Raw genomic sequence first — 139,665 nt, 5'->3', positions numbered from 1 at the left:
AGCATGCACTTCCTCACAGCATGCAGAGCTCAGGACAGGATACCTTTCAGATTTATTTATTCCTTTTTCTTCTTTTTAAAGACAGGGTCTCTATGTGGCCAGGACTTGATCTTGTGATCCTCCTGCCTCAATCTCCCAAGTACTGGGTTTGCAGGTCTGTGCCAGCACACCTGGATCCTGTATGTATGTATATATGTATGTATGTATGTACGTATTATGTATGTGTGTGTGCACGCGCACATACATACCACAAGCACATGTGCCATGTGTGTGCAGAGCCTGTGAAGGCCGGAAGAGAGCATTGAAGCGCTGGAACTGGAATTGCAAGCAGTTGTGAGCTTCTTGACATAGACTCTCTACAAAAGCAAAAAGAACTCTTAACTGCTGAGCTATTTCCTCAGCTCCTTGTGTTTTCTTTTGTTTTTAATGGACCTTTCTACAGGGTAATTTTAACTTCCAGAAATTTTGATCTGGAAGGACAGGGTCCCACCTGCTTCCTTTCTCCCTTGTCCTTGACTTCCCCTATTTTTTTAAATTATACTCTTCCATTTTTAAAGATTTATTATTTAATTGTATGTGTATGTGTGTGTACACAAGTACACTATATGTGCACTATGTGTGTGCAGTACCCACAGAGACCAGAAGAGGGCATAGGATTCCCCTGGAACTGGAGTTCAAAGTGGTTGTAAGCTGCTATGTGGGTGCTGGGAATTGAACCTGGGTTCTCTGTAATAGCCGTAAGTGCTCTTAGCTGTTGAGCCGTCTCTCCAGCCCCAACTTCCCCTGTTATTTACATCTTGCATTTGGGCAATTCATCCGCTAGGTGGATCAGCCAAGGATACACAGATCAGGGCTCACAGTGAATGCCGGGCCTCCTAGGTCTGGACACATAGTCAAGGACTTCTGTATACCATGATAATGTCACATGGAGCAGCCTGTTGTGATCCCCTAGTCATTCCTTGCTGCCCCAGCCCCTGGCAGCCACTGATCTTTGCACTGTCTCCATAACACTTTTTGCACTCTTTCCCTTTTCCATATTGTGGAAGGGTTAAGATGGCACAGTCTGCAACCTTTCCATCAGTTTCCTTCACTTAGCAATGTGTGTGGAAAGGTGCCTCCAGGTCTTCTCATGGCTTCACAGGCCCTTCTTCTCTGTGATGAATACTACTATTCCATTATCTGCACGCAGCAGCAGCATCTGTTCCCTGGCCTACTGCGGGACATCTTGGTAGCTTCCAAGTTTAAGTCATTGTGGTTTAAGTTGCTATAAACATCCGTGCCCAGGTCTGTGTGAACGTAAGTTTCCAAGTCCTGTGGGTATATACCAAGGAGCACGGTGACTGGGTAGACAGAAGGTTGAGTTCTATAGCAAACTGTCCGCTCTTTGTAGTACTTTTTCACTTCTGCATCGTCACCAGTAACAGCTAAGGTTCTTGGTGCTACATCCTAGACAACACTTGACAGCAGTGTTCCCCAAGGTGGGCCTTCTCACAGGTTCCTGGTCTTTCCTTCCCTGCCTCAGTTTACATTTCCCAAGGACACTGACTTGACACTGACATCCCCCATCCTTTTTAAGACCAGGTCTCCTAAGTATCTTCCACTGATTTGCATTTTACTGTGTAGACCAGGCTTCTCTTAGAACTCATGGCGATCCTCCTGTCCCTACCTTCCTAGTGTTGGGCTGCATTATGTCCAGTTAACATCTGCTTCTGTTGCTGTTGTTGTTTTGGTGGGTTTTATTTTTTATTTTTTTATTTATCTATTTTGTTGTTGGTGGTGGTTTTCGTATGTGTGTTGCTGTTTTGATTTTTTTTTCTTTTGCTTATTTTCCGGCTGTATGCCTTTTTCACCTCTGAGTTCTTGCTCATTTTTAAATTACTTTCTCATACTTGAGTTTAAGAGGTGGCTATGGTGTCCTTATGTTCCCAGCAGATCTTACCGAAGATGTCTTTTCCTCCTGAGTCTGTGACTTCCTTCATTCTCTCTTAACCCTGCGCCTTTTGCAAAACAGTTTTAATTTTTAAAGATTTATTTTATTTGATTATTCTGGGTTACATAAGACCATTTTCATGCAACCATATAATGAACTCTGAGCCTATTCCTCCGGTAGCCTGGTACCTCCCCTGCGTACACCTCCTCCTTCCCTTTAGGACTCTTTGTTCCCAAGACGATTTGGCTTCTACTTTCCTGCCATCGACACATACATGACTTTTTTTTTTTTTTGAATTTATGAAGTCTATGACCCACAAAGGAGAGAAAACACAGTTGTCTGAGAGCAACTTGGTTCAATTGCTATTGCTGTCTCCAGTTGCATCTGGTTTCCTACAAACAGCGTGACTTCCTTCTTCTTCTCTGGGGCTGAAACAAAGTGCCTCCTGTGTATGGATCACATTTTGAATCCAGTCCTCTGCTGACAGACAGCAAGGCCGGTTCCGTAACGCGGCTGTTATGGCTATTGCTGCAATCAGCACTGACATGCAAGTGTCTCTGTGACATGCTGCCTTGGAGCCCTTTGGGCAGATGCCCGGGAGTGGTGTCCCTGAGTCACACAGGAGATCTACTTTTAGTTCTTTTGGGAACCTCCAAGCTGGTCTCCGGATTGGCTAGACTATTTATCCTTCCCATCAGCCGTATATAAGGGTTCTTGATCAGATCTGTGCCAGCACTGGTTGTGATTTGTTTTCTTGATGCCTGCCGTGCTGACTGGGGTGAGATTGACTCTCAATGTAGTTTTTTGTTTGTTTTATTGTTTTTGTTTGTTTGTTTGTTTGTTTTCAACACAGGGTTTCTCTGTGTAGCCCTGGCTGTCCTGGAACTCACTTTGTAGACCAGGCTGGCCTCAAACTCACAGAGATCCACCTGCCTCTGCCTCCCAAGTGCTGGGATTAAAGGCATGCACCACCACCACCCGGCCTCTCAACGTAGTTTCAATCTACATTTCTCTGATGGCTGTATAGGCCAAACATTTTTTCATATGCTTATTGGCTGTTTGTATTTCATCTTTTGAGAACCATCTCATCTCATTAGAATGTCTGTTGTTTGGATTTTTGGTGTTTAAGTTTTTTAATTCTTTGTATATTCTCGATACTAATCCTTAGGCAGGTGCATACCTAGCAAAGGTTTTTCTCTCACTCTGTAGGCTGTTACCTTAACTAATTTCTTTTGCTGTGCAGCACTTTTTTAACATCATGAAAAAATGTTTGTCAGACTCCTGTTCAGAAAGTGCTGTTTCCAATAAGGGTGCTCACATTTTCACCTGGCTGCTCCCAGGGCTCTGTTTTCCTTTGCTTGTTTTTTTTTTTTTTTTTTTTCGTTTGTTTGTTTCATTCTGTTTTTAAGACAGGTTCTCTCTTTGTAGCCCTGGCTGTCCTGGAAACTCATTCTGTAGACCAGGTTGGTCTCAAACTCACAGTGGTCCATTTACCTCTGCCTTCTGAGGACTAGGATTAAAGATGTGCACCACCATGCCTGCTGCATGCTAAGGGCTCTGAAAGTGAGTGGTCCAGCACCCGGACGGAACTACAGTGCCCAGGCCATTACTACAGTTTGGCTCTAAAGTGCCCCCCCATAGGCATATTGCTGAAGGTTGTGTTCAGAGGTGGGGCTTCAGAGAAGTGAGTGAGTAGTGAAGATTCCGACCTCATCAGTGGGTTCATCACTGATGGTACCTAAGATGTTTTGTCACTGTGGCAAAATACTTGACATGATTTAAGAGAGAAGCAGATTTATTCAGGCTCACGGCTCATACCATTGTGGTGGGGAGGGCATGGCAGAGCTGAGCAGCCTACATTATGGTGGCCAGGAAGCATCAACTGAGTACCACCAATATCTTGGGTGCACTCAACTGAATCTCCTAGGAACCTTTCATTCCAATCAAGCTGAGGGTTAAGGTTCACCATCACAGCTTGGTTGGCAATGGAATGGGCTCCTGGGAAGTGGTAGAAGTTGCAGGAGGTGGGTAGAATCATGTCCCTGGATTAAACACGTGTGTCCTTGGCATGATGCTCTTGGGTTTTATCTGCTTTCTTTTGTCGCCAGGGCATCAGCTTCCCTACAGTGCATGATACTCTGCCTCATCTTGCATCAAAGCTCTGAAGCTGGCCAGCTCCAGAGGGCGTGAATCTCTGAAATCATAAGCTAAACAAATCTCTCTTGCTTCCAGCTGGGTTCTCTCGAGCACTCTGACATGGAAGCACAAAGTTGTCCAACACTAGTTGTGTAGGCCACCTCTACATGTGGGAGAAGTGTCGGCATCATGTTTGAAGACTCAATCTTCTAAATTTCCAGATACCCAAACTTCTGGCAGCTCAGCCCTATTGTCAAGAACCTTCTTGTCCTAGAGTGGGGAGGTATTTCTGGACCATCTGGCCTTCTGGAAGGAGGTGTATCTCATACTTGGTTGACTGTTCCACCAGAATGCTCACCTAGGGAGAAATCATGCTTGGCCCAGCCAAAGGAGCGACTCTCTCAGGAGATGGGTCACCTGTGGTCATGCGTCCACTTACAACCAATGAGATTGTTAGGTAGAAGCCCCATGTCAATCACCAGGGTAACAGACTCACACTGTGGGGGACTCAAACCACAGAATCTCACAGCCTCACAGTTCTGGAGGTTGGGAGTCCAGGGTCAGGGCGCCAATATGGCTGGTGGACTTTAGGGAAGTCTGGTTCCTACACTTCTCCATCCTGCTGATCTTTGGTGGGCCTCAGCTGGCAGGCACCCCAGTTCAGTGTTTGTTCCTTCTGCTCACAGCCCTCCCAGAGCCTGCCCCGTTTCCTTGCTTCCGTACAAGCTCATCTCACTACCCCGTTTTGAAATAAGGTCATGTCCTTGGGGGCCTTAGCATGTGAAGTTCAGCTCATCACCTCTCCACACCTGCCTGCTGCAGGCCTGCCCTTCCAGGCTCTGCACGCCTCTGGCTCTGTCTCGCTCTCCATCTCCGTTTCTCTGCCACAGAGGTGGTGGTGTGGAGGTGAGATACCACCACCACTACACAACTGCCCAGAGGAAAGTGTAACACTGTGGAAGAGAAGAGGTCTGGGATGGAAAGATCCCACAGGGAAGCACTGGGGTCCCTAGTTCTTTGTGCTTCACTTAGGAACGGCAGTTCTTTGAGTTTTAGCCCCGCCCCCTACATCTAGTAAACAGAAGAGGACAGAGGGTTGCCAGCAAGAGGTAGGATGTAAGTCTAAGGACTGGGCTCTGGTCCTCATAGGGGACCTCACCCAAGCTGTGCCTTTGCAGGGAGGTGTCCCGGTTGTACCAGACCCCTAATGAGTGTCCCTGCACATACGTTCACACATACTACTTTGAGTCTAGTTCGAGGAAAGGCCTTTCTAGTAAATGTGAAGAGGAGAGAGAGGGATGTGTAGGGGAGGCAGAGGTTCAAGGTTCAACCCAGCACTTAAAGCTATTCCCCCAACCTACCTTCAATTTCCTTATCACAACCTACTCTAAATTTTCCTATCTCTAACAGAGACAACTGAGACCCTGTGTTGGTGCTGTCTATATATGGTGGGGTGGCTCAGTGTCAGGATCATTAGTACATGGAGGGCCCTGGTGAGGACCCAGGCTGCCTCAACCCAGGCCAGCTGGGGGACGGTAGATAGGAACAGATAACCACAGGTCCACTGAGGGAAAGGACTTCTTGCAAGCGCTGAGGTCAAGGGGGCATTTATCTGACCCAGGCACTGCCCTACACCCACCCTCTAGCAGATGGCTCTGGGGCTCCACCCTCACCATGTCCCATCCTCAAGCCTTATGTCTGAGAAATCTCTTTGAAAAAACCCTGGGGTAGAGGTCATGCCCACCTCTCTCTGTTTGCATGCCACCCAGGCTGTGTTAGGATCCGGGATGCCCAACCCAGTTCCCGTCTAGGACAGCTGAAGACAGCATCTCCTCTTGGTGTGAACCGTAGGACTTAGCTTAGGGTATGGGAAACAATGTGGCGGCCCCAGTAGTGCTGATGGGCTTCTGATGACAACCCAGGACAGGGGTAGGTGAGGCTGACACAGCTGTGCCAATGGGGAACGAAAAAGGCAGCAGAGGCGAAGAAGGCTTGTGACCAAGGGAGGCTGACCAACAGTCCACACGTCAGGAACCCATGCAATGCCGAGACCGAGCAGGTGAGCACACAGAACCAGCCAGGCCCACCTCCAGCCTGCTCCTGTTGGCTCCCGGCTCTCTCTTCCTGCCTGTATTGATTTTTCACTGTGCTGTTTATTAAATGCCTAAACTCCCTCCAACAAGAGCTGGCTTGGCATTCTGTGTTCCTGGGGGCTCACTAAACCCAGATGTGGGGGGCCTGAAGGGGCAGCTGGGGCAACTGTTTATCGAGGCCTTGAAGCCCATAGTCTCGGATTTAGGAACCAGGGTGGAAGGTTGTCTAGTGTGGGCAAGATGCCAGGCCCAAAAGAGGGGCTTGGTGAACTGTGGGACTGCAGTTGGTGCCCATCTTCAGGCTGTGACACCGGAAGACAAGGACAAGGGACCAGTCTGGGATTATGGGTCCTGAGCTAATGGATAACCTAGATTCAGGGCTCAATTAATGATTCTAAATATGTGCCCAGATTTAGAATTCAGTCAGAAATCAAGGGTGAGTATATAACCAGTGATCTGGGATCTGTATATACTCTGAGCCATCTTAATCAGTAATGAGAACTTAGGGATTAGCATAAGAGTATGGATCAGCATGCACTCAGAGTCAAGGCTCAGTTAATGAACACAAATTAGAGTTTAGTCTGTGGACAGGGATCAGTAAATAACCAGGGATAAGTGCCAAGACTCAGACAGTAACAAAGTCCGAGTTCTCTCTAGGGATCTGAAGATGTGGCTCAGTGGTAGAGCACCTGTCCAGCATGCATGAAGCCCTTAGCACCACACACACATAAAGCTCTCTTTCTAGGAAGAGGGTCAATGCTCTGGCTGCTGCATGGACTGGGAACAGCTCTCTGAAAGGCCTCATGCTTTCCCTGGAACATTTCTCCTCCTTCGCTTTCTGCCCTACCGGTGTTGAAGACCTCCTTCAAAGGACAAATACATGACTCAGTGTGCAGGTTCTGGAGTCTATCCTAGACCATGGCTGTGTGACCTTGGGCACTCATCATCCCCTCCCTAGGCCTCAGTTCTACCCGCTTTGGAAGGGGGCCCTTCCCTGCCACTTCTCCTAACTCTGTGAGGATAGAGGGAGGTAGAGAACAAGCCAGACAGGTCGGCAAAGCTGCTGAGGAACCTTCCAGAACCTATTTCTAGGCCTCACCATTTGCAGGGGCCTTGATGGCCCCAGGGGACCCCCTACTCCAGAAGGCCTAGGTGTTTGCCACCCCCACAGACTGGCTGGTGCCACCTTGCCTCTCCCTGACCTGCATTCAATGCGCCTGGGCCCTGAGGGGTGTTGGGAAAACCCGCTGCTCACACCTGGTTTGCACTCCCGGAGCTGTGACAAGGAGTGGTTGGAAATAGCTTGAGCTCCTCGGGGAAGGTGGAGCGGGTCCTGAGGCATGGACAGGGGCCACTAGGGTGATATGCATCCTGAGCCCCTCCAGAGAGGGCACTTCTATACCTAGTATCCCTGACCCCTTGGAGAGGGTCCGTGCCCTGGGGACCCCTGGTCTGGGCAGGGCATGATGAAAAGACAGTTAGCCTCAAAGACCTTGCCAGTGGCCAAGGGAGAAACGGCTCAAAGCACCGCCCCCCCCCATCCCTCCAACAAGTGTCCATGCGATTTCTCTTCCCTTGTCTTCCTCCCTGACAGCCTGTCAGAATCCTGGCCAATAGGAACCCATTGTGGGTCCCAGGCCAGCACCTTCCCCTCCCTGAGTTTTTCCCAATGTGCAAGACAACGTCACCTGCCTCAGCTTGACAAGGGCAGCTGGCCAGCAAACAGATGTGCACTGGATGGAGTCCTGGCCTGGTCAGGACTAGCCATGCTCCCTATAAGCCCAAACACAACCTTCTGTGCACTCCTTCCAGAAAATCAGTGGCTGAAGGCCCCAGCCAAGGCACCCTTGGAAGTACATAACCTGCCTGAATCTTTCCAGGCCTGGTCCTCTGTATGAGCCCTGAATCCTCCATCCATAAGGTGAGGCAGTTGCCCCAGGACTTGGGGGATTCTCTTGAGTCTTACGCAGAGGAGGCAAGAGTCATGGGGGTGTTATCTATGCAAGGCTGCAGTAGGGTACTTGGACCATGCAGGGTCAGCTCCTGAGGGCCAGGGCTACAAAACGTTGGAGCCCTGGAGAGTCCCTTGCTCACTTTCTTTTTTAGGGATGTTCAGACAGCTGGCCCAGTCTACCAAGGGGGTAGTCTATGGGGCTGGGCATTGACCAGGAGAGTAATCATAGTTCCAAGGTTCTGAAGGTGAGCAGAGGCAGGGAGTCTGGGCTGGGCTGGAGGAGCTAGCGGACTATGCCATTTGCTGTAGTTATGTCTAGTGCTCAGAGGGCCAGGCAAAAGGGTCCAGCTCTGCAGACTGCACTCAGTTGGCAGACGGGAGAGCTTTATGTACTGGTAAGAGACCTACAGTTATCTGGAGCAGTCCCTCTCCTGCATACACATAGTTGGGACAGAGAACCTCTGTGCTCACCTGGTCCTGTCAAAAATCACACAGGAAGGCAGCACTACTGTTCTTGTTTGCAGATGAGGCAGATGAAGCTCAGAGAAGGTGAGAAACCTGCCTGAAAAGAGAGGAGCCAGGACTCAGCCCAGCCAGCCGGCTGTGGGACTCACTAAGATGTCACACCCTTACCTGGTGGTCCTGATGGGAGAGGGGAAAGAGCTGAGGGATGCTCCCGCTCAGCCACTTGAAGCCATAGGACTCTACTTGATAGGGATAGGATAAATGTCAGGTCCTCTGCCCTGCAGCCCTGTGAGAAGGTGGCCTGGTAGGGCCGGCCTCAGCCGACACCAGCTATGCGACACATGCGGCTGTTTAAATTTAAATGAACTGAAAGTCAGGAAAATGAATTTCCATCCTCAGGCCACAAGCGACATTTCCAGTTTGCAGCCACTCACTGTACCATGTGGGGCACGCCAGGCAGAGTGGACACCAGCCTCTGCCACCATCACGTGGGACCATGTCCATCTAGAGGCAGATGCTTCCCTTGATGCTGGGACCCAAAGGCCAGGCCTTCTCTGCCCTTTATCACCCTGGGATCTAAGGTGGGGAACTTGAGAGGGAAGCAGGGGAGCTGGGAGGGTGGGGCCGCAAAGGCCAGACTCCTGCCTCCCCACTTCTTGCCCAGAAGCCTGGGATGGTGGTTGCGAGGTGACCAGCCCCCGGGGAACTACTCTTTCTTGTACTGACCCTGAGTAGGGATGGCCCCAGAAAGCACCCCTTAGGCCCCAAGTCTGTCCCTGGCCTCGGCTGGTGATATTAGAGATGATGAAAGAATTCTGAGGTGCATCACAGAATCAGAGAAGTTGGACAGTTGCTCCTGGAGGCCCTTGGGGTGTCTTGGCTGCCCTTACCCCTGGCTGGCCTAACGGTGCAGAGCCTTTTCTGGAGGGTCTGTTGTCATCGTCTTTCTTTGGGCCCAGGCAGGAGCAGAGGCCCTTGGGCAGGGGGACCAAGAAGGATGCAGACTCTGAGTTGGCTGGTGAGTGGCCAGAGACAGAGGTGCTTGTGAAATGCCTGGGGCACACAAGGAGACCAGTGAGGTTTCCTGGAAGGAGAGTCTCAGAGTTCCGAACCTTGTCAATGAGGGAGCTAGGTAAACCCTGCTCTTAGCATCGATTCCTCTTTGGCATTTTCACATTATGGAGGTTTTAAGGCTGAGCTCGGTCTCAGTTAGGTTATGGAGGGGGGGGGGCAGGACAGAGCTGGCAGAGGGCAGGGCTTGTACCTGAGTTTTAGGAAGATGTACTTTTTTTTCCTGGTTTTTCGAGACAGGGTTTCTCTGTGTAGTTTTGATGCCTGTCCTGGATCTTACTCTGTAGACCAGGCTGGCCTTGAACTCACAGAGATCTGCCTGGCTCTGCCTCCTGAGTGCTGGGATTAAAGGCGTGTGCCACTGCTGCCCAGCTGTACCTGAGTTTTAGAATGGCAGCCCTTTGTGACCTGACTGGAAAGCTTACACAAGGCATTATTGTTGTTAGGTGCACAATGGGATCAACACTCCGTATGTCGTGGGATCATGGCTCAGGGTCAGAGTTCAGCTTCGGAACAGGATAAGGACTCCACGCAGCCAGCATCAGGACTCAAGTCTGTGACTAAGGTCAAGGGCTTAGTGTGTGACCAGGATCAGAGTTCAGGTTGTGAGTAGCATTTCTGGTCAGTGAATTGAATGCCACGGTTGAGTCTAACTGTGGTTTAGAGTCTGTTTTCAGCCAGGGATGTTGCTTAGAGGGTACCAAGAGTCTCCTTCTCCCTGGCTATATGAGGAGACTCCTGGTTGGGATCCGGTTACATGGAGCTTGCTCGGTAGGAGACCATCAATTCTAAGCATTCAGGGCTTCTCAGCAAGGCCCACACCCTTGGAAGAAAGTAGATTTGGATACAGAATAGTGCTTAGTGGGTCCAGGCTAGTGTAGATATAGGGGGAAGAGCTACTGGTTGTAAACTGGTTTACAGTCGTAGGACCCTGAAGCAGTTTGGCTGGAGGAGTTAATTAAGGTCACTTGTGCCCAGGGGGGAAGGGTTGACAGGGGGATGGACGATGACTGAGGCTGCAGTTGGGTTGCTTCGTGGATGCTTCAGGGTGGCATCCCCTGCCTCTGACATTCCTCTTATCTGCAGAGGAATAGGGGTGCCCAGCTGGGGTCTTACCTTGCACCATCTGACTCTGGCTCGGAGGCTTGGGTTTGGGGGGAATTGCTGAAGGCAGCAGGTCAATGGGGCAAGAATGAGTTCCCACTCAGGGAGAGGAAGGTTAGACCCCTTAGCCCCACCCCCACCCCCACCCAGAAGCCCCAGTTTGGGAGGAAAGACCACTTTGCCCTGATGGCACAGTTCAAGGGGGTCTCAGCCTTGCCTGAAGAGCCTCCAGGGCAGATCCCAAATCCCTGCCAGCGAGCTCTGCTGCCCTCCCCCATCAACAAGAAACAAGTGTGGAAAGCGCTTAGATCCTGACTCACAGCCTCACTGCTGCTTAGCAGCCTCTTGGCCTGATGTCAGAGGCCCCCTGGTGACCACAGGCTGCTACTGCAGCGAGAAGACCAAAGCAGGACTAACCTCCAGAGACTGGAAAGTTAAGAGGCCCAGTAAGAATAGACGATGGTCGTCTGAGGCCTCCAGGGATAGCACCTCCTTTTTGTGATTTCAAATACCTTAGGAAGAAGGCCCTTTCTCAAGAAGGCTAGGTGGATATGGTACTGACGAATAGGATGAACTGGGAAGGACCTTGAGAGACTTTGGTGTGACCCTGCTATCAGTCCCTCAGGACACCCTACACATTGAGGCCTTGCAAGAGTAACTGGTGTGTGCAGAATGACATGTTCAGTGTGCTTGGGAGCCTAATTGGCTTGAGGTGCCCCACACACGTGTACACACACACACACACACACACACACACACACACACACTGGGGCAGGAAGAGTGATGACTATGACATTGATGGAGGACACTGACCATAAGTTTCGGTGGGGGCTATGGAACAGCAGTGTGAGTGCCGACACCCAGGGGGAGAATGTCGACAGTGAGTTTGTGTTGTGGTCAGTGGCCCTGAGGGAAAGATGCAAACAGCTGGACCAGATGTGTTCTTGGGTAGCAATGGTATCAGTGGTCTGCTCAGATGGAGAGTGTGGAAAGTACTGGATCCTGTACAAAACGTCTTGAATTCAGGATGGACCACAAGTTGTGAAACAGGAGCAAGGGGCTGGATGCAGGAGCATCCTGGTGGAGAGGGACACAAGGCAACTTCCCTGACATCAGGGCTCTGGGACTCTTGCTGTCAGTCTAGACTCAGGGGTGTCCAACCTTTTGACTGGAATGTGACACTGTGGTCTACAAACATGTTGGGTCACATTCATCGCTATCCTGGGATGCATGGAGCTGGTGGGCTGCAGGTTGAACATGTCTGCTGGAGGGACCCCTTGGGGCACCTAATAGAGGAGGAATCAGGGATCTTAGGGTGGAAGACAAAGCAGCTGAAGAGGCCCATCTCCACCCATTGGATGGAAACTGGCATGCAGGGTCACTTTAAAACCCGCCTCCTCTAGGCTCTATCCCTGGCTGGCTCCCCTCCCCTCAGCATCACAGGACAGGAGGTCCTCCCCTAGGTGCATCTAGACCCACCAGACCCAAATGAAGCAGTTCAGCGCCGCACCCCTGTTCTTCTTGGAAGGGCCCCAGTCCCTGCCTCTGACTCCATCTCTTTGCCCATCACTCATCCAACCCACCCACCCACTCATCCACCTATGCATGCATCATCCTTCCATCTGCATGGCCCACCCATCTATGTAGCCCTCCCCCTAGTGCCACCAACCAAATCCACTCCCCCCCCCTGAGTCCTGCTCACCCTCACCCACCTTCACAATTCCACCGATCCTGACCCTGAAGGTTACCTGTCCATCCACCCTTCCGCCAGCCTGTACCTACATTCACCTGCCTCTTCCACCCACACACCTATAGGTCTGTGCACAGCCCCTAACTCTTCTTCTCCATCCATCCGTTTGTTGGTTCATCACCTGTCACCCAGATGCAGCCACTCCCCTGCTCCTGGAAGAGAGCACAGTCCCAACTCTTGGCTTTCCTGCTGCGTGGGGCAGGAGCCGGCTGTCCTAGGTGCGGGCGCCTGTGCGTCGCACCCCTTCTCCGTGATCCCGCTCCCCTCCCCCAACCCGCCCCCCGCTCGCGCTCCCCCTCTAATGTGTGATCTGGAAGCTCTATAAAGCCTGATGTAATCCGTAATGCAGTCTCTGGCTCCCGATTCGGGATCCAGTTTCAGAGAGCGAGAGATTGGGGAGCGCCGGCAGCCGGGCGGGGGAGCAGCTTGCCTCTCTCCTCCTCCTTCCCCGCGTCCTCGGCCTCCTCCTCCTTCTGCCCGCGCCGCCCCGCCCCCGGCTCCGCTCCGCTCGCCCCCCCCCCCCTCCTCAGGAAGGGGAAAAAAGGCGAGAAGAGCCGGGCAGGCGAGAGGACCGGAGCGGCGGCGCGGCCGGAGAGGGAGCGGCGGGCGCAGGCGGCGGCGGCGGCGGCGGCGGCAGGCGCGGCGTTGGCGGCGGCTCCGACAGAGAGAGCGGAGCGGGCGAGCCAGAGGCACAGGCGTCCGCGCCGCGTCCTAGCCCGGCTCCGGGCCCGCGTGCCCCGCATAGCCTGCAGCCCGGGCATCTAGACCCTCCCGGCGCCCGGGGGGCTCCGCCAGGCAGGGGGTGGGGAGGAGCCTGCGAGCGCCCGCGGGTGCGCTCTTGGGAACGTCTCGGCGGGGCCCGGAGCCGGTCGGGGGCGGCAGCGACAGTAGCCTTGGGTCGGGCGCGCTGCTCGGCCGCTGGCGACGCGGTGCGCTCCGGAGGCTTTGCAAGTCGCTGGATCAAGTCCTCGCCCGCGGGGCCTCTACTGCTGGGGAAGGTAAGAAAGGCTTCAGCGGGGGAGGGGGGACGAGAGGGGGCGTCTCGCGCTCGGAGGGGGTCGGGAGAAGGGTGGCCTCCCGGACTTCCCAACTTCGCTGTTTGGGGCTTCGCAGCACCCAGGTTTGGGCTCAGAGCTCGGGAGTTTGAACAATCCCCCCCCCTCCCAGCCCCCTTCCTCCTCCAGCGGCGGCAACGGAATCTGGCAGGTCCCTGCGCGCCCGCATTGGGCGGGCTGAGGAGGGGGCGCCCTGGACGTGGGAGAGGCTTCTTGGTGCTCCTCACCTCCCCCTCATCCTCACCAGGCAGAGCCGGGCCAATCTGGCAGGCTGGGCCGGGAAAGGACCCCCTGCTCTATCACCCGCACAGACCCGGGGCGCGCTGGGGGAAGGCGTTCCCGTGGCACCCCAACACACAGATGCTGACAGGGGTCTAAGGGAGCCCCACCTGGCTCCCTATGCCGGCCCAAGGAGGCTCGCGAGAGAAAACCCGATGTGTCCCCCATTCCCTGATCTTCCCCAGAGCCGTTACATTATTATAGGGCCCGGTTGCATCTTCCCCCCACGCACAGAGCTGGAGGCGGGCAGAGAAGCCCCCAGACTTCCCCTTACAGCTCTCACCTACAGCCCCGACAATGGCAGAGAGGAGACCCCCGGAGGCCTATCTCCAAATTCGGAAAAAGGGCTATCCTCATGCCCCCACCATCACAACTGACACGCGCAAACGCCCCAGCTCGTTCCCTCCCGGTGTTCTTTTCTGTTTGGTTGGACAGGCGGAGCAGATAGGCTGCCCTGAACTTTAGGTCGGCCCGCTGCCCTCTCCGACTGAAGCAGCGGGGCTGGGCTCCGAGCACTCCCGGTTGCGTTTCTCCAGTGGGCAGAGGCCACCAGCCTCCGCTGCCGCTGCGCTCTTTCCGAGCTGCGTGCCGCTGCCTCGAGGAATGGGCACGGCCCCCGCCCCCTCCTGAGAGGCCGAGGGCTCGGGATCCAGCCGGGAGCCCTTTCCCCTGGTCCTCTGCCCAGCCTAAGCAGGGCAGAAAGCATCCCTGACATCGGGAGAGGGGCGGCATAGCGGATCATCGCCACCAAGCGAGGTGGCTCGAGGGCTGGTCCGAGGCTGCGGCTCTGCTCGGGTCCCTCCGCCTGGCCGCGGTGGCTCCTGCTTGGTCACTCCCAGGCAACCCAGAGAGCTGCACCAGCCTGGCACCCTCTCGGGCCTGTTGGGCACCGTTACCCTTTCCACTTTTATTTTGGGTTTCCAAGTTTCTCGGAGCGCGCGGACCCGGCTAAGGGCTAGACTAGCCTTAATCCACTCCTTCAGTGCCCCTTCCCTCCCCGAAGTCCCCATCACGTTCCTCTCCCCTGGGTCTGGGGTGCAGATTCCTTAGCGGCAACTCTGAGGGAGTTGAAAGGCATGAAGGCGCGTGGGTGGGCACGGGGCGCGCACTCCCGCCCCAGAGGAGCCACTAGGCATACGTGTTGGGGAGGGGGTTGGGAGGTCTGCGCGTCTCCTCCACCCTGGGGACCCAAGGAGACCCTCTGTGCCCTGCTCTGTAGCCACAAACACACGCCCCTCGTGAGAGCTACTGCAGGGGCACAAACAGCAGGCGGAGGCGTGGGGAGAAAGGCTGGGGTCTTTTTCATTATCTGAGAGGCAGTATCCCGTATTTGGGATCCGAGAAAGCAAATGTAACATCTCCCGGAACCTTCAAGCCTTCCATTTCTCTGAGACCCTTCCAGCAGCGGCAGCAACAAGGGAGGTCGAGGAGGTAGCTGCTCCCTTCCGGACCGCGGGTGGCCTCAAAACTCTGCGCTCGGACGCCGCCGGGGTGCCGTAGGGTCTGGCTTTGAGTACCCCAGCAAGGTCAAGCAAGCGAAGGAGGGGGGCAGAGGCTCCTGGGCGCGTCCCCGCGCGCTCAGATTTGGGGCCTTGGAAGGGGGTGTGGGTAGCCGCCGAGTCAGTCCCGCGGGCCCGCCGCCGGCTCCCGGTCCCGAGAGGTGGACATAGCGCGAGTTCGGGGATCCCGGAGCGCCTCGCGCCCTGCGCGGGGCCCTGCACCCTCCCTCTCCCCTTGCTCGCAGCTGTTCGGCACTGCCTTCAGACTTGTTGCGCCTCGATCTGGGGACTGGAGACCGGCGGGGTAGCTCCGGAGCCCGGGAGGCTGGGGCAGAGCCCTAAGGCCAAGGGATGCGCCAGGGAGACGCGCGGACGCGCGATGCGCCGGGAGCGCTAGCAGGGAGTTTGCTGCCTCGGATCCGAGAGAAGGACGCTTGTCCCCGCCTCGATCCCGCGCGGGGGCGGAGAGGAGGCGATTTCGTCGCCTTCGGCTTCATACCGCACTCCTATGGACCTTGAGCCGCGGAGGGGCCGCCGCCAAGTTACAGAGCCCTCCCAGACCCTTCCTTTGCTCAGAGGCTCTTGGGCCTCGGTAGCTGAGACCGCGAAATGGGAACGCGCATTATGTTCTTGGAACGCTTGCAGCCCCGACCCCTCGCGCCCATCCAGAGATCCGACGTTCCGGGTCCGCAGTATGCTGGTTCTGCAGCGTCCAGGCCGGCCGGGTTCCGAGGCGGCTCTGCGCCTGCGGACACAGCGGTTAGGCCAGGGAGCAGCGGGCCCCAAGCAGGGCCCGGCGAGCAGCAGGGGCCTGGGCAGCTTCCTACGGAGTCCTGGTCTCCTGGCTGCCCGCCTGGCCCAGTTCTACCTCCCAGAGCGGGTCTGGGGACGCGGAGTCAGTCCCCGGGGATGCCGCGGGCTCCAGGCCCAGGCGACCGGCGCCGGGCTGCGGTGGTGGAGGGCGGGAGGGCCCGGCGCGCTATCGCGGACGACCAAGAGAGGGCGCCCGCGCTGCGCTGCGCTGCGCCGCGCCGCGCCGGCCCTGCCCGCCCCTTCCGTCTCCTCTGCCGCGGACCCGCGCTCCAGGCCCCATCTTGGGCAACCCCCCGCCGCCCTCTCTTGTCCCTTGGCTCCTGCAGCCAGAGCCAATGACGCATCTGGTGTTTCAGACTGAGCCTGCATCACCCTCTCCCAAACTCGCCTGGCCTGTGTGTGCAATGCACAAGCGTGACTGTGTTTGTGGGCACGTGTACATATGTGCCAACGGATGCACGTGTGTGGGGGACAATCTGCAGGCTGCATGCATATGTGTGCATGCATGCAGCTTTCCACATGTGTGCATGTACTGCCTCTACATGGAAGGGGCTCTAGCACCCTCCCTCCCCAAGCAAGTCTGGACCTGAAGGGTTCTGTGAACCGGCCCTTGTGCCGCCTGGGGTACAGCTGCACCAAGGCATAGAGCTGTGAATTCTGGGTAAACACTGGGCCTGTGCAACCCTGTGCACAGCCCACAGACACACAGAGGAAGTGCTGCACACCAAACACCAGGGTGCCCATTGTACAATCGTGCTGGAAGTATAGGGGTGGGCAAAACCAGCCCCCCACCACAAGTGCTTGGGCTAGTGGAAATATAGGACAGGGACCTGACAATCTCCTAGGGGCGGAGGTAGCCCAGAGGTGTAGTTCCTCTAGGAGAGTCCCGGGAGTGTCAGAACTTAAGAGAAAGGAGAAAGGCAGTGATGAGATCAGAAAGATGTGAGAGAACAGCTGTACGAAGGCCTGAGGGTAGGAGTGCGGGTGTGAGGACTGGACAGAAACCGAGAAGGAAGGTGAGAGAGAGAGAGAACCAGAGAGAGAACCCAAGAGCGCTATGGGCATTGGCCTGTTCTCTGGAAGGCTAGGAGGCATCTGAGGGCCATAGACAGGATTGATCACTTGGGTTCATAGACATGCCAAAGAGATGGTGGGTAGGCCTTTGCGCAGTGGGTCTCAGGGACACCAATCAGGAGACAGAATGCATACTCTGTTGTATGGGGCTGCCACACCCCTGGCTGCCATGGCACGGGAGTTATAGATAAGTTTGTCACACAGGAGAGTACCTAGACTGATGTGATCCCAGGTAGCCCACGTGCCAGTGTGCAACAGACATACAAATATCCCACAAAGAGACACACGGGGTGGGGTGGGGGTTACACACCACTGCCCAAACCCTGCGTCCACTGTGGGCTCACTGGGACTCACGTTGGCACGAGTAACACAGTAAGCGGAGTGTATTTCACATGTGCCTGTGTGTGGGGGAGTGTGCTACAGGGTTCCAGGGATACACTGATGGTTGGGAAGGTCCGTGGTACTTGCTCCCAGAATGCCCAGGCTGGGGAAGAGCATGCCTCTGGCTTCCTGCACCCTCTGTCAGACAGGCTGTGGCTGTTTGCATTCCACAATCCATACACACACTCACCCCTGGTACCCTTCCCTCCCTCCTCACCTTCTGTTCAGCATCAGATGGCATCACATCGGTCTCTGGGTTCTTCATCCCACCCTGCCCATCACCCCTACCATCTCATGCCCATGTACAAGTGCCCACCATTGCCCCATGTCACCCCTCAACCCCTTCCTTCAGAATTGATTGAGGTTCCCAACTTGCCTACCACCTAACTTCTCACCCCCGGGAGATCTATGGGTCCATGTTAGGTCAAGAGTGCTGAGGGCCCACTCGGTCTTGCTAGTCAGGGCTCGCAGCTGCTGTCACTGTCTTGAACAACAACCTACACACAGCTGCTGATCTTCTGAGCCCACTGGTCCTTTCCAGGGACACGTGACATTCTGACTGAGCCAGGTGGATTCTAGGGAACTTAGAGGCAGGGTGAGGCCATAAGAAAAGCCCAAGCAGAGGATGGCAAAGCCATCATGCATATCTTACTCAGCTGCCGACCACTTTGGGGGGCGGGGCGGAATTGGCTTTCGGCTGGGACATTGGATTGAAGGGCATGTGGCGTGACAGAGTTAGAGGAAGGGCCCTTGGGATTCCCCAGGCCCTGGACTGGGCAGCCTGGACTCTCATGGCTGACCTTGACAAGCTTGAAAGTGAGATTACTGAGGGAAGAGCACAAACTCCCAGGCCTACCCACTGGCATCCATGCTCTGACTTTTCCATGCCCCTGTACCCATAGTAGGCCAGAGGTCACAGAATGGAACCCTCACTATATGCCTGTTGGCACTGTGACTTTAGACCAGCGACTGTCCTGTCATGGTACGTTGATGAGGGGTTGGTCAAGGTGAGATTGGCAGACCATGGGCTTGCAGGGTGCCTAAAGTGGAGGTGGAAGACAAGGCTTGGTGGCATGGGCCTCTGGGAACTCATGAAAGTGGTTCGGAATCGGAGTGGAAAAGAATATGGCTTCAGTGCTGGGGAGGTGGCCCCCTGAGTCTGTGCCCTGACCGTCTTCCACATGCTCCTGCTGCCTAACCTGACACCCCCCAACCCCCATGCAACCCAGGTCACCATGCTGGTGGCTCTGGCAGCATCCTCCTGTGGCCATAGCACACTGACCTCCATGGTCGCAGCCTTGCTCCTACAGGCCACAGACGTGTGCACATCTGTGTTCCTTGCAGCCACACACTAGCCATTCATATGTGCTGTTCAACATACTGTGTTTGCCCCCTTGGACTTCCAATGCCATGTGCATACCGCACTGCACACTCCACAGTGCCACATGCCCGCTGCACACTCACAATCCTCTCATATGAGCAGGCTCACACACTTGTAACTCAGGGAGCAAGTCCTCACTGTCCATGCACACATAGAGACACACACACCCTCGTATATGTAGGTGCACCCATACACTGTGTGACTCCCACGCTACCTGCACACACAAACTAATGTACGCATGTCAGGCACACACTTCCTGGTTCCTCAGCGCCTAGCTGCCCATCTGCAGAACATTTCCTCTCTTCCTCCCCCTTGCCCTCCCAAGCAAGCTGCTCTTGGTTATCCTTGGAGGCGGCTGGGGTGGGGCCTGCTCTCCAGGCCATAACCTCCCTCTATATCCCCCTCCGAGCACTGGCTTAAGAAGTTGACTCCTGTTGCAGCTGGAGAGGAGTGGCCACCTAGGAAACTCGCCAAAGGCCCTGGCTCAGGACCATCCTCCCCTCTTTACCTAGCACCTGAGCTCTGCCAGCAGGAACCTTGCTTGTCTGCCATGGCCTCAGACCTGCCCTGGATTTCTTGGGCCTGAGCAGCAGGAAAGAGGCATGGTACAGGCACGGGCCAAGGGAGCTGGGCATTTGGAGCGCCTTCCATGCCAGGTGGGTTGGGGTGATGGGTACTGGACAGGAAGGGGTGCAGTAAGGCAGGGGTCAAGGTGCAATGGACAGTGGGTAGAGTGAGGTAAGGGATGACAGTCTCTTTCTTCCCAAGAGACCTGGGGCTATTGCTCATCTTCCCTGTGCTGGAGGTGACTGTTGTACTGCCCTGTCTGGGTGGTCTAAGCCCAAGTGGATTATGCACTGGCCTGCAGAGGGGCTGGGCCTAGGCACTCCAGACACTGCCAGAGTGGTCTCATGTCTGATCTTTTCTCCTGGCAACTCAGCCTGGTTTCCAGCCATGTCCCCTGAATGGCTCCTGTGTCGTGGAGAGCAGTGGCTTGCTGGGGCTGATGAATTGGGTGACTCCTGCTTCTGTTTCGGGGTCTTCTGTCCCATGTCCCTTGTGGGACTGATGCGTGGGCCACCCCACATCTCTGCTGTGGGTGGAGCCTCAAGAGGCCTTGCTGGCCCAGGCTGCACCAGGCAAATGGGCCTGAGGCCATGGCTGGGGAGCAAGCCATGCAGATACCCCTCTTTGTCTTTGTACCTCCGGGGAGGGGGAGGCCTTTCACAGATGCTTGGCCCTCTCTGGCCCCGAGTCCTGAGGGCTTCACACAGGTTGTCTTGGGCCCACGTCAGAGGCCCTGATAAGGGCCCCACAGGCAGGTGCCAGGGCCACCTCTTCAACTGGTGACTAAGGTCTGAGAGGTCCGTGGGAGCAGGGATAGGGGGAGCACCATGAGCAAGGAGGACACCCACCCCCCGTCTCCTGGGCAGTCCTCAGTGCCCAGGGCGCCTGCCCCTCCCCCATTGCAGCCTCGGCTAGTACACAGGAGGGCACTGTTCAGAGGCCGCAGGACTACAGAGTGGCTTTTGTGGCTGGTGTCTAGGATGCCATTGGCAGCCTGGGGTGGGGAGGGGACCCAAGGCCCAGGCCCCTGGTTGATCTGTTGATATGGGGCTAGGGCAGGGCCTTGAGAAAAGATGGACACACTGAGGCTGGAGAAGGGCCTCTGACAGCATCCTGGATACCCCTGCAACACGATGTGGAGACCAAGTTACAGGACCTGATTGCTCGCGCGCTCTCTCTCTCTCTCTCTCTCTCTCTCTCTGTGTGTGTGTGTGTGTGTGTGTGTGTGTGTGTGGTGTTATTTGAGTTTACACTGGAGTGGTTTCTTCCTAGGCTGGACTGGATCTAGGTGGGAATCTCTGGTCTTTGGGTATTCCCGCCCACAGTGCTCCAAAGACTAAAATCTAGGGTCATAAGGGGCCATGCTTATTCTTGCCTGCAGGTGGCGCTCAGGGAGCCAAATCATCAGTTCCCTTTCCTCCTCTGCTGATTCCTGCTCTTCCCCTCACCTGCTAAGGCATCTATGAATTCCATCAGTGGGACCTCACCACTGACACCCTACTACCACTTCCTCCCCTCTGAGGCTTCTCTGGGGTCTCTAGAAGATGCCGTGTCCCGTAGAGGTGGGTCAGCCTTCTCTGCAGAACAATAGTGGCTAGACACTAGGAAGAACTTCTTGAAGTAAAACAATTGGGCCTTGGGGAAGTTGTTGGGAGAAGGGGCCCTGCGGGGGATTTGATACAGATTGGACAGTGTCTCTAGGAACCAGAGAGGGTAGAAGGGTAAATATACTTCCCAGTGTTACTCAGACCTGGAGATGGGGACTCTACCAGAGAAGTGGACTACGGTTTCGGGGGGCACAAGACAATCACCCACTTTTCTGGAGAGAGGGCCAGAGGCAGCCTTATATTAAGTAAGGAACATTTAACCTGAGGATCCCTCAACACTTGGGATGGGAAGCATGAACCATTTGCTAGCCTGTCTTGAAGCTTCTCGGCTCTAAAATTCTGTGGGCTGCCCACGACAGGCCAGGTTGCCTTCCCGGGTCCTGATGGATGCTTGGACCATGTCTGGGGGATGAGGCTGGCAGGTACCTGCAAGGGATGCCAGGCTTTCACTAGGGAAGTACAGAGCATGGCCTTGGGAGGTGTGGAACCCAGGGAGCCTGGTCCAGCCCCGGGGAACCCAGGCACCTCTCAAGGAGCAGTCTACGGACTAACTGACAGGGGAGGGACACAGGATAGGTGGAGCAGAGCATCTCTGTGCATGGTACAGTGGCTGCAAGGCTGCTTCCTGTGGCAGAGCATGTGACTCAGCTGTCCTCTCCCCCCAGCTCCTGGCCACCAAGGTTTTCTGAAACTTACTGCCTAGGTGAGCCCTCCTTTCTCAGCCTGACTGGCTCAGCTCCCTCTGGACGGCTGAGTGGGTGTACCTAGGCTGAGCTGTCCAGCACATTATATAAACACACCTTGCCCGCGCTCATATAAATGCACACGTGTGTGTAGACTTGGACTACACAGAATGAATGCAGTCACACAAGGGACACATGCCTGCTCCACCTCCCCATCTCAGGGACGGCCACCAGGTGCCCCCAGTTGCCCACGGGTCATTGCCTGTGGCCTTCTGTCCCTGCTGATAAGGGTCTCCTCCTTCTCTCCTTGCCATTGTGTCCTCTGAAATCACAGATACCTCTAATAAGGACGAGATGAGGCCTGAATCACAATTCTCAGCAATCCACTTGGGCTCTGTCTTCCAAGATGCCAACCTTTGGTGCCCGAGCTTAACTTAGCCCATGCCAGCAGGGAGCCAGGCCTTGTAGTATCCTTCTCGGAGTCCTCTACTAGAGGGTTTGTTTGGGCTGAGAAGAATGAGAGGGGACTTGTGGGAGGAGCCAGGCAGGTGGCTGCAGGCCTCTGCTGAAGGGCCACTGGGGACAGGCTGGCATGGAGGCAGGGGCCCAGTGTGTTGACACCCAGATTTCTTCCTAGACCTTCCTTCCGACAGAGGACAGCCAGGCCCTGCTATGGCTCTCTCTTGTGTTGGTTGTGATGCCTCTGGGCCAGCTGTGCCTTTTCCAAAGCTAGGGGTGGGGCAAGCTCAAGTCTAAGGAGCTTTAGAGCAGTAGTTCTCAACCTGTGGGTCAAGACCCCCATGGGGGGGGGGTGTCCTGCATATCAGATATTCACATTACGATTCGTAACACCAGCAAAATTATACTTATGAAGTAGTCACAAGATAATTTTATGGTTGGAGTCACCACACCATGGGGAACTGTATTAAAGGGTTGCAGCGTTAGGAAGGTTGAGAACCACTGCTCTAGAGAATGCTAGACCACCTGGAAGAGGCCCGAGCCTTACCACCTCCCTCCCTTGGTGGCCTCGTGCCCCTCTCCAGGCATTTTAGGGACCTGTTTGAGGAGTCCCCAGGTGGTGTTTGTTGAAGGCCTTGGGGAATGGTTGCCTGACAAGATATGGGACAATGCCTTCACCTGGCCCTTCTCCTGTGTCTCACCGGGACCTCTTACATTCTTAGTAACAGTCCAGAAATGTCCCCTCTTGGTCCCCTTAGTTACCTTAGTTAACCCTGGTTCTCGGCCCCTTTTCCTGCCCCCCTCCTTGGCCTCTTTTGGCTCCCAGCCTGCAAGTGAGCCCTGACTATCTGGGGGCTCATTTAAGGGACAGCTCTGTGTGTGGCAATACTGCCACTGGCCCCCATGGCTACCTTCTGCCCCTGGAATAGACATTGGGAGCCTATGTCCCTGTCCAGTACTCAAGGAGTAGTTGTCCATCCTACAGGAGTTGACCAGGGACAAGAGTCAGCCGGTGCCCTGGGTTCCTGGGATGGTGGCCAGTGAGGACAAGGCAGGGATCCTCTGTGGACCTTACTGGCCATCTGGGAAGTGGATCCAAAGCAAGAGCCCCAGGCTCTCTGCTGCAGTGACAGATTGTAGGTGCAGGGCAGTGCACACTGTGTATTGTCCTTCCAAGAACCGAGATGAGCTTGTTTCTCACCGAGCTGACCCTTGGAGGCCAGTGCCACAGTCCACATGGCTCTAGGGACACCACCGATACCCCCACACTCCCTAGCTAAGTTGCCCATTTTCCAGAAGGGATGCCAGAGGCCTGAGGGTGCTTTTATTTGACCTCAGATCTGGAGGTGGGTCTCCAGAGCCAATGCTCTCCTCTGAGGAGAGGGCCCAGGAGCCGGTGGTCCTTCTAAGCTATGTAGGCCCCTTGGTAAAAGGCAGTGGATTTGGGGGTGATCGCGGCTATGAGTTGTGGCTCCCAAGATGGCCTAGGCTTCCCAGGTGCTTGGGCTGAGCAGAATGAGGGTGGCTGGCGTGGGGTTGGGTAGTGACAGCATGGGCATCTGTGCCAGGCTTGGCTGAGGGCTTCCTCCGGACCTTACCAACATTACCCTGGGCTGGGCGCTGACCTCTGCTTTTCATGGGGGGGAGAGTATGTTCCTGGGGTGGGGCTCTGCTGACGGACTGGCATCAGGAACAACAGAGGGAGGGGCGGACTGTGAGACTCTGGCCAGAGCTTCTCTGGTTCTGTAATGGGGAGGATGGTCAGGGAGGCAGTGTGAGGACCGCATCAAAGGTCACCCCTAAGGGTGTCTACCTCGGAGCTGGCAGAGGTAGGGGTAGGAGACATGGGGAGTACTTTCCAGGGTGCCTGGGGGTGCCAGGGTTAGAAGTTAGCAGTGCAGGTTTGGACGTTTTAAAGACCACGATGAGGCTGGAGTGTGTGTCTGTGCTTTGCCCCTCCTTCTGGGAACAGTTGGGGTCCTGCCCATTCTGTAGATCCACAAACAGAGGCTCCTCTGTGAGGACTGTCCAGCGTCAGGCATCCTGGCTTCCAGCAGCTCAGAACCTCTGCCCAGGCTGGGGCTGGGCCTGGAGGCTGCTGCCTGCCCAGGAGGCAGTCCAGGAAGGATGCCAGGATGAGATGCAGGGCTGTGACTGACCTTGAATCGCTGGTCAGTTTGGGCCCAGGCTGCATGGAGAGTCCCTGGGGTGGGGACAGGCTGCTACATATGCAGGGTCAGCAGAGTCGATGTATCTGCAGCCAGAGGCTGAGGGGGCAAGGAAGGAGGGGCTTGGCTCTTACTTCCCTTCCTCCCCTACTGGCTCAGCTGTGGAGGGACAGTGGGGACACTGAGATCTTCACCGAGGCAGGTCTGGGCTGGGTGGCACACAGCAAGCCTGCCGAGCCCAAACCAACTTTCGAGTCCTTGCCCTCATGAGAGTGCACAGGGAATCACCCTGTGGTACCACTCCTGAAGATGGAGGTATTCCCCAGAGGCACCCTTCATGGTCAGTCCAGGGTTTGGGTTGTATTCTATTACCCACTCCCTGTGACCTTGAGGAAGCTGCCCACATATTCTCTTCGCCTCAGCTTCCTCATCATGAAATATGGGGCGCCTGTGTGGCCACTCAGAGCTGGAGGTAAGGTGAGGACCCAAGAGGCAGGCAGTAGTAGAGTGAGAAGAGGAATCCCCAGCTGGAGTGGCTGGGACAGGGACTGCCATGGATGGGAAGCAGGCCGCGGGTGCTGAAGCCCTTTGTCTCCAGGGCTGCATCTCACTTCCTCTTATGACAGTCCATACCTTTCCGAGTCTATGGAAAGGTATGGGGGTCTGTTGGGGGCCCTGGAGATGCCATGGAGACCTCTCTCCTCTTCCCCTCTGCCTGCTTCCCTGCCGGCCTGATTGGCAGATTCTCGGGAAGGAGGGAGGCCACGGAGAAGGGAGTGAAGGTCAAGAGAGGGTCGGAGGGAGCCAGGCCTCTACTCCTGGGGGCCCCAGAGGGTGTGAGCAGATCCAGGGCCCATGATTAACCAGGCGTGGCAGAGAGGCCTGAAGAACACAGCTTGTCCTCGCTCAGGGAGGGACAGGCGGTACAGTGTCCCCTGGGTTGGACCACTGGGGGAGACAGAGGAGCAGGTGGACAAGTGCCCAGGAGGACACCAGGGCCATATACTGCCCAAAGCCTCATGCTTTACTAGACTTACTGAATTCCTGCTTCTTTAAGTCCTGAGCCCATGCCCGCAGAGGCTTACGCTGTCCCTTCTGCTTTTTCTTCCAGCTACCCTTGGAGGCCACAGGCAAACACCAGGAGCCTGGACGTGAGGAGGAGTCATCGCCGCAATCACTGTATCCTGAAGCCCTGCCCTGTGCCCGCCCACCTTGGCTTCACCCAGACCCTGCCTCTTGCCCACTGCCCTGGACGGCCCTGCCTGCTGCCGGACCCTGGCATGTCAAGGCCTGGCCTGCACTTGCCTGCCCAGCCCGCGGAACCCCAGCGGCCCCGCGAGCTAGGATGAGGGGCCAGGCTGCCGCCCCGGGCCCCATCTGGATCCTTGCTCCACTCCTGCTGCTACTATTGCTACTGGGGCGCCGGGCACGTGCCGCCTCCGGGGCAGACGTAGGGCCTGGGGCGGAGCAGTGCACCACGTTGGTGCAGGGCAAGTTCTTCGGCTACTTCTCCGCGGCTGCTGTGTTCCCAGCTAACGCCTCACGCTGCTCCTGGACCCTTCGCAACCCGGACCCTCGTCGTTACACGCTCTACATGAAGGTGGCCAAGGCACCCGCACCCTGCAGTGGCCCCGGCCGTGTCCGCACCTACCAGTTCGATTCCTTCTTGGAGTCCACGCGCACCTACCTGGGTGTGGAGAGCTTTGACGAAGTCCTGCGCCTCTGCGATCCCTCCGCACCCCTCGCCTTCCTGCAGGCCAGCAAGCAGTTTCTACAGATGCAGCGCCAGCAGCCACCCCAAGATGGTGACCTTGTCCCCCGGGGCGGGTTCCCGAACTCTGGTGACGACTTCTCTGTGGAGTACCTGGTCGTGGGCAATCGCAACCCTAGCCACGCTGCTTGTCAGATGCTGTGCCGCTGGCTGGATGCCTGTCTCGCGGGCAGCCGCAGCTCACACCCCTGTGGCATCATGCAGACTCCCTGTGCCTGCCTGGGTGGAGATGCTGGAGACCCTGCTTCCAGCCCCTTGGTCCCCCGTGGGGATGTCTGCTTGAGGGACGGCGTAGCCGGTGGCCCTGAGAACTGCCTCACCAGCCTGACCCAGGACCGGGGTGGGCACGGCTCAGCAGGTGAGTGGTGGAAAGAGGCCTCTCTCTGTATAGGGCTGCAGAGGTGGGAGTAATGGCGTGAGGGAATGTGCAACACCCACCCCCCCCAGAGTCCGTCCAGTGTCACCTTTGTCGTCTGGGTTGAGAGACCATGGGTAGAGTTCAAGTTCACTGATGACTCTCCGTTCCCAGGGTAGGAAGCTAGCTAGCCCACATAGGGTGCCATGTGAATGAATGAATGAAGGAATGATCAGTAGCCAGTCTCCTCAGGCCACTTCCTCAGTTTAAATCTCCCACTGTGGGAAGACACTATGTCGCCTCAATGACCTTTCCAACCATCCCAAGGCTGCAGTAGCTGGTGTCTAGGGACTGAAGTGGAGGTCATTGCTGCCCCAGGGTGGAGCATGGGAACATATATAGACAGAGTATTCATAAGGCCGTCGTCGTCATCAGGAGGTAAGGTTTTGGGGTTCAGTGTAGCATGTGTACAGCAGCTGCCACTGAGGTGTGGTAATGAGAGCAGGGACAAAAATGCCATCCTGGTCTGGTGGCCACAGGAAGGAGGATGATACACCACCCAACAGTATACAGCCATCTCAGGCAGAACCAGGGTGTCAAGGACACTTAGAAATCCAGTGTTGAAGGAGCCGCTGTCTTAATTCAAGGCTAGAGAGGTCCCATGGGCTGGAGACCTGAGGACAGTGGCCCTTGGGGAAGGATGGCAGGGCCCAGGCTTGATGGGGATGGGTAGGGTTGACAACTAGTCATATCTTTGTGAGTGTCCTGCCTATTACTGGAGGTGGGTTGGGCCCTGCCTGCTGCAACCCAGAAGAAAGAGAGGTAGGGTCGTCCAAGATTCGAGCTGGAGACCTGAGCTGAGTCAACATCAAAGGGACATTGGGGTATGAGAAGTCAAGACTGTTCCCCACCTGGTGTGCAGGGCCAAGGCAAGGCTTAGCTGAGGACTTAAGGCCAGGAGAGCCGGAGTGGGATGGTGATGCCCTTAGAGCATCCAGTAGCCTTAGTATTTCTGAGACCATGAGGTCATGCAGGAATTTTCCAACCCCGAGCACATTCTGGTCAAGGCCCTGTGGCAGGTCTCAGGTCAGGACCTCTGCGAAGCTGAGGTTGGGCTGACCTCTCCAGGGTCCTCAGCGGAAATTCTGCACACATCGTTGTGGTGGGAAGGAGGGTGGAGGACCAGCCTGCCTTCCTGCTGGGTAAGCTGGAGGTCATTGTGACCTTGACAAGGGCAGGTTTCATTGTGCGGCAGTAATGGGAGTGGGCTCAAGGGGAACCCTGGAAGAATGGGGTACTCACTGGAGGGCTAGAGAAATTGGATGGGAGGACAGGGCCAGCTGTCACAAGCAGATCTGGCCATGTGCCCTACTCTGCCACTCCCCATCATTTAACTGCCCCGAGCCTTGGTTCCTTCGTCTACAAAACGCTTCTCAGGGTTGCAACGTCGCCTTGGTTTTATCTGTCTCTGACTGGGGCCACAACCATACCACTTGGGCATGAGCCTGTCCTCTGTGGCATATTGGGGCAGCTACTATGCCAGGGAGCTTCTGAATGCTGCTCCAAGCACCTTGGCACAGCTGCCAGCAGCCAAGACCTCTGGGGCTGGTGTGATCAATGCTGGGGACACCAACTGGAGGGTCTTGTGTGCTATGAGGCTGGAGGAAGTGTCGAGCTGCAATTATTTCCTGAGGACCTACTATGTGAGGGCCTTGCTGCAGAAGCTGTGAAGTGGCCAGGCCTCTCTGTCAAGTGTATATATGACCTTGAGAGCAAAAGGACTTTGAGAGGGCTCAGTGCAAAGGAGTGGTGTACCTGGGCTCCTCACAGGAGCCAGATTGGGGAGGCGGCTGATGTTGGCCTGGTCAGGGTGAGATGGGAAGGGGGAGGGAAGAGGAGAGACTGTGGATGAAAGAGTGTGGGTGTGGAGGCAGGAAGAGCGAGCCTGGCCTCCAGGATCCTGTCAGGAATGAGGACATCCATGTGGGACAGAGGAAGCAGGATTGCGAGATGCAGCTTGAGGGCGATTCTGATGTCAGAGTAGGACTTGAGATGTTTGTGACGCAGGTCATGGGTTATGTGAGCACAGCTCTGGCACCGGGTGAAAGGGAACAGGCCCAGACTAGAGCAATGGCCTTGGAACCCCACTTTGGAGCCTTGGGCCTGACCCTGGCCCACATGCGTTCCTAGGCCAGCCCCTCAGTTCTCATCCCTGGAGGCCTGAGAATGCCTCCTTCTGTCTCCGTGAGGATAAGAAGTGGGACGAAGCAGCCAATGATGAAGCATCAGTGTCCTTGTTTATTGCTAGGCAAACTCCTGGGGCCTGGGAGCAGAGGCAGCCAGAGGCAGGGATGTATGCAAGTTGAGCTTGGGCAGTTTGGGGTATGTGTATGGATTCCAACCATGTTGACAAGTGGTACTCAGAGGCCAGCAAGAGGTATATGTGCATGAGTGTATATGCATGTATTATACATGTGTGTGTACAGGTACAGTGCACTGTTTATGTACACACATGCACATTTATGCATATGTGTGTGGTGGCTGCACCCATGTATGTATACATATACATAAGTGGAGTATGTTGTGCACCTATGTGGTCATGAACTCACACGTGGACATGTATGACGCATGGAAACCTAATGGGTATACTGATTATTATGTTTGCAATTTTTTGCATATGTGTGTGCACTATCATGTATGTATGTGTCAGCACTGTGTGAATCCACATATGTCCTTGTTTATTGCTAGACAGACTCCTGTATGTGAATGGGTGCATGTACACATGTAGCACATTGTGTTCATGCTTGAACACGTGCAAAAAATGTGTACATGTACGAATACATGGGTGTTCATGCAGCACATTGTGACTGTGTGTCTGTGGGTGTATGTGTGTGTACATGGTATATATGTACCACGCACTGAGCATGTATGCTCCTGTGTGTACAGTGAGTGTGTGCATGTGTATCCAGGGTAGCCTCCATCTGTTTGACTTGCATAGGTTGCTGATCTGTTGGAAGATGGTTTAGAGAGCACAAAGACCAGGCCCCAGTGTATGGGGCAAGGAGCATTCCTGTGGGTAGGGTAGACCGTGGCCATCCAGATCAGATCGGGTGCCTGTGCCCTGTGTCCAGAAGGCTCTGCCACTTCCTGCCTGTGGGTGGGGAAGGACCCACTGGTGACATCAGTGGCTGGTCACTGAGTGCTGACTGTTCCGCAAGTGTCACATATGGATGAGTTCCCCCTTCACACAGCCATGAGTCAGGCCCCAGCAGAGGCTGTTCCTGCCTTGCTCACACCTTCACAGGGCCTGTGCCTCCCCAGGGCGCCCTCCCTAGGCCGTCCTAAACAAGGCTCTTCCCTGGAGCCCTGCTTCTGTGTGTCCTGCCTAGTGAGGCAATTTATCCCTTTCTGCCTTCCCTGGCAAGTATGTAACTTTGGTGCCTGTCCTGTATCTCACTCTGTAGACCAGGCTGGCCTCAAACTCACAGAGATCCGCCTGGCTCTGCCTCCCGAGTGCTGGGATTAAAGGTGCGCACCACTGCCGCCTGGCGGCAAGTATCACTTTCAAACATGCCAGAGAACTCCCCCAGTGGGCCTCTTGCTCACTGTCTGTCCATGTTAATATGGGAGCACAACAGATGATGGACGTTTGCCCCATTCGCTGATGCTTCCCTAGTGTGGAGGACAGAACCAGGCCCAAAGCAGGTACTCGGTGCATGCTTGTGAAATCAGGCCCGGCGATATCAAGGTAGGTCGGGTCACATAGCTTGTACTAGCAGACTAGTGGGTGGCATTGTGTGTGCTGAGCTCTACTTCGGGCGGTGGCAATGGCTAAGGACTCAAGTTGGACAACCCTTCAGCAGAGAGGAATCTGTGCCAGGATGTGTAGCGGGTGCCTCTTACCTACCTCTGTGCACAGGGCCTTTGCTCTCACTGTCTTTTTGGGAGCAGGCAAGCCTGGGCACCCATCCCCTCCTAAGGCAGGCGATGTGTCGCCGAGCTGGGGAGCCAGCAGGCAGTCTACTGAGTGTGTGGCCCATTTTCAGCCCTGCCCCCCTGCCAGGCCTGTCCAAATGCCACATGGCCGTGTCACGCGTTGGATTCCATAAGCACTCCTCGGGCTAGGGCAACTGTCCCTGCTGCCTAGTCTCTCTCAGGCTGCCAGGCCCTGGCACCCAACCTTATCTTGCACCATCTCCAGCTCCCTGTCTCTCTCTGTTTCCTCCTCCATCCCTCTCCCATCTCTGCCTCTGGTAAGATGGACCATTTCTCTCAAGGGTTGCTTTAAATATTCATGTTTTAATTAAAGAATATTATTACAGAAGTGACATGTGAGATAATGGGAAAAAAGCAGCATTCTGGGCGTGGGGGAGCCTGTGAGTTCCTATGAGTGTGTGTACCTGTGAGCGTGTCTCTGTGCGTCATTGTGTGTGGTCCCCGTATCCTGTGAGCCCCTGTGCGTGGGGCTCGTGAACCACACTGTGAGTGTGTCCCTGTGAGTGTGTCCTGTGTGTGAGTCTCTGTGAGTGTGCTCCTGTTAACATGAGTCCCTGTGAGTGTGCCCTCTGAGCCCTTGTGAGGGTGTCCCTATGAGTGTGTCCCTGTGAGTGTGAGTCCCTGTGAGTATGTCTCAGTGTATCCCTGTGAGTGTGTGTCCATGTGAGCGTCTGTGAGGGTGTTCTCATGAGTCCCTGTGAGTAAGTCCTCTGAGTGTTTCCTGTAAGTGTGCCCCTGTGTGTCTTCATGAGTCTATATGTCCCTGTGCGTATGTACCCATGTGTCCCCATGTGTTTCCATGAGTGTGTCCCTGTGTTTCCCTGTGCGTATCCTTGAGTGTGTGTCTCTATGAGTGTGTTCCTGTGAGTGTATCTCTGCGTCCCTGTGTGTGTTGCTGTGTGTATTCTAGCATACATATGCGTCCTTGTGTAAATGTGGTGTTAAATGTGTCTGTGTGCACATGTCTGAGGTAGAAGGCTGCGTTGAATCTGCATGTCAAGTGTGTACACATGCTACACTTGCCTGGGGGTCCTGGAGGGCTCATGACTTGCCCACAGACTAGAGCTGGTTCTCTCTCTGTGTGTGTAGCCCTGGTCCTACTTGGCCAATGATCCTCCAATCTTTGTGAGGCTCAGTCCCCCAAGACACTCCAGAGAAGGGAGGCAGCATGTAGAAGTTGAGGCTAGGCTTGGGGAGAGCCCCTAGTTGTGGTTTGGGCTGCAGTGGAGTTGTGGGTGTGATAGAGAGGCACCGGGGTCCACCATGGAGATTCTGGTACCATCTTGGCAGTGTGAGTGGTTCTGTGTGTGTGTGTGTGTGTGTTTATGTGTACGTTTTAGAATAATCTAGAAAACTGGCTTCAGTGCACATCACAGACAATACTTCTAGAAGTAAAGAACAAGACAAGGCCCTGCGGAAATGCTGGGTATGGCACCATCCTCCATAGGGAAATTCCCATGAGCCTTAGCTCTTACTGTGTCACCTGCCTCAACTCAGGGCCAGAACTGCAAGAAGTCCTTGTGGCCTGAACTTGAGTCATGCTGTCCATGATGATGGGAGGGCCTGTGGCCTCTGTGACACACTCTGATAACTGAGGACAGAGGCCACTTGTCGAAGGTCTCCAGCATGCACTTAACATTTTGGGCCTTGATTTAAGATACCTTCTCAGGACCGGGGACACCCAGCAGCAAGAATTTCCTACAGATGTGGCTTGCTTGAAATTCAAGTGCCTTGGTTTCCCCCTGGAGAACTGGGGTTGGGATGGTAGTCGTGTAGAGTCTGCCTGAGGCCTAGAGGTAGCAGTACAGCTTTAGGATCAGGATCAGGGAGGCCAGTGCTCCACAGTGGACAGCGAACTTGGCCACTCAGTCTGTCCTGGGATCCGATTGCCCTTCCGTGGCCCTGACGGTTGCTGGCAGCCTACAGATGGTGGCTGAGTCAGGAGCTGCTGGGCGAAGGGCTGTGGAGGACCTGTGTGGACAGGTTCCTCCTCAGGATCCAGGAGTTCTAGACCCGGCTGTTGGTACCAGTGCCTAAGTACTTTAGGATAGTCTTGCTCCAGCTGGGTCCCTGGAGAGGCAGGGGTCTTGCTAGCCACCTGGGCAGGGACTGTCCCTGGACCTGCCATGAGAATCTGGAGAGCTGAGTGGCAATGTTTGTGACCCAATCTGCTGCTCAACCTGCTGGAGTAGGGATCCCTCTGCTGGGAGCAGGTGGAATTGCATGGTTTCCTTCCTCCAAAGGGGATCCCGGGAACTCGGGAGAGACCGGCTGGGGGAGGGGGATCTCCTTCCTTCCCTCATTTCAGCCTACTTGGGGTGAAGGATCAGGGGAACCCACCACCCTCAAGCCAGGGCATTAGGGTGGGAAGGGTACCAGAGCCCCTCACTGCACACACACACACACACACACCCTTCCTCCTGGGTGGCCGGCCTGCCTTGGCCAATAATTGGCTCTATTCATGCCTGTAATGAGATGGAAATGAGGCCGCCAGACAGAGGGAGCATTGAGCAGGAAAGAATGACAGCTTCTTTCCGGGCCTGGAGGGGCAGCCCACCCCTGAGCCCTGCCTGCTCCTTCGCTGCCCCCTTGTGCCCACACAGCCCTGACGCACCTCTGTGTCCCCCGGTGCCCTTCACTTCGGCCCCAGGACTTCTGCCTTCATAATGCTCCCTCCCTCTGGCATGGATGCTTTCAGTCTGGGCAAACATTTATCATGTCAGCTGTGTGTGAGGACACACATTAAAAATGAAAATGATAATAAAAACAGCAGTTACCATTTTCTGAACATTCATTAGTGGAAGGAGTGTGGCCAGCACTGGGGAATCGGTCTGTGGCTGAGAGCAGGGCCCAGTTTGTGATGGAGGATCAGGGACCTTATGCCTAAGATCCTAGGTCTGGGATAAGAATCAGGGCTAAGAGTTACCAAGGCCAGATGTTGGTCTGTGAGCAAGGTGAGAAACCAGTATATGTCTAGGATCAGGGATTAGTATACAACCAGAGGCAGGACTCAATGTATGAATAGGGTTAGGAATCCACATGTGGCCTGAATCAGGGTTCAGTGGGACCAGAGTCAGGACTCAATGTAGGAATAGGGTTAGGAATCCACATGTGGCCTGGATCAGGGTTCAGAGACAGGACTCAATGTAGGAATAGAGTTAGGAATCCACATGTGGCCTGGATCAGGGTTCAGAGTCAGGACTCAATGTAGGAATAGAGTTAGGAATCCACATGTGGCCTGGATCAGGGTTCAGAGTCAGGACTCAATGTAGGAATAGAGTTAGGAATCCACATGTGGCCTGGATCAGGGTTCAGAGTCAGGACTCAATGTAGGAATAGGGTTAGGAATGCACATGTGGCCTGGATCAGGGTTCAGTGGGACCAGAGTCAGGGCTGGGCCAGAGGAGGGCATCCATCCTCTCCCCCAGCTTCTGATATGCCCCACCTCTCTCCTCCCCTCCCCCTCCCACATCTTCACCACCTGGGTCACCAAGGTAACCAGCCCCGAAATAGTGGGTGTTTTGGCAGCTGAGGCCTAACCTGGGTCTATCCTGAAAGGCTGTGCGCTGCAGCAGTTGCCATGGGAACTGAGTGGCATCCTCCGATTAGCCCAGCTTGGACACCCTCTCTCCCACCCACTGCCGGTTTTCACATCACTCAGGCTTCCTTGTGGGGGCTGGGCTGGGGCAGTGAGGGGGGCCCAGGAAGGGTACAGAACCCTGACCCCACCCTGGGCCTGCCTCAAAGACTCCTGGCTCCTTTGTCTGGAATCACGAGACAGGCATGGCCGTGACAGGTGAGACTCCCGAGGCCAGAAAGCTGGACCGTGCTTGGCCCCGGCAGGTGGCCTTCCTGGGGCTGGTGGGTAGGGCAGAGAGCTAGAATCAGATTTGGTTCAAGACCTGGAGTCTGACCTGGTTGAGAGCTGCTCCTGCTTGTCCTGAGTTAAAGCATGTGACCGGCAGCCTCAGAGCGGCCACCTGGGCCCGTTCTGTGGACAGCTGCTGTCCTGTCCTGTCCTATTCCGCACGTGAGGCTGCGCTGGAGACTCTCTGCCCTCTTGGTGGGGGTGTCACTGCTTACCTCTTCTTGTACCCTTGCTGTGCCCTTGCCCCCACCCTTGGGGCTCTCCTGGTGAAAGGGAAGATGGTATTGAGACAGAATCCTCTGTGCTTATAACTGTCACTCAAACCCTGACTCCCTAGCTCGACACCTCGGCAGAGGCGGGGTTTTAGGGCCTCTACAACAGGCATGGGGGCATGGAAGATGGCCCTTCCCGTCCCTCCCATCTCAGAAGGGTGAGCACTCACTAGGGGACCACTCACTCCCTGGAAATCCAGCGCCCCCTGCTGGTCCAGCCAAGCACAGGCAAGGGGAGATGGGCAGGCTCTGGCTGTGGTCCTTTCCAAACCCTGGGAGTTGGCTGTCCTTGAGATGATAAGGCCAAGGAGATGGTTCGTGGGGCCATCAGGTGGGATAAGGCCAAGGAGATGGTTCGTGGGGCCATCAGGTGGGATTTCTCACACTCTGGGACCTACCATCTCTGAGTTCTCACCTCAGGAGATGGGGCCTATTCCCTCCAGCACTCAGGCCAGGTGTAGCCCTGAGCATCCTGGACTTATTTATCCTGGCCTTGCTTAGTAGGTAGGCAGATGTGTGGTCTAAGGGAGGTTTCTGGGCTACTGGTTATGGGAGTGGCTACTCCCTACCCCAGGCTCTGGAGTGGAAATGTGGAGGCCTTGGCAGTGACCTCACATGGACAGGAATGTGAGGAAATAGTCTCAGGGTTTGAGGCCCGCGGGGAGGCTGGATCTATGCATTTCTGAATGGTGGCCCACACTGGTCACCAGGCCTCACACTATGAGGCAGCATAGGGTGAGCAGGAGCTAATTGTTTACTCGGAAAGGCAGCCTGGGACAGCAGTGGGTACTTATCCCAGACCTACCTAGTAACCCCTGGCTCAGGGCTGACACAGGCTGTCTAAAAGGATCCCGGACCTAGGGGCAAAGTTTCCCATGGCCTTGTCCTGCCTTGCTGTCTTCCCTGGCCAGATCTGGCCTCTGCTTACTCTTTCAAAGCCCACCACATACATCTTCTGGCCTCTACTGGACCCCAAAGATGGCAGGACCCTGAGCCTTCTCTCCCTCTTGTTCCTCCAGGTGGCTGGAAACTGTGGTCCTTGTGGGGTGAATGCACGCGGGACTGCGGGGGAGGTCTGCAAACCCGAACCCGCACCTGCTTGCCCACCCCTGGCGTGGAGGGCGGAGGCTGTGAGGGCGTTCTGGAAGAAGGACGCCTGTGCAACCGCAAGGCCTGTGGCCGTGAGTGGGCAGGGCTAGGGTGGTGCTGAAGTGGTGGCTAGGTCCAACCAGGGAAGGAGTCAGGGCCTGCCTGGATGGGGCAGAGTAGGGATGCTCCGCTGGGGCTTCAATGGGAAGAGGGTAGGCGGAGCTTTGAAGAGGTGATCGTGGTTGGAGACAGGGGTGCTTAGAGGTGCGGACTTGAAAGCCCAGTCTGGTCCAGACCCAGGACGAAGCCGGGTACCTGGAGCTAGGTGGGAGGTTTCCTTATCAGATGTGGGCTGGGATTCTTGATGCTGCCCCACAAGCAAGCTGCAGCCAAGCCAGTCAGCTCCAGCAGGATAAGCCTCCGGGATGTATTTCTCTAATAAGGCTTTCTAATGACCTCATGAATTTTTTAGCTGCTACCATAAAGTTAAATCAAGTTCTAATGAGACTGCCATTCTTCAGGTTTGGTTTTGTTTTGTTTTGTTTTGGATGCCCTTTCCTGAGGAGACAGCTCCCCTCAGGAGCCTGGGGAGGCCCCTGTGTATCTCACAGGGAGGAAGGGATGGGATGTTGGGTAGGAGGCAGCAGACACTCTAAGGAGTTTTCCTGCCGGTCGCTACCTGCCTGCAGTCCCGGAGGCTGAGAGGGAGGCGAGGCGAGATCCTCATAGAGGGGCCCATAGTGACCAGAAGAGAGTTGGTGCCATGGGAAGTGCTCTGGGTGGGGTCTCCCGCTTGTCCCTTGGGGATAGACTGCTCTGGTGACAGTAGGTGGCCAGCTGTGGCCAAGGACAGAGGGGATCCCACAGGGATGCTGACCTGAGTCCATCCCGCAGCCACTGGGCGCACCAGCTCACGGAGCCAGTCCCTGCGGTCCACGGATGCGCGGCGGCGCGAGGAGTTGGGAGATGAGCTGCAGCAGTTTGGGTTCCCATCCTCCCAGACTGGTGAGCTGGCAGGATGGGTAGGGCTGGCCTACACACAGCCCTAGGCAGGGAGCGGGGAGGGCTGGCTTCTGGGACCAGGTTAGTCATGGCTACTAGTTGCCAGTAATAATTCTAATAACTTACTGCTCATCTCATCTAGTCGGTGCCAGACTCCTGCTCCGGGCAGACTGGCTTAGGGGAGCGGATAGGAGAATAGAAGCCGGTCCCAGCCAGACCCAGATCCTGGGGCTTTCAGCCTTTGGGATAGCAGGCTATATCCCAGAGCCCCAGCCCGTGGCCTGTTGCCCCACCGCAAGGTCCTGCCTCCCCAGTGGGCCTCCAAATCTGGCACCGCCCGATGGGAAGGGGCATGGCAGGCCCATGATGCTGCAGGGCTGGACCCACAGGTGACCCAGCCGCCGAGGAATGGTCCCCGTGGAGCGTGTGCTCCAGCACCTGCGGCGAGGGCTGGCAGACCCGCACCCGCTTCTGCGTGTCGTCCTCCTACAGCACTCAGTGCAGTGGGCCTCTGAGGGAGCAGCGGCTCTGCAACAACTCCGCTGTGTGTCCAGGTGGGTGGAGCAGAGCACAGGGCGGGGCTTGGGGGTGGTGGGGCGGGGCTTGGGGTGGTGGGGCGGGGCCTCCGGGCTAGGGACCGCTATGGCTTCCTGTCTCTCCACAGTGCACGGGGCCTGGGATGAGTGGTCACCTTGGAGCCTCTGCTCCAGCACCTGTGGCCGTGGCTTCCGTGACCGCACACGCACCTGCAGGCCCCCACAGTTTGGAGGCAACCCCTGTGAGGGTCCCGAGAAGCAAACGAAGTTCTGCAACATTGCCTTGTGCCCTGGTAGGTGAGAGGGAGTGAGTGGCTGGGGGGGTGGGGGGTGGGGGGTGGGCCCAGCAGGTCACTGGCCGGTCCAGGGACCCAGCTTGACCCACCGCAGGTTCGTCTCAGGTTGCTCAGTGGTTAAAACCTCAGACCGAGCTAGGTTGAGGCGTGACCTTGTGGTATTCCTTTTCCAATCCCGAGGGGGCTGTTGCATGGTGCCCCTGGGGTGTTCTTGTGTGCTGGATATTCACACCAGTTTCCTGTTCCCTTCTTCCCCCGGGCCGGGCAGTGGATGGAAACTGGAATGAATGGTCCAGCTGGAGCACCTGCTCTGCCAGTTGCTCCCAAGGCCGCCAGCAGCGGACTCGAGAGTGCAATGGTCCTTCCTATGGAGGCGCCGAGTGCCAGGGCCACTGGGTGGAGACTCGAGACTGCTTCCTGCAGCAGTGCCCAGGTCAGGATGCCCTCTCAGGGCTCAGGGGAAAGCGTGGGGCCCACTGGAGAGGTATGGCTGTGGGGGGTGGGAGGTTGGTAGAGGGTGGAAGTGGTGGCGTTAGAATGCAGGGTAGGGTATTAGGATGAAAGGACAGGGTGGTGGAGGTGGGACTGGGGTACAGGGTGGTGTGGTAGGGTCAGGGTGCTGGTTAGGGTGTCAGGGTCAAAGTACAGGATGGAAATAGTAGGGTCAGGTGCGGTTTAGAGTGGTGGGGTTGGCTGGAGGGTTCACCAGGTTCAGGATGGAGTAGTGGAGTCAAGGTCAGGTGGCAGATTTCGGCTGCACAAGACATCGCTTTCTTTTTTGAGTCAAGCTGATTTTAGACCTCTTCTCCACTGATCTCAGTTTTCTGTCTCCTTACGGCCCTGCCCCAACACTCCTGGTCTTTTTGTCTTTGTCTCATCCGAATACTGGTTTTTTGTTTGTTTGTTTTTGTTTTTGTTTTGTTTTGTTTTATCCCCCTGGCCCCACTTCCGTACTGATCCCGGGTCCCACCTCCACTTCCTGGCGTCTGTGCCCTGTGATTGGCCACCCGTTGCAGTGGATGGCAAGTGGCAGGTCTGGGCATCATGGGGCAGCTGCAGCGTCACATGTGGGGGTGGCAGCCAGCGACGGGAGCGTGTCTGCTCTGGGCCTTTCTTCGGGGGAGCCGCCTGCCAGGGCCCCCAGGATGAGTATCGACAGTGTGGTGCCCAACGATGTCCTGGTGAGACCCTTCCCACTGCATACTAGCTCGGAGGGACCGGGAACAGCTGCGTGTCGCAGCCCCTCATCTCAAACCCTGTCCACCTCACTGTCTGGCCCCTCACAGAGCCCCATGAAATTTGTGATGAGGACAACTTTGGGGCCGTGGTCTGGAAGGAGACCCCAGCTGGAGAGGTGGCCGCAGTCCGGTGTCCCCGCAATGCCACAGGTAAGAAGTGGTGGTCTGAGAGGCCCTGCTCTGTCTTTATACAGCTCTCTTCACAGGCCTTGTCTGAGACTTAAAGCTCATGCAGCTCTTGTGTGTTCGTGCCAAATGGCACCAGATAGGACATCATGGCAGCCACTGTGTCCTGAGTTCACAAGGGTCAGGGCACATCCATGCCCTCTGCCTGAGAGGTCCCTTTGAGCATAGACAGTTCTGTGAACCTGATGCCATTGCCCCTGTACAGGTGAGAAGCAGGCATAGGACAATCAACATACCTACTACTCTGGGCTTGCATTCTACAGGAGAGAAGTTGCCTTTGAACACCAGTAGTTATAATCCCATGTCATCCCCGGGGACTGATGGGGTGCTTTCAGAGGGTCTGAGAAGCAGGGTGGACTCCATGGGGAAGGGGCCTGCCCACTCACAGGCATTGGTCTTCTTCACTTTGTTTGAAAGAGTGTGAGTAGTTTCCATACCTGGGAGGCCGCAGGGAGGGAGGTTGGGAACCCAGTTCGAGCCCCGACTCTGCCCTTGTTTGCCGTATTGCTTTTGGGAAGTGACTCAGTTTCTCTGAGCTTCAGTTTTCTTTTCTATAAAGGGACTTCACGTGATCCTTTGCATTGGGCTGCTGTGAGCAGTGGGTGAAGTGGCCCCTAGGGGCAGGGGTGGTGGCAGTGGGTGCTGAATATTGCAAGCCACGCTTGCTGCCCCTATCCTTAGTTACACTTTCTTGTTGGCATACTGCAAACCCAGAGAAACAGAATAAAGACAGTGCCCATCCCTCATGGTATCCATCCCTGGCCCTTTTCTACCTTCGTAGTCACACTGCGTTTCCTTCATTTTTGCTCCCATCTAAGTTCATAGCCCAGGCTTCTGCGTCAGGCCACCCTATGGTTCCTGTCTGGTGACAAGGCTGGAACCATTCTATGTGGCTGTCACCCTGAATTTATTTACTCTGCTGTCCCTGCTCAGAAATCTTTCTGGGGGGTCCTTCTATCTGAGAGTGAGCTTGTGTTTCAGGCTGTTGATACCAAGGGGCCCCAAGAGGCTGCAGCAGTGTTCGGGGGCCAGCGAGTCCCGTGAAGTCCTGTGAATGTGCCAGGACATAGCAAGGGACTAGGGGACAGCTGTCCCTAAGTCTCTAGATTTCAAGGAACTCCCAAGAGAGGCTGTGGCTATACCCAGAAGCCCCTGCTTAGCTAAGGATCCCACCTCCACACAGCAAAGTTCCTGAAGGGTCTGATGCCTGTTGGTCCCCAGGTCCTCAGGTCCCCAGGACCTAGAGTAGGGCTGAAGTGTGTACACATAGGAACAAAGACAGCATGGCTTGGCTTGAGGTCCCTAGGGTCCTAAACAGAGCACTCCTGCCTGAGAATTGTGGGTGGGACCCCAGAGCTCCTTGGTGAGCAGTCATGTGAGGAATGGAGTTTCCCCAGGCCTCATCCTGCGCCGCTGTGAGCTGGACGAGGAAGGCATCGCCTACTGGGAGCCGCCCACCTACATCCGCTGTGTCTCCATTGATTACCGGAACATCCAAATGATGGTGAGGCTGGCCCTAGGGGCTCAGGAAACTTCCCCACTCTTTGAACGTGAGGTTGGGGCTGTAGGGGCCTCCAGGCATCGGAGGTCCCTGCCCCCCCCCCCAGCTATAACCCGCAGCAGTGACAGCATCCAGCCCTCTCCATCTCCCCAGACCAGAGAGCACCTGGCCAAGGCTCAACGTGGGCTGCCAGGGGAGGGGGTCTCGGAGGTCATCCAGACACTGCTGGAGATCTCACAGGATGGCACCAGCTACAGCGGCGACCTGCTCTCCACCATCGATGTCCTGAGGAACATGACAGAGATCTTCCGCAGGGCCTACTACAGCCCTACACCCGGGGATGTGCAGGTAGCTCCCAGGGGAAGCCTCAGGGGAGGACACTTGGGGAAATATCAGAGGAACCAACCCATATCCCAGTCAGAGACTAAGTCCCAGTGTTGAATGTGGGCGGGGCTGTGATCCCACTGTAATAATGAGCTTTAAACATAGTTACATGCTGAATCCTGGCCTGGTCATAGGATGATCACTATAGTCATATAGTGAGTCCCGATCCAGGTTATGTACTGAGTCCTGATCCTGGTCACAATGACCTCTGACCCCGATGATAGACTGAACCTTATCCTTGGTTAAAGACTGAGCCTTGACCCAGATCATATTAGTCATCATCCTGGATCCTGCTTATACACTGAGCCCTGTCCCTGCTCACACACTGAGCCCTGTCCCTGCTCACACACTGAGCCCTGGCCTTGGTCACACACTGAGCTCTGGCCTTGGTCACACACTGAGCCCTGTCCCTGCTCACACACTGAGCCCTGGCCTTGGTCACACACTGAGCCCTGGCCTTGGTCACACACTGAGCCCTGGCCTTGGTCACACACTGAGCCCTGTCCCTGCTCCCACACTGAGCCCTGTCCCTGCTCGCACACTGAGCCCTGGCCTTGGTCACACACTGAGCCCTGGCCTTGGTCACACACTGAGCCCTGTCCCTGCTCCCACACTGAGCCCTGTCCCTGCTCACACACTGAGCCCTGGCCTTGGTCACACACTGAGCCCTGACCTTGGTCACACACTGAGCCCTGTCCCTGCTCACACACTGAGCCCTGACCTTGGTCACATATAAGCCCTAACTTTGATCACACACTGAGCCTTGGTCTGATTCTGGCTACACTCTGCACTCCAATCCTGATCCCACACAGCCTGGATCCTGGTCACTGACTGTGTCCTGATCTTGGTCATCCATTGAGCTCTGGTCCCAGTCTAAACTGAGCCCTTATCCTAGCCATAGGTTGAGCTTTTCCCTTCCTCACACACTGATGCCTTGTTCCCTTTCACTGGCCCTCATTTCCAGAACTTTGTCCAGATCATCAGCAACCTGCTGGCCGAGGAGAATCGGGACAAGTGGGAGGAGGCACAGCTGGTATGTGTGGAGGTCTGGAGCCCCCCTGGTGTTAGCCACAGGATCAGGATAGGAGCAGGCAGCTCTAGGCCTCCTACACTCCAGGCCAGCCATGGTGGGGCCTTGCTGCATCTTCTGTATGAGTCTCAACACTGCTTCCTGTTGATTGCAAGACCTTGAAAAAGCCACTAAACCTCATAGGCTTTGTTTCCCCACCCATGAAAGTACAGTGGCTTTTCCCTGGGGCTGAATGAAGAGAGCAGGAAACTATGTTAAGATCACTGGGTATGTCCAGAGGAGGGGGTGTGGTATGACTTCTCCAGTCTTCTCTCTTCCTTCCAGCAGACCTCAAACCTGCTGTCACACTAACCCCAGGGCAGTAACCCTCACGGTGAATATTTGGAACACTTTCCTTTCCTACAGTTTAGGGGCCCCCGTGGTGCCCAGGGCAGCTTCTCTGGGCCTCTGATCTTATTCGTAAAATGCAAATGAACTCTCAGAGGTCAGCTGCCTGCTGCCCTGCTTTGCAAAGGAATGACCCCATAGGGCCTAGAAAAAGAGATAGCAGAGGAGGGGAGGGGGCAGGAGGAGAAGGGAGGGTGCAGGCACCTCCTCCAGCTTGAGCTCCTCCACCTTTCCCTACCCCAGATGGGCCCCAATGCCAAGGAGCTCTTTCGGCTGGTGGAGGACTTTGTGGATGTCATCGGCTTCCGCATGAAGGATTTGAGGGATGCCTACCAGGTGACCGACAATCTGGGTAAGCAACCTCCATGGCCTGGTCCTGTGCCTTTGGGCCGGGTCCCTGCCTTATTTTTCTCATCTATAAGGAACAGATGACACCACCCTTCTGCAGCCACTGGTTGCCATTACCTATTAGCTTGGGACTTAGGTCAAGTCCAGGAGGTTGATATCAAGAGCCCTTTGGGACCTGAGATCCAGGCAGAGACCTGGAGATCTCATGCCAGGGACACATGCAGGAGCCCAGCCACCCCTGGGGTTGAGGCCCCCTTTGTCCTGTCACCCCAGAGCCACCTCTGCAGCTCCTGTTTCTCTGCCCTCCAGTTCTACAAAGCCTAGGGGCAGTGGGGCAGGGGATTGGCATCTGCCTGGTTGCAGTCTCATCCTTCCTGTATTTTAAGAGTGGAGCTGTAGACTGGTCAGTGGACCTGAGGGGAACTGGTAGCTGTCCTCACAAATATACTCCAATGCTTGAGATGACCCCCTATCTAGGCTCCGCATCCCCTGAGGATGTGACTCCAGCCTCCCACTCTGAGTCTTCCCCAGCACCTGGCTTTACTCCCTCACCAGCTCTGTCCCCAGCTCATTCACTAGTGACCACTCTTCTAGCATGAAGCCACTGTGTTCTTGCCTTGGAGTCCCCACTCCACTCTAGACTGACACCTGTCTCTGCTCTAATTCCCTGCCCTACCTCCACCAGGTCACACTTCAGGCTAACTTGGCCCTTCTTCCTCACTGGGCCTCTTGCCTGACCCTCCATCCTGGCCCCAGGCTCCATCAGCCTTTAGCACCAAGTCTTTCCCCGAAGCTCCATGCCTGTGACCTCATCTTTTCAAGGCTTGAAAGCCAGTTGGGTCAAAAGCGCCCAGTGTCCATCTGAGCCTGCCAGGTCTCTAATAGCTCAGCCTGGGACCCTGATTTAGCTTCCCCTCACAGGACCTAGGAGTCGCATGCTTCTGCCTCTGTACCTCCCTGCCTTCCACCCACAGGACCATCTTTCGGGAGGTGGCTGTCACACTCAGATCTCACCCCTTGCTCTCTGCCACTTCTAGGCTCTTTTATTCCTTCCCTCTCCTCTCCCTGGGCTATGTCCCTCTTTTTCCTGTCCTCTGTGGGGGGGGGGGGCTTCCTGGCTACCCTGTATGGGAACATCACCCCCCTTTGTTGCCACTACCGACAGGCCATGTCCCCATTCCATGTGCACACGCAGAGGGTTCTGCTGCCCACATATCTTTCTCAGCGTGTAATGGCCGTAAGCATGCAGTTGGGGCTCAGAACCTGTGCCAAGTGAGGTGGTATGTTCATTCCCTGGGAAGCTCTCAGCACCAAGGGCCAGCTGGGTGTTGGCATTCAGAGGGAAGCTTGTCTCTGTCCCCATGGCCTCTGGTAAGGCAGATACTTATGGAACACTGTGGGAGAACCCTCATGCTCCCAAGGCCTCATGGTCCTAAGGAGGGCAGGACCAGGTAGATGGGGGGGGGGGGGCAGGGGGCTGCTGAGCCTGGCCAGGCAGAGTAGGTGAGACAGAGCAAAGGCAGAAAGCACAAAGGGACCATGCCTAGGGTGCATGGCTGCAAGGCCTAGAGCTCAGCAGCTCCCTCTCTCCCACAGCTTTACAAGCAGCCCCAGGCTGTGGCACTGGTTGAAGGGTAGGATGTGTGCCTAAAGTGGGTTATAGAGCCTGGATGGAACTGGAAAGGCGACCTCACTTAGTAGGGACCTCCCTTTGCCTCTCAGCCCTGTGCCCTGGGCCTTGGATCACTGGGCCAGTGTGCATGTGCTGGAGGTAGATGGACTGGCAGGCAGGGAAGTCCTCTAGGATATCCCCTAAGGTAGAGAAGGGAACCAGCCTGCTGAGGTTGGTGCTAGACTGGAGTCTGGTCTTGAATGAGCTGGGAGGGCCCCAGGGACTGGTCTGCCTCTGGTAGAGGCTTGCCAGGCCGGAATACAGGAGAATAGCATCCTACCTGACTACACGACCCAGGATTCTCCCTCCACACCTGCTGCCCCTCCCTCACTGAGACCTCCCACCCAAATAGAGAGACCTTATGCCTGAAGCTCAGCCAGTCCCTTCTCTTTATAGAGGGAGAAGAAGGTGGAGAGTGGGTCTCAGAACAGATCCATGACCCCAGTGAGGTAGGGTGATAGTGGGAGCCACAGTGGGTGCCTAGCTCCTGTAAATCCTCTGTGCCCACAGGATCCGCCTTTGACTTTTTCCTGACCACAGTGGCTAAGTCTGAGCCTCGATACTAACTAGGCTGGACAGAGCCTGGTCAGGTTTGAATCACTAAGAATAAGAATTCCAGCTGGGTGGCGGTGGCGCACACCATTAATCCCAGCACTGGGGAGGCAGAGCCAGGCGGATCTCTGTGAGTTCGAGGCCAGCTTGGTCTACAGAGCGAGATCCAGGACAGGCACCAAAACTACACAGAGAAACCCTGTCTCGAAAAACAAAAACAAACAAAACAAAACAAAAAAAGAATAAGACTTCCTATAGGTATTCTGGCCTGCTGTCCCATACAGTCCCCACCAGCCAGCCCTGGGCTCTGGGGTTGTCCGTCATTCGGGAATGAGGGCCTGTGGAGGAACTAGTGAGTGTGGGAGTCAGGGTCTACAGGCTTGGTGCTCATGCCTGACAGCAGCCTGGCCACGGGGACCCTGCCTACCCCTAGCCTCAGGAGACTGTGTCATCATCTTGCACCAAGGCCTGCTGCCTGGGTCCCAGCTGACATTCCGGGTGGGTGATGCTCTGTTGTGTTGCCCCTTCCCTGCCTTAGTGCTCAGCATCCACAAGCTTCCAGCCAGCGGGGCCACCGACATCAGCTTCCCCATGAAGGGCTGGCGTGCCACAGGAGACTGGGCCAAGGTGCCAGAGGACAGGGTCACTGTGTCCAAAAGTGTGTTTTCCACGGGCTTGGCAGGTGAGGCTTGGGAGTGGGGTGGGCCTACTAAGAACCAGGGTCCCAGAGTCTGAGGATTGTCATCCTGGGGTATTTCTTATAGAGTTTTGTGCATGGTCTCCAGTGACAGGGAGCATCCCTGGTACACCTTGTTATTCCTGAGACCATCTCCTTGCAGGTGTCTCTACCTTCCCTCCGTGGGAGAGTGCCTGGGGACTACCCTAAGCCAGAAGTACAAGCGGAGTAGAAGGGGCCGGGTGGATCACACAGCAATAAGGACATGGGTTCCCAGGGAGAGAAATGTGTCTTGCTTCCCCCTATCTCTTGTGGGGTCACTTGAGGAGATAAACTAGTCATCTTTCCCCATGTTGACCCAGACTGGTGCCCCAGATCCCAGCTGCGCCTCAGCATCTGTGGGGGGGGGGGGTGAGGGGGTGAAGCACAGGCCTTTTCTTGTCAAGACCTTGGATAGGACCCAATAGATGGGACAGTGGAGGTCACTGGGGTGAGGTCCAGGCTAGTGGGCAGTAGCAGGGCTGGGGTAACCGATGCTTCCTTCCAGAGGCTGATGACTCGTCTGTGTTCGTGGTTGGTACTGTGCTCTACCGAAACTTGGGCAGCTTCCTGGCCTTGCAAAGGTGAGTGTCACGGAAAGGGCATAGCCTGGGCTCCTGTGGGAGGTCAGGAAGATGTTGGTGGGCTGGGCGTGGTGGTGACTGGTGGCGTGGGACAAAGCACCCCACTGGGGCTGGGACTGGGCTACCAGGCTGGCTCGGTGCCGTTCCACACCTCTGACAGCCTTTGATGCTTTTGATGCCCCCAGGAACACAACTGTCCTCAACTCCAAGGTCATCTCCGTGACAGTGAAGCCCCCGCCTCGATCCCTGCTCACACCCTTGGAGATCGAGTTTGCCCACATGTACAATGTGAGTGCTGCCCATATGCATGGGTGCAGGGGCACTTTCAACGGCTCTGAGTGCCTCCCTGCTCGTTCCTCTTGGGCACTACCCTTGAGGGTCACAATTGGAATGGCTCTCATCTAAATTCCAAGTGAGGAAACTGAGTTTTAGAGTTAGGGACTCACCCAGGGACACACAGTGGATTGATTCATGCGGATACTGAAATTCAGCCCATTTCCGACCTGCCCCCTGACTCAATCCCTAGGTTCTCTCCCTCCACTCCAGATCCTGATCCCTGGAGGGGATCCGCTTTCTACCCTGTGCCCATGGCCCAGCGTCCTGGGGAGCTGTGTGACAGACCATCTACCCCAAACCAGGTCTCCAAAACTCCCTTCCCAGTCCACGTTGCTGGGAGCATGTGAGAGCCACCTTCTACCAGAGTCAGGGCTGACTACCAGGCCACGTCATGCAGGACCTCTGGGATGATAGTGCCAAGAGCATCTTCCCAAAACTCCCTAGGACTCCAGGCCATGACTGCTGTGTGACCCTGGCAGGTCCCCAGCTCCAGGGATGCTTGGATACCTTGATTGGCATGAGGAAGCTGGGCGGGGTGGGGGGGGGAGTGTCAGTCTTCTCATGACTTTTCAGAGACTAGAGCTGAGGCCCCTACAGCTCGCTGTCTCTGCTTCTGAGTGAATTGAGTAAGAACCCCAAGGGGGCAAGACAGCTGCATCACTCAGCCAGGACATGGCAGTGCCAGGCCCCAGTCCTCAGGCCACAGGTTCAGGAAGAACCAAAACCTGTCCTTTTCTCCTGTGTGGCCTTGGGGGAGTTGCTTACCTTCTCTATGCCTTGGCTCCCTTCCCTTATCAAACAAGAACGAGTAATCCTCATGAATGCCCAGAGCATGTAGCTATTGTGAGCATAGACAAACCCCACCGTGGCTGATCCCATCTTTCCAGTGCTGAGCCCCATCGGTAGCCCTCTCAAGGATGGCGCCCTGCAATGCTCACAAGGTCCTGTTTTCAGGACCAAGGACAGCAACGGAGCAGTTTTTCCCCTTAGAAGCATCATAACTCCCTCCCCTTCAGACATGGCTTTGTCCTTTAGCCCAGCCCTGTCATGGGGCCTGGACCAGAGAAGGGACAGGAACTGTCTGAAGCCATGTGTTGGGCATTGGTGGGAGGAGGGAGGGGGTCAAGCCAGGCCTAACTAACCTGGAACTGCTCTGAATGTCAGTTTTTACCTCACACAATGCAGTCTCTTGGGGGATGGCATCAGCAGCATACATAGTGTCCCCATGAGTGGATTCAGTGACTCAGGTTGTGACTAGAGGTGGCAATGGCCCTGACTCCTCATTCTTTCTTAGGGCACCACCAACCAGACTTGTATCCTGTGGGATGAGACAGATGGGTAAGTTCTTTGGGGCTTGGTAGCCCCAGGGCCGTGGGGTAGTGGGAGAAGCTTGAAGTATGGTCGGGTAGTGGAGGGCTGGTTTTAGGTAGTGGAGCCACTGCTCCCTGGTTCCCGGTCCACTGGTGCCCCATGCACAGCCTTCCTCTTCTTCCTGCCCAGGTCTGGCTTCAGAGTCATTGGCCTGCCCTCCTTATTCTTCTAGGGAAGTCCATGGTGCAGGGAAGGAGGGTCAGAGAGGCGTGTCCTAGCTAGATGCTGAAGTGGGGAATTCAAGCCATCCTGTCCCGATGTTGGGTTTGGGGCAGGTAGAAAGCACTGAGAATTGGGAATGTGGCTTTGTGGACTAAGACAGCTGCGGGGTTGAGGACCCTGAGACCCCAAATAATCAACTGGGGCAAGGGCTCCAGGAGTCTCTAGCAGCATCATATGACCCTGGACCCTGAATTCAGACTTCTTTTTTTTCAAGCACATAGTGGGCACCAGCCTGCTCCAGGGGGCTCTGACACAGAGTGGAGCCTCCTGGTTGGAATAAGGTCCCAGGTGAAATGATGGGGAAGTGAGGAGAGGCCTCCTGAGGGAGAAGGATGTGTGTGCAGTCTGGAATAGTGTTCGTGGAAGCCAGGAAGGCCATTATGCTTGGGGTGAAGGCTTACAAACTGGAGGCCTGGTGGTGGGCTGTGTGTAGGATGGTCTGGTTGGAAGTTAAGTGGAGAACCCCCCTTCCCTTGGCTAGGTGGCTTGGGAACTCCGGTGGCCCCAGGCACTGACGGTATGTGTAGCAAGTTCTGACGATGTGGGCTGTGTAGTGATGTGCATGTCCTAGGCAGCAGGGAAGGTCTCCCGAGTGACTGGCCTGGGAGAGGAAGAAGGTTCCAAGAGAGGTGCAGTCAGGGCACCAGCAGGAAGGCTTGGAGGGCTGAGGGAGGCTCGGGAAGCGTGGTCCGGAGGCATCATGGAGGGGTGCAAACAGTGAGCTGTTGTGTGGGGTTATCTACCATCCATCTTCTGGTGACTGTGACCACTGAGGACTGTCCTATGAGGTCCCAACCCTCATTTCCTCCATCCCAGGGAAGAGGGACAGTGTGTCCTCAAAACATTAGTCTAGAACAATGTCAGGTCCTGCCCTACACCAACAGGGGTTCAGAAGGCTTTGCAGTAGGTTGTGTGGTACTTTTCTGAGCAGGGGCATAGTGGTCTCTGTGTGTGTTATGTTGTGGGGGAGGCTGATTTTCTGCACAAGAGTTCCTGCAAACTCTTGTGTGGTGGGTGTCTGAGGACCAGTATTTCAGCAGAAGGAACAGCCATTGCTGAGGCAAAGTAATGTTGAGTGCAGAGTCAGGCCATGCTGCCTCACCTGCAGGACACGGGCCTGCGTGCTGTGGGTCCGACACCAGGCTGGGATGCTTGCGGCCTGGAAAGCCAGCCTTTGGGTGTGTTGCTGTCTGTGGATTTCGTCAGGTGTTGTGAGTGCCATGTGCTCTTTGCATAGGAGATCAGACAAGGGTGTAAAAGGAAAAGGGAGAACAGTTCTTAGTTCACAGTTCACATCCCCCCCTCCCCCGCACCATCCCCCCCTCCCCCCACCCTCACCCCCAGGACTGCCATGGACATGCTGGGGCTCAATGGTGGAGGGGCGGCCAACCTGTTTATCCTCTTAGTTCATCCTGGCTCCCTGCAGAGCCCTCCCTCTTCCTAGTAATGCAAAGACCAGCCTCCTGGTGGGGACAGCCCCATCCATGTTCCCGACTTCCCAGATGAGTCAAGGACACTGTCCCCTGCCAGGCCATAGCCCATCAGACATCCCTTAAGTGGAGACTCCTAACCTTGGAGCTGGCAGCTGCCTGACACTGGGTAGGATCTGGGCTGCTAAGGTACCATGGTGAGCCCTCGGGTGTTGCAAGTGAGTGTGGCCTCCACCTGCCCTGTTCTCACAGCTGTGGGCGGTGACCTTGACCTCAGTCACCTTAGGCACGCTCTACCCCAGCCCTTGAGAACTGGACTGTGGAAGGTCAGGCCCCAGGACAGCAGAATGATACCTATTCAGCTGAGTGGCCTGTGCCTAAGCGGAGGTACAAGTCTATCCTGGGATCACACACCACCGCCCACCCCCCAATTACTGGTTTACAAGGCCTCCAGAGGCTATAGCCAGCCAAAAGCCCAGTGGTTGTTGAGGACACTGCTCAGAACAAGTAGCTAGAACCCTTAAACTGAGGCTGGAGGGTGACTGGAGGGTGACTGGATGGTAGACAGGCTGGTTTTTGTAACGTCCCCCATGCCCTGGTCACTCCTCTGCTCTCTGTTGGGTGGCTCTTCATGCCACAACTGGTGGCCATGGCTTTTGCTGTGACTTGTGAATGTGAGTGCTTTCCCACTGGCCTAAAGCGGGATGAGTGGCAGAGCAATGGCCCACCCCCACCAGTGCCTAACCACCAGTGTCCCTGACCTGCCTGGTGTGGCCCATGCTGGTGCTTGGCTGAGAACAGGCCTAAGGGACCAAGGAATGGCCTGGCCACTAGGGGGAGAGGAGAGCCTTCTGTGACTGTCACCCAATAAAGGGTAACCTTTTTTGTACTTTCATTGTGACCCATAACCAAACCATCCTAATCTAGGGTAGGGCCCAGATCCCTAACCAAAAGTGGGCTGAGACCAGACACTGGCTGTACCCTGAGTCCTGACTCTAACTGGGACGTTGAGTCCTAATTCTGGGCAAATGCTCCTCACGGTCACAGGTTAAGCTTGCTCGGACCCTGGTCACACACTGAACCCCGATTCTGCTCTGACACTAAATGTTGACTCTCATTGCAAACGGAGCCCTGATCCTGGTCACACGTTCAGCCCTAATTCTGCACATAAACTGAGCCTTGATCCTGGTCATACATTGATCATTTATCTGGCTCACACACTGAATACTGACCTTCATCGTACACTGAATCCTGATCTTGACCACTCACTGAGACCTCGCCCTGGGTACACTCTGAGCCCTGATCCTTATCATACACTGAGCTCTGACCATGGTCACACACTGGATGCTGACCCTCATCACACACTGAACCCTGATCTTGGCCCTGGGCTGAGCCCTGCTTCCTGTCTCTGTTGGACCATTGAGTTGGCTCACACTCATTCCATGAATGCCACGTGCTTAGAGGATCACCCTCTCTTCCAGTCATGTGGGACAGTTGATAGCGTGACGCATTCACGTAGGGAACAAGCCAGAGGCTTCCTTCTACAGTGTAACCTCTCTTCCTGACTTTCCTCCAGGAACCCCACAGACCTGCACAGACTCTGGCGGTGTCCACATTGGAGATGTCTGTCTGGGCTCCTTAAACATTTGTTCAGAGCCTCTGATGTGACCCTAGTCCTTCAATGCAATGTCTGTCACCCATGTCCCTGGATCTGTGTCTTGAACTCTAAGTTGGAAACAGGATTCAAGAGCTTAGTCTCTTTAAGCCCCTATAGAAGCGTGGTCAATGGCTGTGAGGGCCTGGGGTAAGAAGTGGGGAGGAAGGGAGCAACCCTTGCTACAATAGACTACCCATGCTGCATCCCCACAGAGCCCTAGTTTTGTGTGTCTCCCCTGAGGAGGACAGTGACAGTCATATGTGTTTTCCCGGAGTCTTCTGCCACCTGTTAGGATGAGGAATTATTTGTGAGTGGGAACAGGCAGTGGGAAGCAGGGCTAGATGGTTGAGTAAGTAGGTCATGATCGGCAATGCTGGGCACTGAACAAGGTAAGCAGTTCAGAAGTAGGGTGGAATGGGGTATGGACTGCAGGGTACAGCGTGAATGACTGAATGGAGAATGGGATCCAGAGGACAAACAGGTGCCTGAGGAAGGGACCAGTGTCATAGGAAGTGGGCAAGAGAGCACAAGGGCCCGCTTCTTCTGGCTACTCTAGAAGGTGGGCAGGTTGCCACAATGATGGGGGGGTCGTAGCAACTGAGCTCTGTCTCCCCAAGTGCAGGACGGCCAGAGCTCTGACCTCAGGCATTGTTAGGCTATCCCTCTCCGCAAAGTGTTCCTTTCCAACTAGATCCTTTCCTGGGTGGACGGCCAAGCCCCACGAGGTCCACTCATGTCCCTCAAAGAGCTTCCTGCTGCACTGTCCTTTGTGAGCCAGGTTTGCAGCCAAGGAGCCTAACCCAAGGCTGGAAGGTTCCCAGTGAACCCAGGACTAACTTCAGGAACGCTTTCTGGACACTCTGCCAAAAGCGTATCTTTTTAAGGGTCTGACCCTTCTTTTTGTTTGTTTGTTTGTTTGGTTGCTTTTTTGAGACAGGGTTTCTCTATGTAGCCCTGGCTCACAGAGAAAACCTGATGCTCAGCCTACAGTTTCTTCCCTTTTAACATGGCTAAGCAGGGGCTGCCGAGTGGGTGGAGGGTTTGAGTTGGAGCAGAACGTAGCGGCTTTGCCACCCCCCTTTGCCGCTCCAGGGAACCCTTTACTCTGCAGGTTCCCACCTTGCCCAGGATTCTGGGCTCTTGTTTGCAGTGTCCCCCATCCACTCCCCAGGCTGAACCAGTGGGGGCATGTGGGCTCCTAAGTGACCCCCTACAAGTGACCCCTGGCCTGTACCCGTACACAGGTCTTTGTCTGACCCCCCTGGTTACATGGGCAAGCTTCCATCATGTTGAGCCTTGGTTTCTACCTCTGTGAAATGGGCCATTGTCGTGGTTGACAATGTGCTGAATGTCAGGATGTCATCCCAGAGGAAAACAGTAAGCCACATAGATGCATGCCACCTCACAGCACTCCATGATAGCTGAAGCGCACCTCGGCAGGAGGGTGTGGGAACCCAAGGCCACAGCACAGGGTGTACAGAGACCCAGCAGAGTGCAACCGGGGTTGCAGTGAGTGGTCCAAGGAGAGGGAGGTATAGGGACAGAGTAGGACAGAGAACATACTTGGCAGGGAAGTGGCTGCCCAGGCCTGGGGGTCCCTTTCTGTAATCCCCATACCTCTTTTTAGATGTGCAGACTAGGCTCTCTGGCCTCAGAAATGACCTAGCAGAGGTAGAATTGGTGTGGGTCCTGTCCTCAGATTGCAGGGCATGTGGAAAGGCAGACACAGGGGAAGGATTTTCCAGTTAGCTGGAAGGCCTGAGTGATGTGGGAACCTGCTCCTGGCCCTTGCCTGGAAGTGGTGGGATGATGGAGTAACCAGGTCTGCTGGATCAGGTGAGCAGTGAGGTGCAGGAAGGAAGGTCGTAGGGGCAAAGGCAATAGGGCAGGTTAGCTGGCTGTCTGCTCTTACCGCCCTGGCCTGTCAGGGAGCACATTGAGGCTCCCGAGAGAGGGTCCACCGGTGTGACAAGCTGAAGAAGACTGCTGAATTCTGGGGACAGTGTCCATCCTGGAGACAGGCCGATGTTGCTGGCAGGACAGTAACATGCCCATGGCAAGCAGGTGGTCACTGGTCCCTATGAAGGAGGACACATTGGGCAAGGTGGCGCTGCCCTGCTATGGAGCTTTGGCTGGTGCCAACGGTCTTAGCATCAGTGATACACACGGCTGACTGCATTGGTAGACATGGCGATGATGTCAGTGCTGGTGTAGCTGATGCTGGCACTGGCCTGGGGATGTGGTGGTGGTGAGGGAGGAGGATTGTGTAATGTCTGTGGTGAGGAGGACTGAAGAGCGCTGCTGGAGTCATTTTGCACTGAGCGGGAACGGTGGGGAATGGGGTGGTGAGAGAGGGCCTGATGACAGGGTGGTGGTGGTGGTGACGGCTCTGTGGTCTGTGATGCTGCCGCTGGTGAAACTGAGGCTGCTGGTGGTGGTGGTGAGTGTTGCACCATCATTCATGATGGTGTTGCTGTGGGTGGGAGTGATGGTGGTATGGAGGGGTGTGTTGCCAACATCATGAGAGGTCATGGTGCTTCTGTTGGTGAGGGTGGGGTGATGATGGCCGTGGTGATGGTGTTGCCAATGTCAGAGACATGGTGGTAGTTGTAGAAGTGGTGTCGGCAATGTGGGGCTGCCCAGGGTGGTGACGGTTGCTACATGATGGTGGCCTCAGAGGGGGCATCAGCAACATGGTAGTGGCCATGGAAGTAGTATTGTTGGTGATGCAGCAGTGGCTGTGGCTGTGGTGTCATGTTCTGGCCGTGGTTATGAAGGTGTGGTGGTGGTGGTGGTGGTGATGAGGTGGTGGGTATGGAGGTGGTATCAGAGATGTGATGACCATGGAGGGGATGTCGGTGGTTCAGTGGTGGTGTGGTGGCCATGATGGTGATGATGATGATGATGATGATGATGATGTTGATGATATGGCACCTATGGAGGTGGCAGGGATGGTGGCAGTGGCCATGGAAGTGGTAGTGGTGGCATGGCAGTGGTAATATTATGGTAGCTGTGGAGATGATTTTGGTGACGTGTAAGTGGTGGTAGAGGTAGTAGAAGTATGCTGGGGTAGGGATGGTGGCTAGTGGTACTTACTGACTGCAGGTGCTATTGGCCTTGGTTTGTTGTCTTGGTGGTGATTCTGAGGGTGAAGGTTGTGGGCATAGGTCTTATGAGAGGAGGCTGGCTCTGGAAAGATTTACAGACTCCTTGTGGGTATCATCTCCCTTCCCCTATGGCACAGGTCATGAGTCAGGCCACAGTAACCAAATGATAGGTATGATAGGGCAAGTAAGAGAGGAAGGCTTAACATGGAAGTCTAGGAAGATGTCTTGGAGATGAGGCTAGGGTGGGCGTGAGGTATACATCATCTTGAGCTAGGGGGAGTACCAGGAGTGCCCAGTGCTCAGCAAGGGTCTGGCTCAGCAGGCATCAAATGCTAGAGCGTGAGTGCTGTGGAGTCTTGGCAGTGGCCTCTTGACTGGTTGTTGTTGGTGGTGGTGGGGTGACAGGCCAGATGGATGTGTCTGTGGGAGCTTATTAGGCAGGAGCCTAGGAGAGGGGCAGGAGTTTAGGGCAGGTATCAAACACCTTCCTGAGCCAGGCATAATCAGCTGGACCCTGTTCCCCAGGCCAGGTCATTTTTGCCAGGCCGTGGAGCCAGCGTCCATTGTCCACAGGTTCCCCACTCTGTCCCACAACCAACCATGACCTATGTGCCCTGCCTGGGTAACCTGAGAGGAGCCATGAGGCACAGAGGGGGAGAGTCTGAGACCAGAAGCCCCAGTACAGAGTGTCTGGCGCCAGATGGGAGAGAAGAAGAGATCAGTGTCTGGGTGGTGGGAACAGGAGACGTCTCAAAGGCCCCGCAAGACCTGAGGTACAAAGAGGGGCTCAGGTGGTGCCAGCTTCGTAGTTAAGGGCACCAGACCACAGGGGTTGGGATCTCAGAAACCTAGAGTCTCAGAAATAAGCCAGGAGGGGTGCCAACCTAGCAGGGTGGAGTGGCCCAGAGGTCTGGACACAGTGGTCTGGCCCTCACAGGAAGAGCAGGCTGAGAGCTTGGGCATTCGAGGCAGCAGCATCCATCTCAACATGGAGGGAGAAGTCTGTGGGGGAACGGGCAGGGAACTGGGCACCCCTGATGGAGAAAGTGTGACTAAATAGGAGACACCTGGGGTGGAAATGGATCAGGGAGTTGATTTCTGGGGTGCAGGTCGGGGCTGGCTCAGGAACGATCTCCAAGGCACAGTATAGAGAAGCCCTCAAATGCAGAGGCTTCAAGTCCCACCCCTGCCCAGAACAGAAGATCCCCCACTGGGGTGCGCTGTGCCCACTCCTGGCTGTTTTATACCGCGTGGGTGGATACCCTATGAGTCATTCATACTGGGGTGTGAATTAGCCCATCAGATCCAAGGGGACCCCGACAGGCAGAGTCCTATAATAGCACCTGCTCGTGGGCTGGCGGGAGGCATCACGATGCAGTGAGGGCCCCTGCTCAGTGGGTGGGAGGTGGGCTCCGTGCACTCTCTGCATACTGTCCCCTCGTGTTCCTCGAACACACAGGCCCTGCAGGCTCTGTCATTCTCTGAACAAGCACAGGTGACCGAATACCCACTGCCTAGCAGTCAGCAGAGCCCTGAGTAGGGTAGGGTCAGGATTCTCTGTTCACTTCTCCCTCCTAGGGCTGGGCTGGGCTGGCAGGTACCAGAACAGGACCAGAAGCTGAGTGTGTGGTCAGCAGCAGGCCTGTCCCCTTGGGCTCTTCCAAACTTCTTGGGTCCACCTCTTTTGGGCACAACTGGAGGTTCCTATAGAGGGTTGCTGGTCAGTTGCTGGTCAATGCCTTTCTTGGACCACCGTCCCTGAGACCTGGGGATAGGGTTGTGACCCTGCTCTTGGAGCTGAATGAAGGTGCTGGGGCAGGGGGACACACTGTCTTGGAAGCACATTAGGAGTTGTGACTGCGCCCAGGTTTAGGGAGAGCTACATGGAGCTAAGGTTCTTGGCCAAAGTGTGGTTGTGGTCTAGAAGATTGGGGCCAGTCCCCAGTGGTCCTGCAGGACTGTGAGGAGCAGTATGGCCTTGGATTTGAGTGAGGAGGGGCCTGGGAAGTTCTTTGGATGAATGGTGTGGGGTGGCAGGTGGAGAGCAGAGCTGAGGCTGAGCTGGGATGCAGGAGCCAGGTGGATCCCAGCAGGTTCCCATGGGGGCCCAGGCCAACAGGAGGCAACCACCTTGACAGAGGCTGCTGGCGCAGGTGAACTACAAAGAGTGCAGGCAGGGATAGGGGAGTGGACACATTTCCCATGGACGGAATATGTGAGTGGTATCCTCAGAGCTTTGATCCTTCCTGCCTTACTTGCCTAAGGTCTGTACTGGGTACCCTCTTACATATGTGTCTGCAAGGCAGGGGATGACTGTGACCTGTCAGGACCTGTGCTTGGGGTAGAGGAAGTTGAATTAGGCCAGAGGATCATCAAAAGTGGAGTGATGGGACAGAGAATTGTCTCCACATGTGTGCTGACATGTATATCATTGGGCATCTGGGCAGAAGCTAAATATAATTTCCATACAGAGAAAGGTCATTAGTGGTAGGTAGAGAGGTGGACAGTGTCCAGATCCATCCTGGGCCCCTGGGAGCAGAGGCCCTTCCCTGGGCCCTGTCTGAGAGGTGCAGGCCTCCACTTACTCAGGAAAGGGTTCCTTGTTATGACCCCAGACCCTTGCTACTCAGTGTTGAGGAAGGTACCATTGACCTAGCTCCATCTCTAGTCCTGGACCTGTTGCCGGGACATGGGGGCAGGTATGACTAACCCAGATCCCTAAGTTGTGGTCCAGGATAGGGACCTGGCTAGCTGGCCCAGATCACATTTCTGAGGCTCAGAGGAGAGGTGGGAGCAGCAATCGAGCAAGCAAGCAAGGGATGCCTGTGTGTGCTGCAGTGGAGAACAGACAGCCCTGCAGAAGGATGGTTTTCAGTCAGGCTTGGGGAAGAACGTCCAGATGTTGGGAATCAGGACCTGGGTATAAGATGGTTGCTAAAATACTATGGAAGGGAGGCTGAGAGCTTTTCCTCCACCTTCAACAGGTGGGGTGTCAAAGGTCCACGTGAGTGTCCACCCGCTAGGGTAACCTCCACGCTTGTGCTGAAATGCTGAGGTCCAGGGCTTCGAGGACGACTCCATGGCGTCTCGAACTGAGCTCTCCTCCTGGCTTAGGGCCAGTCAGGATTCTAGGTTGCTGAAAGGGCCGGATCAGATCTGCATTCAGCCAGGGTTCAGATGGGGACGGCTGGGGGCAGCAGTAGAGACGAGCTGGAATCTAGGCCCCGCTGCCATCTTGCTGTGTGGTCAGCTGCACCCTCACAGCTTCTCTTTAGTGTCTACAAAGCTGACCTGAGGCTGTGGCAGAGAATGGAAGATGAAACACACAGGCGCCTCAGAGCAGAGCGGAAGCTGGGGAGGGAGGTGAAGAGAGGACCTGTCCCTGGGCTGCACGTGGGGTGCCCACGATACTCCTAACACACGTGGCACTTGACTGGAGGGGTGGGCAGGCAGAGGCGGGCCCGTATGGCAGTCTGGGCAGCTTACAGAGGCTAGCTCTGCCCTGGCTGGCTGGCTGGCTGGCTGGCTGGCTGGCTGGTTCTCTGGGCCCACACAGGTGCCTTCTCTGCTCTCCACAGCCTGGGACTGGAGAGTCTGGCCCTGGTGACCCTCCGCTGGGTAAGGCGGCAGCCGCTCCCCCTCTGCCCCTGGGTGGCTAAGCTAATTGATGCCACAGCAGAGGTCCTGGGCAACACTGGTTCTCAGGCTGGCGGTCTCCCAGGTGGTGACCAGCAGCTGTCGCCTGGCGCCCTGTGGACCCGACTTGGGCTTCTGGGAAACTGCCAGGCTGCCAGCCCAGCTCCCTTTACCCTGCCTCAGGGTACTGTCCCCTGAAGCCTTCTCAGCAACCATCAGGCAGGTAGGATAGCTGAGAGCTCTATGTCCTGTTCTAGATAGCAGCCATGTGGCCAACATGGACAGGCCAGTGGTGGCATGCAGACCCAGCACACAGGGTTTTCTTGGAATGTGTGCATGCTGATGACATTTGTTAGTCTGTGTCTAATCTGTGGTTTGTGGCATGAGACTGTCCCTCTTCCACCCCAGCCTTGAGGGAGGGTACAGTCAGCCAGGACTCCATGGCTCCTGACCTGGAGTGGGCATGGAGGGAGATAGCCAGAGGCATGTCTGGAGCACAAGTGTGATTTTAGAAACCTCTGTAGCTAGCACAGAATCTGGGGTACCGTTCAGAGCAGGGGTCTTTCTGGGGAACCCACATTCCCTTTCCTGTCCCCTTTGTATCTTAGCTCCTTCTCTGTAGTCTTCTTTAGTGGGGGAAAATGTGCCCTGGGCTATTTATAATCAGGGGGGTGTAGTGCCAGGTATGCTGGGTGGCAGGCTTGGGGAAAGGTTACCTGAATAGTAGTCTTGGTTCTTGGAGTTGGTACTGTGGCTGCCCTTTGGGGACCTGCAAAGTTCTGCCGGGACAGGGTCTCAGGGCTCAAAGGCTTTTTTGAGAACAGAGGTCCTGCAAGAGAAGGACCTTCCTTTGGCCCATTTCTGCTTTGTAATCTTTCTCTTTCTGCGGGAAGAGAGCCCTTGGGTAGAACCTGGGCCTCAAAGGCTAGCATCCATAGGCCAGGGACCCAGTCGCTCAACTTTGCACTGCACCTCAGAGTGAGCTAACAAGCATTGGGGGGGGGGGGGGAGGTTCCCACAGCTCAGAGCAACAAGGACGCTCCTGGGCTAGCCCCTGACCTAAATCAGGCTTCTCTGGAGTAATTCTTTCTGAGGGGCAGAGGGACACCAAGGGAGATGCAGATGCTAAGTGTCCTGTCTCCCTGGACCTGACTCACAGGGTTGCTGAGAAGAAAGGAAAGGAAGTAAGGAGTCACCTGGAATTAAAGGAGGGCTGGAGCTGCTGTGGCTATCTCCATGCATTTCAGCCAGGCATTGAGTTGTGCAGCCCCATGCTGGGTTGGGGTCCTTTCCCTCTTTAGAGACAAAGAAACTGAGGCAAGGGGATGAAAGTTACTGTGCTCCTGCAATTAGGAAGCAGCTGGCTGGAACCCAGGTATCTGGCTAGTCTTTCGGTTCTTAGCATGCATGTGCATGGGTCAGGGCTCTGTGGTGTTGGTCAGGGCTGTGCACAGGGCGGCTCTCCAATCCATCAGGAAAGAAGCCAGATAGAGAAAGAAAACCCACCTACAGTGTAGACAGGCAGGCCCATTCTTGTCTGCGGACTTTACAGTCTCCATTGGCACTGTGGATGTGGCCTGGAAGAGGCCTCAGGCCATCGTCCAAGCTGGGAATGGACGCTACAGCCTGAAAGCTTCCTGGGTGCAGAGAGGACCTCTGGCTGGCCTCCCAAAGCCTTGGACTGGGAAGGGGTGAATCCTTTCAAGCCCTTCAAGTGTTTCAAAAGACCACTCCCACCTAGAACTCTTGTAAGCTCGAATCCTGGGGTGCTTCTGGGACAGGAGCAGAACTGGGTCCCCGAAAGGTGCCTCCTGGCACTTCCTGCAGGGCAAGCTCAGCCTCAGGGCCAGGGGGTGAAGGATGGAAGCTAGCAACTTTCTGGTCAGAGTTTCTGGCAAGTAGGCCCCAGGGGATGTAGCTCAGTGGCGGCAGAAAGGGGAGGAGTGGGTATCTGCCGGAACCCTTCAGATCCTGACGCGCCCAGAACAGAGCTAGCACTTTGCTTTACTGAAATGGGGCCAGTGGAGGCCTGGAGGCAGCAGGAGGGGCCAGGGTCAGCGCGCAGAGGGAAGTTTCCAGCGGCGGGCCGGCTCCCTGCAGGGAGAGCTGCGCTAGTCCGGGATTGGAGCGGCAGACACCCTGGCGGCCTGGCCTGGAGGAGGCTGCCGCGCGGGATGGAGCCGTCCCAAGGTCACCGGCTCCGAAGAGCCCTGGGCTGTGGGGCTGGGGTGCTCCGGGGCGGCCCCTCGCGCGCCCCCGCGCCAGGGCCTCGGGCTCGCGCGGTCTCGCAGCCGGGCAGGCTGGCGGGCGGGGCGGCCGGGCCCCGGGCCAGCTCCCGCCTCCCTCCCGCCGCTCCCGCGGGCCGCGCTCCCGCGGGCCGCGCTCCGCGTCTCCAGCGCGCGGCAGGCGGTGCAGAGCGCGGCCATGGGCGCCGGGGCGGCGGGTCCCGGTGGCGGGGCGGGCGCGCGGCGGGCGCAGGTGCGGGCCGGGCCGGGCCGGGAGGGCGCGGGGCCCGCGCGCCGCCGCTGACGCTGTCTCCCGTCCCGCCGCCCGCAGACCCTCCTCCTCCGCCCCCCCGCAGCTCGGGCCCTGGTCTTGGCGCGGCTGCCGCACGGTGCCCCTCGACGCCCTCCGGACGCGCTGCCTGTGTGACCGGCTCTCCACCTTCGCCATCTTAGCCCAGCTCAGCGCCGACGCGGTGAGACCCGGGCGGCGGGGGGCAAGGGGCGCGGGCGGGGATGTGCGTGCGTGCGGGGCGGGCGGGCGGAAGGCAGGCGCAGGGCCCGGCCCCCCCCCCAGGGGTCCCAGCGCCAGGCAGCCACGGTGGCCGGTTGAAGTCTTGGAGAGGGTGAGTGGGAGCCTGGTGGGCGGCAGTGTGGAGTTAGAGACCCCCAGGAAGTGACTGCCAAGTGGGTCCTGTCTCCACTCTCCTTGGAGGCCTGGGGCCTTGGAGACCTCCGAACTGGGGCTGGGAGGCGGGCCTGTGGACCCCTTCGCTTGGCTTGCCAGAGAACAAGGGGAAGAGGCGCTCCTTCTCACACAGCGCTTCTGCCTGCCCCCGCCCCAGTGGAGCCTGGGCTGCGGAGGTGGCTGTGTCCCCAGGCAGGGTTCTGGGGGTGGCTGAGGCTGCTGGGCCTGGCCCAAGTCCCTAGACAGGCCCCATGGTCTCAGGGGCCTCCTTTTTTGTTCCTGTGATTCTTGTGGGGGCTGCTGGTTTCTATGGTGACAGCATCTCAGGCCAGCTTGCTGCCTCGGGCCCTGGGTGCTGGCTGAGCCCTCTAGACTGGTGGGCTTTCCTGTCCTCCAGCCCCGAGAAGGCCAGGACAGTGGGGGTAAGGGCTGGAGCTGCACGGTCCCTGGGCCAGGCTGGCTCAAGAAGAGAAAGAGCCAGGGTCTGAGCTCTGGCCCCCAGCCCAGCCCTCTTGTGGAAGGGGCCTCTGGGCTGGAATGGAGGACTCTGGAGAGAGGACTTGGCTGTCCTGGATGTGGGCAGACAGATCTTGGCCCTCTCAGAGTCCAAACTCCATGTAGATGAAGCTCAGGACCTCAGAATGCTTGCCCCCTTCCACCCCTCATCATTCTCTGGAAAGTAAGGAAGGCACAGCGTAACAGCTGGGGTCTCAATGGGAGGGGGGGATCAGAACCAGAGGGACCTCATTCGTTACTACCAAACTCCTTTTTGGCAGTCATGGAATCTGAGGCCAAGAAGGGCCAGCTCCAGGTCCTAGGGTGAGTCTGGGCTCTTGGTACTGGCCCCGTGTGCCCTCCAACTGGGCAGTTCCTTCAATGGGACTGCCTGTGTTGGCAGGTCTGTGGGCAAGGCGAGGGCAGTGGCTGGCGCCACCCTGCGAACTCCCTGCGAGAGGTAGCATCTATGTAGATGGCCATTCTAGGGTTCCTAGAGGTTGGCCCGGGCAACATCGGTCCAGCCTAGTCTCCTATGCTGCTGTGCCTTAGGGCATGGAATCAGAACCAGAACAGGGAGAATGATAAAGGACATGCCCCCACTTCCTTTCTCCTAGCCCAGGGTCAGGCTATGGGAGGTCAGAGTTGTAGACTGGAGAGGTGTGCTTGCTCCTTACGCACAACATGATCCTGGGCTGGCCTTCTGCCTGTTAAGAGTCTCAGTCTCCCTTGTGAAAGGGAGGGGGCCGTTTGCCCTTAGGGAAGAGCACCGTTGTTGTGAGCTGGACCCCTGGAGCAGCCATAGCTGGTGTGGTGCTCCTGATGCTGGGAGCGAGCCGAATGTTTGGATGTGGGTCCCCCCACCCCCCGTGCAGGTATAGCTGACCATGACATGTGCCTGGGGTAGGGAGAATGAGGCCACCCCTAGGGGGAGGGGCAGATGGACTGCCCCAGCTCTGCTTTGTGTGGCAGGCATCCATGGATGCCCCCAGGGGCTTCTAGTATCGGGTTAGTGGTCACCAAACAGTGTCTCTGCAGGGGGTCGTTTCAGAGCTCGCTGTCTCTGTAGTCCAGATAAGGCAGTAGAAGCTGAGTTCAGAGCCAGGTGGTACCTTCTGGGGCCCTGTCCCTCACTCGTGTGATGGGATAGGATCGGACCTGCCTGACTGCCCGACTCCACCAGAGGCAGCTTGCATTGGTTCAGTGTGGGGTTTGAGGAGGGGACTTGGGGGGGGGGCACTGTGGGTGTGGCTTCTGCTTACCTCCTACTAAAACCCCTCTTGGTCTTTTTTTTCCTTCCCAACTGACCCATACTGGCTGCCCTAGGGTTGAGACCCCACTTAAGATGCTAAGTGAAAAGGAGCCAGAATTTCAGAGAGGAGTACTCCTGTCAAGGTTCTCCTGCTCTCTAGCTGGCTTGCTTGGCCCCTGCTGACATTTGGAGTGCCCAGGGCTGGGGGCTTAGGCAGCCCTGCTGATGCCCTCCAGGGCTGGGGCATGTGTTCATATGGCAAAGTAACCACTCAGGAGGCGAGGAGGCTGGGGGAAGGGGGGCTGGAGAGAAGCAGGCAGGAGCCTCCTTCCCCGAAGGCAGCATCTAGGAGCATGTAAAGAGGAGGTTTGGAGTGAGGTCCTGAGGGGGTACACGGGAGTTCACTAGCCTAGCTTGGGGTAGGAGGTGACAGCCGTCCCATTAGGTGAGAAAGGCATAGAGATGCCAGGGATATGGAGGATATGACAGAGGCACGGGACCCAGGATAGGAGAGACAGGGTGAGAGGGAGGACTCAGCTTCATGCCAATGGAAGGAAAGACAGGGAGGACAGGGCGGAGACCAGCAGTGGAGACATGGGACCCTGGTAGGAACAAGCAAAGGTCAGCCTAGCCAGCTACAGAGAGGTGGCCTGGGCTGAGTTAGGTAGCTGCAGAGAGAGAGTCAGGTGGTCCTCTCCCTGGCCGACGGGGCTGGACCAGCGAATTGGAAGCATAGACGGAGACAAGGAACCTGAGACACAGTCGCTCAGGGGACTCTTGTCTAAAGGGCCTGAGGTGGAGTGTGTGGCACCCAAAGCTGGGGTCGCAAACTGGTCGAGGCATGCTATGAGGGAGACAGACCTGGGAGCTGGGAGCTGGCCCTGAGCCAGGGTGTGGGCGCAGATGCTGCTGGGATGCGGCTGCGGGAGGTGAGTAACCGCTCTGAGTCACACCTGTGAGTGGGATGCACCACCTGCCTGAGCTTTGTGGATGGACCAGGCGGTGTGTTTATGGTGCCCCACACAGCCCGGCCATAGTAAACAGAATGTGAGGCCAGCCGTTGATGCCGTTGCTTCTGGGACATGCCTCGGGCTTAGGGGACCAGGCCACAGTCCTGTGTGTAAGTAACCAGGATTGGTATCAGCGTGTGACCTAGCTCAGAGACTCAGTCTGTCACCAGGATCAGGGATCAGCCTGTGACCACAATGAGGGCAGGTGTGTGAGTAGGGTCAGGGCCCAGGTGCAGTGGGGTCAGGTATGAGGGTGTAACCAGGTTTACACTCAGAGTATGAGTAGGAATGGGGTTCAGAGCATGACCAGGATCAGGGCTCAGTGTGTGAGTAGGGTTCAAAGTGTAGCCAGGGTCAGGGATATGTGTGTGTGGCTAGGATTGTGGCTCAGCCTGTGACCGGAATCGGGGCTTAGTGTGTGTATCCATGGTCAGAGCTCAACTTGTAACCAGGGTCAGGACTCAATATGTGACCGTGGCCCAAGCTCAGCCTGTGACAAGGATCAAGGCTCAGTGTTTAGCTGGTATCGGTACTCAGAATGTGCCCCAGGTCAAGAAGCAGAGTGGAAATATGACTGGGATCAAGACTTAGTATGTGTTAGTGGCGAGGGGTAATGGGAGGATGTGCGTCAGAGTTCAGATCTGAGTGTCTGAGGTGGGGTTAGTTTGTGCGTACTTAGGGGCTGCAGATAACAGTGGAACAGAGCAGGAGGAAGCCAGTGCGGCAGGATAGAAGCCACTCTTTGGGAGATGCATATACCACCTGGAGACTTGGAGCAGGGAATTTATGGGGTGCAAATTGGCAGCAACTATGGAAAGTGCAACCCAGGCAGGCCATTGGTGAGGTGGGCAACCCTTATCCAGAGTGCTCAAGGCAAAGTCATAGGCAGAGAACCCGAGGCTGGTTCAGATGGAATGTTCTGAGGGTTTCTAGATGGTGACTTCTTAGCTAAAAGAAGAGCCAGTCACATGAAGGTTAGAGGGACAGTGATGGGTGATGGGAACAGCCTGTGCAAAGGCCCTGGGGCTAGCTGAGCTTGGCGCTGGAGCTGATCTCCTACAGTGGGCCAGCTTGGTCTTGCCTCCTCTCTAGGATTTGGGGCCTGTTTCTTGTCCTTGGGGTCTCCAGTCTGACCCTCCTAATAAGACCTGGCATGTCTCTTGACAGACAAATCTCTGCTTCAGAGATTGCTGCTGCCCCCCCGCACCCCTGTGACGTGCAGAGCTGAGTCTGTCATGAATGACCCTGAGCCAGTTGGGAGGAGCAAACGGGCTAGGGGTGTCTGGCAGCTGCCAGACCTAATGAGGGCAGACAAGGCAGATGGCCATAGAGGTCGAAAAGTGGAGTCAGTCATGGCATGGGTGTGAGCCACTTGCTCCGTTGGCCGTGACCTTCCCAGAGCCCTGGAATACTTGCTGGCCACTTCCCCCACCTGTCCCTGTCACCTGGCCTCCTCTCAGTTTGGACCCAGGTTCTCCTTTGGTAAAGCCAAGTGCGAAAGGACTGTGATCCTAAGAGGGCTCGCGCCTGGAGGATGATGCCCAGCCGTTCACTGTCCACACTCGCCCTTCCCAATTATGGCCACAGACTTTTGAGGTCGCAGAGTCACACGGCTGGTCACCCAGGTCTCCTGCAAGGCCCCAGAGGCCTAGGGTAATGAGAGCAGGAGTTGAACCTCTTTCCAGAGGAGGCTTGGCATGTACATAGGCGCATGTACATGTACATAGCATGTACCAAGAGCAGGCTTGGCGTGAGGGCCAGGGCAAATCAGGGTAGGCAGCACAAGTCTGCCTACTTGTGCCAGGGGTATGTGTGTCTGTCTAGCTATCGGGTAGGTGGGTGTCTGTGGATGTGCCAAGCATGTGGCCCATGTCACCCTGTGGGTAGGGCCTAGTTAAGCCACCTCAGGCCTCTTTTCATTCTGGAAGAGGGAAAGGAAGGTGGCAGGAAGCACTGGGGGCGGTGTAGAGTTTCCGCTAGTGCCCCATGACCTATGGCCTGGGGCACTGCATGGCTTATGGTGTGAACGTTGCCCTGTGTGGGCAGGGCCAGCCTGCTGTCTCTGGGTTGTGCCGGGCGTATGGTAGAGCATGGTGGTGTCTATGGGCCCTGCCCCTGCACAGGGATGAACAAGATCAGGATGGCCAAGGCCCCAGTCTTGTGTTGGTGGGAAGTGAGTTTGGGAAGAGGGAATCCCAGGTGCAAAGACTCTCAGGTGGAAATGAGGCATCCCGTTGAGTGGCCTTTGTAGCAGACGGGGGGGGGGGGGGGTATTGAGGCCAGCAGGGAGGGGACATCCAAGATATGGAGGTGAATCAAGGTACTTGCGAGAGCCAGGGGAAGAAAGAAAGAGGAGCTTTGGCCGAGCGGTGAGAAATGGAGTTGTGGGAAGAACGTTGGGGTGGGTGGCCATGGAGTTGGGGGTGTTGGCTGGCTGCCCAGTCAGATATAGTGGGAGCTGGGGGTGGACACCATCCTGGGGCCCTGGCAGTGTAGAGAGCCACAGCCTGAGAGCTAATTGTGGGGGCAGGGCTGAGTCTGTGCCTCCCTCCCCCTACCTGTGATGTGGTGGGAATTGAGGGATTGGAATTGAAGGGCTGCGACATGAAGGAGGTGAGGGCTGTTGTCAGGCGTGGCCTGTGACTGTCCTTACCCTGGGGAGGGTTTGTCCTCAGCAAGGGACAAGAACTGCTCTTAAGGACAGCCCAGCAGAGAAAGAAGAACAGGGGTGGGAGGGCACAAGACCCTGGGGCTACATGGGGGCCTTGGGCAGACCTCTGTTCGCCAGCCGCGGGTCCTGTCTCACTCCTTGTCTCCCCTGCTCCCCAGAACATGGATAAGGCGACCGTGCCATCCGTGACGCTCATCGTGGGCTGTGGCGTGTCCTCCCTCACCCTGCTCATGCTGGTCATCATCTACGTGTCTGTATGGAGGTGGGTGCCTGCTCCAGAGCCTGGAGATCCAGCCCTCCCTTTCCCCCTCGTACCATCTACCCTGGACCATGCTGCCCGCTTCGCCCTATGCGGCCTGTGTTGCCGTTCCAGGTTTCCGATCGCTGTGTCCCTCGGGTCACAGAGGAAGATGGGGGTGGGGGGCATGTTGAACACACAGGTCCTCATCCCTGCTGTCACCTGACTACACTTCCTGACAGACACCAGTTCTGAGCTTAGGCTCCAGCTGGACACATAGAGCAGTCATCCTTTGGTGACTTGGAGTCCTGTGGCCACTCACTATCCCTGTGCACCCTCATACCAGGACCTGCAAACTCCTTGGAGTTAGAAATAACTTCCTGCACTGGGCTCCCAAGGCTGCAAGGATCATCAAGGACCCTCATGTCCACCTCAGACCCTATCTGCCCCTGTGTAGGCTATGGGGTAGCACAGCCGGGTTGAATCCCAGGCAGGTGTGGGTATAGGAGGATTGCATCGTGTGAATTCTCTTAATGGCTGAGCCATTAGGAGCCCATTCAGGTCACAGATGTGTCTGGGCAGTGCCCCCCACCAGTAGGCATATGTAACCATGGGCGTGTGCCAGTGGGGTGGCCTTCTCCCTGCTCACCAGCATCTAACCCCACCTGGCAGCTTGCAGTGAGGTACATTCAAGGTCATTGTACACAGAGCTGTCCTAGGGCTCCCCGTGTGATGGCTGGCCCCTGCGCCCGGCTGTTCCAATTCTCTACCCCGTGTGATGGTAGCCGATAATCGAAACTGATGTGCCAGTCACTGCCTGCAGTCAGGCAGCAAGAGATCGATGTGACTAGTGGGAGAGGGGCAGCCTGTGCAGCCTCTAGCGGCGGCTGCCCTTTGTTCTTCCCGAAGACGGAGCATCCAGAATGCTTCTCACAGGACTCCCTCTTAGCAGCCCTTCAGAATCCCACACCATCTCGAGCTTGGAGCTCAGAGGCTGGACTCAACTCTGACCCGGAGAGGAGGTTTACTTGGTGTTCAAAGCCCCTTCCTTAGTGAGCACTGATGGTATCACTGTGCCCTGTGAGCTGCAGACAGGGACTGTTCTGATGGCCAGTTAGGGAGCGGCGGGGGGGTGGGGGTGGGGTGGACAGATACAATAAGGGCTCTGCCTACATCAAGCATGTCAAGCCCCCTGACTGAGGACCCTCTCTCTCTGATCTCTACCTGAGTGGGTCTCTCTCCTTTCCCAATGGCTGGTGGTGGTGGTTCATAGTGTTGATGATTGATGATGATGGATGGCAGTGATGGTAGCCCTGGTTGTGGGTTGTGATGGCCACAGTGATAGTGGTGTTGGTGATGACAGTGGTGGGGATGGTGGTGATGGTAATACTGGTGATCGTGGTGGTGATGATGATAATATCGATGGTGATGAAGGTTATGTTGGTGGTGGATGATGGTTATGGTAGTAGTGGTACTGGTGGTCGGTAGTACTGGTGGTAATGATTGGGGTAGTCTTGGTGGTAGTGGTGGTGGTGATGGTGGTGGTAGTGATGGGGGATGGTGATGGTGGCGATGGTGATGATGGTAATGATAGAGGCAGTATTTTCAGGGAGGAAGTGGAACACTGTTTCTTGGGCAGGCCACATGACCTTGATTCCCTGTTAGGTGCTGACCTCAGGCCCTGACCCCTCTCACAGGTACATTCGCTCAGAGCGGTCCGTCATCCTCATCAACTTCTGCCTGTCCATCATCTCTTCTAATGCTCTCATCCTCATCGGGCAGACCCAGACCCGCAACAAGGTAGGCAGCCTCTTGCCCTGCCCTGCATAGCCTTGTGTTTTCAGGTGTGGTGAAGGTGCCCGCCTCCCAACCCTGGCCAGCTGTGACCTGGGCAGCTCAGTGTGGGAACCCTGTTTGCCTTTCCTAGGACCCCTTTCTCACTCCCACCCTGTGATCTCCACACCCTGTCCTGCCACATGTGACCCAGAGGCTAGGCTTTGGGAGGGGTCTTCATGGGCCACCCTGGTATGTTGGAGACAGAAAGAAGGCCCAGCCCCAGGCACTGCTGTGTGCCGTGGCAGAAACTCAGTCACAGTGGGCTCGCCTGTGATTTGATGTGGGTCTGAGAGTGTGACTCCCCCTGACCCTCGGGCCTCAATTTCATCCCTGCTGAGGGATGGGCCTGACAGGAGCTCCTCAGTGGGCTTCTGACCCCAGTTTACTGGCATCTGGGGTTGGAGGATGAACATCTACCCCAGGCCTTTAGGCTTCAGTGGTCTATCTCCAGGAGGGGTGGGGGGACCAGGTTGCTTCCTGCCTAGGAACTTGGCTGGTCTCAAAGTCACTGGATGCTGGGTTTCTCCCAGCTGTTGCCACATGCACACAGGGGATGGGTGAGAGCCAGTGAGCACCTGCCCAGTCCCCTTGGCCCCTGCCTGCCCAGGTTGTGTGCACGCTGGTGGCTGCCTTCCTGCACTTCTTCTTCCTGTCCTCCTTCTGCTGGGTGCTCACCGAGGCCTGGCAGTCCTACATGGCCGTGACTGGCCGCCTACGGAGCCGGCTCGTCCGCAAGCGCTTTCTCTGCCTGGGATGGGGTGAGCAGGGCAGCTAGGGTTGGGAAGTGAGGGTGGACTGTGGCTAGGGCTTGTTGGGGTATAGATCAGCAGCTGGGAGCGAGGGTGGGCAGTGGGCTGGGGTTAGTGGCCAGGAGTGAGGGCAGGCAGCTGGGCAGAGGGCGGGTGGTAGGCTGGGGTTAGTGGCCAGGAGTGAGGGCAGGCAGCTGGGCAGAGGGTGGGCAGTGGGCTGGGGTTAGTGGCCAGGAGTGAGGGCAGGCAGCTGGGCAGAGGGCGGGCAGTGGGCTGGGGTTAGTGGCCAGGAGTGAGGGCAGGCAGCTGGGTAGAGGGCGGGCAGTGGGCTGGGGTAAGTAAAGCCTCAGGGGATGGGCAGCCCGAGTAGGATGATGGGCTATCTCTGTTCCTGACATTCTTGTCTTAGCTCTCTGCTTGTTCCTACCACTCCCAGAGTCTCCATTTGCCACCCTGGCTTCTCCCTTGGGGCCTCCAATTCTTTATAAGATTGCCAGAAAATGCAGCCCAGTCAGGCCCCTTAGCATGCAGATGACACATAACACTATACTGTATCTTTCACAGTACTTGGGGCGCATGCTCTAAAAACGATACCCTCTTTCTGTGAGATTGAGTGGTAACACGCCACGGCTCACCCTCTGACCTGCAGTCCTGCAGCATTCCCCCAGCTCTCATCATCCTACCCGTACCCTGTCCACCCCTTCCCTGTAGTGGTGCCCTCATTTGGGACTTCCCTCATGCAGCTTGTCCCTTGGCCCATGTGGGCAGGGGATGGCAGGACTGACCCCCTTTCTTTTGGTCCTCTTCCAGGGCTCCCTGCACTGGTGGTGGCCATTTCCGTGGGATTCACCAAGGCCAAGGGGTACAGCACCATGAACTAGTGAGTTGGGCAGGCGGGGATGGAATGGCCTTCTGCAGACCCGGGAGATGCCCCCACCTTGCTGGCATTGTATCAACTGGGCTTAGGAGGGTGGGTCCTTAGGCAGCTCCCTCACTCCTAGGCAATCAGGTCCTGTGGGTGGGGAGATGAGAAGAATGCCTGGGGCCTCTTGCTCCCTTCCTCACTGTCTAATCTTGATGGCCATGAGCCTCTGGAGTCCTCATTCCCCTGTGTGCAAGTGTTGAGGAGACCTCCAGGGGATAGCAGCGTGTGCACCCTTCCTGTGGGCATTATAGGGGTGAGTCAGTTTCACAGATGAAGCCCTGGGGCCCAACAGCTGACCTAAAGCAGTGTAAGTTCCATGGGCAGAGACAGCCCCCTGCCCAGGTTCAGGGTGGGGACTAGAAAGAGGGAAAAAAGACCTGAGGGGTTGTCTAGCTCACACTAGTCAGCATCTGGGTGGGGATGGTGGCTAAAACCATCAGAGTGTGGGGGTCAGAGCAAACCTAAATTACTCTGGAGCCCCAGGAAGGTAGGTGGTAGGGCTCTGGAGTCCCTCTATCTGAGCCATGTTGGAGACACAGACTGGAGATTCTGAAGAATGAAAAGGAATGTATTGAGTGAGCATCATTGGCTAGAACGCCCAGGCCAGAGGTGGGGACAAGCCTGAGGCATGCCAAGGAGCCTCTATGGCAGTGGTTCTCAACCTGTGGGTCATGACCCCCACAGTGGTTGCATATTAGATATCCTGCATATCAGAAACTTACATTTTGATTCATAACAGTAGCAGAATGACAGTTACGAAGTAGCAATGAAAATAATTTTATGGTTGGAGTCACCACAGCATAAGGAGCTGTACTAAAGGGCATTAGGGAAGTTGAGAACCACTGACTTATTGGTTTGATCTCCTAGGGGTACCATGGATGGTTCCTAGGGGCTGATGGGTGGTATGGGCTGTGGAGAGCTAGGCAAATGAGCATAGGACCATTGACTTAGGCCAGGAACCTCATGTCAAGGAGGGTCTGCTAGAGACTCTGAGAAAGAGCCAGAAAGCGCCCCACCCACAGAGGGCAGAGCCCCAGGGCTTCTGAGAAGGCGTGCCCTATTCCCTGTACTGGGCCATGCCTCCATTTGTAAGTGGAGGTAACAATGGCTGCATGGGGACTCCTGGGGATCCAAACCAAAAAACCGTGTGCAGGTTTCCCTGTTTCTTTCACGGCCACCCAGTTCATGTACTTCTTCCGGACACACTGGTTGCCTAGTGGGCATGGGGCTGAATACTGACAGCTTGTCTCTTCCCCAGCTGCTGGCTCTCCCTGGAGGGGGGACTTCTGTATGCCTTCGTGGGACCAGCTGCTGCAGTTGTGCTGGTACTGACCCAACCCCCCCCTCCCCTGTCTCCCAGGCTGGACCCCTGGGTCTTTATGTGGCCCCTTGGCTGGCCTGTGGGGGTCTGGTCACCAGCTCCATTCACCCCACTCCAGTCGCTCAGTGTGGTACACTGTCATCCTCTTATCTCCATGACCATAGCTTGCTTGCCTGGCTAACGGGCATTGATTATGATGCATCTGCCAGGAGGCCCTTGCAGGTTTGGTGAGTAACAGGGAGGTGGGGACAGATGGACAGATGGACAGCTGTAGCTGCAAGGGTTGAGCAGACGTGGCCCAGGTCGTGCATGTCCACAGCTGTCGGCACCCAGAGTGCCAAGAGCTAGGGCTGCTTGTTTCCTGGTATCAGAGAGACCTCGCTTTTTCCTGGCCCTTTCGGTCGACATGCCCATTTGGAGGAGAGTCCAAAACTACAGCTGGAGACTGGCCCAGGGCCAGGAACGGCCTGGCTCAGCATGGGAGTAGATGCTCTCTCTCTAGTCCTTGTCTCCCGGTCTCACCCTCTGTCGAGGAGGGATGGTTAGGGAGCTTGGCTCAAGTCAGTCTAGCAGACAGGTGTCACAGGAGTAACTAACCCTGCCGAGTGCGAGTAGCGGGTCTGGGGAGAGTGTGTAGGTGGGTAGAGACAGCTGGATGGTTACCAGAACCCTGCTCCTTATTCCTCAGAGGCACCCAAACGGAAGGCCAGGTGGGCATCCCTGGCAGTGCCTCGGAAGGTAGCTGCCGGCCAGCTAGACCAGGTGTCATTTAAAGAACAGGCTCCAGGGCCTGCGTGAGGGCTGCTGAGAAAAAAGCTCCTACCCCTACTTATCCACATGAATCACAGGATCCTGTGCCCTGGCCACTCTTCCTGTGACAGCCAAGCAGAGCCTCTTGCAGAAGGGTGGCCTGGCCTAGGAGGACACCTGCAGTCCAGCTGTTGTGTGGTCAGCAAGCTAGGAAGCAGGGCTACACCAGGAGACAGGGCCCTGTGTTTGGAATCCTGACTGTGCAGAGCCGTGGAAGCTGTCAGCCCCTGGGCCTCTGGGCATGATCCCTGGCACAAGAGTCCAGAGTGTCTCCCCACCTTGACCTTTGCCCCTTAGGGCCAGGCCAAGGCCTTCGGGTCCTGGCAGCCTTTCTACAAAAAAAGGAATTACCTAGGGACCCTCAGGGATTCTCTTGAAGTGGGGATAAGAAGTAAGATTTGAGCAAGGCGCCTTGTCCCTTGTCCCACATCCTGGCAGAGACAGCCAAAGAGAGGCAAGGTGCCAGGGTCCCCAGGGCATGGAGCCTCTGACAGTGGACTTAGGAGTGATTCTTACCTTGTGTAGTAATTTGGTTAGCAGCTTAGAGATGCACCTGAGGCCCTAAGAAGCCCTCAGGACGCACCCAGTGGAAATTGTTAGTGGGGTTGAGGGTCAGTGGTCTTGGAGATCAGGAACAAGGGGTGCCCAGGATCAGCCGGTGAAGCCATCCTTGGCCCTGGGCTAGGAGCTCACCATCATCAGGGGCCAGGGGAGGGGTGTTGGTGGTGTGGGGTACATTGAGGACAGGGCTCTGGATGGATCCACCTGGCCAGCACTGGGGTCTGAATTGTGGGGGCACATAAGTAGCCCTTGGAGGACTGTGGACATTCTGGGCATGGCCATTGCTGATCTGGGCACCTATGGGCTCTGGCCCACTCCTGCCTCTGCCCGGCAGGTGAACATGGTGATCGGGATCCTGGTGTTCAACAAGCTCGTGTCCAAGGACGGCATCACGGACAAGAAGCTGAAGGAGCGGGCAGGGTAGGCCCTGTGGCCCTGGCACCTTGCCCTTCTTGGCTGGAAAGACCCAGAGCCCACCCACCATTAAGTCCCAAATCCAGTCTGACAATTCAGGTGTCGTAGAGCAGGCTGGGAAACTGGAGCACAGAATACAGAGGCCTTTTCTAGCCAGTCAGTCTTGGTCTTGCTCTGTGCCTCAGTTTCTTTATCTGACCTGTAACAAGGTGGGGGGACCCTGTAGCGTCTCCAGAAACATTTCCAAGCTCATTTCTCAAAGACAGCCCCCTTGCTGGGCTCAGGCTAGTGGGAGGGCACCCCAGGCCCAAGGCTGGGAGTGTTCTCCCTGTCCCCCGGACCCCATAAGAGGCCTTGCCTGCCTGGTGCCTTCATCACTGGAGGACAGCTAGGGACAGGTGGACAGTGCTCCTCCCACACCGCTCAGGCACCTGCTCTGTGAGTCGTCCTGGGAGTGAGGGGCGACATGGGGGTCACTGCTGCCTCAGCTTAGGGACATACAGGGCCACAGGAGATTGGGGTGGTAGCCTTGCCCTGCCCAGAGTTCTCCTCCCTGCCCCGCCTTCTACATCCCGCAGCTGGTGTACTGGTGTCTTTGTGGGGGTCCTACCCCTGCCCTTCCCCTCTGTGCCTGTCTTGCTCGGTGTCTTTCTCTGTCTCACTGTCTCTCTTTTTTTCTGGTTCCTCCTTCTCTGCCCAGTGACTTCTCTGGGTGTCTGGTGGGCTCTGGCCCTGGTTAGAGCCCTTGAATGGGCTAAGAGAGTTCTGTCACTGTGCTGGGTGCTCTGTGGCGGAGAGCTTGGGCCTGAGCTTCTAGCCTCAGCCTTGCTGTCTACCCCAGTAAAGTGGGCCCACATCAGAGTCCGAGCTCCACGCACGTGCGTGGGTTGAGCTGTGGCTGGAGTTGTAGGTGTGGAGGTCCTTGGAGGTGTTGCATGCTCCATCACTGGCCTGCTTGATTTGCTCTTAGAATAGCCACAGGGAAGCTGCCAAGTCTATATCCCCTCATATCCAAGTAGACAGAGGTTTAGGGAATGGGGAAAGCTGGGGGAGCGGGAATCAGACCCCAGTTGTGGGTGTCCTGGGCCAATGCCTGGATGGGAAGGCACCCACCTGCTGTGTACATGCACACACCTCCCTCCTTCCTCCACCACACACACACACACACACACACACACACACACACACACACACACACGCATGCACGCACGCACACACACCTGCTGCGTGTGCATGCACACACCTCCCTCACACGCATGCACTCGCACGCATGGACAGGGTTGCCATACAACTCACCCTACTTCTGCTCTCCTTGTGAGGCCTGCAGGTGGACTCTTCTCCCGTGACCCAGCCCATGAGCTAACCTCTGGCCTGCCTATGCGGGAAGAGGAAGGATATCAGGGCCTCCTTCAGATCTTGCCGCTCTCGACACTTAGAGTCAGAGGCATGCTGTCAGTCAGCAGATGCTGGCAGCCCGAGCCCTGCCCATCTCACTCCCTGCCCTAGGCTTGGGTCCCTTAGATGACTGAGAGCCTCAGGCTACCATCTCTGCTCCTCGCCTCGCGGTTTCGAGGGGACCTGTTTGCTTTTGTTTCAGCCTTTGATTTCACTTGCAGTCAGCTGCCCGCGCCCCGCCTCGGGCGTACCCTCACGTGTGCCGAGTGCGGAGTCCTCTCTGCTGCCGAAGCCACCTCCGACGCCACCAGTAACGCCATGTTAGTGCCTTGCTGCCACCTTGGAGCGGCCCTGTATGGGCTCTGCTCTCTCCTGAGTCACTTTTGTTTGTTTTATGTTTTTCTTTCATTTCTTTCATTTCTGCCGTCCCCTCTGGATGTCCAAGGCAGCCCTGCCCTCTGCCTGCAAGCTCGTCTCTCCCGACTCAAGGCCGGCTTGCTGTGCAGCATATAAGACACTTGGGAGGCAAGGAGTGGGTCAGCTAAGGTAGTAGAATGGGACTGACTCCAAGGACAGTTGGAGTGGGCCTGCACTGCTTCCTGCTGGTCCCTGAGTCGCCCCCCCCCCAACAATGCTGGCCCAGAGCCTGGCCTCAGCCCCACCTCCACAAGACAAGTGGATAGGTGATGGAGTCATGTGAGTGTGTATATATGAGTGTTTAGCGTGGGGCGGGGGGGGGCAAGTAATGAACCTGTGCGTGTACACGTACACGTTGCTCATGTATAAGAGTAGCTGGATATGTACACAGTAGATATGTGCTAGTGTGCATGGGAGCGGTGCCTACGTGCGGGAGTGGGTGTGCTTGCAGTGTGCAGGTGTGCATAGAGGGGTTCCCATGTGTGAGAGTAGCTGGGCGTGTGGACAGTGTGCTGCTATTCATGGGAGTGCCCATGCGTAAGAGTGACTGGTATGTGTGCGGACATGGGGGAGAAAAGTGTGCGGGTGTGAACTTGCAAGCAAGTAAATGGTGAGTAGGGGTGTGTGTGTGTGTGTGTGTGTGTGTGTGTGTGTGTGTGTGTGTGTGTTGTACCTGTAAGCGTATAACTGTAAGAATATAACTGGGCATGGACAAAGGTGTTTAGCTACATGTATAACTGAGATGTGTTATGCCCTGTGGGTATATATGTGTTGTGTGTCTGTGTGGGTGCACAGGAAGATACAACCATGGGAACAAGATAGAAAGAACAAGGGACGCTGATCCACTGACTTGGCTGTGACAACATAGCTGGATTGGGTGGGTGGAGCTCAGCATAGAAGGTCATCTTGTCCAGGCCCCTGCCTCCTTCAGGTCATAGCAATAGCAGAGACCCCAAACACTTCTCAGGTCCTTGTGCTCACTCTCAGAGCAGGCACTGGAGCCCAGGACTCTTGGTGCCTTAGGCAGATATGAGGGCCAGATCTGGCTGGATGGGTAAGAGGATGTTCATGGTATAGAAACCAACCAAGCAGAGTAGCCTGTCCCCACGATGGGCCCACACTGCTGTGAGCCCCAGTGACCACCTTTTTGGACCAGCAGTCTTTCTGGGTAGAGCGCAGAAGAACTCGGGTCCAGCCTGAGCTAAGCAACTGAGTCCTGGGATCCGGAAGGTCAGGCACCAGCTAGAGGTGGTGACACCCAGGCCTCACTGGAGGTCTTCTGGTGCTCGGAGGTATCTGAGTCCCTAGGGAGCTTGTGGCTCCTCTTCCTCTGGGCTCCTAGGGAAGTGATTTGGAAACTGGTGGCCTGGAGGAGATAGAGAAATGACAGGGCTGACCTTATGGGAACAGCCCAGGGGGGGCTCTGTTCCTGCACCAGACAACGGTGACATGAGGTGTCAGAGGTCCTGGCTCAAAGAGTGTCTGCTTTGAAGGGGAGGGAAGGTGTTACTGGGCTCAGTGCTGTGGTGGAAACAAGTCTAGAGCTGAGAATGACCCTGCCCGTGGCAGGAAGTCATGTACTAGAGGGCCAGCCTGCCATTGTTCTGTTCTACTTTCAGGGATGGGGATGGGACTGGGTTGGGGGGGGTGAGCTCACAGTGGGGGTAGGATGGGGGATTCTTCTGGCTTCTGCAGCCATGGGAGAGGAGAGTGCAGTAGCTGGCACTGTGTAGGGAGGCTCCACACCATCCTCAGCTCCAACAAAAGTGTGGGTGGGGTCAGCAGGGACCCAGGAGTTAGGGCTTTGTGCCTCACATGGGGTTCCCTCTAAGAAAGGGATGATAGATTATGTAGTTGACTGGAAATGGAGGCTGTATGAGGTACAGTTTAGGAGCCCACACTTCAGGGCATTGAGGGAAAGGTAGGTCATCAGGATGATTGCTGGTTTGGGCCTGAGCTGGGCAAGGTGAGCTGACAGAGATCTGGGAGAGCCAGTCCTGAGTGCGTGCCTGGCTATGGGTGGCTACTATGTTCACCAAGTGATGATAGCTGTGGCTGGCGGCAGGAAGCTCCCTGGGGTCAGAATAGCATGGTTTCATAAAGGCACAAAAGTAGGGGCCATGGTAAAGGGGTACTGTAGCCAGCTATGTGGCCTCAGAGGCCAGAGACGTGAGGGTGGCTGTGTCCTCGCTTGGCCAGGCCCCACATAGGACCCCTGTCAGGGCTATACTCTTTGGTTTGGTGGGAGTTTGGGGGATCCTCTGCCCAACTGGGCCCTCAGATCCTCTAGCCTCTCCCATAAGCCCTGCTGCCCTAGATCTTACTCTGTGTTCACTTCCCTTCTCCCATCTGCTCCTTTGGGGGGACAGTATGACCCCCAAGAGGGGAGGAACAAGTGATCCCGATGTCCACCTGACTCCTAGAAATGGCAGGGGCTACAGACAGGCCACAGTGGCTCCTGGGAACCACAACGGTGCTGAGGTTGGGGACAAGGCACAGTTCTCAAGCACCGACGTGTCCCACGGCTTCAGGGCAGCACATGTCCCTACCTGAGCATGGGGGGACGCTGGGTGGTTGGCGTGCAGGCCGGGTACTGGTGGAGGGCGTGGAAGGCTCAGGCTGCTAGGCTCCCCGTGCCAGCCAGGTGCTCCAAGAAGAGACTGAGTACTGAAGGCAGGGCTGTCTCAGGTTGGGGCCACAGGAGGGCGCTGAGACTCAGGAGGGTAGCTGCAGCCCCGGAAGAGGAAGACCATCCTTCGTGTCTGTTCTGTCTGTCTTGGTCTCTTCTCTGACCCTCTGGCCTTGTCCAACTGTCCACTGTCTGTCCTGTCTCTCCCTCACAGTTTCTCTCTCTCCTTCTCTCGGTACCTCCCAAGACTCCCGTCTCCTCCAGCCATCTTGTATTGCAGTTGGGGCCCTGGGGCTCTGGGTCCAGGGCTTAGGGCCTGGAAGATGGAATCAGGGGCTGGCTACCTTGCTCTGTGCCTCTCTCCCGTCTCTGTACCCTTCCTGTGTGTCTCCCTTCTGTCACCTCCTGGACAGGGTCCAAGTTCTCTCCCAAAGAGCTCCTCTACTTTGCTGGGTCCCTTGCAAGCCCTCAGGCCTGGGGATGGGGGACAGGGGTGTCCTCAGGAGAGGTGGAGCGCCCGCGGGGCCGCCCTGACGCCCTCCATCCCCAGGGCCTCCCTGTGGAGCTCCTGCGTGGTGCTGCCGCTGCTGGCGCTGACCTGGATGTCTGCTGTGCTCGCTGTCACCGACCGCCGCTCCGCCCTCTTCCAGATCCTCTTTGCGGTCTTCGACTCACTGGAGGGCTTCGTCATCGTGATGGTCCACTGCATTCTGCGCAGAGAGGTGGGCGCCCTGGGCCCCTCGAGGTGGACTTGTACCCAGCATGGAGCCAGGGTTGCTGGGAATGGCCCCCTTTGGGGGGATAGCTTATTTTCAAGGATACCTCGTCAGCTGTGGGGAGGTCTGTGGCTGACGGGGCAGAGTAGGAGAGCCAGCACTAGATGCTTGGAGTGTCTTCTGAACCTTTCAGAAGGTGAGAACTTGAGGTTCATATCCAACTATGTCCTGATGGCCACCACCAGGAGGCAGTAAGGAGACTAAATGGCTGTCCTGACCTCAGAGAGGCTGCATGTAGACGGAAGTACCTCTTACCTCAACAGACCAACTTCTGCTCCAGATAGAGCAGGGACATGGCTGGGGCCTAGAAAGAGCCTTTTGCCTCCATCCTCCTGTTAACGTCCTAGACTGCTGCTAAGGGGTTTGAACTGCAGCAGGTATAAGAGGGCAAAAATCGACCGTAGCTGCAAGAACCAGGGACCTCAGTTGACGGAAGAGACTGGGCTGGCAGGGCAGTGAAGAGGTCAGATGCCACTGCTCCTCTAGAGAGGCTCTGGAGGAGCACCCTGGGAGAGAGGGATGCCTGAAGTTGCAAAGGTATTCCTACAAGGCCTGTGCCCTCCTTCCCCCTCTCCCTGTGCTAGTCATGTGTCACTCAGCTGTGACCATTGAGACTCACAGGCAGAGAATGACCTCTGAGCCCCCTTGTCCTGGCTACCTGAGCACTGCATCCACAGTTCTGGGGAGCTCCCTGGCCCCGCACCAGGTGCCCTGACTTGTAGCCCACAGGCAGGTGAAGTCTAGCCTCCTATTGTAAGGCCACTGATCTGCTCTGAAATCACACTCGTGCCCTCCACTCCTCCCTCGGTGTTCTGGCTTCTACAGGGCCAGCTGACTGAAAGTGAAAGTAGGCACTCCAGGAGGGTAACGGGACAGACGTCAGCAGAATAGCGGAGCATCCCACTAAGATCTGTCCCTAGGAGTGGCATCTGCAGAAAAGCCTTGTGGTCAGGAAGTTGAGATGTGACCAAGAGCCAAAGGGCTCACCCCTCCACGTTGGGTAGGGTGAGCATGTGGAGCCGCCAGCTCGAGCCCCTGTGTATGGTCCTGATGCAGGTCTCAGCATCTCACTGCTATCTCCGGAGCCTGGGTTTCAGGATAATGTTTGATCCTCTGTCCTTCCTTGTGCTGATTATCCTGGGTGGTTAGCCACTTCCTTTGGTGGCTCTTCCTGCCAAGATCTGTGCTGACCTTGTGACTGGCCTTAGCCTTGTCCATACAGCCTGCCATGAGGAAAAGGCTCCTTGCCTGAAGTCAGGATGGGTTTTGGGGGTGCTGACTGACCCCGAAGCCAGGTAGGCTTCATACTTTAGGCTAATGTTCTTACAGTGGCTTCCAGCCAGTGGAGTCTGCAGCTCCTTCCCAGCATCAGAAACTCCAAATGTCTTCATCTTATATCCTTTCTCCTCCTAGCACAAGGGGCATTACTGAGCTGCAGGGAGGCTTCTTGCAGCAGGTGCCATGTGGGCCCGGGTCTCTTCTGACATGCTTTCCCTCCTCCAGGTCCAGGACGCTGTGAAGTGTCGTGTGGTAGACCGTCAAGAGGAGGGCAACGGGGACTCAGGGGGCTCCTTCCAGAATGGCCATGCCCAGCTCATGGTAGGACTGATTGCCTGGGGATGCCAGCTGTCCTACCGGGACCTCTAGGTCCTCCCTGTGCCCAGAGTTTTGCTGGGCCCTGGTAGCCCTAGTAGATGAACTCTGAGCCCAGTTTGTAATTGGGGAAACTGAGGCCAAGTGGAAATCCTCGATCCAGGGTTTTGAGCTGGGAAAGGCTGTTGGTGAGTTGGGTGGGGGCTGGTGTGCATCTTTGCCTTCTTCAAAGCCGGCCCATCCAGAACTGTGCACAAGCCAACTGTGAGTTTACCCATGCAGACTGCTTCAGCTATGGGATCTAGGCACAGTAGCCTCTGAGCAGAGCCCTGGGCTCTGCTGGCCAGCTTCCTGCCCCTCTGGCATCACCCATATGTTGTCCCAGGTGTCTTGCACCCCAGGGGTGAGTGAGGCACTGGGGAGCATCTCCAAGTGGTGTCTACACAGGGCCAACCCTCTGGGCCTCAGTGCCACCATCTAGAGGGAACACGTGTCAGCTGGACAGGTACTTTGTCATTTGGGGACACAGCTTTCCCTCCTCTTGATGTTTCTCTTGGCCTGACCTCTGACCTCAGGGGAAGACTGCCACCTTCCCAGCATCCTGGCTCCTGCATTTCAGGGAAAGACCTCCAGTTTGAGATTAAAGGCCAGACTGACCCCCCCTGGAGCCCTGTGGCCTCCGGATGGGTCTTCTAGACCCAAGCTCCTAAGGTGGTCCTGGGTCACCACTATGGCCTCCCCAGCTGCTGTCCTCAGAGATGCAGCGGGGACCATGTCTCTGCTCTAGGGGAGGCTGGTGCTGGCCCAGGTCTGTGTCTGTCCCCTGCTGTCTGTCTTGGATGGAATGGCAGAGGCTTTGGAAGCCCTGGTGGCTGCATGGCTTTTGGGGGAGCATGGCCAGAGGGGCAGAGGCCGGCTGCTCCGTGATGCCTTGGAGGGAGAGTGCGCATGGTTGAACGCATGCACGCGCACACACAGGCAGACACAAACACATGCATGGAGAAACATGCATATGCTCCTTCACAAAAATGCACAGAAGTGTGAGTCATATACACAAAACTCCTCTCAACATACATGTTCATGCTCACACAGTACAGTCCTCTGCCCTCACCAAGGCACATGTGCCACGAACTCACAGAAACACAGCCCACACATGCATGTGAATGCTGACAGACACACCCATGCTTGCATAGACAAGCGTAACAGATGCATGGCCACCCGGTGTGGCCCGGGGACTAATAATGTGGGCTGGGGCTCTTGGTGACAATATCGGCATATTTGTGACCTCTGAGGTGTGGGTGTGGCTTTGGTGGCCCCCTTCCTACCACGCTGAAGGTTGCAGCCCGACTTGCCACCAGCCCTGCCCTCATCTTGCCCTCGGTCTCTGTCTTACAGACTGACTTTGAGAAGGATGTGGATCTGGCCTGTAGATCAGGTGAGCGCCTGACAGGTGAGAGCCATGGTGGCCAGTCGGCCCATCTGCTTCTTTCTTTACTCCCAGCATCCGTGTGCCCTACCTGTCCCCATCCCACACCCGCTCTCACATGGCCCAGCCTGGGCTCCCTCCTCTCCAAGGCTTCAAGGAGTCAAGTGGGTGTGAGCCCCAGAAAGCTGTCGTGGAGCCCATGCTGGGCTGGGACCATCTTTGGTAACCCCTTCACATGTCTGTCTCTCCCTTTTCCCCTCATAGGGCAGAGCAGATAGGCCAGTTCTGTGTGAGACCCAGCCCTGCTCCTGCTTCTGCCTGTACACTCCGTTGTCACCTGCCTCCTGCCTGCCCTCCCTCAGACACCTGTGTTGTCTTCATCTCTTCGTTGTTAACCTGGGGTGGGAGAGGGGAGGTTGCCCTTTGCGAATGGGAGACCTCAGGAGCGGGAGGGAAGCAAGGGGAAGGACCTGCTGCTGGGGCACTTGGCTAACACTGAGCTTCCAAAGTCAAGAAGGGGCTCAGTGTCTCCCCCATGTTCCCAGTGTCAAATCATAGCATCGGAGAACCAGGGGCCAGGACAGTAGCAGACCATCTCTGGCTGCGGAGGGGCCCTCTGGCTTTGCTCCATCTGGTCCCCAAGTCGGGGAATGTCAGCCGCTGCCTGGGTGGGATTCTTGGAGGAGGTAGCCTTGGGATGGGGCAGAAAAACCCTTCCTTGGTCTTCAGTGATCCAGCTCCACAGCCTAACCAAGAGGTGACCCCCAGCACTGGGAGTTGGGTGCTGGCCTTGTCAAGCTCAAGATGCTGTGGGTTGAATGTAGCTGATGGGCTCATGATAGGTGTCCCTGGATAGGTGTCCATAGTGGGGCAGAGTCCCTGCAGGAAGAGGTTGAGATGAGCTGTGTGTAGGCCAAGAAGGTCCTTGAGATGCTGTTGATCCTTGGAGATGGGCGTACGGATTGAGAGGAAAGATGGCTAGTCCATTGCTGGGGTGTTGGGGAAGGGCTGAAGGAGGACAATTCTGGGCGTCTTAATCCCTGTTCTATTGCTATGAAGGGACACCATGGCCAAGGCGGCTCTTATGAAAGAAAGCTAGTTGAGGGCTGGCTTAACAGTTTCAGAGTTTTAGTCCATTATCATCATGATGGGGAGCCTGGTGACGTGTGTGCAGGCACTGGAGCAGTAGCTGAGAGCTACATCGTGATAGGCAGAGAGACTCTGGGCATGGGATGGGCTTTTGAAACCTCAAAGCCTACTCCCAGTGGCACCGTGACACACTTCCTCCAACAAGGCCACACCTCCTAATCCTTTTAAAATAGTACCACTCCCTGAAGACTAAGTATTTAAATGTGAGCCTATGGCCTTCATTCTTTATTCAAGTTTATTGTCGTTCTTATTCAAACTGCCACACTGGGGGGATAGTCTGGAAGAGCCAAAGGTTGTCATTGGAGGGAGCTGGGGGTGAGGGAATTTTGGCCTGGGAAACTAGGATGTTGTGGATGACCATAGTTGATGAAACGATAAGAGCTGCTGGTGGGCCACGAGGCTGGGCTAGGTGTGACCAGAACAGGCAGTGTGCAGACCTGGGTCAGACTTCTTAAGAAGGGGGTGTGACCTTGCTCTGGAGAGCATGCCCAGGAGGATGGCTGCCTTGACTCGGAGCTAGTCTGGTACTCTGTTGGCAAGTGGGGCTAAGCTGATGGACAAGTGACAGATGGGATATATGGTGAGCTGGAGCCCAGGCCAAATGTTGGACAGCTTGGGATAGCTAACCAAGAGAGGTGGATGGATGGGAACTTCAGGAAGAAGGACTTTATCAAGGCACAGGAGCAACCAAGGGAGGAGAGACCTTCAGAGGGGTTGAGCTCGTGTGCCAGGTCTCGTGGTTCTTGGGGCTGATGTATCTATGCCAAGCACAACCTCCCTTCAAGGACTTGTGTGCGGCGGGAGTACTGGAGGGGAGCCTGGGCTCCCTGGAAGAAGCTGTTCTGCCCGCCTGGAAGTACCTAGTTCCTGTGCTTTCCAGCAGAGGGCACCCTCGCTTGCTTTTCAGAATTGCAATGACGGGCCGTGTATGAGTGACAGTCTGGTTATCTTGGGAGGCAGGTAGAGACCCGCGTGTGGGCAGTCCTCATTGGAAAAGGCAAAGGAACTTTGTCCAAGTGCCAGCATGGAATGGACCTGGAGTGGGTGTCAGGGCTGGTGTGGGTCGAGACCAGGGTGGCAGCCGTGGCTGGCCAGGCTGAGCCCCTGCTGCTGCTGCTGACCCTTCTCACCGCTCTGACCCCCCTCTTCCTCTCTGCTGTCTTTTCCGATGCTCCCCACTAGTGCTGAACAAAGACATCGCAGCCTGCCGCACGGCCACCATCACAGGCACCTTCAAGCGGCCGTCACTGCCCGAAGAGGAGAAGCTCAAGCTGGCCAAGGGCCCGCCCCCCACCTTCAACAGCCTCCCGGCAAATGTGTCCAAGCTGCACCTGCACGGCTCACCCCGTTACCCCGGTGGGCCACTGCCCGACTTCCCCAACCACTCCCTCACCCTCAAAAAGGACAAGGCCCCCAAGTCCTCCTTTATCGGAGATGGAGACATCTTCAAGAAACTGGACTCAGAGCTGAGCCGGGCCCAGGAGAAGGCTCTGGACACGAGCTACGTGATCCTGCCCACGGCCACGGCCACACTCCGGCCCAAACCCAAGGAGGAGCCCAAGTACAGCATCAACATTGACCAGATGCCCCAAACCCGCCTCATCCACCTCAGCATGGCGCCTGACGCCAGCTTCCCCACCCGGAGCCCACCTGCCCGTGAGCCCCCAGGTGGCGCGCCCCCTGAGGTGCCCCCTGCCCAGCCCCCACCACCACCTCCACCTCCACCACCCCCTCCACCCCAGCAGCCCATACCCCCACCACCCACCCTGGAGCCTGCACCCCCCAGCCTGGGGGACACAGGGGAGCCTGCGGCCCACCCAGGACCCAGTTCAGGTGCTGGGACCAAGAATGAGAACGTGGCCACCTTGTCAGTGAGCTCCCTGGAGGTGAGGGTGGTTCGGGGTCTGCAGAGCAGAGATGGGTGGACACCCCCCCACCCCCACCCCCACCCCGGCAAGGGCTGGTACTTGCGTGCTGTCTAGGTTTAGGGCATGTCAGAAGTGGGTCTGGCTGGCCCAGGGACAGAATCCTTATGCACTCTAGCCCATTTCACATAGCAACAGTCTCTGTGGTCAGCTTAGTGCTTTGTACTGCCCCTGCGCCTTGTTCAGCCCTTAGGACAATGGGTCTGAGGTCAGGATGGGACCCTCGGGGAAGTACCTGCCCCACCCTAGGATGATGTGCCACCATCTGCCCTTCAACCTCTTGGGTGCAGCTAGCACCCTGAGTTCACTGTCAGGGGTCCAGCTGTGTGGCTGAGCTGGACACTTCAGAGGGAGGACAGGGACAAATAGGCCTGGAGTGTGTGTGTGTGTGTGCGCGCGCGCGTGCGTGCGCGTGCGTGCGTGTGTGTGTGTGCGTGTGTGTGTGTGTGTGTGTGTGTGTGTGTGTGGTGAGACCTCACTGCACACAGAGAACTTGGGGTAGCCTTGGAGTAAGGGCTCTGAGACCCCATCCACATGTCATCATTGTCCGGGGTTTTCCTTTGGTCTCAGCACACCCTCCGGACCCAGAGCTGGGCCTCTATCCCTAGGGAACAGGCAGCCTGGGTACTTGATACACCCTCAGCAGTCCCCTAAAGGCAGGTTGGTGTCTCTCCACCTGTCAGGCAGGAGGGCCTGGATGCGTGGTCCAGGCAGTTTTAGGGAACACATTTTTCATGCACACAACCCCTTTCTCCTGCAGCGGCGGAAATCACGGTATGCAGAACTGGACTTTGAGGTAAGTGCGGGTGCCTCTCTCTGGACAGCCAGGCTGGGTACCAGGGCCTGTTTTCAGCACGTGGGAGTTGGGGAAGGGCTCCGAGGTCGGAGCCCAGGGGCCAGCAGCAGGTGGGACAAAGGGGTGGCTGTGGATGCCCATCCTGGCTCAGGACTCGTGGCCCCAACCCACAGAAGATCATGCACACACGTAAGCGGCACCAGGACATGTTCCAGGACCTGAACCGGAAGCTGCAGCATGCGGCTGAGAAGGAGAAGGAAGTGCCAGGCGTAGACAGCAAGGTCAGGAGGGTGGGTGGGCGGGCTCTGCTCCAGCCGCCACCAGCTTCTGCCCACTTCCTTCCCACCCTCCCTCCCTAGATTCCTGGTCGGTCTTCCCCTGCGCTGTCCTTCTCCTCAGATGTACAAAGGGCAGGGCAGGAGGAGCCTGAGCCTGGCTCTAGCTGGCGGGTTCCACATTGTCCGTTCCCACAGTACCGACCCTGACCCCATCATGGGAGCTTCAGCTACTGCCAAGACTGGGGCTGTTGGGATACAGGGGTTGCTGCTCTCTCTGGGAATCCCTCCCTAAGAGACTTCTCTCTTCCTCCCTTCCTTCCCGTGGACTCACTCCCATTTGCCCCTGCCCTGCCTACGTCGCTGGCACCGAGTAGCCAGAGAAACAGCAAACTCCCAACAAGAGGGCCTGGGAGAGCCTCCGCAAGCCCCATGGGACGCCCGCCTGGGTGAAGAAGGAGCTGGAGCCACTGCCCCCTTCTCCGCTGGAGCTGCGGAGTGTGGAGTGGGAGAAGGCGGGTGCCACCATCCCACTGGTTGGCCAGGACATCATTGACCTCCAGACCGAGGTCTGAGCGGGCGGGCGGTGGCCCCGCACCGGGCCAGGAGGTGGGATGCTGCTCTGCCCGCTCCACCATAGGACGGGCACAGATGCGCTCGCGGTGGCGGGCCGGGTCCAGCCCCGGCCTCAGGGCGCTCAGAGGCGGCCAGGCAGAGGGCCCGCGGTGCTGGGACCAGAGCCAGACACAGGACAGGAGATGGCATGGCCCGCGGGCACAGGGCTCCAGAGGCCAGACGGTGCCTCAGACTCTGCCCTCCTTGGGCAAGCCCGAGCAGGCGGGCGGGCGGCTGTGGACACGGACAGGCCTGGTGTGGCCAGCGTCCCCAGGATGCCCACCACAGCCACCACTGCAGAGGACTGCCTGTGGCCCGCCAGCCTGGCTCCGTTTTTTAGACACCCCTATCCCTTGGGAAGCAGCCAGACCCCCCCACTCCCTTCCAGGACCCTGGGCCCCTCCCAGACCCAGGCAGAGAGCATGGTCCTGACCCAGAGACCCAGGGGCTGGACTGAGACCACTCTGGAAAGAGGCGGGGTGGGGAATCTATTTTTTCTCTCCTTTTCTTTTCTTCAATAAAAAGAATTAAAAACCCAGTGCTTTACAGTCTGTTCATTCTCTGTAGCAGCCTGGCCCGTTCAGTGGCAACTCCTGCCCCGTGTGCTTGCCCTGCCCCGCCTTGCCCTGGGGGCCCGCCCTCCTCTTACATGGTCCTCTGAGGCAGATGTACCTCAGTTCTCCACCTCAGGAGCATTGGACTCCTGGACCCCTAAGTCACTTGGGAAGGACAGAGCTAACAGGTAACAATTAAAAAAAAAAAAAAAAGAAACAACCTGAAATGGTGAAAGGAAACAAATGTGTAGCTGGAGTCTAGGGTTCTGCCTGCAGCCCCCCAGAGCCCACCTTGGAGAGGCCTGCCCCACTGTTATGCACAGCCAAGTACTGACTCCTGTTGTCCATCACTAAGTACTTCCTGTCCCCAGGCCATAGCGACCCTATCCATCCACGGGGCGAATGTGGGAGGGAAAGGTGAGCGTGGTCAGATCACCAGAGGCTTTAGAACCACCAGGGCCACCTTCCCTGATGCCATCCCAGCTTCAGCATTCTTGCATTTCTCAGAGCTTCCAGCAGGGGGCAGCCTAAGCCACTCAAGGAGTCTGGCTGGGAAGCCAGGAGGCCCCTCCTTTCCCCAACTCTGGGACTGCGCAAACCTGAACTTCTGCAGACAGAACCCTTCCGGCCTCTCCTTCAGACCACAACTTGAGCTGGAACGCAGATACAGACCATTGGCCCTGAGGGGTATATGGAGCCCCTAGCACCCTGAAATATCAAGAGCTGGAAAAGGAGGACAGCCCGGTATGGATTGTTTTCATACCCTCACCTGAATCTTCGTTCTTATGAATCTCACTGTGGGCATGTCCTTGACACCCTCCCCCCCCCCACACACACACAAGCATCCTTTTTAGCAGGCAGAGACAGGATTAGCACTGTTGGTACAGTGACTGCAGTGAGCTCAGGTAATTGTGATGACCATGCACACCTCTGGATGCACAAACATGGGTGGGTGAATGGCAAGTCCACAGATGCCCAGAGAGGGGCATGCAGAGCCCAGCACAAACCCTAGCTACAGACCACAAACAACAACAAAGCAAAAAAACAAACAAACAAACAAAAGCCACCTACCATGTTTGGGTGAGATTTGGCAACAAAACATAATCCAGCCTTGACCATGCCACGGCTAATGTGAACTGTGTGCACCTGTGCACATGTCTGCAGTGGAAGGCTTCTGAGCCTTATCACAGCGCCTCCTGCAGGTTACATGGAATATCACTATCACACTACACCACAGTCTGCACAGAGACCCTGCCCTCCAGACCTGGAGGGCTTCCTGTGAATTGAGTGGCCGTGGTCTCCTCCTCAGCCCCGGCTATTAAGAATTAAAAGAAGCTTGGAGGGCTTATGGACGCAAATAGAGAAGGTCCTGAGGTTCCAGCACCCTGCCTACGCAGGCAGCATGTACGTGTGGGCCAGGTCTGGGTCCGGAGGGCTGAGCTCTGCTCAGACTTACCACTGTCCTCACGGAGTGACCAAGCATCCTTAGCCAGCTCCCTAACGTCCCTGTCCCTGCCCACTCAGCACCACCAGCAACAGAACACAAAGCAACAAGGAGTACCCCAGCCCCTCACACCCTCTGCATGAAGGGAGAGACTCAGAATAGTGGAGTCAAGGCTCTGTCATGATGCAGTGTGTGTCCAGAGGCAGCTCTCTCCTCCTCTGCAGGCCCTCCAGCTCTGGAGGGCTATTTGTGCTAAGAGATGCCCAGGACTCATGGCTGCCCAGGATTCTCCCGCCTCCTCCTGGAGTGACTCACCACAGAAATTGCTGTCTACTTCCGGCCTTGGCAGAGGGAGCTGGCCAGCGAAGGCTCTGCTCCATCAGCACCCTGGGCCTTGCTCCAGTGGGGCCCACTCCAGCAGGCTCCATGTTCATTCCAAGGGGAGTCCTGTCCTGAGCGTTGCCTTGGCCCAGAACTCTTGTGGGGACAGGGACCTTTCCACAGACCTCTTTCAGGCCCCTTTGCCTTTGGAATGCTATGCTCCTGACACCTGGCAAGCAGGGGCAGATCTTGTCTATAGTGAGGAACAAGACTCAGGGTGATTAGAGGATGCTGCTGGCATCCTACAGGTCAGGAGGGGCTGTGCCTGGAACTTGGTTCTCCTGACACCATTGACTGGCCCCAACGGTTGTCTTTCTCAAGGGCACTGACACCATCCTCAGTTGCTGCTACCACCACAAGGCACCACTTTCCTGTGGAGCCCCAAGCTGGCTGGGCTTCTAGAGAGATCTGTCTGGGCCCTTCTTGCATGACTTGGCTGATCTAGCCTCTCAATTCCTCTGCCACCCATTTTAGTTATCTGTTACAAGTGAACCTGAGACACGACACTAGGAGTGACAGTTACTGGGCTCTCTGGGTGACCCATAAGCTGCCTGGTAACCTCGTGGACATTCAGGAAGCCAGGAGGAGCTGGCTCTGTCATCCCCGCAACCTGCCATCATTAGTACTGGCTTGCCTTAGGGGAACCTGTGGGACTTGGGATGATGGTGGTCACCATGGTGGCTGGAACACTGTGGGCGCAAAGGTAACAGTGAAAGTGTGATTTATAGGCATAGAACTGGAGATTTTACTAGTGATGAGGGTGGTGGTGGTGCTGGTGATACCAATGGTGATGATGGTGGTGATGGAGATGATGATGATGATGAGTGTGATAGTGTGGTGGTGATGATGGTGATGATGAGGGTAACGACAATAGTAATGGTGATGCTGATGTCATGAGGGTGGTGGCAATGATGTTGTGAGGTGAGAGTTGTAGTAATGGTGAGGATGGGGATGGCATTGATGAGGATAGTGATAGAAATGATGATGGTGAGGCTGGTGACGATGGTGATGATGCTGCTGGTGAGGGAAATGAAGGGGATGGAACGACGGTGGTGATGGTGATTATAGTCCTGGTGATGATGATGATGATGATGATGATGATGATGATGATGATGGTAAGGTTGATAGCATCAACAGATAGTCATGATGGTAGCAGTAACAGTGCTAGAGATGTAAGGGTAGCGGTGATGATGATGGTGGTCGTGGTGATGGTCACGGCTGAGGCTGTGACATTCCTCCCAGGGGTGCTGAAGACAGTAGCTACTGTGATCTCTGTGGATGATCCCTGTGCTGGTGAGATTAGGACCTGGGTTCTCGCAGTTCATTGTTCCTGGCTCCTACAGACTGGAGAATGTGAAGGAGGTGTATGTGAAAGGAAGGACACATGAGGACAGCAAGGCTTTGCGTCAACTGGGGGTGCAGCCAGTAGGAGCAGCTGCCAGCAGGTACTGAGTTCTTATCAACACCCACACCCCTCCAATCCGGAGGATGCCCCTCCTTACCTGGTTCCGTCTGTTCATCCCCCTGTGACTAATGTGAACACTTCGGAAAGGGGGCTGTGAGTTGCTCTAGCCCCTTTCCATAATGCCTTGCCTCTACAATGACCTCTCTTCCACTTCCTGGGCCCAATTTGGCAAAGAGACTTCGCATCTAACCTACTTGCCTTGTGCTCCATCATGTGAGCCTTCCTGTTGCCCTGGAAAACTCTATCCTTCAATGTCATCGTGCCCCCCCCCCATTCTCCTCCCCAGGTCCTGCTTCCCAAGGGCTGTCCCCAGATGGGAGCAAATGTACAAGATGATCCTGGATCTAGGACTTGTTCCAGAATCTTCTGCTAGATAGACTTTCCCCTTTTTTTTCCTCTACCCTGTTATGGCCTTGGGAAGTGGGGGGGCTGTGCTGGAGGATGCGGGCTGAAGAAGTGCCAGCTCCTCGTGGCTTCCTGAATGCCCATGAGGTTATGCGGCAGCTGATGGATCACCCAAAGAGCCCAGCAACTAACACTCCCACCCAGGCTCAACCACCTCTTGGCTTTCTTCATGGTCAGAGGTGGCCAAACAGTACTCTTAGATAGATGTAAAGTCCTGTGGTCCTAGTTTGCTCTGCCCTCAGATTCTTGCTAGTGCTTTGGTGCTAAGGAACCAACCCTGAGGAGGACTCTAGGACCCTGGAGGCATCTCAGACCTGGCCTCCGAGCACCTGCCCATTAAGGGTCCAAACTCTCAGGGTGGCCTCTACTGCTTCACTGGCTACTAAGGGATGATCAGGGAAAGGGGGTCAAGTCTGCTTTTCCCAATGCCTCACATGCCCCCTCTGGGTCTAAGATTCCCTATTGGGATCCTTAGTCCTTAGGGACTCCCAGGGCTTCAGATTTTTAACGCAAAGCTTCTTGAGTAGTCGAGAAGCTTCGGGCTCCCCTTTGTCAGGCCCTAAAAATAACCAGGCAGGAGAAACTCTGAGCAGCTAGCAAATGTGCCAGCCAGCACCCCACGCAGCGGAAGCACCTCCAAATAAGGCCTAGGCAATGAGGGAGACAGCACCCAAGCTCATCACCACTGACGTGGATTCCAGAATCTTCCCTCCCTGCACCTCAGAGTCTCCCCCCAGAGCCTGTGTGACTCAGGGGCCTGGAAGTCTGGCTTGTTCAGGGCGCCCAGAGCTTACTAGACAATTCATTACAACAGTTTGAGCTTGGGTCCTGGAAGTTCTGTGGTCAATTTGGAGACCTTAGAAGCTGCTAGCTTCTAAGGGTTGTGAACTTAGAGGTGTGGAATCTTAGGACAATCAGTCACCCCTTCCCAATCTCAGTGGACATTGTGTGGGCTCACTCAAGTACCATGGGGGCCCAGGGGCTTCCCCTCCCCACTCCCTTGGCCTCACTGGGAAATGGGACCAGATGGATGTAAGGAGGCCAGCATGGATGGGACATTGACACACAGCTGTCCTCAAGCAGAGGAGGTGTTGCTGGGCTCCTTATGGCTTCCTGGGAACACCATATGGACCTCACTCAAGGATGGGGGAGGCTAAAGGCAGCACCCCATTAACATCTTCCTATCCTCTCTCTTGGGGTTCCTGGTAGGAGTGTGGGGCTAGAGGCCAGGACTTCTGCGTTCTAAATGACCTCCGTAGCCGAGCCTCTCTGAGTTCACAGTGAACGTGGGCCCGGGGCCACTCCTCACTGGCTAGCACTGGCATGTACCCCCACCTGTCCTCTGTGTCTGTTGGTGCAACCCAGGCCCTGCTGAGGTTCAGCGTTCTCTCAGAGGCTCCTCCGCTTGTCCCTCCATAGGACAAACTCAACCCCTACTGGACAAAGGCCAGAATGGGAGAAAGGGAGGATGGACGTGGCCTGGGCTGAGTAAGGGTGAGTGAATCACCGAAAGGGACATGACCTTTCCTTCATATACCAGGCTTTTCTCAGTCTCCCTGCGTCTGCAACAAGCACCCTGCCCACAGACTTTGCTAAGACCTCCTTCTGGATAGCTTGGCATGGCCTGGCTGTTATTTATTAAGTGGCGCTGTTTATCCTACGAGAGAAGCCACGAGGCACAGCAAAACCTGCAATAAGAGTTTATTAAGGGAAGGGAATAGAAGGGGTGTGCATAGGCCTATGGAATGACCGTGCAGGAAGAGAGGGAAGGAATAGGTGGAAGCTGCTTTTATCGCCCCGCCCCCCGCACATGTGCATATGGGCTCACGTAGCTACACCACGCATGCGCATAGATTACGTGATCAAGCAGCACATGGATTACATAGGATGTAAGGCCCTGGGATGACTAAGCATCTTACCTGGCTACTGGACAGAGCATGTGCAGTCATGTAGCTGGGGGAGTGGTTAGGAATTCTAACATTAGCCCCACCCCTGATTCACCCCTGGTGTCTCCAAACTCATCATGTGCCTTCTTACGTAAGGCTGGTTCTGCTCAGGACATGGACCTTGAAGCATGCACACATGAAGATGTGCTCAGAGGAGGCTCTCGACAGCATTAGTGGCTGAGAGGGACCCTGGAGCACAGGACGCATAGGTATGTCCTAGTAGTGGTTCCCATGGAGACTCTCAAGAAGGAGTCAACGAGGACTGAGTCTTCCCACGTTTGTCCCCTTGTGCTGGACCAAATGGAGGGGTGGTGAGGGCGGATCACTGTGACAGCTTCCAGCATCCTGAGGGGCAGGACCTGGACCACTACCATTGTTCCACTTTGTAGAAGTGGGCTGCTCCTCTTCCCGCCCCACAGCAGGTCTCCTGTGCACAGGTCATGGAGCTGAGACAGCGTATAATTTCCATTTCCAGACTGACCACAGCAAGAGCTAAGCCCGAGTGCTGACTGGTGCTGATCTGGGCCTGGGCTCTTCACGGACCGGCAAATATGAAGTGTCTGTGTCAAGACGGCTCAGCACAGGGTCAGGGCAGGAGAACTTCGTCTCCCTCTCAAAGCCACACACATCCCACCCAGCACTCCAGCTACCACGCTTTCCCACCACCCAGCCTCGAGTCCCCACTGGGCCCTTCACCCAAGGCTGTCCCCACCCCACACTCCTCCATCCCTCCCTTAACAAAATCCTTCTCAGCAATTAATCATAGCTCTGTGCAGGCTTTGGTTTTGGTTTGTTTTTTTTTTAAGTCACTTTTAATTCATTTGATGTCTTTGGGAATCTACTTCCGACACATTGCCTTACAGTGCTCATAATCGCCTCTCGTTAACTCTCAGAACTGCTGACATGTCGGGTCCCCCTTGTCATCCCCAACATGGGAACTGTGTTTTCTCTCAGTCACCTTGCTCAGGAAGCCACTGTGTGCCCCTGGGGGCCCCTTCGCTAATTCCTGCTCCTGCCTGTCACTTTCTTCTTTGCCTGAGTGCAGCAGTGAATACCAACCACCAGCTCAAGCTCGGTTCCTCCCACGTTAATTGTTAGCCTTTCTTAGCGTCTAATACAAGCATTTTTAGGCCATCAGCTTCTCTCAACATGTCACTCGAGTTCCATCCTACAGGTTCCCATACGCATTATTTTTACCATTCGGTTGTAATTATTTTTCTAATTTTATCAGGAACCCTTCCTTGGGAAGACAAGTTAGTTTGTACACGTTTTAAGAGTTCTAAACTGTAGGATTTTGAAAAACAAATCCAGCAATTTATGATTTTTTTTTTTCTGATGGGGTCTTTCTTCTTAGGTAGCTCAGCATAAGTCTGGAATTCTCGATCGCCCCGTCTCCCCTTCTCAAGTGCTAGGATCAGAGGCGTACACCCCTACTTGTGATTCCTAATTTAACTAGCATGCTGGTAAAATGTAGCCCGTGTGACAAATGCTCTGTTGCATAAGATGTGAGCCTTCTCATAAATATTCCATACACATTTTCTCAACCCAGAGCAGAGCATTTTCATTAAGTCAAGATGGTCAGTTTTATGGCTCAAATCTATACTTCTGTGATCTTATAAAATACGCTTGCCGAAAAAAAAAAAGCGCAGGGGGGGGGGGCTGGAGAGATGGCTCAGTGGTTAAGAGCACCGACTGCTCTTCTAGAGGACTCGGGTTCAATTCCCAGCACCCACATGGCAGCTAACAACTGTCTATAACTCCAAAATATGACACCCTCACATAGATGTACATGCAGGCAAAATGCCAATGCACATAAAATAAAAATAAACTATTAAAAAAAATACACTTCCTGTCTTTGTTCTCTCTCTCTCTCTCTCTCTCTCTCTCTCTCTCTCTCTCTCTCTCTCTCTCTCGCACTCGCGTGCGCGCGCACACACACACACACACACACACACACACACACACACACACACACACGTGACTCCTGGGACTTTCTCAGGGGTGATGAGTGCTTTCTCAGGGGTGATGAGTGTCTTTGGTAAGCTAATGAGATGGCTGCTAGCTGGAACCTCTGCACAGCCTGAGGAAGGGGCTGGTCACAGAAAAATCTAAGGCAGGACTAGGGAATGGAGACTGCCAGTCTCCTGAAATGTCCAGGACAGGAAAAAGGACTCAAGGCGAAGGTAAAATTGGTCCCCAGTGGCCAACCAATTATTTGAGATGGGTGTGTTCTCAGAGTTCTGCAGGCTGCAGTCCAGGATCAAGGTGTGGGCAGGGCTGGTTTCTCCGAGGCCTCCCTCCTTGGCTTATGGATGGCTCTTCTTTCTGTGTCCTGGTTATCTTCCCTCTACCTCGGTCAGTGATTTATTAACCATGCCCACATGATGACGCCTCCATGAAACTCCCAAAGGACAGAGATCAGGAAGCTTCCAAGTGGCCAATCATGGAGTCCCCTAAGTGCTGCATCTAAGGGTCTGGGAGTGTGAGGTGGGGCATGGGAGCCGAGTGCTCAGAAATCCGAGCAGACTTTCCACAGCCGGGCATCTTAGGGGACAGAGCTCTCAGCCTGGCAGGGTGGGGGTGGGGGTCTGACACCCCAGGTACAACATGTGGGATGGAACTGAAGGGCACCCAGCTCCTAAGGACACAGCCTCTGCTCCTCTGGTGGCGGAAATGACTCGTCAGCCAGGAGACTCTTTTCTGCTGTTTTTCTCATAACCTTTCGGTATTTTGTATCTGCTCAACCATTCAGTAACTGCAAAAGACATATGGAAAATTCCCACTGCCATAGTGGAAAATTCCCTGCAGTCCTGTCAAATGCTGCTTTGTGTGTTTTGAAGAATGAAAGATGAGGACAAATATGTCTTCCTGGAGTGCAGAGGTTTGGGGTGATTCTGAAGCAGCCATCTCTCTGGCAAGGCTGTTGCTTTTGACTTCAAGCCCACCCTGCCTGAGACTAACTTGAAGCCCCTCTGTCCTTTGTTGTTATTTCCAGGGTATTCTTCAGGGGACAGCACACAGCTGCACTTAGAATTCAGTCGCACTGGCTTTGAAAATCTTCTCCTGCATTTGTTGAACTTACATCTTTTGGTTGTCTCCTCCACCTTAGCTTCCTAGGTCTTTCCACCTTCTATGGTAGATTTGAGAAGTCCCTCTTTTTGATTTTCTGCAATAATTGTATCTTGTATGCACTTATTTCAGATGCAGTCTCATCTTGTACTGGTGTGGAGAACACACAGGCTCCTTCTGTTCCCTCTTGGCTGTTCTTCTGCATCCTATTGGCCAGAAGAGCTAAGATGTGTCCAGGAGGTACCTGCACCACACCCGATAGCACAAGGACCTCAGAACTTCGCTCTGGTCCCTGGCCTCATCCAGGGGCTCTAACTGCTGTTTCAGTCCTGTATTTGATAACTCTGCAAGTGGGACATTATTGTCTTGATTTTGTAGGAGGGTAAGGTGCCACCTATGTGTGGACTTCATCTGGGTGCACTGGCTGAGGTCCCAGGCTGATTCATTCTCTCTCTCTCTCTCTCTCTCCCCCTCCCTTTTTGAGTCAGTCTCCCTGCTGTTAATGATTGAGTTAACTACATCTACCCAATGGCACCTTCTGCCACTGGCCTTTGAGAAGCCTCAGGCTTTCCTTATGTCCCCATAACTCTGCTCAAGCCTGTAAAGAATTGCTATAATTTAGTTGATGTGTGGTTCCTGTTCAAAGGCTTCTTTGAAATTCTTGTGACCATTCCAGGCATAGAAAAAGATGCGAAGAGAGTGTGGGGAGTGTGGTGGCCCATGCCCAAGCTCCCCTCCCACTGGTACCTTGCATAACTGGGGCCCAGTGATCGAAGCACAGCTCATTTCAATATTGCTCTATATCTTAATCCATATCTTAAAAATTTCCACTAAGCACATTTTAAAAGCCACCCATCTGGTTGTTACGTGTGCATCCGATCTGTTACTTTTTCCTCTTTTCCTTTCTCCACATGGGTTATTTTAATTAAAAAAATATATAGCTGAGCACATAGCTCCAATTACACAAAACTATACTCAACAGCTTTCTCGGCACATGGCAATGAACGTGGCCATAGGTTCTTGGATTTCACCATTTCATTCAAGTTTAGCAAAGGCTCCATTTACATATGCACAGGGAAGTGCCCATTTGAAGTCTTCAATGAGCTTTGTCAAGTGTGTACTCATCTGCTCCATGCTCTGTGAGTTGGGCTTGGGTAACTGTAGCAGTGAGCAGTACACAGAACAGTGCCCCAGACCACCCATCCTGTTTCCTGTCAAGCCCTCTCCTGACAGCCGGGCCTGGCTTTTTCTTAATTCTTCAACACTGTGGTTGAAACCAGGACCTCGCACATTGTAGGTGAACACCCTACCACTGAGCCATACCCCGCTTGCCCTTTCGGCCTTGAGTCAGGGTCTCAGAAAGCTGCCCAGGCTGGCCTGGAGCAAATGGTCCCCTGGCCTCAGCCTTCTAGTCTCTGGACTTGTGCGGTTGGTAGCCTTTTCAGACAGGTGTATGTGGTGTATGTGTACACGTGCATGTGGGTGCACATACCCCTGTATGTGCTTGTGGAAGCCAGAGGAGGACACTGAGCATCTCCCTCTACTGTTCTCCACATTATTATTATTATTATTATTATTATTATTATTAAATTATTATTATTATTATTATTATTATTATTATTATTATTATTGCTATTAGGGTGCTGGATTTAAACTCAACTCCCCCTTGCTCTTACCCACTGCACCATCTCCCCGACTCTAGGCTGGCGTTTTTGTCGTTTGGGAATCTGCGTGTAAATCTGCTCCTGCCATGGCTTAGCTTGTTGCGTGTTTCAGCAAACAACGGCCCATTGTTTGAACACATCACAGTTAATCCACTCTTCTACTGAGAGATATCTCGGTCGCTTTTAGGTTGGGGAAGTTGTGAATGAAGCCCTTGTAAGTTTCCAGCTCCTTCCAGTAAATGCCTTGGACGCCAATGTCTGGACGAGAAGGTCAAGGCTGTGTCTTGTTTGTCTTCCTCTGTGGCCGTTTCACCTGCCTTTCCTTATCAGCGCTTGCTGGTGTCGGGCTCTGCCTTGCGTTTTAGTGGTTCTCAGCCATCTTACTACACACATGGTGCCCGTTGCTGGTTAACTTACTGTTCCTCCACTGTTTCCCAGCCCGGGGCCAACCTCTTCATTCTAAAAGTAATATCTTTTGTAGAGCAGAATGCTCTGTGAAGAGCTTTAACTTTTTTCCCCTTGGCCTGGATGTGTTTGTGTGCGCGTGTGTGCGTGCGCGCGTGTGTGTGTGTGTGTGTGTGTGTGTGTGTGTGTGTGTGTGTGTGTGTATTGACCTAAGGACTTACTGCTCAATTCAAGGTCATTCTGGTTTTTTCCTACCATATTTTAGGAGTTTTTAGTCTTGCACACTCTAATGTCCACTCCGATGGTTTTGGTTTTGAAACAGCATCTAATTCTTTAGTTCAGGCTGACCTGGGAACAGAACATGTAGCCCAGGCTGACCTCCCGCTCATGGCACTCCTCTGGCTCAGTTGCCCTAATGCTAGAATTACAGGTGCTAGCCACGCCCCCTATACTGCCAATCTGATAACTTTATTTTTAAATTTAAAAAAAATTAACCTTTTCTTTTAGTTTCTGCATGTGGCATGTGTTTTGTTTGCGCGTATGTCTGTGTATGTGTGTAGGGCTTGCAAAGTTCAGAAGAGGGTGTTGGATCCCCTAACGTTACAGATGATTGTGAGCATGTGGGTGTTTGATCGTTTTTGTGTGAGAGGGAAGATGAGAGCATCCGAGCTGCGCTCTGTTGCCTTGGCCCCTTCATCCAAGCTCAGGTGGCTGCAGGAGGCTCCTGGGCTCCAGGTGGCTCAGCCCACGGGTTTGTCTCCCATCAACTCTGCTGCCTTGGGCTTTGACTGTTTCTGTCCCGTTTCTTTCTTTGATGCTTCTGCTTCCTCCTTGCCTTGTCTTTCTACTTCGTTCTTTCCTCTGTCCTGTCTGATTTTTTTTCTCTCTTCTCTGTTCTTGTTTTCCTGTCTTGTTTTCCTTGATTCTTCTGTCGTCTGCTCTTCTGTTGTGAAGTCTCCACTTCCTACTCACTGCATTGCTTCTCAGAGCATGGCAGCCGTGGTTGCTCAGGCACGGTCTTTGAAAATTCACCCTCGGGACCCTGGCTTGCCTGATGTTCTTTCCCCTGCAGCTGCTGGGGGTTTTCCGATTCTTTACAGATCATGTAATTTTGGGTTGCAAAACTGGCTTTCCTTTTATTTATTTATTTATTTATTTATTTATTTATTTATTTATTTATTTATTTATTTATTTTGCTGTTGTTGTTTGAGACAGGATTTCTCTGTGTAGCTTTGTGCCTTTCCTGAATCTCTCTGTGTAGACCAGGCTGGCCTCGAACTCACAAAGATCTGCCTGCCTCTGCCTCCCGAGTGCTGGGATTAAAGGCGTGCGCCACCACCGCCCGGCAAAACTGGCTTTCCAAATGGGGGTCTAAGATTCTTGGCTCTATGAGGCATCTGTGCGACTGGCCATCTCCAAGGTATCAGGCACCTAGAGAACAAAGAGAAAACAGAAAAGCAGGGGCATCCCCTGCCCCCTCAGTCCCCGCTCCTGCCTCTGGGGACTGTGTCTTCGGTGCTGGTACGGCTCGTTTTAAGATTTCCCAAGACTGGAGCATCAGATGGACGGACGCACAGAGAAGGCAGAGGGGCATTTCCTCCCTATAGGAGCCATCTCTATCTCCTGGATCACAAACAGGTGGCTGCTCTTGAAGCTCTGTCTGTCTGTGCTTGATGACGACGTCTAGGCTTTGGATTGCCTTTGAGTACTGGCCCGGAAATACCAGAGAAAAACTGAGACCTGGGACCAGCCCAGAACCCTTTGCAGTTGTGAGGTGTACCAGCTGCCCTGCCTCCTCAGATCCTCAGGATGTCAATGTGAAATTCAACTGCATCTGGCAGGAGAGATGCTTTGCTCTTGGACCCAGTCCCCTTCGCCACCCTGCGGTCCTTTGTGCGTGCATTCCCCACGTTTTCTCTCGTTACTGCACACACACGCTCGCCAGCGTTCCTGTTAGACACATCCTCACACGGGCCGCTGTGGCTGGGCATGAGAACTCACTGGTCAACGGTGCTATGTGGGCTTCATCAGGTCACGTGGCGTCAGGCTGTACTCCAGTTGTGCCGAGGTGCACCGCCACCCTGCCTACACCAGGCATCAGCTGACTGACTTGCCAAAGAAGCGTGGAAGGCTTGGGGGGCCTTGTTCCAGGCATCTCTCCCCTTGTTATTCCCAAACTTCTGCTTCTCTCCCTGTGGTCATGGGCCCCGAGTCTTCCATGCCCACGGTGCTCTTGACCCATTTCTCTGCTGGAGGTACTGCTTGTCCTGGCCTGTCTGCTCTGTAACCCATCTGTATCGGTTACTTCTCTCCTTGCTGTGATGGACACATGACAGAACCAGCTTTAAGGAAGGAAGGAGGGGATTAGCATGTCTCACAGTCCAAGGGATACAGTTTACTGTGGTGGGAAAGGTGGGGTGGCGGGAGTGTGGTGCAGCTAGCCAGTCACATTGTACCCACAGCCAGGAAGCAGGGTCATGAGTCCTGGTGCTCCTTTTTACTCAGTCTGGAACCCCAGGCCACAGGATAGTGAGTGCGACCCCTATTCAGGGTGGGGCATCCCTCCTCTATTAAACTTTTCTGTATTCATCCTCATAGACACACCCAGATGTGTGTTTCCACGGTGATTCCAAGTCGAGTTGCCCGTGGAGAACCATCGCAGCTTCATAGCTATTCCTGATGTCTCTCTGCTTCATCCATGGATTGGTCAATACACACATGTCCAGCTGTGGTGATGCTTCCCAGGACACTGGGTTGCTGTGAGCCGCCTTCTTTTTGTTTGGTTTGCCATAGCCTTTAATCTTAATGAAGCTGTGTAACTCAGGCTGCCTGAAACTTGTCATCCTCCCAGCCTTCTGAGTGCTAGAATATTTTGTGCTTTTGAAGTTTGCCCCATACATTCTTTTTTACCCACGGGGGATAACAATCGTCTCTAGCAAATCCTGCTACCCTGGAAGCTGTTCTTCATGCAGCCCATTTTATCCTGGTGCTGGCTTCACTGTAGTGTTCCCGGAGATGAGGCCAGTTAGGTTTTCTGCATGTGGAGAGCCAATGGCTCCCTTTCTAAAGGGACACTGAAGTACTTCTTCCTGCATTGATTGCTTTTGCCTTTCTGCTCAGAAGTTAGTTGGGGTTTATACTCCTGAGCAGCAGTTAGGAAATGTCACTGTGCTCTCAGTGACATCATCAAAAACTGTCTGTTATTCCTGAGGGTGGGAATAGCCATTTTCAAGATTTTTGACTTCTTTACATGGTTTTCTGTTACTTGGTGTATATTGCTCTCCTTAAAATTATGGATTCGTGTGTTTCTTCTGTTTTGGAGAACGTCTCAGAATTTCATCTCATTCTCTTCAGCCCTTCCTGGTGTGCTGATTCTTGTGCTAATGTTTTGTGCATGGGTGTTTTGACTGCTGTGCTGTTCCTTGTGGTATCTGAAGTTCCTGGGAGCTGAAATCTGCTGAGACCTCTCTCTCAGCTCCCATGGCGCGGCCTCTGACCCCTTTGTCTCTAATTGTCTGTCGTGGGTCCATTTGTGATTTAACCCAGCCATCTATATGAAGAGGGCATACGGTGGGAGCACCTCACTGCAGGGTAGCTCTGCCCCTGCCTCTTGGAATGGGTGGGTGCTACTGTCCTGAGGACCCTTTGGAGTCCTGACCTAGTGTAGCCTGGGTTCAACTCCCTTCCCTGTGGGAACCAGGGCCTTTCTTCTAATCCCAGCCCCATGTTCTCTTCAGTCCCAGTGACCCTGGATTTCTCAGTGCCTTCCCTCACCATTCTTGTATCAGCTCACTGTTTGGGGGTCTTAACTTTCTTTAAGACTTTAGAATTTTCTGGCAACACATAAAAATACAGTTAGTGTAGTGTGCCCAAGATGAAGGTATATTGCTGTCTTTTAGTGGAAGCATCTATCACACATGCTGTAAAAGTTGTCCACCCCTCACCAACTCATGTCCCTAGTACTCTGGAGGGACATGTCCTTGCCCTTCCTCAGGCCAGCCTCTCGAGGGCATCCCAGACCATGGACTGCCTTTCTCTTGCTGACTCTGCTCTCAGCTCTGTAGTGGGTACCTGTTCCACCTGTGACCTTGAGGTACCAGCCCCCAGGGCGTGGCCTTGGGGCTAGTGTAAGACCTGAGGGGCATGTACATCTCACTCTCTTCTCTCCCTCATTGGCTTGGATGGTGTGGACTGACTCGGGCGACAGAAGCAGCCATCAGCAGATGATGGCGCTGTGATGAATTTTCCTTATCCTGTTTAGTGAGTTGTTCTCCTCAATTTATATCCTAACAAATTCCCTAACACTCCTTAAGCAGACTGCCATGGATATATCACAATATCTGGCGCCCCAATGTGTGGGTGGGCTGTCGCTACAGTCCTAGTGGCCCTTTAAGAGCCCACCTGTCCATGCGGGCCAGCTTAATAACCCGGCCTGCTAGCAGCAGCTCAGATCCCACCTTCGGAGGCCAGAAATTGCTGCTCCACCCGACACACGCCGCGACCTCTCTCACCCTGTGCCTGTGTTCCATGGCTGGAGCTGCGTACCCCTGCCCGCCCCACTGCCCGCCAGCTTCTTTTTGTTGTTTTGGCTGCTTAGTCTGAGTGTTGTCTGTGGGGCCATTCTCCTCCAGCCACACCGAGATTTGTAATTCCAGTATATCCACTGTTGTGGATAGAGCTGTAGCCCTGGGTTTTACCTGCTATCAAGGGTCAGGAGCTGGATGGGTTTGTCTGAATTTAGGACTGACTCGGAAGTTCTGGTCCTAGGGGCTATCCAGAGCCTCTTCATCTCTTTCCTGCTTCTGATCACTCCTCAATCCTCCTGTCTCCCCTTTGGGGACGTGACTGACAGGTGTGAGTGTCTAATGATTTTGGAGCATCTGATATGACCCAGCACCTCCACCCTGAACAGTCACAGTACTCTGAACATCTTGTAGGAGGCTATGTGCCCCTGAAGAGCCACATCCAAGGCACTGGCTATGTGTAAACTCAATTTCCCATCACTGGTGGCTATGATCCTAGAATATCCTGAGTCTACCCTGGTAGTCTCCATGGTATCCTAATGCCACTGTGGTAGGCCAGGGCACTGGGCATGGCTGGAGGACCTGGATGGGCTTGAGGAAGGTGACTTTGCTAGAGAGAGTGAGTATCCACAGGAGAAGCACACAACAGCAGAGAAGCCGAGCTGAGGGTGGGAAGGCTGTAAGTCCCACCAAGTCCTGGGGGTTAGCTAAGCAAAGGTCCTGGGCAAGTGTGAGAGGTTCAGTGGCCACAAGAGCGAGGTAGTTGATTAAGCAGGTTCATGGAAGACCTATCTGAGGGCAGGATGGATGTGGACAGGCAGATGAATAGGGTAGGCATGTGGGACGGCCTGGACCTGGCTGAGGGAAAACAAGGGTTGGACAAGGGGCTGCTAAGGGTGGTTCCTAGGGGCTTAGGTGCTGCAAGCCACAAGAAAACTGTAATGGAACTCAGCTACTATCACAAAAGCTACTACTCGGAAAAGTCAAGGACTGCTCCAAAGGTCAAGTCATGGCTTAAGAAGTTTTGGTGATATTTTAGCTTTTGTATATATACATATTAGCTGGTTCCTAAGATGATTTTCTTGTGTGCTTCCAAGAACTCCTAACAGTGTATTTATCTAAAATGCCTATCAAGCATCTAAGGCCAAACGAAACAACACCTGTCTCCTAGGCCAGGCGGATAGCTTTATTTCTTGTGCAATTTAAGGTGAGACCCTCCTTTCTTATACAACCTTACTAATAGATCCCTGACTTTTTACCTACATTCTTAGGAATGTAGACTGAGCGCGTAGATCCCCTTTTTGATATACTAACCAATCATTAGCACTCAGTTGACCTCCTCTTTTACCACTCCCATTTTGGATTGTAAAAGAAAGCCTGGTGGTCACTGCCTGAGGAAAATTCTTACCTTTCTTTATGACCCATAAGAATTCAAGCCTGGTGACCTTGCTCTGCCAGAGGATCGCTGTTGCTTGGGCTTATGATTTCTGGGAGACTTGGGGAGAATGTAGAGAACTTGAGGATGGAAAACTGAGAGGGATAAAGAGGATTTTGACCAGAGAGAACTTGCGGACGAGATGGAAGATGAGGAAGAGCCAGGTGGAGAAGTACTAGCTGGGTAAGAACAAGATGAGAAGGACCTAGATGAGGCAGAATTAAGACGAGAGACTTAAGATAGAACTTAGAGGGAACAGTAGACAAAGGTAGAGAGAAGTCAGGCAAGAAAGGAGCTAGGCACGAGAACAGAACTGAAGTTATGTAGATAGGATTTTATCTCAGAGGAAAATTAAAGCAAATGGACTAAAGAGCTCGGTGTGCTGAGATTCTATTTCCCGAAAATAGTCCTCGCTGATCGTAGTTTTCTCTCCTGAGCCTCTGGAATGTATAATATTAAGGCTGGTCCCCCTAATATTATACAAGACTTAGGCTCTTGTTTGGGTATGGCAACACCTATTCTGAAGTCTCCAGCTCTTGCTACCTAGTGGAACACTATGGTAACTTCTGGTATTCTGAGTCATGCACCCTTCCCACTCCACAGCCTGTGGAGCTGAGATTAAGGGGAGAGCTGGCTTGACCTGTTGCACACATGTCTGGGGAGAGGCCAGTGATACTCTGTGGCGTTTAATAAAGATAGGACTCAACAAAGACAAAAATAAGGACAAGTGCCGGCTCAGCTCATCACGTAGTGGGATAGCTCTACAACATCATCCCAATGGTTGAGGTAGAACCTTCGGGTCCTGGAGTCTGTGTCATGGCTGAGGGCCTCCAAATCTGCAGGAGAAACCACGGGTCCCACCAGGAGCTTGCTGTGAAGCTGATGGGCCCAGGGGACCCACAGTCTAGAGGGGAAGGTGATTCCCCACCCCTACCCGAGAAAAGCGTCTCCCACCAGGAAGCTCCCTTAGGTGCCGGGGAAGGCAGGCCTCAGCCACCCGAGGGTCCAAAGGCTCCACTCACTCACAGTTCTTAAGGATGATCACATCGTCCTTTGTCAAGTAGAAACAGAGGTCAGAGAAGTAGTCCTGAAGCAATGCCCCTGGGACAGCCAAGGAGGAGGTTGGCAATAGCAACCCTTGCCCTTTGAGAGCACTGGCCAGCAGGGGCAGCCCAGCCCCTCACTGACATGGAGCTACGGCCCCTGCAGTAGACCCAGGACATGTGAACCTGACCGGCCACTGTGGCAGCCCGGGTAATGGGACATGGGGGTGGGGGTTTGAAGCAGCTGAGTGGGTACCTACCAATGAACCTCATGGCTGCCCCCTTCAGGGTCTTGTGGGGACTGTCCAGATACATCAAGGCCTGACTGAGAAACTGCTGGTAGTTGCCAAAGTTGCTTTCTATCTGAGAAGAGAAGAGAGGGACTGTGGCCATAATGAGGGTCTATGAGACACCTCACTTCAGGGACATGGCTTTCCTGAGGCACCCCAGACACTGAACTCCACTTCCAGTGCCTAGGGCCTGGAAGAGAGGTGGGCAGGCACCAGAGTCCCACGGGGGATCTGGAGAGGTAGCGGGTGGTGACGGCCCAGTTCCTTCATTTAGTCCAATAGGGGAGCCCATAACAAGGACCTGGAAACACCCATATTTGTGTCCCTTGCCAACATCACTCTGGAGACCATCCAGCATGCCTCTGTCCATCCCTGCCTGGATGCCTCTGTCCATCCCTGCCTGGTTGTCATCTCACCACAAACCAAAAGCAGATGTCCCACAGCCCCAAGCCACCAGGGTCCCCTGCAAGGCTCATGTCATGAAGGGGGAGAGGCAGGCTCAGCACTGGCAACTTCTGTACCCCCGCTGCTTCTCTGTTGTTGAGGAAGCAAAATCACCTTCGGGGTTTTTTTTTGTTTGTTTGTTTTGTTTTGTTTTGTTTTGTTTTGTTTTGTGTGTGTGTGTGTGTGTGTGTGTGTGTGTGTGTGTGTGTGTGTGTTTTGCAGGAGCACTTCCCTTGGGGTGTGGCTATCCTGTACTGCAGACCTGACACAAACACCTGTATCATATACAGGATCTGCTGCTCTGTGACCTTCAGTGGCCTCTCCACTTCTAAGTGCCCGGTTCCCTGTCCTCCCTGCTGTGCTTTAAACTTTGGGTCCTGGTGGCGCCTGACACTTAAAGTCAGGACCGTGGTGAAACAGCTGGAGGCTGCAGTCCTGGGTGTCGCAAAGGCCATGCTTCTATTGTTACTGCCATCAAGATGCACGTGGTACCACTTGCATGGGACAGGTAAGCAGGCCTGGAGCTCAGTGCCCCCACGCTGCCCAAAGACCACCTTGAGATCTTTGCAGCCACAGTTCTAGGCCTGTCCTGAGTGGCCGAACTAGGATCCAGTGAGGCCTGAAGACTGAAGACAGGCCTGACCTGCCTTGCCCAAGTGACTTTGGACCTGTCCAAGAGGCCGGGATTGTGGCCCTGACAGCCTAGACCCAGTAAGGCAGAAGAACCTGGGGCCGGAGATTAAAGTGGTTGCTAGGTGGCAAGGGTGGCATTTATTACTGGTCTCCCCACACCTGGGCCCTGCCATGTCTGGACTCAGAGACTCAGCTGTGTCTGCCTTAAATCTGCACTGGAACATGAGGGGGCACTCCCTCCGCAGAGGCCCCATTAAGGTGGCCTTGGGCACACTCTAGGCACATGGTGGAGACTCTGCCAGCCTTTCTGGACAGCCCATTTCAGAGAACCTGAGCTCCATTATGAAGGGAAAATGTTCCGCCCAGAGCCTCAGTACTTAAACACCCTCAGGACTGCCTCTCTCAACCCCACATCCCACCCTCAGAACAGTCTGGGGTGACTGAACAGCCACCACCTCTCTGGTCCTAAGCCCTGCCCCAGAAAGGGGCCCACACCTTACCATGTAGACAAAAATGTCATTCGCAGCGCCCAGCCCTTGGCCCCATGCCAGCTTGCTGAACAGCTCCTTCCGGAACTCCCATTTTAACAGGATGGCACAGCGCAGGAAGGTGAACTTGGCCTTCTGAAAGTGGAGAATAGACTGCCTCTGCTTCCACCCATCATCACCCCCCTCATCCCAGACAGACCGCGAGGAGAGGTTTCTGTAGCAGTACCATCTGTGGACTCCTAGGGTCCTGGGCCATGCAGTCGGTGAGGGCACTAGAAGGGAAAGCATCACCACAAGGTGGGATGACCCATTCCCTAAGCCCAGGTTGCTCTGCTCCGATTCACACAGAGCTTCCAGAAAGGCTGCCCAGGCCTCCTTCTGAGGAACCAGCTTGGAGTACCAGCCTCAGAGGGGTGGAGACTTATTCTAAGTTTGGGAAGAGACCTGACTTCCACAGTGGATATGGGCCTGGGCCAGGTCTGTTAAACGTGAGGCCTTACTCTCAGGAGCCTGGACCACTTGTCCCCAAGGGCCAGCAGAAGCCAAGCTTGGTCTGTGAGTAGTGGATAGAGGTTAGGCTAGCTCCACGGAGAAGCAAAGGTAGAGGATGGCCTACAAAACCCAAGGCCTTTTCATGATATAGCTAAGTGTTTTAGGGTCACCCCAGGGAGAGTTGCACAAGGTCCCTCTAGGGGGGTGGGGGGTCATGGCACTAGGCAGGCAGGGTACAAGTAAGGTGTTCCGGTACAGCACATGGTCACACCACTGCCTGGGGAGGGGGAGGTAGAGGTAGAAAGAGCCTGAATGGCAGATTCTTGCAGCTTATTTTAGATGGCAGAGTGGAGGTCTTCAGCCAGAAGAGGCTATACAAGAGCCTGGAGTGATGGGTGGATGGGAGTGAGGAATCCGAAGCGGGTGGCTGAGGAAATACCAGGATGGAGCCCACTCCTTTTCTCCAGCTGCTGGGTTGGCCTACAACCCAGACCAAGCCAACTCTGTTGCCCAGGCAGGCTCTCCAGAGTGCTAGCTTCACTCCGAGGTCTGAGCCCTCCAAGTCCACCACCTGGGTCTTCCTTTGGCCCTGCTCTCCTAGCTGTCCCAGCTGAACTGCAGCATACTCACCATGGCCACTTCTGGGCAGGGGTCAGCCATATGGAACAGCAGGGGCACTGTAGCCTGGAAAGCCAGGATCTTGAGGCTCTGATGAAACTTCTTGCCACCATAGTGGATGACATCCCCAAACAGGAAGATGGCACATTCCCGTACCTTTGCTCTTTCCTGGGGGAGATGGAATTCTCAGGCACGCGACAGGCCAGCCTTCTCCCATGACTTCTGGTGGCCTCGCTTTGGCCCTGCTCAGCTCAAGGACAGCCTACATTGTCCCTAACCTCATAGGCCAGTGTCCACTCAGCCCCTGACTCCCGTTGACTTCTTTTGTCCCATGGTGTGGTGGTTTGAAAGAAACCACCTCCAAAGGGAGTAGCACTATTAGGAGGTATGGCCTTGTTGGAGAAGTGTGTCACTGCGGGGGGCAGGCTTTGAGGTCTCTTTTGCTCAGGCTTCCATCAGTGTGACAGTCAGTCAGCTTCCTATTGCCTGCAAGATGTAGGACTCTCAGCTAATCCTCCAACACCGCATCTCCCTGCATGCTACCATGATTCCCGCCATGATGATAGTGGACTGAACCACTGACATTGTGAGTTAACCCCGCAATTCAAATGTTTTCCTTATAAGAGTTGCTGTGGTCATGGTGTCTCTTTATAGCAACAACAACCCTAACTAAGACACATGGCCTTCTCATTTACTCCATTTCCTCGGCTCCACTCATGATCCCCTTCAAACTTTGGCAACCTTCCCTAGATACATTCATTCTTCCTGGTTTCTCACTTCTGGGTTTCTCTGCATGTCCCTGGGCTGACAGCAATCATGCCTCTCCTCCTAGGCAGACCTGACTATTGAATCTGTGACATTCTAGTTTCATGACCCTGGGTGAGGTTCCTTCCTTGTACCGGTTCAGCCTTTGTAAACAGTGACTAACCATAGTGCCTTTGTCCTTGGTTTGAGGTGGGTGCAGAACCCAGCACCTAAGGGACCTGCCTGATAATGCCAGCAATGCTCCTTCTACTAACCCCATCATGATTCAGCCTCCTGTCCATGAAAGGCAGAGCCATCTTCTGCCCCAGACTGCCTCCCCTGCTTCCTCCTCAATTCCAGATGTGCAGTGACCACTGGCTGCCTACCTACCCCAACTGGGGCTTATCCTACCTCTCATCTCCCTGTTTCTAATCCCTCTCAGGGGCATATTGTGGTGGTCTTCCTGGGACTGTCAATGCCAAGTTCAAGCCTTCCTCATTCTCAACCTCAACCCCCTGAAGTCACTTGGCCCTGTTCTACAGTATGAGGAGTTCATGTTGCTTTCAAATGAAATCATTGGTTCTGCTGGCCTGAGAGCAAAACTCAGTGCCAACACAAACTTCAACTATGCCAGAATCTGTATTCTCAGGTGCCTTCTGGGGATGGTGCAGATAGCAGAAGCTGAGTGGTACTGGTTTCTGATTGCTATCTGCAGCCCTGCCCTGCCCTCTTCTGCTGCCCCACCCCCAACACCCTGCCCAGCTCACATCTGTGAACAGGCTGAGTAGGTGCTGAGCAATCTTGAAGCTGAGAGTCCCGATGCCCTGGACACCCAGACAGTGTAGGAGGTGGCCCATGATCTCCATCAGGCCCACAGGGTCCTTGAACTCAGGCTTTAAGAAGTTGTCCAACAGCTCCATCAACTTACTTCTCAGCAGAGTTACCTGCAGGGAGACCACCACCCTCCAGTGGGACCTTTGACCAGTTTCTGCCAGCTGCCCCAGTGAGGCAGGTACTGGGGCTCCTGGCCTTCTCGCAAGGTTAGGTATCTGCCCATCTCTGAGTCAGTGCAGATGAGGAGGAGGTCTGAGTGCTGACGTTCCCAGATCCACTCCCTACCTCCCCTACAGGTTGGACAGTAAAACAGATAAAACCACAAGATGGATCTAGCATAGGCCAAATCTGCATCTGCATCCCAGCCCTGTCATGAGGGCTATGTCAGAACAGCCTTGCTCTGGGAGGGTCAAAAGGGTAGGATGACGGATATTTGATGGGAGGTTATCATATGAGGGACTCTTACCTAGGAGGAGACAAAGTCCAGTTCAGAGCCCCATCTAAAGCAATTTATCAGGGCCAACCAGGCCTGATTGGCTCTATCTACCAGCCCTTGCAAGGAGATACCCTTTAGGACACTTCCTTTGTGCCTAGTCTTCCCTGTGACCCTTCTGGGATGGCAGAGGACCCCTCTCTCAAGCTCCTGCCCCCTCACCTTATTAGGGTGCATCAGAGTGCTGCCCAGCCCCTGCAGGCTCATAGCTCGCACTGTTCGGTTGCGGCTGGAAAGGCCCATGCTCAGGGAGTTGTCTATGGCCTTCCGAGACACGTACTGGAAGACATCTGGGCTGTTGAGAAACTGGGCAGGGGTCGGCACCATCAGCCCACCTGAAAACCACAGCTGCCAAGGAATCCATCTACCCCGCACCATGATCGTGAGTTAGACATAAAGAAGCACTTCCAACAGCAAGTGCACCTGACAAATGAGTCAGAGACCTGGAAGGGAAGGAAGGTCACCGGGGTGGCTGGGGAAAGGCTGACCTCGGTGATGATGCAGATGCCCACGATGTTGTCTCTCTCTTCAGTGCTCTTCAGGGAGATGAGCGCCTGCCCCAAGACAGCCTTGACCTCGCAGTTATAGTGAGCCATAGCCCTATCACGTGCAAGAGGCACACACACAAAGTCCCAGAGGGCTTCATCACTGGCCGGACTGCTGAGTCTTGAGTGCAGCGTCCAGAGCAGGAAGGGTGGGCTGGGCTGCTAACCATTCTAGACCCTCCCAGGCAGAGGGTGCCCAAGCTGAGGGCTCACCTGGCCAAAAGGGTCACTCCCCTTGTGAAAGTTTCCAACTTCCCAAAGAGCTCCCAGGCCTGGGTCAGCTTGAGGTCAGCAAACACTTCCCAGTACTGGTTGGTCCAAAAGAGGCCCTTGAGTGCTTCCAGGCAGGTTCTGGGCAGGGAGGAACAAGACAGGTGCCTGAAACCTGTTAGCTGCCACCTACTAGGCTCCCCTTGCTCTGGAGTATCCCTATTGACCAGGTTGGGTACTCTGTCCCATCTCTACCCCACTCCACCCAAAACTGTTTTCTTCTTGGGTCCCCCAGAATCAGCATGGCTCAGTGGATACAAGGAGGGGATGGCAGCCATCTTGGCTCACCTGCAGGGCCCGTGGGGCTTAGAGGCTATATTGTCTTCCTGGTAGTCAAAGATACCCTGCACCAGACCCATCTCCAGCAGGTAGTAGAGCTCTGTGAGAAGCCCCAGAAGGATCCCCGCGAAAGCCCAGCGGACTGTGTTCCTGTACTCTGGGGTGTAGAGGAGCTCATAAATGGTGCCCAGTGCCTGCAGTGGGGGACAGCAAAGCCTGGAGAGGGACCCCTGAGCAGAAGAGTGGGGACAGCAGCTACAAAGCCACTCTAGTCCAGGCCTCACTGTCCTCACCTGGCCCCCTGCGGCTCACCATGCAGACCTCTTGGATAAATCCCTGAAGATCCTTGTGATAGCCCTGAGGCTGAACCAGGAACCCTTGCAGTCTCTGGGGCTGGGCCCTGACCTCCTGCCTTTGCTCAGGCCCCAAGAATGCTTGGCTTCCACACCACTGATGGTGCTTTTCTTGGCTTGGCTCCACCTTCTCATGAGCCAGATCACTCCAAGTGCCCATCCTGCAGGGAGGTCCTTCTCAGACCCTCCTTGATGAAGGCCTCTCCTGGTCCCATTGTTTTGTTTTGTTTTGTTTTGTTTTTGTCCCTGGCCCTGAGTTTCTGGTGGCTGGCCCCATCCAGCCCTATTTCTTTGGGGTTGGGCTGTGTTGGCCATAGAGTCCCCTGGCTCTCTCCCTAAACCATCTCCTAGCCAGTCCTATGGTACCATTCCACTGCCTGACTTGGTCCTCCCTGAACTGAAAGGTCTCTTTTCAGCAGGGGCAGAGATGAGTGTGTCACCGCTAAGTCGGGCCCTTCCAAAGCTTGGGGGAAGTCCAGGTGCTAGCCTCGGCTCCCAGTCAGCGCTGGCAATCTTCACCTCCCACTTCTGCCATGTTTTCTTTTCGGGGGTCCCTCTGCCTCCCCTAGATCCTTCTAGGGGCCTCTCATCACTCCTCCATCTCTCTTCACTATTCTTGTTCCCACAGACAACCACGGCCCAGTGCGTGGTCACTGTGTCTCTGAGTCTTCCCGGGGCAGCCAAGACTTTCTCCTACTTTCCATTGAGTCTAGGAACCCCTTGCTGAGAGCTCACAGGATTTTCAGTTCTGTTATGGTCTCTGCCCATGGAGAAACAAGTGCTGTTAGCAGCAGGGGTCTGCATACAGGTGGCCGGTCCGTCAGACACCTAGCAGGGCCATGCATGCAGGGAGATTCATCATGAGGAGGTGAAATGCACGGCCCACCTTCACAAACGACCACAAACCATGATAAAGGCCTGAGGGTGGGGCCCTTGGAGGCAGCACAGTGTCCTCGTGGGAACCCACTGAGGTCCTGGATACTGCTACTGTCACTGAGGGGACCATGCTGGTGGCAAAGCAAAGGGTGCTACTCACCATCAGGGAGACCAGATGGGCCTGATACTTGGACTGGAGGAGCTTCCTGGGTGGCCGCAATTTCAACTTTATGTAGAGCAGGGTAATAACATCACGAGACAAATGGTAGTTGGTAGCCAGAGCCTTCCACAGCAGTAGGATCCACCTGATGAGACAGGGTCTAGGCCACCACTGGGAACACCACTGCGGAGAGGCCTCCCACCAATGCTGGCCATGAGCGAGATGTGGGAAAGTGAGCCCCTTGGGAGCAGCAGGCGAGGGGCCCTGAGGTCCGTGTTCTGTGATGCTTCGTTAGACATCTGCACAAGCCTCAGCCTTGCAGCCCCTCTCTCCAGGACCCCAAGCAAGGGGCTACCCTCTTGGGAAGTAGGGCAAGCCCCTCAAATGGTCTGAAGAGAAGAGGGGAGCCAGCAGAGCCAGGAACCACGCCAGGTGGCGCTCATGAGTTCCCAGTTGCACTCGGATCCCTGTCAAAGGCTGTGTGCTCCCAGCTCGGCCACTGTCCCTGCCACACCTCTCACATTGCCAGCTATATGCACATATTCATGAGGTGCTCAGAGCGTGGCCAGCCACCTAAAGACTGACAAGCTTAGGAGTTCCTGACAGGCTTATAGCTATGCTGCTGCTGCCCGTCCACAGCCATGTTCTGAATTAGTAAGGTTTCATTGTCAATAGACTGCTGCTTGGAAGACCCAGGGATATCTAGTGAGGCAGCTAGAATCAAGACACACTGGGGCTCTGGGATCATCGGGCACCTGTGGATGAGTGGAAGGGGCGTCACTGTGCATTTTCACAGCCTCTGACCGGTCTGTGGCTCTGCTTACAGACTGGCCTCTGGTGACTGTGAATCTGAGATGGTTTCTATGCTGATGGCCCTCCTCCTGGGACTGCTGGAGCCCTGTTTGATCTCCAAACACCTTCAGAGCCCCTCTGGCCACAGTCCAGAGTCAGGAAAAAGACAGAACCCTTGAGTGCCTCTTCCTGCCTAGTGTGTTCAATAAATAACTAAGGACTGGGCTGGAGGGCCACCGCATGTCTGGATGATGTCCACATTGGGGTGCCTGGGCCAAAGGAAGACCTACCTCTCTGAGGGATGACATAGAGACAAGACCACCTCCACCACCTCCTGAGTATGCTGGATCCCCAGAGCCATGGTGGCCTTACTTATGGTCTGCTGGATACTCCTGGAGTGGATGTTTGGCAGTTCCTGGAACAGGCCTTGCAAGAGCTCAGCCACCTGCAAGGTGGAATGCAGCTTCAGACAGGGCAAGGCCCTCTGAGTTCCTGGTAGGACTAGCTTTATGGCTCAGCTCCCAGGCTCCATCTCTGTCTTAAGGAAGGTGGGGTGAATAAGCCAAGAGGAGTACTGTGGTTAACCTGTAAGAGCACCCAAGCAGATGGGGCCTGGCAGTCCCCAAGGGGGAATCTTCATTCTAGTTGGCCAACCTGAACTGGAGGGCAGTTAGATCTGCCCTCTCCCACAAGCCACCTATGAGGCAGCAGAAGGCGGGCCAGGAATCTGCTGGACAAAGGCAGCTGGCCAGGAGTACATTGGGATCCCACTCATAGGCTACTGGGCTGATCGCTCATTGTCTCTTGTGATTACATGTGAATGAATGTATATGGCACATGCTCACATGGGCAGGTACACATAGTCTGAAGGGAGCCACACCCACCCAGCCTCACCTGTTCCTTTCTGAAGCCAGGCTCCTCACACATCATCAGGAGAAGCTGGGCAGCAAGGTCACAGCGGAGGTAGTTATCGCTGCCTAGGTTGTGCACCAGGGTGAGGATCAGTTGTGTGTGCTGCGCCACAGTCAAGTCCTTCTTGAAGGCCTGTGCGGAGCCAACGGTCAGGGGGTGGGGGTGGGGTGGGACCTCTGGCCAGCAGCGGCTCAGGCCAGGCTGCGATCTAGGCTCTTACCAGAGAGGGAATGAAGGTTGTGTGCACAATTGTGCAAGTGCCTCACGGCATGCAGGGTCCCAAAGGACCCATCCTGCCCCTGCCTCCAGGCTGCCATGACCTGTAGTTCCCCCACCTTGGGGCCATGGCTGCAAGTGTGCCTGCCATAAGCCCCCATATACCTCTTCTCTGAGACTTTCCCTAAGGACAATGGTAGTGAACAGTCTTGTAAAGAGTCCCAGCACCCAGTCCCTGCTGCGTCAGAATGATGACTAACTCCTGCCCGGCCCTAGCCCCTGTCTCGCTTCCCTCTCCTACTGCCCCTGAATGGTGGGACCTGAACTGCCTGCCGTCCACTGTTTCTTAGGAGGGGCCACTGGGACAGTAGACTCAGCTGAATCCGTGGCCCAGGAGACACGAGATGCTGGAAGGTGCCACTGCTTCTGACCCAGTCTGTCTCAGAAGCTGGACCCTCACGTGGAAGGTAGGAAAACCGAGGCTCAGGAAGATGGGATGACCGACCCAGGGCCACCCAACCAGTCATGGGGCTTGAACACAAACCCTGTCCCTTTCTTCTCCATCCGATGTAATAGGCAGGCCAGGCCTGAGAAGACTATAGGAAGGATGTGTCATGGAAGGTCAGAGGGAAGGGCTGTCCCTCAAGCTTACCTAGGATGAAGGAGTAGTGCTAAGAACAGAGTGTCCCCAGAAGAGCAAGATAGGCTGGCTGCCCTTGTTCCCAGAGGGGTACACAAGTGAGAACCTCTGGCCCATGGTTCAGAGGCCCTATCCAAGCTGAGGCTGGAAGGGAGGAGGTACAGAAACAGACAATTTTCCCGGAAAGAGCAGACGTCCCTTCCTTCTTGGTTCTGCCCAACCTGCTTGCCTGCTCAGGTCCCTGGGCGCCTTTAGCCCCATCTGTTCGGGGCTGCGGGTGAAGAGGACGACCCATAGAACCACTGTGCTCTGGGGCCATTGGAGGCCCAAGCCCAGCCTGAACAACCTCACCTTCACCACGTGGTAGAGTTTTTCCTCCCACTCTCTAGACTTGTTGATTTCGAAGTGCGTCATCTTGCTCCATTGTGTGGATTCCTCCAACTTCCCTGTGTACGGTGGTGTTCAGACGGGCTGCTGGGTCCCGAGGTTGCCCCTCTCTTCCAATACTCTTGTCCCAGCTCACAGGGAGGCCACCCTGAGCCTCCCCTTCCCCAACCCTGCTCCACTCACCTTTCTGCTGGAACACGAGCTGCATGAGGAGGAAGACGCAGTGGTGAGAATGTTGTTGTGTGGACTCATCTTTATCCCGCCACAGCAGAGTCAGGAGGCCTATCTGGTGGCCCAGCATGGACGGCATGGCCTCTTCCTGGGGAGAGGGGGGCAGTGAGCAAAGCCAAGCCTAGCTTCCTTGGGCTGCTTCTTGCTCCCATTCCTGTTCTCGGCATCTTGTGGGAGATGCACTGGCTGGGGTTTGTCCCACCCAAGAGAACACTTCGCCTCTCTGACCTGTCTTCTCATTGGGAAAAGGCATTTCTGTTTTTAACAATAAGAGACTGGGTATGCCTATCACTTTATTCAGGCATGTGTGTGCAAGTGTGTCTGTCAATATGTATATGTGCCTGTGTGTGTGTGTGTGTGTGTGGTGTGACAGAGCAGGAGTGATGATGGCCTCCTGCAATCCTCATAGAGTTGATAGGGAGGGCATTCACATCCTCCGAATGTCTGGCCTCTGAGATCTGGAGGGTCACACGGTCGGAGCTTGACTTTGTTGAGTCTCGTGGGCTCAAGTAGGTTGGACCCAAACCAAAGCCACCCCAGGCTGAGCCATTCAACACTGGCAGTGAGTCTGTGGGGCTGGAAAGTTGCCTGATGAGGAGTGGGAGGATGAGGGACAGGGACTTGGGGTAGAGACAGCTTGATCTGCAGAGGTTCTTTCTTCCTGTGTGGGCCATACTCCTGTCCTCTCAGTCTGCTCCAGGCTTGGCGAAAGACAACCCACAACACCCTGCGCACTCACTGTCAACTTAGGACCTTTGGCATCACCCATGAATCCACTGCTTTGTTAAGCCCATGTTGGATGCTTTTTCTGAAGTCTCCAGGATGAGCCTCTCAGCTCCCTGCCAGATCCCAACACCCGACCAGCATGGTGACCTGAGTGTGCAGCAGCCACCACACACCTGGCCAGCCCACCCCACCTGGATGCACACATCCCAGTGCAGACTCAGCAGGCACTTCAGTTGGTGACAGGATGTCACCTCACTGCCCCTGCCAGCCCCAGCCTGGATTCCCAAAGCCAATTTTTCAAGGCCCAACTTCACAGACTCTGGTGAAGGCCTCACCCATCTCAAACCTTGGTCAGCTCTAACTGCCCTGTGAGGACCTTCATGGTCATTTTAATTTCAGTGTTGTAGCTTTAATTTTGACTTCACTTCAAACATATGGAAGAATAGTTGAGAATTTCTGTGTCCGCTGGCCACTGTTTTCCATTAGTTACATTCTGCTCTCTTTGGTTCCCTCTGATCTCCCTTCTTCTGACTGGAGACACTGGGCATTTGACCTCAGACAATCCATTGTCTATTTCATAAGAATGAGGGCACTTATTGACAGACTCACAGTGCAACAGTCACAGTCACAGACATCTAATTCAACATCAGTATCGTCATCTAATCCACAGTCCATATCCAAAGTTCATCAGTTGTCCCAATACAGTCATACTTCATACACAGCACTCCTCACTCACACAGCAATCCTCATTCACACAACACTCCTCACATATCCAACACTCTGCACACAAAACATTCTTCACACACGAAGTACTCCTCCCATATACACAACACTCCTAACACACACACACACACACACACACACACACACACACACACAGTACTCATCAGTCATACAACACTCCTCACACAGAACATTCTTCACACACACAACATTTTTCACATATATAACACTACTCACATACACAACACTCACATCACATTTACAACATACCTCATTGTACATACTTCACATGCATACACCCCTGATACACATACCTTACAAACACACCACACAGAGCTCAGTGAATGCTGAAGTATACACATATCTACATCCATGAGTATTAAGAGTTCAACAGCTCCAACTCCAGTACAGAGCCACGTTCTGTTACTCTCTGATGGAGGTCCTGGTCCATTCCTAGGAGACTCTCCATGCTTTCTGTCATTTGTAAGTCTCTGAAATTGTTTCAGAATATTTAGAATACTGCATAGAGTAAAATTTCAAACCAAAATTACTGCAAAAACCAAACTACAGAATTGTTATCGGTTTTATGGTAATTTTATTTAAGAGTACAGTCACAGGGAGGTTACAAATGTTAAATGCAAAACTCAATAGTTTTGGAAATTTCAATAGATTCTTGTCTGCATCCTCCTTCTGCTACTGTGCCTGAGGCTGGGTGATGGGTAAAGAAACTTATTTAGCTCACAGTGCTGGATGCTAGGAAGTCTAGCTTCAGGTGGTGGCTTCTGGACAGGGCCTCTAACTGCATGGCTGTGTGCTGGATGATACACAGCAGGAGTGCATGTCAGAACAGGGTGTGGATGACAAAGGAGACATCAGTCTCTCAAGCTCTAACCCATTCCTGAGAGAGTCCAGTTTCAAGATAAAAACATAATTCTCTCTGGCAGGCCTCACCTCCCAACATCTCTATTAATTTCCACACTCCAACACACCACCAACACGCCCTCCCCATTCCGGGTGTGCCTGTGAGAACACTCCCCATCATGTTTCCTGGACCGCCTCACAGCGGGTCCTGCCTGCCAAGGCAGTCACTCTTCTCATGGGTCTGTTTCTCTGCTGTATCCTTGCGGTCCACCCTTGTGGTTGCTGTGTGAATGGCTGGCTAGATGTCACCACACGTTGCTTGCCTGTTCTTATTGCTGGACATCTGCAGGGCTCCCAGCTTGGCTCCAGTATGAACAAAACCACATAGGTATTCTTGCATAAATCTTTTATATATATATATATATATATATATATATATATATATATATATATATATATATATATATATAAATGTTCACTCCTCTTGGGTAAATACCTAGGATCAACCTGTGTGGTTAGGGCATAAGTATGTGTTTAACTTTAAAAAAAAAAAAAAAAAAGCCAGCCGGAAGTTCTGCCAGGCAGTTTTAACATCCTACATTCCCACCGGCTATGTGAGACATTTCCGGGACTCCATATCTTGGCCAACACTTGCTGTTCCCAGCCTTTAATTTTACCCTTCCAGTGGGTGTGTGGCAGTACCTCATGGTGGTTTTATTTGCATTTCCTTTATGACCAGTTATGTGGGGGCACATTCATTTTCATGGCCTCTGCAAAGTCTCTTTTCGACTGTTGCCCATTTTAAGGGCTGGTTAGCTTTTCACCAAGTTATAGCTGATCACATTTTCTGGACACAAGTCCTCTGTGAGATACGCACACTGCACACATTACTTGCCCGTCACAAAAGTTCCTCATTTTGATGAGGTCCACTCTATCAATTTTGTTTTTTAAGATGGGGTCTCGAATAGCCCAGGCTGGCTGCAAACTCAATATGTAGCCAAGGATGACCTTGAACCTCTGACTTTCCTGCCTCCACCTCCCGAGTTCTGGGATTGCAGTATGTACCATCACACCCTTTTCATGTAGTGGTGGGGATCCAACCTAGGATTGGTGCTAGGCAAGTGCTCTACGTACAGACCCAGCCCATTGTATCCATGTTTTATTTGTAGCTACGGCCTTCTGAATGCTGTCTGGGCCATCTGCCTGCCCTTCCTTTATGAGGAGGGTCTGTCTTCTTCTAGAGACCAGGAAGTTCTCAGCTTCCATCTTGTCATCCTTACCCGTTTTTCCCTCCTCCTCCTCCCTTTTTCCTTGCCCCGCTCCTTCCTGACAGGGTTTCACTACACAGCTCATGCTGGCCTCATGCAATCCCCCCCACCTCTTTGCTGAGTGCTAAGGCGACCACACCTGGCCAGTGCGAAGCCCGCTACAGTTTTCCGGAGGTGTGGGGTGGTGGCTGAGGCCCACTGCCCTAAGGAACTTGGCCTTGTCTCAGTCCTTCCCATCCAAGCCTGATGCCTCCATGTGAAGCAGCTGGACCATGAGAGCCCAGGGGTGGGGTGACTCTCTTCCTCTCAGCTGCTCCATTCCCAGCTCTCAGATGAGCTGTTTCCACATTTGTTTGAGGCATGGGTTCTCCACACAGCAGCTTCCTTGTCCAGACCCAGGCTATTCCCTCAGGGCCCCTCCCCTCTCCTCATTCCTTCAATCTCTGCCCTCTGTTGCTTGTGGTCTTGGCGTGGGGATTTCCTCGGGCCATCCTGCTAAATTGTAGCCACGGTCCCCAGCCTGAGGGCTCAGAGAGTGCCTATGGCAAGACTCCCCCACGCTCCTGGATGTTAACCTCCATTCCCCCCATCAGGTGCTCCCCGAGGCTTTGGGGTGTAGGGAACTCACAGCAAGCTTCAAAGAGTCCACCGCATACTGTAGAAGCAGGAAGATGGATTGCACAGCCCGGCAGCGCTCATGGTTCTCGTCAGACTTCAGCCAGTGCTCTGTGTGCTGGGACGAGTAGAGCAGAGCATGAGAATCTGGGCCCACAGACCCCGTCACACCCAGCTCAAGATAGGCCCAGAGTAGGGCCGCCCGCCGAGAAAGGTGACAGCCACCCAGCCAGACCACTGGCCTCCTTGCCTGTCCATCAATCTACTCCTTCAGCTCTGGGGTACCTTACAGGTTTGGGCCATCTGAGAGACAGGGAAACCGCAAGCAGCCTTCCTATTCTGACACAGCCAGCTCAAGTCTTCTGACACCAGCCCAACAATCCTACTGTAGACCCCAGCAGGGCATCCTTCAACTCAGCTAAACTCCAATACTGTCTACCTGGGAGTCATGTCAGATCCCAAGAGTTTCCTGATTCTGGAGCCAGTCGTCAGCCCCAACTGTGGCTCATCTTTCAGTCCAACCCACTGTAAATCATATTAGTCCACCTTTCCTTACTATAATAAAGTGCCCAAAGCTGACTACTTTACAAGGAGGTTTATAGCGGTGCATGGCTCTGGAGGCCTTAGCGTGATGATGGCCTTGGTGACAGTCCTAGGGTATTAAGGGGCACCACATCTTAGAGACAGGAAACACATATCTGCCCATTTCTTCCAGTCTCCCTCCATTTCTAATAAAGCCTGTCACAGGTATATGGCTCAGTGTTAGAGCACTTACCTAGAATGTTGAAGGTCTGTGTATAAGGGCCTGGGTTCAGTCCTTACCTAGTATCATGTGTATGTACACACACACACACACACACACACACACACACACACACACACACACTGCCCTCACCATCTCTCTAGTAGCACGGGCTGGGGCTGGGGCTGGGGCTCAGACTGGGACTGGGGGTGGGGCTGGGGCTGGAATCCCTACTCTCCTGGTTCACAGGCCTCACCTGCAGGAGGAAGCAGACCTCATCCATGCTTGGATTCTCAGAGATGAAGTTCTGGAGGAGCAGGTCCAAGGCACGTATCGTCTTCTTGTACAGCACCTGGAAAGCAACAGGGCCGGCTGGCGTCACATAGCAGGTCACCTCACGGTCTCCCCAGCTCCTCTATGAGGGCTGAAAGGTATCTGCTTCCTTGGGCCCAACACTGGCAGATGAGGCTGACCATGCCATTTGGTGGCATCTGGAATAGTGAGACATGTCTCCAGACTTTTCATAGAGGAGCTGTGCTGTGAGCATACAGGTCTCTTTAGCTGCTCAGGCACGTCCCCTCCAGCTCTGCTCGACCTTCTCCTGCAGCCACTGATGATGCCTACTACTCTGCTCTCTTTCCTGTTAACCTGATGTTTTTCCAAGAAGGACCTTTGACTAATGTCTCAGCCATTGAAAACTTAGCAGATACAATAGAAACACTTGTTTGGTTTGATTGTTTGGTTGGTTTTTTTGAGACAGAGTTTCTCTGTGTAGCCCTGGCTGTCCTGGAACTTGTAGACCAGGCTGGCTTCAAACTCAGAGATCTGCCTGCCTCTGCCTCCTGAGTGCTGGGATTAAAGGTATGAGCTATCACTACCTGGCTTTTTCCCCCATATTTTTGATAAAGGTTAAAAGAAAAGGAAATGGTTCTAGATGAAAAGAATCTTTAGATGATAATCTTGTCTCAAAGTGAAGGATAGTTCCAAAATGGAAATAAAACCAGAAAATATCAACACAAACACATCTGGAAGGCCCAAGCATGTCACTGAAAGGAGTCAAGAATTCCTCACAGCTAACACTGTCCACCATGAAAGCTTTTGACATAGAAGCAATACTCTTATGTGGAGATATTTCAAATGAGAATATTAAAATAGCAGTGAACACACTTAAGGCTAAGCAGATCTAAGGATGGTCTTACTCCTTTCCCAAACGTAAACTTACAATTTTTTAGAAATCTCAGAAGCAAGATAGGAGACTCCATTTCCAGTGAAAAAATATAGCTTGGCCCCCTTGTGTAACCCTAGAAACCCATGATCTCACCCTATCAGACTGCAGCCCTATCCACTTCCGGAAGCACCTTAGAATCTCATTTGCCAAAAAGAGGGCATGGAGGGCTCTTCGTAACCCTTTGAGATGGAGCTTGAGAGCCACGAATGTCATTTGTGTGCCCATAGCTGAGATATTTAAGGCTGACTTTGTCACACTTGGGTGTGTCTTTTCCTTTTTTGGGTGTCTCTATTTCTCTCATCCCCATGCTAAGTCTATGTTAAACTCTCTTCCTAAGAAAGTCCACCTCTGCTTCAAACTGGACCATCCTAAAATTATTTTCTGTACAAAGTCATGAATGTTGGCATTCCCTGAGTACATGTCCCTGCAAGGAATTCCTCAGGTCTCTGAAGGCAGCAGCATAGAATGCTGTCTCTCCAAGGCCCCACTCCCACTGATGAGCAACGGTATCATTTACTTGGTTGTAGTACCCAAATAGCCAACATAAGCAACTTCAAGATTTGTCCTGGCCAAGAGCTCAGCCCATACAGTGCATCACAGTGGCAAGGCATGGTGGGAAGGCATGGTGACCCTAGCTGCTTGGGCTGTGGTGGCAGGAGCTTGCTGCACACCTTCTCACGTGACTCGGAGCAAAGAGAACACTCAGGCTGGAAGCAGGGTCAGACGCACCACAGTGACCCACTTTCTCCATCTAGGCCCCAGACTCCAAAGCAATACCACCAGCTGGAGACTTAAGTATTCAGACACATGGGCTCGTGGGGGATGTCTGACATTCAAACCTTGTGCTTGAAGCCTCCAGAGCTGTGGGTAGCAGTGTTCTGTTCTTTACAGCTATGGTACTTCCTTTCGGCTGCCCCCACAAAACACAAAACTGAACCCTCAAAATACAAAACTTCCAGCAGAAAACCCAGGCAATTTTTGTGGCCCTAGGTCAAATTTCCTAGACATCACGTCCACAGCACAGGCCATAATGGAAAAAAAAAATGTAGGATTATTCTAACCAGTAGCAACTGTCTTCAGAAGTCATAACCCAGAGAAAAGATTTTTAAGTGCAGACTAGAGGCTCATATCCAAAGTGTAAGAGGAGCTTTAAAACTGGATAGTCGGGCTGGCAAGATGGCTCAGGGCCACAAAGGCACTTGTTGTCAAACCCGGAGGCTTGAGTTAGATCCCTAACGATGGAAGGAGAGAAACAATTTCCACAAGTTCTCTTCTGATCTCCACATGTGCACCACAGCACAGACAGACAGACAGACACACACACACAGAGGCTCACACAGACACATAGACACACATATGTAGACAAACACACTCATAGGCTCACACAGACACACATACACACAGAGACACACAGACACCCACAGCTACACACACACATACACAAATAAAAAGTAGTTTTTTAAAACCTAAATAGTAGTCCATTTCTAAGTTAGTTGTGAGAGCTGAACAAACATTTCACCCAAGTTGAGCACATGACAAAGTACTCATCCCAACGGCCAGCATGAAGGTGACAACGAATCGAAGCTACAGCCAGCTGCCAGAAATCCGTTGGTGCCATGGCAGATGGTCCCAGCTGAACTCCAGAGGAATGGCGGCTGCTTCCCTTGTGACCTCATGGGGGTAAGCTTCCCTTGGGACTCATCATCTTCCTCTGTTCCCTGGGCTCTCCTAGCATGGCTCTAGAACCATCCACAAGACAATGCCTCATGTGCGCTCTGGGAGCCTAGCGCAAGACCACAGTTCAGCTCCCCGTGTCCACCTGGCCTCTCCAGCTAACCTGGCTCAGGGCCAGGAAACAAAACTTGAGAGGCTTTGTTTCTTGCCTTGCTATTTCTGCTGAGCAGAACTTAGCCCCCCTCAGAGCCATGCTAGTCAGGGGGCTTCTTTCCAGAGCAGGCTCCGTCCCAGCAACACTGTATCCTCTCTTAACTTCCTGTGGACAGAGCTGGCCTGGCCTGCTTTGGATACGGCCTTGGTACATACTTGGGTCCCGGAATGGAACATGGCCTAGCTGTGTGCTGAGTGCCAGCCAGAGTGATCAATCAGAGGCATGTGAGTGACAGCCAGCCTTGGCCCTGCTTCAACTCCCCTGGAGACTGGGTCTGGGGCATGATAGCCTGAGACAGCAGGTAGACCTGCACAGCCAAGGACCAGGATGCATCCCAGCGCTTGGAGGGTATTTGTCAGCTCACTAGAAGTCAGTGAGTACAAGGTACAGGAAGGCTCACTTCAGAGAACTCTGCCAGAGCAGCACTGAGACCAGGGTCTCATTTGAGCAGAAAACCCCCGAAGGTCCTGAGCTTTCTAAGGTTGAAGTGAGCCTGTGCTCCAGACAAGGTGGATCTAAACCCAGTCAGAGCTCCTCTTTCTGCCAATGACCAAACAAGGCTAGCCCTTAGCCCAGCACCAGGAACCCACACCCCTGGGAGGGAGACATGTCAAGCCTAGGGCATCACCATGATATCTGGGGCTCGCTCCAATGAAGGTGAGCCACTCTTCAAGGCCTCGGTAGAGGGAAGCTTGTACACGCTGTGCAGGCAAGTCTTCAGGACCTGGGACTTGAGCAGGGGCGTGAGTCTGGGTCGCAGGTTACTGCAAAAGAACAAAGTGATGGGCTGGGGTACAAGCCCAGCCCGAGGGACTCCCAGCAAGGACAATACCAGCACAATTAGGATATGAAAGTAGACATTGTCTTGGCTCAGTGGAATGAAAAGGGCCCGCACAATCGGGGCTGTGGTGAGCTGTCCTAAATCATTGGCACTTGCTTGGGGAAAACCTAGACACTTTTCAGGGTCAGAATCAAAGCCATGAATAGGTCAAGTCAGAACATAGAGTTAAATCAGGACCCAGGGGTGAAAAGCTAGGCTTCATGTATGACTCGGGTTAGGGCCCAGTCTATGCTCAGGACTGTGGTTCAGTGTGTGACTATGGGCAGGGCTTAGTTTTTGCCAGCGCTGACAATCTATCTTGGCTACAAAAGAAAGCAAACTTAAGCTCTTAGGCAGAACATGCAGGGCCTCAGCACATCCGATATTCCGGTGTCCCCTCGGGCCCGGCCCTTCACACACTGACTGCCACCACAAACTCAGGACTCCGCCTGTCTTCCTTCCCGTGCCCTAGGAGAGTTACCTCAGGCCCATGATGACCAGTATGACCTTCTGCCGGGAGAAGGTGGTCAGGAAGTTGGGCTCCTTCTGGAGGATGCCCTGGAGGGTAGAGGGGCAACTGTGGCAGCAGCCTCTGGCTGGCCACCCGGGTCCTTGGGAGCACCCACTGTGGACCCCAGTGTCACTTACCAGGAGGCACTGGACAAGCTCTGGTATTTGGGTGAACTTGTACCTCTGGGCCCCGTGCTCGTCCCGGAGCGATCTAGTGAGCAGGATGGCCGCAGATAGGAAGCTTGACTTCAGGATCTCATCCTGTCCCCCACAGATGGGCCAAAGGTGAAGTCAGGGGACACTTCCCTAAAATCCTGTCATATAACCCAAGCAGCCACCTTGATCAGGGGATCAGCATAGTGTGTACCTCACATACACAACACATACAGACACCCACCCCCCCACACACACACACAACATACACAACACACCTCATACACACAGGACACAACAACCCTACTCACATATACACACACAACTTCTCTGACCACAGAGGAAGCTGAGTACAGGGTTCCCTTCTCCCTAGGCCAGCCTTACTACCTTGGGCTGACACAGCCTTATCTCAGCTACCCGTAGCCAGAGCACTGGACCCAGGAGCACAAAAAGCAGACCCCGAGTGAGCTCTGTTCCTAAGACCCCCAGGCTGTCCTATGTGTACTCCTTCAGTGACTGGCAGGTTAACCCAGGTGGCTCCGTCCACCCTGCCCTTCTATGGAGAGGTGGGGAGGGCCTCACACAGGGGCCACAGGAGTAGTAGTACACCATCCTTGAGGCGATGTTGTCCACCCAGGGCAGGATGTCCTTCTTGATATGTTTGGCTATCTGCCCATAGCACAGCAGGGAGGTACTGCTGACCCACTTCCATCGAAGGTGGTGGTCTGACGGCTGTGGGCGGGTGAGAGCTAGGCTGAAGAGCTCCAGGCTTTCAGCCCTCCCAGCCCACACTTCCCTCCTGCCAACAAGAAAGTTAATAGCCTCTGTACTGACTGAGGGTAAAGGCCAGCAGTATGCCTCCTTCACAGGGCCAGGCCAAGGGCTGCCACCAGCCCTCCTATCTAGGAAGCCCCTCTAAGCTGGTTTGCTAGGCAAGCCTTCTCCTTTGAGATTCTCTTGTAGATTCTTTCCAGCATAGCTACTAGGGTTAGAACTGGGTTGGAAAATGGAGCTGCTCAGTGTATCTACTGGGCTCAGGGTGGGCCAGCGAGAACTTGAGGCCCAAGCCTGGCACAGCCCTCAAAGTCCTGGGGGGTTCTTGGCCCAAAATCCTTAGCTCCATTGTCTCCACTCCTGAGGTCCTGGGGAGAGGACTCCTATGAAGCATGGGCATAGAGTAGGTACTTCATCTATCCTGTTCCCAACACCAGCCCCTAAGGGAAAAGGGCCAGGAAGGAGCCCTGGTATCACCAATGGGCATATAGAAGCTGGCACCCTCTCTGTCCAATGCTGCCCTATTCCACATGCTCCAATACTCAGGACCTCCCTACCTGGCTGTCTGGGGACACGGCGGCTGAACGCAGGAACTTGGTGCGGCCCAGGTGCTCCAGCAGGGCCCATACCTCCTGCAAGTGCTTGGTGGAGGCCAGGCCCACAGCCAGCGCAATGCCCTGTGTACCAGAGGGCCCTGTGAGGCAGCCCACAAGTGACAGGGCGGCTCTCTGGGGGCTGTCCTTCTGCCAGTGTTGCCTCCCAGGTACTGGGCTGGTGGAAAGCTGGCAATGTGTCCCATGCAGTGAGAGCCACACAAGACCACAGTGATGTTGAATGGGGCATGGGGGCTGGGAACCAGTAAGGAGGCACAAGGCAATAGCCTGGGAGCGCTGACCCACCTCCCGCTGGCTGGAGTGCTGATGAGACAGCTCCAGGAGGCTGGCCAAGTGGCACTGAACCTGCTCCTCGCTGGGGCACTCACGCAGGATCAGCCCGTAGAGGTGGAAGAGGATGGCCTGGGGCAGGGCAGGGTAATACTGCTCGGAACTTCACCCATCTGAGCACAGCAGGGCTGTGTGGTCAGACCTACTCCTTCCCCAAGAGGGAGCCCTTTCTCCTCCCGCTGTGGGGGACAAAGCAAGGGAGGTCCCCGTCCTGCAGGGCTAAAGCAGCTGCATGCAGGCTGCCCGTGGGGCACTGACCTTATCAGCAGCCTCCTTGGGGTCCAGGCTGAGGAACTCTAGGAGCTTCTTCACAGAGGCATCCCTGTGGGCCTCCTTCTGCTTTTCCCAGAGCTGTGGGCAGACGTTACTCAGGCCCTGCCTATCCCTACCCAACCGCAAGGGCAAGACAGATTCTAGAGCCAACGGGACAGTTGGAGCCCTCCCACGACCCTGAGTGGGTAGAGGGCAGCCTGCTCTCAGATGGGTGAGGAAAAGGGAAAGGGAAAGTCCCTCCAGGAACCAGAGACTCAATCCTAAGTAAGTCTGGCCATGCCCACCTCTTCCTTGGTGCCCCCAAGACCCTTAGGACAGAGGCTGGCGTTCCTAGCAGACATAGTCCTGTGGGCATTTGGGCATGCTCCCTGCTTATTGTGCTTCTATGTTGACCCCCTGGGCCTTTGCCCATCCTGTTCTGACCAGAGGGTTTCCATCTCCACCTGAGCTCAGGTTCCCAGTCCCCACACCCAGCTGTGAGGGCTTGGGTATCCTCCCTCCATAAGCACACAGGCAGCTGCAACCCTTAAAGAACGTGTCACTTTGATTGGCCCAGGGGAGTGGACAGCAGCTGTGGGAGGTTGGTCCTAAGGATTAAAGTACATTTTTTTTTTCTTTTTGTTTTTTTCGAGACAGGGTTTCTCTGTGTAGCCCTGGCTCTCCTGGAACTCGCTTTGTAGACCAGGCTGGCCTCGAACTCAGAGATCTGCCTGCCTCTGCCTCCTGAGTGCTGGGATTATAGGCATGTGCCACCACCACCTGGCTAAAGTGCAATTTTATTGTCAGGAACCAGGAATGGCCCCATATATCCCAAGAGCTCAACCACTCCCGGTGTTACTCTGGCCTTCAAGCTGGCATTAGAGGATAGGGACTTCCAGGTCAGTCCTGCAGCACCCTGCCGTGAAGACGTTCAGAGCAGTCATGGGCCTGGGAATGCATTGGCCATCCCTGGTAGGAGGAGACCCTGGGTGGACTCTGTGCCTTCCCACCAGTAGGTGGGAAGTAAGACACCACGCCAACTCCCTGAATTCCTCCAGCACCTTCCCATAGAGGGTTAGGAGCTTCATGGGTAGCTAAGACTTGTGGGAGTCTAGGGTAGTTGATGAGTTCAATGTGATGGCTTGGGATAGGTCCTGGAGGGTGCCTTGACTTCCTCCCAAGCCCCATGAATCTCTAACCCAGTGGGGAGCGTCAGTCTCTCTGATCCTACCTGGTTGTGCTCCTCTAGGAAATTGCAGATGGTGTCCAGAGCCAGGCCCTGCTCCGTGATCATCATGTTCTTGATCTTACTGACCACCATGTCCTCCCAGGATGGGAGGATATTCAAGCACTCTCCCAAGAGCCCTGAATCCAAGTTATCTATGGAGATCCCAGAAGCAAAGAGGCAGCACCGGTCCCCAAGACTTAAGGACCAATAACCTTCCTGGGCTGGTGAGAAGGAGACCCCAGGCCCACCCAGCACCTGCCCTGCCAGCTCCCTACTTGGCACACTGAAAGGACACACTATAGAGGCAGACTTGCCTCCACCAACACAGACACATCAAGGAGGCCTGGTGGCCAGCTCAGAGTAGAGACAGTGTTCAGTGGCTTGGGAACAGAAACCACACTGAGGCCAGGACTATGACCACAACTGCTGGTCATTTGGAGCAATATGCTGACATGGCTCCTGCCTCGTTCCAGTAGCAGAACAGCTGGCGCTTCCCTTGTCTAAATCCCAAAGCTGAAAGTAAGCATCCATAGACCATCCTGGGGTTTGTCATCAGCCCAAGCAGGACTCCCGAGAGCAGACACTTTCACAAGTGAGCAGGCACAGACTTCCTGGGACCCAGCCATCCACCACACCGAGAAGAGCTGGAAAGGAGTTGGATGCGTCTATGGCAGGAACCATGTGGGCACAAGGAAGCTTCTCCATACCAGCCAGTCAGGGCTCCCAATGCCATAAACACATCCAAAAGAACCATACTCATTATCAGTGGAGTAGAAAGGTGGCCCCATGAGCTGTAATTTGCTACTACTCATGAGACACAGACAAGAACGTGTGAAGGAAGACAGCGCATCCTACAGACATGTGGCTGGGGAGTGAGTCTTCCTCTGAAAAAACACCTCAGTAGCAATTTCCCAGAGAAAACAGGAAGGCGTGGCTAGAGCCACACCATTATGGTTTCCATGTGTCCCCCCCCACCAAAGGCTCATGGGCCGAAGTCTTGGTCCACACAGATGACAAGGTCTGAAAGCTCTGGCCCACTCAACAGCCTCATCTACCACTGATAGGGTCGTAAGTTGATGGTGTTATTGGGTGATGAGGCCTGGATAGAGCAAGTAGGCCTTTGGGGTGCCCCTGGAGGGTGTTTTCTTGGCCCCTTCCTGTTGCCCTGCTTCCTGGTCACCATCTGGTGAAAAGCTTTGCCTGTCCAGCCCTTCTACCATGCTCTTAGGCTCATTGCCACAGAAGAAGTTCACTGTCCACCAAGTGAACCAAAAAAGCATCTTTGCTTATGCTAGGTATTTTGGCATCACCATGGAAACTAGCATATACATGTATAAAGGGTCCCTTCCTTGCCATCAGGGAAACCCCAGAGGTTTTATGATGGCTGTACGTAACATCTATATTGTCTGATGACTTTACAACCATGATTACAGACAAAGTTCTAAATGACTGCAAAGCCACACAAAGTCCAGCTGAGTCACACACATGGGCTGCCTCATCATAGGGTTCTTGTCACTCAATCTTTGCAAACAGTGCCCCATAGGATCTGGTACCAGAAGTGCTATCCAGGGTCCTCACATGAGCCTCAGCCTTGGCCCAGCACAGTTCTGGCAGAAAGGAGACTGCTGTTGGTATCTGAAGGCATCACTCAAACAATCTTGAGCTGGTAGCCAAGACAAGTGCACAGCCCACTGAAAGTCATTCATTCATTCATTCATTCATTCATTCGTTCTTCCATGCTTGCACACACTTGATCATGCAGTAAAAACTTCTGCCTATCTACCTGCCAGGCACTGACCCCTAGTAAGCACAGATGTTTCTTAACAGTCTTTGGATAATTCAGGCCACCCTTCATGTCCCCAGAGCCCCAAGGATGACACAGGGAGCTTTGGGGTCCCTGCTCAGCTGGGTGGCAATAGTACTTAGTCTGCCCCACCTGACTTTGTGGATATAGGGAGGGTGGTACCGTTTCAGCTGTCCTTCTTGGAGATGGCGACACAGAGATGAGCGAGCTCTCCCCAAGGTCCTGTCTGCCCAGTGCCCTACTTCAGGAAGTCTGAGTGAACCCCAATCCATATACTGTATGCATGTGAGCACCTAGTCTTGGTCCCCCTGCTCATCCTAGGGGGCCTTGGCATCCCTCAGCAGCGTGCCCACCCTCTAAGCCCCACTTGCTCTGTACCCCCACTTACTAAGCTCCAGCTCTTGCTCCTGCCTAGGCAATGAGTGTCTAGTCTTCTCGTAGACTGAGGGGGCAGGTCTTTGTGGGGACTGACCGGAGCCATCATTAAGCATAGCCAAAATAGGTTCAGTGATTCTTTGGAGGACAGCACCTGGCAAGGACAAGATATCCATGTGTCTTACCTACCTGGAGACAGGGCAAGGCCACAGGGACTCTCAACCACTCCAAGCCTTCTCATCCTCTCCCTTAGTCACCTCAAGCCTCTCGTGGGTCTCCCTTATTCACTCCAGAGACACCACAGTTGGTCCTGTAGGCAGTGTGACATCCAGAAGGCCTTGGCCCAGCCTTTCCTGCTCAGCTGCTGTGGCGGTTTGAACAAGAATGACCCCCATAGGTTCATTTATCTGGGTGCTTAGTCATTAGGGAGTGGCACTGTTTGAGAAGGATTAACAGGTGTGGCCTTGTTGGAGGACGTGTGTCACTGGGGGTGTGCTTTAAGTTTTCAAACGCTCACACCAGGCCCAGTGTCTCCCTCTCTTTCTCTCTTTCTGTCTATAGATCAGGATGAAGCTCTCATTTACTGCTCCAGAGCCTGCCTGGTGGCACCATGCTTCCTGCTCTGAAGATTCTGAAACTGTAAGCTAGCCCTCAATCAAATGCTTTCTTTTATAAGAATTGTCTTGGTCGTGGTGTCTCTTCACACCAATAGAACAGTGACTAAGACAGCTACTTAACACAGGCTGGGGTGCCTCTGGGGCTACTCTACCACCTCACCCTGACACTCCTTCCTTCTGGCATCGCCTGAACCTGGCTCCAGCCCCTACTTCTCCATGGATGAGCCATCCTACCCACACCCAGGCTTCAGAGGTTCTCCTTGGACCTGTTAAAATTGTGCAGGAATCTGGGGACCCTTTGTGTCACCAAGGCCACCTGGAGGCCCAGAGTTCAGAGCCCCTGGTCTCAGGTGTAGGCTACAGATTCACCCCATTCTTGGGGTATCTCCTCAGAACCCTGAGCAAATGTTCCATCTGCCCACCCTTGCCAAGTTGGGGTGTACACCAGACCCCAAGGTAGCAGGCTAACCAGTTTCCCCAGTTAGCTCATCTCACTGCTGATGGGACCCTCACAAGTGTCCTGAGATCCACTCTCCTCCACTTCCCCTGTCTTGCAACTCTAATGGGAAACCTTCACGTCAGGCTCCTTACCCTACCTTCACTGTCGACTTAGATGGATTTAGAAGTACCTAGGAGATTAGCCAAGCACACCTCTGGGAATGGCTGTGAGGGTGCTTCCAGAAGGGGTCAGTTGAGAGGAGAAGACCTGACCCAAATGTTGGATGGCACCATTCCACAGGCTGGGGTCCCAGATGGAATAGGAGGAGGAACAGAGAGTGTGAGGCTCTGGACATTCTGCTCCGCCCTACCCACCTACCTGCAGCCCTTTGCAAACCCTGCTGGCTCAGGCCTGCCTGAGGCTTCTCTATCCCCTCTGTTCTAAGCCTCCACGTGGCCTCTCTCACTAACTCTATGGCGCTGGGGACCTCTGATCACCTGCCTCTCCTTAAAAGAAAGCTTTGTTTGCCTTCAGACCTAGGTTCAACAGGCCCGGGACTGTGGGTGCTCACTGTCCCAGGAAAGAACAGATACTGTGGGATAAGCAATGTGTGATTATGAGTGGCCAGGCAAGCATGGCCATGAGTGGGGAAGAGCATAAGGGGCCCACCTAGCTGAGGGGAGCACATCTAATGAGGCTCCGGCCCATTTGCCATTTTTGTGCCCCATCCTGCCCAGTGCTGGGGGGGCTGAGTTAGGCACAGGCAGTGTTGGTGGCCTTAACACTGCACCATTTTGAAAAGCCTGTTGTCCACCTGGGTCCTCAAGGTCCTCTCTGGTAACCCAGTGCTCAGCCCTCTCACGACCCTGGCTAGGGCCCCTCCCATCTGCGTTTAGCTATTGCCTACCCCCAGCTAGAGCTGGCTCTGAGTTTCCAAGCCACAGTGGCCATGCCACCGCCTGGAGATCACAGCTGGCCTTAGTTCCTTCAGGCTGTCCTTTCCTGAATTCTTCCCACCACCCAGTGCTCTTAGTAGCCCTGCTCACCAAGCTAGGGTGAGGTCTCCATGGGCCTCAAAAGGGCCTCAGAAAAGTCGAACCTCTCCTTTGTAAATTGGCCCCCTTACAATCTTTTCACGGAAGCAAAAAAGAAGTCATTCTCAAGTGATTGTCCCCAAGCCCGGGGTAGAAGTGAAGGGAAACTGAGTCTGGAAGGCTGCATGGAAGTTAGATCAGACAAGGAAGCCAAAGGAAGGGTCAGACAGCAACCTAAGGTGGGGGTCACTGCGTCCAAAGCGGGTCGGTCAGTGTGGCTACAGATGGCAGATACAGTCTGTACAAGAGAACTGCAGGGACTAGAGGAGACATCGCTGTCTGTTCTACCCACCCCTCCCCTCCTGTCCCTTGCTTGCTGGCCTCTCTCCTGCAAACTGTCCTTCCTCTTTGACCTAATCCAGCCAGCTTGCACCCAGCTGGGCTACCCAAGGCACCTGGGTATCAGCTTTTCAGATCCTCCTCCAATGCTCTCGCTCCCTCCCTCGTTCTCTCGGTCCCCGCCCAAGTCCCCGGCCCCACAGGCCCTGAGGCATCTGCACAGTTCCTGCAGCCTGCTTCACTCAGCCATGGTTCCCGGACAACTGTCTTGTGGTCAGCCACGGCCCTGTCTCCATGAAGCCACAGTCCTCTTTCGATCTTTGAAGGGAGGCACAAGGGACCCATCACCAGCTTCCGTAGACACTGTCTTATTACCTGGACTGTTCTGTTCTTGACTGCCTCCACGCTTCTCACTCCTTCATTTTGTCACCTGTCCATCCCTCTGCTGTGGCCTCTCCCACCTGAGCTATCTGGCTGTGTCCTTCTACTCTGGTTGGTGTTGTTGGGCTCCTATAGGCAGTGAGCTTCTGAGGGTCACCAGGAGGCCATCGGTCAGCCTGTGCACGCTGCGGCTGCCTCAGTGAGCGATGACTTTGCTAGATGAAGAACGACTCTTCCACGTGCTGAAAGGCAGCTCAGAGATGATCTCCAGGCTGATGAAAGAAACACATGGAAAAGACCCTGTTACCCACATGTGCACATGGCATGGATGATCCCACAGAGATCAGTGAGAACTCTAGTAGTCACCTGCACCTACACCTACCTGTACCTGTCTTTGCTGTCAAAGACTCCCTTATCCAAGGGCGTGGCTTGCTTGTCCCTGAGTCCCACTTTCAGGAATTTAATCCATGGGGGAAAATGAGAAGTCTGTGGAAATTCACTACTTAAGGATTCTTCCCAAATCTTAAACAGTCACAGGGGTCTAAAGGAGATGCCCAGTGGGCCGCTCTGGAAACCTGCTCTCAATGCTCACTGACCAGTGGATATTGTCTGGCTTAGGGGCAAAGTCCCAGAATTCTAATTTAAGATCCACTTTTTCCCAGACATTGTGATTCCAGGTTTTCTTTTCTGAATCCTCTTTTAAAATTCCCAGGGCAGGGGTTTGCAAAGGAGCATACTTCATTATTATCAGGAAAACAAAACAAACAAACAAAAAACCGCTACTTAAAACTAAAAAAGCTATGTTTTCGTTGTTGCTGTTTTTTGTTTGTTTGAGGGGCTTTTTGTTTCTGTTTTTAAAGGCAAACAGAAGACATTGTGTAAAACCGTACCTCTGGCTTTGGGAATGGAAACTGTGAGGCAGGAGCTGGTCCCGGGGCCCTGCTAGCTCCTGAAGGTCCTGAGCCTGGTGACCTTGGGCAGCCTGGGGAGAAGAAGAACGAATGCTGTGTGACCCGGGACTGCTTGCTCGCACCTAGCCATGGGTAAACTTGCTGAAGACTTTGGGCTCTGCCTGTGCCAAGGGTCAGGAAAGAAATGGGCTAAACTTAGCCAAGCGTAGAGGAGCTGTCTTGGAACTCCCAACAGCTTTCTCAAGGAAGGGAGGCCATTGCAGGCGACAGGGACCAGCTCCCCCCAGGTGCGCCACCACCACCACCACCACCACCACCACCACCACCACCACCACCCCATTCCTGAGGAGAAGTTTATTGAGATTCTCTGATGTCACCTGGCTATCCAGAGAGGACCCTGGGCTGGGGAGAGACAGGAGGAGAATGTAAGATGGGGGAGGTGTGCAGAGCTTGATAATAGCAGGGAAGGGGAAGGATGAGGAGGGAGAGGGTCTTTCTCATAGTTCAGGATGTGGGAGTGTGCGCCTAGGAGTCCATCCACCATCTCCTACTGAAGCTTCTAAAGGAAGTCCCAACTCCCTCCCCCCACTGTGGGATTTGGTTCTTGTGGACAGGGGACAGACTTCAAAGGTACTCTAAGATGACCAAACTGGACTAGTCCCCACTTGGGTCAACTGTGGGGCTTAGTTAAGGGGGAATGCCTCCCTAAAGACAGACCTGTCTTTGGGTTACTATCCCCCAAGGCTCAGTAGGGATTGTGTTCTGAGAAATCCAACCAGAAGCCCCCGGCGGCGGCGGCAGCGGGGTGGGGGTGGGGAGTGGGACTTGTGACAAGTTCCCAACAGCCACTGCCTGGAGGTCAGGAGGGAGCCTCACCCCTGAGGATTCCATCCTAACTGACACTGGAGGGCAGTTGAGGGGCAGTGGCAACCAGAGCCATCATGTCCAGAGACAGGCATTAGCCAAGCCAGTGGCAGTCAGGCTCTGCGTCATTTGAAAAGTCAGAAGGGCTGCTGGAAATAGCCCCCTCAGGGCTCTAAGGAGTGTAAAACTTTTGCCCATCTGACATTCCCAGGAAGAGACTCTGTCCCGGCTAGGAGGCTTGAACACCATGTGCAGATGCTTGGCAGAGTCTGCTTCTTCACGGTCTGGATGGCTGGGCCAACTGGTGGGGATCCTCCCTAGGGCCCCTGTGAGGTCTGCAGCTCTGCTTCTAGCCTGTGATGCCCCCCACTAAGGCTCCAAAGCTGACTGATGACCTGAGGGCCAAAGAATGAGCATTGTCTGGATGTTCTCGGGACCTAGTCAGTTCTGTGGACTCACCTGGGCTCTCCCCAGGGCATTTGGACTATTTTTTACTGTTAGATTTGCAATGCCCCTCAGAACGGCAGTTGGAGGGGGTGTGGCTAAGCCAACTGCCACCTGCAGATCTGAAAGATCACCAGTGACCCCTATCCCAGGGTGACAGACAAGGCAATGGCTGTGCAGGCTAAAGGCAGAAAGGTTACCTAGAGAAACACAGGGCCCCATGAGTCCCCTAGCACTGCCCCCACTGGGCCTCAGGAAGGACCCTTGGTCTGGAATTCAGCTAACTTCAGCACAGGGCTCATACTCAAAATTAAACAGGTGTGGTAACCCATCAGTGACAAGCGTTTATATTGCTCATTTTCAGTTTCTTTTCCTCAGTTAGGGATACTGAGTCCCTGAGTTGGCTTTGGGGACTTCTGAGGGAATTCTAATGAACCATGTGACTGTCTATGAGTTGAGGCAGAGAAAGGCCAGCAGACGGAAGCTTTGTGGCCAGAGAGGGTCTCCCTGATGCAAAGCTACTCCTGGGAGGACAAAAGCCAGGCCCTGCTCAGCTAAGGTGGGTCAGGCTGGCATACAGAGGAGGCTGCGAGAACAGCTGCCCCCATGAATGGCCAAGGGACATCCACATTTTGTCAAGAGAGAGGGTCCCACAGAGAAGAACTGGGGTCTTGGGCTTAGGGCCAGTCTCAGGTTCCCCCGCCCCCCCAAAAAAAATTCCTGGATGAGAAACCCCAGGGCAGCTGCTGTGTCTGCCTCAGGTCCACTTGAGAGGCCTCCTTCCTCTCCAGAAAATGCCCTGAAGTGCTTACTGCACCCTGCTCACTGCCCCTTCCCTGAGACATTTTGGCCTCTCATTCCTGAGGAACTTTGGGATGGAGACCTCCCTTTGAGCCCCCACTTCCTGTGGAGTAAGGGAGGTGCTCAAGGGTCACTATTAAACATGTTAAGCAGTTAGCTTGAGATAAGTTTGGGGATCTTTAGGGGACACGTCAGTCTGTCTGTACCCTGAGAATTTAGTTTGGGGCTTTATGGTTTCTCATAAGGCGTCAGGCAGTCCAGAATGCAAGGTCTGTAACAGAAGTATTATGGTGGTTACTAGAGGCCGCGTAGCCCTGGTTGGAACCAGGCTGAATTTGGGAGAGACTCTTTTTAACTGTCCCAAACCTGTGTGAGAGAGTGGGGTCTTCTATCTCACAGATCCAAGTTGCCGCCTATAACATTTGGTGCAAGTCTGTATTCTACTTGACACGCCAGCATAAAAAAATGCCACGATGTATTTTCTGGCACACCACCCTTTCCCTACTCTGCAAAAGATGATTGGGGCAAGCCAGAAACTCTGATCATGGCTGAGGAGGACCAGGGACTTGGGGATGAGTTTGAAATAGAATCTCATTTTATCTGTGAGACAGTGTTAACGGCTGCAACCTTTTGGGTAGTGGTTGCATTTAGAATATTCCTCTTGTTAGGACAAGCAAAGGTCCCACTAGGCCATTAGTCACTGACTCACCAGTTCAGCCACCCTCCCTTTGATACTGATACATCCTTAGAGCCACGGTAGCACTGAGCATACATGTGGCTTGGGGATCTGGATTGAGTCCTCCCACACACCCACAGCCCACAGATTCCCTTGGGCTTAAAACCTTAGTTGTTTACCACAGAGGGTTCCCCATACTGTTTTTAAGAGTTCCTTAAGAACATGGAGACTCACCTAGGCTCAGGCCTGAGGAGGTTGTGTTGGAGGTCAAGGCCCCTGGGCATCCATTGTTTTAATTTTAATTTTTTTGAGCAACCAGGAGTAGCTACATGCTGTGTATATTTACTAGGAAGGATTCCCCCTTAACCCCTCCTGCCTTAGCCTTTTACTTCTTTTTGTGCCTTCTCAAATGGGTCCATGTGAGCCTGTTGCTGTCCTAACCTCTGTCAGAATGTAATGACAACCTGGAGCATCTATGACTCTACACAAAAGACTCTTGAGGCTACTAATACATCCAGTACCAACCCCTGAGCCCACAGGACTACTGTGGAGATAGGAAGCATCTGTTTCCCCAGAGGCCAGGAGCCAACAGAGCCACCTCAGCCAAACTTCCTAGTTAGATCTTTGGCCGGGGGGTTTGGGTTTACCATATTCTGTGGATAGGCCCCAAGATTGTGCAGGAGCAAATGTCATGGTTAAATGGTTAATGTAGCAAAGCAGGTAAAACCAAGGGGACCTTTTAATTATTTTTTAACCTCCAGGCCCCAAGACTGTGACTTCTTATTCCTGAAACATGTCTTTTTTTTTTTCCTTTCAAAACTGAAGTAAAAGATAGTAGATAGCTTTGAATCTGACCTATCAGATGCTCCTATAGGTCATACAGGAAAAGGGAAGTAGGCTTGTGAGCTGGGAGGGCAAGGCTTCCAGGTAATAGATACAGGATGCCTCAAGGTCAGGCACCCCCAACAGACAAATATATTTGAACCAGACCAGCTCCTAGACGCAGATGTGCTTGCTGACCAGGTTCCAGGCCCGTTAGTTTGGCCAAACCAGGAAGCAATGTCAGGCTTCTGCACCAGAGTACTGTTAACCTCCCCGCACTGTGTCCCGGTAGCACCAGACTCCGTGAGATAAGTAGAACCTGTCCCCAAACTCTATATCAAGGACATGGTACCACTTTTTGCCTCACAGGAATGCCTGAGCAAAAGCTGAATCTGGTCTCTGTGCTTCTTCAACAGGACCAGCAGTGGGCAGGTATCCACAACAGCTCCCAGACAGGGAAACACCTACGAGCTCAGGTCACGGAAGGCTCCATCTGGGCCACTGGTGATTTGTAGTAGGGATTCACTGAGACTGTTTCTTGATGGGGAGTAAGAACAGGACAATGAGAACAGAGCAGATATGATACAGAGATTATTGACAGAAAATGAGAACTTGAAACTCGCCTCCAAAATCGGGGTGAGCTGCAGAGGGAAACTGGATGCTCAGGAAGGGAGAGGTGGCAGCGTCTGTAGAGGCGGGATGGTCTTCACAGGGGCCATCTCACCACTTGGTCCTCCATACTCACGATGTTACAGAAGTGAGGGCCCAGCCCCTCCCTGGCTGGAAATTTCAGTGTTAGCATGAAGTTCACTCTTCAGCGGCTGGAGTGTGCTCCTTACGCGAGGTGCCTCACGGACCATCACTGCTGACAACACAAGGAAATGTGTTAGAAACACGAGCAGCCTGGATTTCACACTAAATAGCACGTAGTCCGCACTGCGCTTTCTCAGACCGCCCCTCTGCTAAGAGGCCAGGGTGGGGGCTCCTCAAAACGTCTTGCGCAGGCCACCCTGTCCCTCTTTGTCACCCCTTGGGGTGGAGTCCTGAGAACCTTTCGTTTTAGAGAGAAGGGCACTGGTGTAGTGTGGGAGATGTTCCATCACTGTGATGAATACTTGACCAGACAATGGAGGAAGGATTATTTTGGCTCATAGTTTCAACTGTTTTATCCTATGTGGGGGCTGAATCCATTGCTTAGCATGTGAGACAGAGTCAACTACTTACTCCTTAACGGCCAGGACGCATGACAACAGACAACGTCCTTCAGCAGTATTCTCCCAATGAACCACTTTGAGCAAGACCCCACCACTTCCTAAATGCCACCAAATTGTGGCTCCAGCAACGGATTAATCCGCTGGTGAGGGGACAGTGCCGTCACCTCTCAATGACTGGATCCACCAGTTGGGCACGAAGACTTCGACTCTTCAGCCTTTGGGGGATATTTCGCAGCCAAACCACACGGGGTCACCCTCACCCTAACAGGGACCTGAAGAAAAAGAGCCCCGTCCCAAGGCCTGGACTGTGTATACCTTGGGGCACTTCAGACTGCTTCCTTCCTTTAAGGGCACAGAACCCCGTGGTAGGGGTTCGCCTTGCCAGGGGCTTTAGATTGTACTATGTTTTGTTGACTTGCGTTTGTCTCCTTTACCTAGGAGGCGGGGGGGGGGGAGAAGAAATTGGGGCACTAGTGTACAGGATGGGGTAGTGTGGGCCAATGCTGGCAGGTGGCTCGCATGTTTGCAGAGAGAGATGCAGAGGTATGGGGCTCTTCTTGGCTTCCCAGTCCATGGTGGCCATGGCTACCCACCAGGTTACCTCTACAGCTTCTTTCATTATTCTGCATAGAATAATTGAGCACCCAGGATATCCTGTCCCCTGTCACGTTGGAAAGAGAGGAAGCAAAGCCTAAAAGCCTGCCAGGAAGACAGACTTTTGACAGCACAGTCATGAAAGAGGGCAAGTAAGCCAGCCGAGGCGGGGGTATTTCTGCTTGGAGAATGGGTACAGGCCTCACTGAGGAAGCAGGGATGGGAGCTAGGGCTTGAAACACATACAGACATTTGCTGGGTGGCTGGGGAGGGGGGCGGACACGGACTCACAGAAGTAGGACGTGAGCACAGGGACCCACAGCAAGAGGGATGTGGCGGGCTGGAGGCTGAGGATACTAGACGGGGCTTTGTCCTCACGGCAGCCAGCC

The 139,665-nt window shown here is 54.7% G+C and overlaps 2 protein-coding genes across 15 annotated transcripts; one reads left to right on the top strand and one right to left on the bottom strand.

Annotated features, from left to right (window-relative positions):
• The first annotated feature begins 25,814 nt into the window (after positions 1-25,814).
• On the top strand, positions 25,815-86,637 carry Adgrb1 (adhesion G protein-coupled receptor B1). 3 transcript variants are annotated; one of them, XM_059247109.1, is made up of 30 exons: positions 25,815-26,598; positions 35,751-35,912; positions 36,715-36,825; positions 37,212-37,376; positions 37,487-37,651; positions 37,923-38,087; positions 38,671-38,835; positions 38,941-39,042; positions 40,476-40,582; positions 40,733-40,927; positions 41,928-41,996; positions 42,624-42,732; positions 45,491-45,634; positions 46,176-46,251; positions 46,437-46,539; positions 47,882-47,925; positions 60,567-60,708; positions 66,507-66,610; positions 68,284-68,386; positions 69,030-69,180; positions 69,982-70,051; positions 71,355-71,421; positions 73,123-73,208; positions 78,194-78,365; positions 79,923-80,018; positions 81,408-81,447; positions 83,770-84,473; positions 85,273-85,308; positions 85,482-85,589; positions 85,961-86,637. In XM_059247109.1, exons 1-30 carry the CDS (start codon positions 25,815-25,817, stop codon positions 86,156-86,158), a joined length of 4,743 nt encoding a protein of 1,580 aa, XP_059103092.1. In that variant the 3' UTR covers positions 86,159-86,637. The 3 variants fall into 3 exon arrangements, with proteins under 3 accessions (XP_059103092.1, XP_059103091.1, XP_059103090.1); XM_059247108.1 differs by having other exon boundaries at positions 37,890-38,087; positions 69,982-70,033; XM_059247107.1 differs by having other exon boundaries at positions 37,890-38,087.
• Positions 86,638-104,159: 17,522 nt separating this feature from the next.
• LOC131896892 (maestro heat-like repeat family member 5) lies at positions 104,160-134,389 on the bottom strand. Of its 12 annotated transcripts, none has more exons than XM_059247713.1 (30): positions 134,239-134,388; positions 133,841-133,932; positions 132,945-133,222; positions 130,398-130,504; positions 130,154-130,294; positions 127,965-128,113; positions 126,740-126,832; positions 126,437-126,553; positions 126,095-126,214; positions 125,346-125,495; positions 124,749-124,871; positions 124,582-124,658; positions 123,909-124,044; positions 120,421-120,516; positions 119,436-119,540; positions 115,182-115,317; positions 114,963-115,057; positions 113,738-113,887; positions 113,134-113,288; positions 112,052-112,196; positions 110,672-110,856; positions 110,327-110,464; positions 110,057-110,168; positions 109,731-109,874; positions 109,009-109,185; positions 107,510-107,665; positions 106,400-106,522; positions 104,793-104,895; positions 104,512-104,590; positions 104,160-104,325 (listed from the first exon to the last, which is right to left on the bottom strand). In XM_059247713.1, exons 5-30 carry the CDS (start codon positions 130,254-130,256, stop codon positions 104,304-104,306), a joined length of 3,189 nt encoding a protein of 1,062 aa, XP_059103696.1. In that variant the 5' UTR covers positions 130,257-130,294; positions 130,398-130,504; positions 132,945-133,222; positions 133,841-133,932; positions 134,239-134,388; the 3' UTR covers positions 104,160-104,303. The 12 variants fall into 12 exon arrangements, 11 of the variants coding, with proteins under 11 accessions (XP_059103696.1, XP_059103693.1, XP_059103694.1 ...); XM_059247710.1 differs by having other exon boundaries at positions 104,516-104,590; positions 134,239-134,387; XM_059247711.1 differs by having other exon boundaries at positions 104,516-104,590; positions 130,398-130,501; positions 134,239-134,387.
• Positions 134,390-139,665: the final 5,276 nt, after the last annotated feature.

This window comes from Peromyscus eremicus, chromosome 20 (genome assembly GCF_949786415.1).
Source record: "Peromyscus eremicus chromosome 20, PerEre_H2_v1, whole genome shotgun sequence".
NCBI lineage: Eukaryota > Metazoa > Chordata > Mammalia > Rodentia > Cricetidae > Peromyscus > Peromyscus eremicus.
This window is presented reverse-complemented; position numbering and strand designations above follow the sequence as displayed.

Bases quoted from the DNA above. Each gene is read 5' to 3' on its own strand.
- Adgrb1 (XM_059247107.1), top strand. From the start codon at position 25,815: ATGAGGGGCCAGGCTGCCGCCCCGGGCCCCATCTGGATCCTTGCTCCA. The intron at 78,366-79,922 runs GTGGGCGCCCTG...TCCCTCCTCCAG, and splicing joins ACTGCATTCTGCGCAGAGAG to GTCCAGGACGCTGTGAAGTG. The intron at 81,448-83,769 runs GTGAGCGCCTGA...GCTCCCCACTAG, and splicing joins GGATCTGGCCTGTAGATCAG to TGCTGAACAAAGACATCGCA.
- LOC131896892 (XM_059247710.1), bottom strand. From the start codon at position 130,256: ATGCTTAATGATGGCTCCGGTCAGTCCCCACAAAGACCTGCCCCCTCA. The intron at 124,659-124,748 runs GTAAGTGACACT...TCTACCCTCCAG, and splicing joins AGCTTGTCCAGTGCCTCCTG to GGCATCCTCCAGAAGGAGCC. The intron at 110,857-112,051 runs GTGAGTAGCACC...CCCCCACTGCAG, and splicing joins CCCATCTGGTCTCCCTGATG to GCACTGGGCACCATTTATGA.